The sequence below is a fragment of the Dermacentor silvarum genome, chromosome 5 (genome assembly GCF_013339745.2).
Source record: "Dermacentor silvarum isolate Dsil-2018 chromosome 5, BIME_Dsil_1.4, whole genome shotgun sequence".
Taxonomy (NCBI): Eukaryota; Metazoa; Arthropoda; class Arachnida; order Ixodida; family Ixodidae; genus Dermacentor; species Dermacentor silvarum.
In genome coordinates, this window is record NC_051158.1 from 12989856 (window position 1) to 13132549 (window position 142694).

At 45.5% G+C, this 142694-nt stretch overlaps 4 protein-coding genes, 1 long non-coding RNA gene and 3 other non-coding genes across 9 annotated transcripts in view; 3 read left to right on the plus strand and 5 right to left on the minus strand.

The window, feature by feature from the left end:
- Positions 1-19175: 19175 nt before the first annotated feature.
- Positions 19176-61647, minus strand: LOC119452887 (H(+)/Cl(-) exchange transporter 7). 2 transcript variants are annotated; one of them, XM_037714837.2, is made up of 23 exons: positions 61463-61647; positions 60768-60854; positions 58638-58703; positions 55940-56072; positions 53257-53366; positions 52167-52310; positions 50192-50275; positions 48775-48868; positions 47315-47379; positions 45439-45549; positions 41022-41076; positions 40661-40721; positions 40307-40445; positions 38845-38938; positions 38463-38632; positions 37646-37825; positions 35893-35978; positions 33174-33288; positions 31935-32018; positions 27221-27310; positions 24466-24549; positions 22951-23031; positions 19176-20873 (listed from the first exon to the last, which is right to left on the minus strand). In XM_037714837.2, the coding sequence occupies exons 1-23, from the start codon at positions 61559-61561 to the stop codon at positions 20775-20777; spliced, it is 2331 nt and encodes a 776-aa protein (XP_037570765.1). In that variant the 5' UTR covers positions 61562-61647; the 3' UTR covers positions 19176-20774. The 2 variants fall into 2 exon arrangements, with proteins under 2 accessions (XP_037570765.1, XP_049523316.1); XM_049667359.1 differs by having other exon boundaries at positions 33174-33284; positions 35889-35978.
- A 1367-nt stretch (positions 61648-63014) lies between these two features.
- LOC125945531 (uncharacterized) lies at positions 63015-65954 on the plus strand. Its single transcript, XR_007466971.1, has 2 exons — positions 63015-65303; positions 65473-65954. It is a non-coding gene; the product is annotated as an uncharacterized LOC125945531 (long non-coding RNA).
- Positions 65955-69353: 3399 nt separating this feature from the next.
- On the minus strand, positions 69354-69425 carry Trnaq-uug (transfer RNA glutamine (anticodon UUG)). The gene has a single exon. It is a non-coding gene; the product is annotated as a tRNA-Gln (tRNA).
- Positions 69426-69791: 366 nt separating this feature from the next.
- Trnaq-uug (transfer RNA glutamine (anticodon UUG)) lies at positions 69792-69863 on the minus strand. Its single transcript has one exon. It is a non-coding gene; the product is annotated as a tRNA-Gln (tRNA).
- Positions 69864-69869: 6 nt separating this feature from the next.
- Positions 69870-69941, minus strand: Trnae-uuc (transfer RNA glutamic acid (anticodon UUC)). The gene has a single exon. It is a non-coding gene; the product is annotated as a tRNA-Glu (tRNA).
- A 2210-nt stretch (positions 69942-72151) lies between these two features.
- Positions 72152-101655, plus strand: LOC119452299 (uncharacterized). The gene is made up of 6 exons (XM_037714532.2): positions 72152-72258; positions 90739-90970; positions 93850-94042; positions 95915-96037; positions 98135-98272; positions 99280-101655. Exons 2-6 carry the CDS (start codon positions 90779-90781, stop codon positions 99498-99500), a joined length of 867 nt encoding a protein of 288 aa, XP_037570460.1. The 5' UTR covers positions 72152-72258; positions 90739-90778; the 3' UTR covers positions 99501-101655.
- A 14774-nt stretch (positions 101656-116429) lies between these two features.
- On the minus strand, positions 116430-117143 carry LOC119452759 (translation initiation factor IF-2-like). The gene has a single exon (XM_037714709.1). The coding sequence runs from the start codon at positions 117141-117143 to the stop codon at positions 116430-116432; it is 714 nt and encodes a 237-aa protein (XP_037570637.1).
- Positions 116860-142694, plus strand: part of LOC119452889 (voltage-dependent calcium channel gamma-7 subunit) — a 74903-nt gene continuing 49068 nt past the window's right edge. The window contains exon 1 of the mRNA XM_037714838.2: positions 116860-117349. Within this exon, the coding sequence (XP_037570766.1) occupies positions 117142-117349 (208 nt within the window). The 5' untranslated portion in view covers positions 116860-117141. The remainder of the gene's footprint in view (positions 117350-142694) is intronic.

Below are 142694 nucleotides of genomic sequence, written 5' to 3' on the forward strand. Positions count from 1 at the left end.
ATGAATGCGGCCGCCGGCACCACGAATTTAGTTTCCTGCAGGATGCTCACGATTGCAGTGTGACGTCCACTGAGCTATTGCTACGCGCAGGTAAAAGCCGCGCACCACAGTCTAGAGATACTTGATACTAGTCACGCAAACATATATTAACTCTTCCGTGAGGGATGTGAGAAGAGGTATTACGCGGTGGTACCTTCTGGCTTCCACCGCCACCTGAAAGTATATGGCCACCGCTACTTCCACGGCTGCCACGTACGCGACAAAGCTGCCGTTTCGCAGATGATGGTGATGATGAACCTCCACCATGGCTCGTACCCACTGAAGTTGTAGATGCAGATCCTTGTGACAAACTGGCACGTACCCACTGCCGTGACTTGTTTCTCTAAAAACAAGTTCGTTAAAGGTGAAACCATTTTTTGATTATATTTTTCCGAAACACTCAAAACTTCTTCCGGCGAGCATACTTGAAGGTCTCCTTTAAGATCATCTTAGTCAGTTTCTGTCTCACTTGAGTTTTTCTACGGACGCAATGCAAAATTTAGAGAAGTCTGGAGTGGGCATCGTCTGGAGTGGGCACTTATTGCTAACTTAGCGGCTGCAAGAGCAGAATTGCTCCAAGATTCGTGAAACGTGCCAAGTGATATCACAAGTTATCGTTCTCTAGTTCATATCTCTACTTAGTGTCGCCGTTCACAGTGTCAAGACAGTGTGCCGGCATCACTGAAATGCTGATAAGTTCGGTATTTCTGCAGGAGAGCATGTCTGCACCCGTCATTGTGAAATCAGTCTTCCCAGAACACAGCCAGATGCCGGTGTGGGTAAGTTGCCAGCACTCGTCATGAAAGCGCGACGCCATGTTTCACAAAACTTCTGCGTCAAACCCCACAAGAAGGAGTCCAAGAAAACGGTTCGCACGTGCTCAGAAAGCAAACCGAGCGTATACCGCCTTCAAGATCCTGCTTATTGGCAATGTGAAGTGTTGTGCTTCCTGCCAGCCCCTTTAACTGCTACTGTCAACCAGCCAAGGGTTGCGTGGTTGGCTATTTAGGAGACGGGGGGAGGGGAGGCGGGAGGTTGAGCACATTTCGAGTGTTAGCACACACGTAAGAGAATGTATGGATGGCAAGGATAATTTGGTATAACTGTATATTTATTTATTTATTTATTTATTTATTTATTTATTTATTTATTTATTTATTTATTTATTTATTATTTATTTATTTATTTATTTATTTATTTATTTATTTATTTATTTATTTATTTATTTATTCAGAGATACCCCGCTTTGCACAAAGGCGTGTAAGCAGGGGGTTACAACTTGGAAAAAACAAATCTTCATTAACACAGCACACTTGGTCACAAGACAATTGATTCCACTCTGTTACTGTTCGAGCAAAAAAGGAATTAGCATAGAGGTTCGTTCTAGTCCGGTATTCTCGAATTTTAAGGTCATGATCAGTTCTTTTAGATATATAATGCGGTGGTTTAAGATAAGTGTCTCTATTAATTCCGGTCTTGTTATTATATATTTGGAATAACAATTTCAAACGCAGTTTTCTTCGGCGAGAGGAGAGCGCTTCCCAATCTAGCTCGCTTTTCATTTGAGTGCAACTCTCCCCTCGCCTGTACCGCCCCAGAACGAACCTTGCCGCTCTATTCTGTAATCTCTCGATTTTGTCAATCAAGGTTTTCTGACGAGGGTCCCAAACACAACACGCATACTCCAAGATAGGACGAACAAAAGAAATATAAGCAGTGTTTTTTAGTATAAATGGTGAGGATTTGAGATTACGTTGAATAAAGTTTAGCGCTCTGGCAGCTTTTGTAACTACATTATTCACATGCGCATTCCAGGAACAATCACTCGAAAACGTCACACCCAGATATTTATATATAAATTGCTGTTTGATAATATCACTATTCAAAAAATAACAGGTTTCAATTTTTTTTCTTTTTTTTCGTGAAAGACACATGAACACATTTGTTCGCATTTAGTTGCATTTTCCACTTCTCACACCATGATACAATATAAAAGAAAGGTCGACCTACAATGGGGGAAAATGGAACTAGGCGTAATCTTAACCGTTAAATATTATGCTAACAACAGGACAGCGGCATAGTAAATAATTGCTTAATGCAAAATTAGAGATGTAATAATGACATATTGAACAGGCGTCTCAGAGATAAGGCAGGACATCGAAGTATACGGAACAGCAAATAATGAGAGGAAGAAAATTGAATGATAATTCGAAGCGCAAGCCACTACTTTCAGAGCCAGGTGCAAGGTGTCAGAACAATCCAAGTTTGAAAATTCACCGAGGGTGTCGGAACAATCAAAGTTTTAAGATTCGCCGACCATTACAATACTTCCTAATGCAAAATGGTAACGCAGCTCTATACGTGTTTCCATTTCGCGATATATTGGCTGGCGCGGACAATCTGGCTCGTGCGGCACGTTGCAGACGGAGCGAGGTTCGCTATTCAGAATATCACGAGAGGCAGCGCGTGGGTGACGCGTGGACGCAGCGCTTTGTTTCCAAACAGAAGACGCGCGCTACTCTGGCGCCATCTCGTAGCCATCGTCGCCGCAAAGCCCGTCTTGCGCGGCACTTGTGTTCTCACGCTTTCGCCATAGCCTCCTCCTCCGCTTTCCTCCTCATGGTTCCGCTGCACCCTCCTCCTCCGCTTCCCTGCTAGCGCTCTCTTCGCTATCGCTGTATTTAATCTCCCGCCGCACTCCGCGTTCTCTTTCATCTTTCGCAGTGTGCTCGTTCGCTCGGTTACGAGGGCAACGCCGACGCTCGCCGCAGAAAAGGGCGCCTAAGAGCTGCGCTCTGATGAGATCTTCCGATGACGACTTTCATGTGCAGCGCGTGTAGAAAAAGCTCAACATGTAGCAAATACGTGCGGAGAGAGGCTATATGCTTTATGGGGAGCCATGTACGGAGTGATAGTTCTTAGGTTTTCCGGGATATTTGAAAATGTGAGCCTATTTGTTTATTATGCGCGGGCCTTATTAGCGACGAGGGTTGCTGCCCTCTGACGTAGGCACTGCCGCACATGGCCTTTGACGGTGCATCGCCGATCAAATTGTTGGTGTTAGAGAAAACTGCGATAAAAGACACCGCTGCTCGCAACGCCAGCGCTAACAAAACAATAAAAAGCCGGTTCATCTGCGCACCCACTGTCGCGTGTCACCTGATCTCGGGGGCGTGCGGGTGTTCTGAGAGATGTGCTTGGGGCCGCAATTTTGTAGCGATGCCTTATGACTTATTTTAGAATAGTCTTATCTTCCACCGCTCACGGCCGGCTGATCCCGTTGATAACGCGAGCGGACCGTCGCTCTGACCCCTGGCAAAGCGCGATAAGCGCGAAAAGGCATTATTACTTTAAAGGCATCGCTAAAAAATACCGGCCTATGAGATGCATGGTAGCACAGCAAACAGATTTTAATTGAACGCAAATCCAAAACTCAAAATAAGTCTCACTCAGACTATAAACACGTACGCTTAAGGAATAATACTACCAAATGCACAACCTAATGAATAATCACTAATGAGGCCCTTATTTCCGCCAACGTTAGGCCATGCCCCGCAAAAGTCAGGCAACCCTAGCCTGCGGCTGCAACGCTACGAGAGAGTATCGTTCTTACTGACTTTCGTCGTCGCACGTATCTTCCCGGTCCGAAGCATGTTGGATCTTCCTCAAAGTCGGAGCTCTTGCCGACTCCGCAAATGTTGCAGCCGTGATGTCCGCCAGTCAACTTGTCCGTCTCAGATGCCGGTACCCCGAACTCCATCGGTGACGTGGCACCTAGGCCTAACGGGCTAGGCCTAACGCAGGGATACGCTGCAACTTCTTCGAGTGCCGACTGGGGCGGCGGGGACTATCGAGCGCGCTGGTCTGCCTATGAAGGGGGATCCTTTCTGGAGTGTCCGGCCCTGCCGTGAGAGCCTTCAGCCAGTCCGAGGAGCCTCACTCGAACTTCGCCGAGGTGGACGGCCGCACCCTGGACTGCCAGCGTCCCGGACTCGACCGAACCTCCAAGGCTCCCGTCGCCAGTGCGGTGCTGACGATGCGACCTTCCTGGCCGAGAGCCACGTCGATAATCCCAGCTCAGCGTCTCTGTCACCGTCGATTACGGCTCGGGTCACGCGCCTCGAGGCCTCGTGCCGTTCGGAACGCTCCGTGCGCATCGTCCTCTTCATCTTTTCCCGCGCCGCGTGTCTCGTATACTCGTGACACCCACGGTAGCGCATGATTCTTCCGCAAAATAACTCATAAGGCATAATTTAACAGGCGCATTTTTAGATGGGTCGCTTACTGCCGACCACCCCTGCTTTGGAAAATGGAATGTGCCTGGCCCTCTCGCCAACGACGCGCTCGGGAACAACAGCGCCGCGTGTCGCGATTTTGCCGCTCCGACCGTGAATCACTCGTGTTAAATCTTTTTTTCCGATGGGACTGAACATTATGACACCAAACGGAACTGGATCATTTTTATCACCAGTGCAGCAGAGAAGTAAATCAAAATTTTGTATATTTAACATTCTAATGTTTCGCACATATAAAATTGAAATGGCCGTTGGATAGTCATAAAATTCACTTTTGCAGCTGGGTTTTGTAGTCCAAAAAAGAAAAAAACTAAAGCAGGAGAGAGACAGTGCGATTCCAGTGGAAAGCCGACAGAACGCTAGCCGTATACCAGCAATTTAATACTTGCGTGTACTTGCGCGGTGCCCTTTAATGAGCACAGGGCGACCTGAAGTGTTAGATACCTTCGTCGCCGCCCCTCACAACACTGGTGTAACACATGGACATAAAATTCGACATGACGCTGTGATCCACAATAGGTCTTAGGTCATTTCTTCCGCCGAGGTATGCAGCTCGATTTTTCGCGACCTGCGACGTATGGACTGGCTCTTATTACGGTGATGTTACAACGCCGTCACAGAAATATCTGAGTGACCTAAATACTATAATGCAAACATCAGCTAAGAATGGCAGTGTTTCAGTCGCCTGAGGAGGCAGATTTGCCAGTACATTGACCGACTGTTGTACACGCCTCCTCCTCTCTGGAACACCCAGCTGCAAGTGCATGATTACCAACTAGAAAATAAAAGATAACATCTGTCACTCTTTAAAATGCGTCATGTGTTAACGACGGCCAATCGCGTTCCTCACATGGCATCTTTGAAAACATATGCTCTATTTCATCACAAACATCGGTCACAAGTTTATCGTGGAAATACATACGGTGAAGTTGACGGGGTGAAACTCCCGAAGAACACGCCTCACGTTCTCGATGGCCAGGTACGTGAAGATGATGTGAATCATGACGATGGCAGGGTGCGGAAGTAGGTAGTCCTCCGCGGACACCCAGGGCAGCATGCAGATGAAGATGTCGGCCACGATGGTACTGTAGCTGAGCGATTCAGCGCATATTGTCTGAGCGGCTCTTGAACCGGAAGTCTCTCACTTTGCATCTGCTCAATTTGGTTGAGATCATAACCGCTCAGCTTCCCCCTGATGAAGTAGTTGTTCACCGCCATCGCGGTCAACACAAGGGTCCAGAAATGCCTTGGGCGGTCGTACGTCAGGGCGGCCGATGCCGTCGGCAGGGGATTCAGAACCTGAGAGTAGCAAATATTTAAGACAACGTTAAGAGCAAAGTAATAACGGCACTTCGGAAGTGTAAACACAAAACATTGCTGCTGCGGTCTATCGCTTCAACGGAAACTGAGCGGCAAATGCACAGCCCATACAAAGGTCAGAGCCGTGTGGAGATAAGAGACGGTGCGGGCGACCGCCGGGCAGAGAAGTTGTTGGCAGAGGAGAAGCTGCCCCCCCCCCCCCTCCCCCCCTCTTCCCGTTTCTTGCTTTCGCGTGGGAGATTGAGTGGTAAGATACGCCTTTGGCGCCGGAGCACAGCGCCGCCTTGCCTCCCTCCCTCCCATACCCCAACGACCTTTCGCGGGACGGTCGCGTTTGCTTTCCGCCGTGCGTTCGCCCTCCGTGATAGCGCGCGTCCCCCGCGCGCTTTCGCTCGCGCATACGGCGCGCGGTGACGATTTTATCGCCCTTGGAATCTATACGGAACCTCACGGCGACGGCGACGGCAGAAATCCGGTTGAAGTGTCTATATAATTGCTATCGCAATAAAAGGTCCTAAGCCTCCCTCGGAACACTAGCACAGAACGACTCCTCCAATTGGGGCTACACAACACGGCAACAGAACTTTTTGAAGCACAGCGAAACGGCCAAATTAGTCGGCTCTCACTCACAAGGGCGGGCATCGAGATATTACTAGAAGCAGACGCACAGCACCTCTTCATGCCACCAGAGAAGTCGCAACTATGCACTATTGCCAAGAGGTCAATAACCGTTGATCTAATCCCAAGAAACATACACCCGACCCACAACGAAGGGCGGAGAAAAGCGAGAGCGATGGCAATCCTTGACAACATCAAACGTAACGAAACGCAAGTCCTCTTCGTTGACGCGGCCAGATATTGGAATCGAGGCGCCTACGCAGTCTCTGTGGTGGACGCCCATGGCTCACTCGTCAACGCAGTCACGGTGGTTACAAATTTCACTCACGAAGCAGAAGAAATGGCCATCGCGGTGGCCCTTCGAAGCTGCAAAGAAGCCTCCGTCATTTACTCGGACTCAAGAACAGCCATCAGAACCTTCTCAGCGGCCCTCGTCTCTAGGAAAGCAGCTACGGTTGTCAACAAAATATTCTTCCAAGAAACGGGAGGTGACAACCTCACGTCCCCACACATCACATGGTTCCCGGCCCACATAGGCAACATTTCCGGACCTCCTGACTGTAATCCGAACGAGCGGGCACACCAACTGGCGCGAGAACTCCCATTCTGCGTCTGCGGTCTGCCCCCTCGCTTCAACCCAGCCTGGAGGGATCTAGATAAAATTAAATTATGGGGTTTTACGTGCCAAAACCACGATCTGATTATGAGGCACGCCGTAGTGGGGGACTCCGGAAATTTAGACCACCTGGGGTTCTTTAACGTGCACCTAAATCTAAGTACACGGGTGTTTTCGCATTTCGCAGGGATCTAGACAAATACCCGCTCGTATCATACCACGAAATCACTTCAAATCATAGGTTAGCACGAAGAATTTTTGCCCCTCCTCACCAAAACCTCAAAAAAGCACAGGCCTTCGCTTACAGGCAGTTGAAGACTAGGACATACATCACACCTACAACACTAAGCAGGATCAATCTAGACCTTCCTACTGCATGCCCACACTGCGGCCACAAATACAACAATTTCGAACACATGCTCTGGCTGTGCCCTGCCAACGCGGGCACGGACTTTCCTGACCAGTCCTCCTGGGACTCAGCGCTCAGAAGTACAGAGCTCATCGCTCAGCTCAACGCTGTCCAGAGCGCCCGGGCCGTCGCCGAAGGACTCTGTCTACCGGCCCCGACCTGGGTGGAGCCACCGGATTGATTGACGGGGTCCTGCTTTAATTCTTTCTCCTCAGGACCTCAATAAAGTTCGTACTCACTCACTTGGTTTCCCCGATGTACGACGCCGGACAGTCGGTGCAGCTGATTTTATAGACGACGCCTTGAGCTTTTTCTTTTGGTGGACGGTCTTTTGGTTTAGGAATGAGGATATTCAAATTAAGTGTTCATCGGTTAATTTGTGCGCGACTTTGAGGCCTTATTTATTTTAATATTCGGCTGAGAGCTTCGCTGGTACCTTTGACGTATGGGATGGACACTCGTTTCTGTGGTCGGGGGGAAGTCAACGGTTGGAGGTCTCGTAGTTCTTTTTTTTTTTTTTTTTTTTGTCGGGTGGTTTTTGAATGAATTCCATTGTATAGCCATTCCTTTTAAGTTCGTTTAGAACCCTTCTGCTTTCTTTTGATCTGATTCCAATGTGCAATGAGTTTCGGCTCTTTTCAATGAAGAATTTACGACAGATGCCTTGTGGTTTGCCGGATGGTTGGATGCGGAGTGTAGGTAGCGGCCCGTGTGGGTTGGTTTTCGGCAGACTGAAAATTTTAGATTGCCGTCGGCTCGTGTAACTTGTACATCTAGGAATGGTAGCGATCCGTTTTGTTCGTGCTCAGACGTGAATTGTATATCAGGGTCTATGGAATTTAAATGGCTCTGCAGGTTTTCGACTTGCGACTCCTTCACGATGCTGAAGCAATCATCCACGTACCTGAGGAAAACGTTTGGCTTCTGGGAAAAAGTACTCAAGAGCTCTTCGATATTCTCCATAGTTAGGTTAGCCATGGTGACGGAAATTGAGGCCCCCATGGGAGTTCCTTTCACCTGCTTGTAGTAGCTGCCTCGGAAGGTGAAGTAGGTATTTAACAGGCATAGTTCGAGAAGGCGGCAGATCTCGTCTACATTCAAGGGGTTCTCTCGTCGAGTGTGTCGTCGCGTTCCAGGGCATTCCTTGTTGCGGATATAGCTAATTGAATGGGCACTCTGATGAACAAAGAGATCACATCAAAAGAGACCAGGCATTCATCATCTTCGAGACGTACATTTGATATGAGCTTGATGAAGTTCTCGGGGTTGGACGATGGACCTTTTAAAAGCGGCACACTGCCACTTTCGAAGAATACCCCTTGAAGAAGGAGCCGAACTGGCTACGAAAGGTCGGGCTAATAAATTCCCTTATTTGGTTGGAGTCAATCTCTAAGTCTTGACCTTTACAAAGAAGTACTGGCTTCCTCTTGTATACCGCCTTGGTGAACGACATGGGGGGCTGGGCCGCCCAGCGCGGCTTCCATTCAAGCGTGATTCTCCGGAGACACCGCCACCTCCCGTCATCGACCACGTCCGCGAGACGACCAACGATACGACCAACAAAAACGTGAAGCACAACGAGAGCGCCGCCCAGTCACTTGAGGGGAGGCGTCGCATACGCGAAAACGTACCTGACGAATATATGATTCTAACGGCCTTGCTGCTTGGCGTGTTGCTCTGTTGGTGCCTTCGGAAGCGACGACTGTGATATCGTCTACGCATCCGCCGACTAGGACGCCCCAGAGCGGCAGTGACCAAGCGCTGCTGGCGTCACCTGGTGGCTTGCCTATTTAAGCAGACTTTCTATTTTTCTCTTAATCTCTCTCTCCCCTTTTCCCTTCCCCCAGTGTAGGGTAGCCAATCGGGCTCAGTCCTGGTTAACCTCCCTGCCTTTCATTACATCATTTTCTCTCTCTCACGATGATTAAACGGGGATTGTACGAAGGATTCTTCGACTGTTCACTTGTCCTTCCTTCCATGTCGTCGGCCGCCGGCCGCTATCCCCCTTGTTCTACGGCGTCACCTCCGCCGCCGCCCGGGCCACCGTCGACGACATATAACAATCGGCGACGGGGCGAAAAGGACTTCTATTGCTGCGGGCAATACTTCCGATCATTGCCACTGCTACGATACTACTGCTTCAGATTACGCTTCCGCGATGGACGCCAGGAACTTCGCTGCTACTGAGACGCATCCCTGTTCTGTTTCTACTACTGTTGCTGAGACGCGTCCAAGTTGCTGCCCATGCTGTCTGTCAAGAACCCCCTGCTATATACTACTGAGTCGACTTACATAACGGACTTCAGACGCTACTATGGAAACGCGTCCATGTTTCCTGCAACGCCTCATATGCTTCCTGCTTCGTGCCTTAGAACGGCTCAGACGCTACCCGGGCGCTAGCCCTACTTCGAACGCTGCTGCTGCGACGCGTCCACTCAACGCCTCCTAAATGGTCCACTATGTCCACGGACCCCAGGTATGCCTCTGCTGCAACGCTACTGCTGATACCCGCTCGTGTCATTACTACTATTGTTTCGTACCACGGACGCTGAACACTACAGCGCATTCCATATTGATGCTTACGTGAACTTAAGACGCATCCAAGGCACACACCGCTCCGACTACTGAGGCCTAGGACACTGCAGTCTTACCTGCGCTTCAGAGTACACCCACTCGGACGACGACCCTGTTAGACCTACAACCGTTTTTGGAATTCCGCCACTGCCTTTTTTTTTTTTTTTTGCAGACCCCAGGTCCGCCCCCCATACCGTGGGCGCAGTGGCGTCGCGTTTTCCAAATCTATGTGTAACTGGCCGGAGACGGTACTCCCGATTTCAAAAAGAGGATTCTCTTGACCGCCTTAGGGGCTTAAGGCCTGCATACACATTTCAAGCTCCAAGAGGCCCAGGCACAGGCCGGGAATTCCAAACATTCATCGATTGCGGAGTCCACGGACGTGTACGAGCAAACGCTAAAGATGCTGGAGCGACACATCCTAACATTCAATGAATCACCAGCGAGGAATGAGGAGCACAGTGGTCAGAACTTGGGGCGATTTGCAACCGCGCAGGCATTCGGAATTCGATCGGATACCGCTGCCGACGAGCAGAACAAGATGGCGGTCGACGGCACGAGCGAGCTCCCCGGCTGGAACCAAGTAGAAGCCAACATGGCGTCCCGCCCTACCCGACCATTAACCACCTGCAACCGCTGCGGGTCCAGGTATCACCTCGCTAGTTCACCGACCTGTCCAGCTCGAGATGCAGTCTGTTTCAGCTGTGGAAAATGGGTGCACATGGAGGCCGTGTGCCGTTCCACTGGACTGGCATTTAGAAAGGGCATGGTCGGAGCGCAAAACACCGATGCTCGAGAGACGCCTACAGTTCTCAGCGTCTCATGCACACGGGCCCCTATACGAGTGCCGAGCGTCCCGAGAAGACGCAGCTGGGTGCGCATTCGACTACGATTATTCTTCCGACGCCGTCTCTTCAGAGTATTATTCCTACTAGGCCAACTGCAATGCCTCCTACTGATAGGCCTACATCTCCGTTGCCTACGTCCGTGAATAATACTGCTTCTGTTTCTTCGAAGAGTGCTCCTCCTCCATTACTTGCTTCAAGGCACATTCCCCTACCATGCTCTCTCGAGGGGGGACAAGAGGCGATGCAGTTCACTTCGCTGCCGGATTTGTCGGGCGACAGATCAACCGAGCCAAATGCGGCTCCTGTGGACTTCACCTGTGCCAGACGTTTACGATGTGGTCATGTACGACGCAGCCTTCTGGGCCGACGGGCCCATGAACTCGTACCACTTCCAGCGTCGCCAAGAAGTCACCGTACCATCGGGCATGGGTGCTCAGACTTACAGTGCGTGAACCCCCTGCGGTTTGTGCAGAGGACTTGGATGGACAAGTAAAAAGACACCGGAAGGCTTGGGAGATTGCACGAACAGTTCTTCAACTGTTCACTTGTTCTTCCTTCCATGTCGTCGGCCGCCGGTCTGCGGCGCTATCCCCCTTGTTCTATGGCGGCGCCTCCGCCTGTGCCGCCGTCGATGACATAACGACCATTGCCCTTGGTGTCCAGATACTCTCCGAAGCGACTGACACAAGTCAAAGTCCGGCGTCAACGAGGGAGAGCTTCATGGACGATTTGGTCCAAGAGCCATTGCCCTTGGTGTCCAGATACTCTCCGAAGCGACTGACACAAGTCAAAGTCCGGCGTCAACGAGGGAGAGCTTCATGGACGATTTGGTCCAAGAGCCATGCCACAGGTCGAGTTTCCGGAGTTACCGAGAGAGTACATGGACGATGTGAACCAAGAGGCATGGTGCTCCGTCACCACAGTTGTCGACCGGCTCTTGGTAGCCACCCGAGCGCTTATGCCCATGAACACTCCAAAGACCTCGCAAAGCTTTCGACGATCTGCTTGAGGCCTACAGCAGCCAGAGCCCGCAGTTTTTTTCCACCATCCCGAAGGACCTCGACGTTTTCAAGTGCGTGAAGATTCGCGAAAGCAAGCACGTCGACATCTTTATCTTGACGACGGTATTCGGTGCGACACTGGCGCTCAAGGTCTAAGACAACATAGGCATGGCAGGATATCTGTTGTCCATTATTAACGAGATCAGGATCGGCTGGTCCCTGATGACACTTGCCGAAGGCCTGGAAAACTTAACAGATAAGGATTTACAAAAATTATTTTCAAGCACTGTACTTGGGGCAGCTATTCAGTGTTGCCACGACACATAAAAAATAGTAGTAGATTTTTTCGCGAAAGATCAGTAGAAATCAGTAGATTTTTAATTTCAATTTTTGCACTCAGTTTAGGAGCCCACGAATTCGGCGCTTATATTAGTACTCTGTTGTAGTATTGTAGCTTATAAGAAATAGTACAAAAAACGACCCAGAGATTCTTGGCGATACTATTGAAAAACCCGGGGATCCAGAGAGCCATTCTCACGCACAAATTTAAAAACGGTGAAGTCCTCCGATGGCCTTTTCAAAGGCGCCAGATGGTAGTTAGTACCTGAAAGCTTGAGAGTATAGTATCTTCCAGACAGGGGTAATTTGGAGAATCGCTGGGAGAGGTCTCCGTGCTGCAGTGGACGATGATGATCCAGAAATAAGAAAACAGGAGTCCTTTATAGCTTACGCAAATAAACTAAAAACGTAAGTAAGTGGGGTCCTATTCTCCTACAGAACAGAGTAGGCGCTCGAAGTGCCGCATGAAAAGAGTCTTTGGTTCTGGTTCGATAGTTTTGGTTTCATTGCTGTGGTTTCATAGTTGTAGGGTACGGTAGTGCACCCACTTTCACAAATTCACTACCTCACCTTTTCCCCACTTTGCTCAAAGAGAGAGCCACGTTTGAGAGTCTGGAAACGCAAGAATGTATGTTAACCTCGGAGCCATACCGGCATTTTTTTTTCGCTCGCTAGGTGGCATCACATTAATATAAACTCTGTACTGAAAAAGTAGCAGCTTTTGCTTTCACGTCTGTAGAAAAGCAAGAAAATCAGTAGATTCAAGCGCTGCATCACTGAATCAGCAGAAAATTTGAAAAATCAGTAGATCTACTGATAAATCAGCAGCCGTGGCATCACTGCAGCTATTCCACGCTGCTAGATAACGCCTGCAACAGATATTTAACGAGGCGAGTGTCGGCAGGCCACAGAGGGTGTCGGTGAAGCCCGATGCGCATAGTCATCGGCATGGATAATGTCGGTGAACCGCTTCCAAAGCTGACGAGTGGGGAGTTAAACACCCTGCAGCTACGCTCCGTCGTCCAGCAGGTAGCGCTAGTCATCTCTGTGGCCGAGGCTTAGCTGCAACAACGCCTCCTATAGTCTTTATAGGAGGCGTTGGCTGCAATTATAGCACCGGGCCCCGACTGCTGGACACGTGCTGCTGAGAACCGCGCGAGGTGGCGTGGCCCATTAGAGTTCAAGAAAAACGCCAAGTCCGTCAAGTTGCATGGATGGGAGGCCTGCATCATCGACATTGCTGCGGCTAGGCTGTGCCCGGGCTGGGGAGAAACACCCTTCTATGTTGGCCTGCATGAATTTCCCGATGAAAAGAGGAACACCGTGGAAAACAGGCTCCTCAACAGCAGTTCAGGGCCCGACACATCTGTCTTCGACCCGTGCACCAATGTGATGTTCATTCACAAACTGATTTGCAGACTAATGAATAGCGATTATGCCATGACGACCAGCACAGGTGCCGAGCTTCCAATCGGAAAGCTTGGAAGGACATTATCCTGTGGTCAGACAAGATCTCGAGTTGCCGCAGTGCGAAATACTTCGTGATCGAGTGTATTCTGCCAAGCACTGTATTTGGTACGTCGTCGTCCCCAGACACTAAGGGAACCCAGAAACAAGCCTACAACATGAAGTGATAACCGAAAAGTATTTGTTGCACAGTTTAGTATTAGGGCACACTCTCTATAGAAATGAGGGCTTCGTCGTCCTGTTCCGAGTTTGACAGTGTCCTTTGTGGACCTGCTGCTGCCCGTTCTGCGGCATTCGATCTTATAACCCTTAGAGTTTAGGGAGTTAGTCTACTGTGCAATAATTCTTGGCAGAACTCTTCGCCTTGTCTTGTCGTTGCCACCATGCCTGAAAGGTCCGTGAAATACAGTGCCATACCAATGTGTTTGATTACTCGTTCTTAATTCTAACAGGGCCATTTCTACATGAAACAAACGGCCTAAAACGCTTGATTATTGCGATTCTGAGGGCACACTACGTCCACTGCATTCCTAGTACAACTTTGCTGTTCGGTGATTTTTGTTGTGTTTGCATTCATTTGCTTTATGCTTTTTTTTTTTTTTGGTCAGTGCAATATGTACCATGTCTCCCCTTCTCTGAAATAATGGCTGCTGAAGGAAATTGTGAATAAATACAAATTAAACAATTAAAAAGTGTTTATTGGACTTCTGCAAGCATCTTAAGCACATACTGCATAATGACCATACAATAGACAATACAACCTAGCGCTCAGCATGCAAGATGTTTACTTCTGCTAGCTGTGATATATAGTGTTCGATGGCATGTTTCATCTATTATGCTGAAAGCATATTGTGCCAATATATATATATATATATATATATATATATATATATATAGTAACTGGCTATTTCAGTGGGCCAAGCATATTTAGAAAGATGAGAAGCATAACTTCGCGGTTATCCATGGTTTATTTACCCTATAAATAAACCAAAGATAACCGCGAAGTTGTGCTTCTCGTATCTATATTCTTTTTTTCAATGTTATACATATATATAACTATGGTGCTTACATTATATAAATTGTGCTCACATTCGACCAGAGAACTGGACACTCGTCACTTCCGAAAGGCTCAAGCTGAGAGCTAGGGAAGCTGAAACCGAGCGTCTTGCCTAGCCTCCGCAGCAGCGCCGCTCGCTCCTCCGCCGTAGCCCTGCCTAGCTTTTCCGCACAATCGCGCGAGGCGAAGCTAGGCAATGATGTCACTCCGAGTATATAGCTCCGCGTCGCCGAGCCGCGGAGACACACTTTGCCTCGTGAGTTTGCGCCGAACACATGGGTCGTCCGAAGAAGATCGTCACGCCCGAAGAAGGGGAGGAGTGGCACGAAAGGCGCCACGCTGTCACTCGAGAGTGACTCCTAAGACGTCGCACCGATCCAGAGTTTCCCCAGCACTGCCACCTAAAGCATAGAAAAAGCCATGCTAATAGAAAGGCCAAGTTAAAGCTAGTGAAAAGCCAAGTTAAAGCTAGGGAAGGGCCACCAGCTTCGCTGTTTGCTCATACTTAGCACCACTAGTGTGAAGCTGCCCCCATTTTTCTTGTACCTCGCTTTATAAGTGCACTGTTCTAAAGCATCCTGATCTCACTTCGAAAAGTAAAGAGCTTGCCTTTGAGTTATCACAAATTGTCATTTACGACTGGGAAAGCACCCCATTTCCCGTTACTCCGGAGGTTCGTCGGGATGTCCTTTATACTCTATATTTGTCATCCGTCTTGATCCGTTCTTGCATGATTTAAAGAGACACTAAAGAGAAACACGAAATCACTTAAGAATATATAATTAGGTACTTTTTGAAAACTCAATTTTCGTTGATTTCGCGATAATGGATTGATTATTAAAACAGAAAAATGAATGTAAAAGTTCCATTTTCGAGTTTCGCGTCGATACCCGACGCCGCAACGTGCTTCACGTCGCAGACTTCTTTGTAAGCAATTGGGCCTTGTTAGCTCAGTAAATTTCCTGAAACTTACCATGTTCAACATTTCCCTCCTTTAGAAAACTATGTGGTCCATCTTTTACCAACACACAATCACTTACGCCACGCTCTAGTAGGCACCGTCGAAATCCATGACGTCACAGCAAGCTAGTGCCAGAACTTCAAGGCGGCATCGCCAGCAGTGTTTCTTTTTTTTTTTTTTTTGCACAGTTGCTAAGCCTCTTCGCACAGTGAAAGTGGTGTTTTTGGTATTGTATCAGGGCAATTTCTGAGGCGTGCCTGCTCAACGCCTCCAAGATAGCAGGCCTGTGCACTTTGCTTTGTGATGTCATGCTACTTGGATCAAAATTTCCATTGCCAAGGTCGAGGTGATGAAATCTGTGACGTCAAAGTCACCATGGCTCACTCGGGAGCATCTTCATCAGACTCTACGGCAGTTGGCCAAGGTATCATGATGTCATGGATCGAAGTGCACAGGCATTTTGCTATCTAGGAGGTGTTGGCTGGCTAGGGAAAGGGTGCAGGGGGTGGTTCTTATCGCTCCGCAATCCCGGCAGTGCCGACGGGCCGGCGATATTCCTTTCGAACAAACGAATACACCCTGAGCAGCGGCGCGCGATTTCGCTGATAACACCAGCGTGCCAGTAGAAGGCGTGGATGGTATATCCGGCCGCGATCGCGCGTTGTTAACAGATCTGAGGTCTGTACATGCCTGTAACGGATGCGGTCCTATCAACCTCTTCTCTCTATACATTCTGCGCCATCTATCAGCGCCGTCGCAAAATCCGCTCGTAGCATCCGAGATGAGCAAACAGGTGCAGGGTTTTTTTTTTTTTTTTTTTTCACAGAACAGCGGCCCATGCTTAGTGGACATACTCAGGTGCCCAAGTTGTCGTAAAGGAGGTCCACTGAAGAGTGGCACATACCCAGTGCATTCGTAAGCTTTTTTTTTTCTTCACTGAACAGCAGCACATAAGCAATCACCCAAGTTGATGTGAAAGAGTTTCATTGAATGTACCCAGTGCATCCGTGGCACAGCAAATTTCAAGAGAGAACATCCCAGAATAAAATGGTGCCTTTACATTCGATAAATCAGTCTTCAAAAGTCTCAGGCACGTTACAAAGGCGACGGTTATTTGACGAAACGAAAATATTCTTTTTGCGAAGCGATATTTTGTGTAACATTATGCAATTTGAAAAAAAAATAAAATTGAAAAAATAAGGAGGGGGGGGGGGGGGGGCACTGGCACACTCTTGCAAGTCAATCATTCCCTATAATCCAATTTATACTGACTGATAAAACGGCAGTGGCAACAAAATTGATATTAAATCTCTCTGAGGATTTTTCTGGGACACAGAACAAGTGATCTCTCAAAAAACTGACAGTAAGGAAAGCAATTGAAAAATAAACCTCACATATGCAGAAAGAGTTTGATCTAAATTCCTACAGTATCAGATTCCTTGTTCTACCATTCGATAAGTTTTTACTGATGGGCCTGCATACCCTATGGAGAACTTGTATACAAGACTGAAATGCAGAAAGAATAGTTTCCTAAAGAGTAAATTTCTCTCAGATGATTATGCACTTCAAGGATTTACGATCAAAATGAATGTCGAATTGGCAAAAAAATGTTATTAGATGTTGAACTTCTTTTTATCAAGTGTTTAATGTGATCAAAAGTGTTGCTTTGTATGACGTTTTATTTGGATGTACTGTTCATTGTCCTGTCATTGGTTACGACCAGGCAATTTCATTCATTGTAATAAATACCATGAAAGAAAAAAACAATGGATTCGTGGCACAGCATGCTTAAGCGTGTGGCTCCTGCACTGAGGAAACTATGCAATTTAAACTCGCCCACCTGTGCAATTTAAAATTTTTTTTTGTATTTATTGAAGTGGTCAGGGCAAATGGTTAGAGACACAGATACCTAAAATCACCTGAAGTATCCTAAGAATGCTAATCGCATTAAGGATTTGACAGGTGTTATGTATAGTACCGTTAAACCTGGATATAACGAAATCGACAACTTCCCCAAAAACTTCGTTATAAAAAGAATTTCGTTTTATGCAGGTTCGGCACGAAAATTCAAAAAAGAAACGCTTCTCAACTACTTGTACAATGTCGTATCTCACTGCAGACGAATGTTCAGGAGCAGTTTTTGGATTAGTCGCTGACGGTATGAGCACTTGACACTGTTAATAATTCCATTATCAAGGGACTGGATGAGCGATGTACAGTTCGCGGGTAAAAACTGCAATTCAATGTTGGAGAGCTCGAGCCCATCTATGTGGTGTGTAGTGCAATTGTCTATGAATAGACAAATCTTGCGTCCTTGCCTCCTGACGTCACTGTTGAACTTTGTCAGCCACTCACTAAATATGTTGCGCGTCATCCAAGCTTTCGTGTTCACCACATATTTTACGGGCATCTTGTGGGTTCCTTTGAAGCATCTAGGTCGGGCGCTTTTGCCGATGACCAGCGGGACTCGCTTGTCGCTTCTGTCTGAATTTACGCACAGTAAAACAGTCAAACGAGGTTTACTCTGCTTACCGCTGTGGCAGACGTCTCCTTTAAGCGTAAGGGTACGGTTCGGAAGCAACTCGTAGAAAAGCGCCGTTTCGTCAGTGTCGTACACATCCGACGTTTGTAGCGCTCCACAATACTACTTGGTAGCCCGTTACTGCCCTTTAAATCATCGCAGCCAAATATGCAAGCATAATCCCTTGCTTTTTGCTGCAAAACAGCGCGGCTGATGGGTACGATGGGCCGGCTTGGCGGGCTAGGCCAGCTGCCACAAGCGGCGGGATCAGGTTTGAATGAAGGGAGGGAGGGAGGGAGGGGAAAGGTCACGCGCGTGGCGGCAAGATCGCCAGGTCGAGGGATGCAGGCCTGCCTCGCGCATGCTCGCACGCACGCACACGTGCGCTCGCTCTCGCTTAGCAGTCGCCATGAATTCCAGCGTGCCAAGCGCGCCGCCGCCGCTTCGCATTCCGCCGCGGCAGGAGAAGGTGCTTCCGGTTACTGTTCGCGCTAAAATGACAAAATTTGGGGCGAAATCTCTAGGTTGTCGGCGGGGAAAATTCGTTATTTCGAGGGGGTATCCCGCTGCCACTTCATTACGTAGAGGTCTCAAATACATGTGCTTCTATGGAGTAACGGCGGAGAATAGAAAAACTTCATTATATCCAGGAATTCGTTATATGGAGGTTCGTTATCAGCAGGTTTAATTGTAATAAGTTTGCAGAGGTGTATAAGCACAGTTTATAAAGTTCCTTCTAGCTGCGGCTCCTATTGTAAAGACAAGTTCTTGCATTAATTAGAGACGTAAAGAGCTGGAATCAGCTAGCGCAATACAGAGGTAATTGAAGATCGCAGGGGAAGGCCTTCGTCCTGCAGTAGACATCAATATAGGCTGATGATGATGATGACCCTAAACGATTGTTGACTGCACCTTAACATAGTGCGTTGTGGAGACAAATGGCTCTCTCGCATCCCCTGACATTAGTCTTTCCCACAAGACTTCTGAATTTCAGCTTCAGCTTCCGCGCATGACGCACACGCGATGGCGAGAGTCTGTCGTAGTTGCACAGCTATGACGACAGATAGCTCCAGGAGGTACTATAATCTTACCATATACAGTGACAATGTACTATGAAACAACCAATCTTTTATGCATGAAAACAAAGGTACAGTGTATTGAAAATTCACGATGCAAAACAGCATATGTATATATATATGTACAAATGCAATGCATGCTCTTTTAAGTGTACACAACAATAAATGTACGAACACTAATTCATCACAGCAAAAAAGAGAAAGCAAGCATCAATTAAAATATTCTGACAAAGTCTATAGCATAAATTCTGCAAGCTTTGGTGAGCAAAACTACGTCGAAATGAAAGTGCATCCTAGCAAGATGGCCTCTGTCATTTGCAAACAAATTCTGTAGGCGAGTAGGTCCTGGCTGTTACTGATTCACAGAACATGTTGACCATAAAACACCCAGTGCAAAAAGTAGCAAATATGAACTGTCAGTCATTACAAAAGGTATACACTTCAAGTGCTCACTTATTTTTGTGCCTATAGTGTCCATCTTAGATACCTACACTCTGTTCCCATCAACTACTTGACTTGATTGTGCAAGCACAGCCTGCGTACCTAAACTAGTAAGCTTCGAATGGGAACGTTTCAAAAGCTATACATACAGTATATTAACAATAAGTGACATACTAAACAAGAAATATGACAAAGATGGTATAAAACGCGGAACAACTCACAATCAATGACTGATTAACCATGGCTACTATAACCTTTGCTTTCAGTTACTACAACTGGTGTCTATAAAGAAATATCGGAGAATATGGAATTAGCTGGGTATCTTCTAAACCCAAGATATCCAACAGTGAATAAAACACCATCTGGCCTAATAACTACAGAGGAACTGAAGTTAGTACTGTTGCAGAACTACAACTGCAAAACAGGAGACTAGAATGATGTATTTATTTTTATCACAACTTTGATTCTTCTGCAATTTGCAAGTTTGTCAGGAATGTTTTGCTTCCATGACAAGAATATGTGATCTTTCTCCTGAGTAATGAAACAGGCCAACGTTGCTGTAGTTACAGATCCAATACATTGCAAGATAAAATAAGCATCAAGCCGCTCATCTACAGCAAGCGTTGGGCATTGTATGTATCTTACATTAGTAGCAAAGTAACAATTTACAATCATTCCATGTTGTACAAGTATAGATTGAGAATCCTGAGTATCAATGTTCAGGTCTTTCAAGCAGTTCAACATACACACTCCACTAGGGCTTGCCAAGCCTGGTGCATACAGACAGCATCAGCAGCAAAAGCTTCGCGAAACTTTCACTAGTTCAGCTCATTCTAGTTAACACAAGAGCTTACTGAACAACGCAGCAATTGTCAAGTACTGTACAATCACACTTGCATATGACAGTTTAGGCAGGCCTGCAGTAAAAAAGAACAATTAGAAATTGCTATCAAAAATAACTCATGTGCACAAAGACCTCAATTGCCTAAAAATTCTGCACTCTGTGTTTGTTTAAACAGTACATGATTCCTAACGGTGCATGATTTGCCAACCAGAATGCTTGTGTGCTATGATGTCCATCTTCAGCCAATGCTGAAAGTGTCCTTGCATTGAACAGAGAGAACAAGTGTCAGAGTCTGCACACCACGAATCTCCACTTGGCACGCAAAGATCACAGCATCAAGTGTTTCCATCAGCCATGGGATACATGCAGCTCTTCCATGCCAAGTCGGCCATAGTGGTTTGTCATACGGTATCGGGCGAGGTCCTTGCGGGTAACGATGCCGACAACCTGAAAGGCAATACACTTGCTGACGATCTGCCTCAGGATAGCTCTCTCTGCCTTCATTTTTTCATAGCGATTTTTACACAACCCCCAAATTTTTTTCGACAAGAGGCAGAGGACTTTTCGAGAACCAGTGAACATGTGACTAAACATTGGCAACAGCATGGCAGACGCACCACACAGATGCTGCGTCTGGCTAGTCATCTGCTACAGCAGCAGACACCACGTGATGTGACAAAAAGCAGAATTCGGTTGTTCATGTTTGAAGGCGACTAATCCGTTTCTGGCAAACTTACGTGATCTTCAAACACCAAACATGAGCTTATGGACAGTGGAAACAGCTAAGCTGAGTATACTTTACGCTACACACGAGCGGATCTGTATTTGATGCAAGTCAGAAGTGTCTGGCAGTTTAACAGACAGCATCAAGACAGCCATCTCTGAAATCCTTGCACCTTTGAAGTAATCCTGCAGTGCTGCCTCCGCTGCACACACCTTGCATGACACAAAGCTCGAGACATGCACTAGTTCACTGTCTTCTTGTAAACAGGGTGCTACCAGTAATTGGAACAGCGTTCAGCAATTCCTTTGTATAGGTGCTGCCTTGCTGCCATACGGGCAAAGCGCTAAAAAAAAAAACATACTCATGTTGCAACTCGTATTGAGCCCCCGTAATAGTACATCGTTAATAGAATCCCCACAAGTTGGAAAGAAAAGGTCTCCCACAGGTCAGATATCCATGCAACAGGGTTTTTCCAGTGGTGCTGTTGTCACTACTAGACCCTAGGGTGAACATCTTTATTTTAACCTGAACTTCAGGAACTACGCTAGACTTAATTTATGATAGGCTCAACAAGCTCAGTTCTCCAAGCTGGACATTTTAGGACCTTCATTTAGTTGCCCATAGCCTGAACGCACTTCTGTTAGCTAAGTTTCTGACATGACAAACTGGTTTCTATATTTCCTTGTTATTCTTCATAATGTAGAATGGATGGATGTAAATTCTGGCTAGCGTGCTTTCAATTAATACATAGACAAATGCTTTGGGAACTTACATTTTAGCACTTGCTTCTAGCAACACTACTTGGCACATACCATACATGTACTTCACGCTTACAAGGTAGAAAACACTGGCGCACTTACTGAAATTTGCATACTAATGTTCACGACATAATTGCAGACAAGAACCAGATAGCCGTTTTTCTTTTTTAATGCAGTGGCTTTTGAAAACATTAGCTTTCTTTTGGCAGCAAGGCTCTTTTGAAAAGTATTCGAAGAAAATATATACGTATCAATCAACAGTAGCAATGTTCTTGCTTTTCATTTTTCTGTTTGCTTACCAAATGGCCAAATGCCCACTTGTATAGAGATAAATAAGTTGAGTGCAACTTCAATTACTTACTTCAACTAAATGCATGCAGAACTCAACACAAATGGAATCAACGGTATGCTGCTTACTAGATGCCTCCCCTCGTGCTGAAAATTTCTTTTATGCCTAATTATTTAATCGAAGTTAGCTCAAGCTTTCATTAGTCATCTGATAAACAAGGTGTCATTAAGAAAACTGCAGGGCATGTTGAGGAAAACTTGAGTAGTGGATTTCTGATAAGATAACTACTGTAAGAGTTTCTTTTTTAAAAGGGCACTGAAAGACGTTTTGAACATAGTAAGAAAACAAGCGATCTGGTGTCAAGAATGCTGTGAGCATGTGAGCCAAATATTACCCCACACTGCATGCAGCAGGTAATTTACAATCGCGTTTCAAACACATCGAAAAATCGCTTGCTCTCGCTCACGCAATTTGATTATGCAGCACCATTGCAAGCAGCTGGACCCACCAACACTATTGGCTGATTTCGTGACCACGAGACCATTCTCAGTAATACATACTATCAATAGTTCGATAATGATTAAACTATCGATGTTATCAATGGCACTGCCAACAGTTTTGCGTAACTGCTTACTGTATGACAAGAAATAGCAAAAAAAATTAATTGAAAGAAAAAAAAAAACTGCGTGCTTTTTCTAACTGTGTTTGAATACTGCTTGAATTTAGAATCGGCTGTACCGGCAAGCCGCTTACCATGTTGCTACCATTGACGACAACTAGGTGCCGAAGGCCAAGGGCTCTGAAGAGCTTGAAAATTCTTGACAGTGAGGCATTCTGAAAGGAACGCATAAATGTGATATACACAGCTCATTAACATTCCATAGACAGAAAGACTCATCAGAGCAAGAACAGCAAATTCAACTGCACTTCTCAGCAGGAAGGGCAAACTTGAGACCCCAGCAAAAAGCAGGAATAGCGTGTTTTTCTAATGTCACCTCTCCTTTGCTTGCTTAATTTCTTAGTTTGCATTTTACTTGCACAGGAGGTCCCGCCAGCGGTGATTAAGCCTTGGGACCTCCTTTTGTACATACACAACTTCGTATTATTTCTATTATGAGCAATAAGTTTGAAATAATAATGAAGAATGCTTAGGTTGAAGCTTACAAAACAAAACAGGATAACAAAGTGCACAGAACCTTAACAATACACAAAGTCCTCAAAAGCAGCATTGTAACCTCCAATACAATCAAAAGGCCTCACTCATGAATCACAAGATCATTGCACTTCTGTCGTTACAATGTGCATGTGCTGTTTATACACATATATGTTGTTACACACAACTCCCAAATGCCCAAAATGACACAACCGAGTTTAACAAAGGAACTTAACCATTTATAGAGCCTTCAGGTGCCAATTAGGTTTAGCTGCCGAAAAATTATCATGAGAATATTTCTTGCATTTTCAGCATTGTTAATGAGAGATAGCAATGAAAAAAACATGTAAATTTTTGGGATAGTTTGTCAGCATATAATGGGCATTCATTAGGGGTGGTTTGAATTGCAGAAGTGTGTGGCTCCTATAGTTGCAATTATCGATGAAATTAAGTTGTCCAAGCCTCGTCAGGCCTTTGTGCATGTCCTCAACTGAGCTGTGCTCTACATTGCTGCACTTAAATAAATAATGTAAAAATAACAAATGCTGGCTCTCTCGTAATCGAGAGTAGATGTAAGCATGAAATGGCTACCATATATGGCGTCTTTTGATGCCTGCGGTGCCACCGCCTTCAACTACTTTTCTTCTTCCAACAGTGCAGCTCATCGTCTGTTGCTACTTTTCCTTCTTGTCGCGGACCGCTCATGACTCACGGACCGCTGGCGTTCAAAAGAGCACAGGCACCCTCTCTATCTGCCTTTTGGATGTCGCTATTGGAAATGACAGACAAACTTCAGTGTACTAGAAGTTACAGCTTGAGTGATATTGTGAACAAACATTAGGAAGAAATCGGAAGCAATATTTTTTGTAACTTGTTTGGGAAGTATCTGGCGTATGTAATGCAATACTGTACAAAGGGTTGGGGGCCAGAGACAGCATTTTCTTAACTTTTGACTGGTTGCCCGGATGATCTCGTTTCGTTCTCACAACGATGCCCGTATGTTGTTGTTTAAGTGCCCAGATAACGGCTCTGGCTTTTGGCTCAAGGTCACTTGAAGGTCGCCGACAATGGGACCTAAAAGCATTGCATGCTTAAAAAAAACAAGGTAAACTCACATGCGAGACTGTGTAGGAAGCCGAGTTCATGAAGGGCTGTAGGTCCATGCTGTACTCCCGCTCGTGAACAGAGACGTGCACTTGCTGTTTATGCAAAGGAGAAAAAATAAATAGTACAACATTTTTTACACTGCAGCACAGTTCCAGCACAAGCAAAACCAATAATTAAAGGCTAACTGCAACAAAATTTTGTACCGTGTAAAAAGCCTAGCTTAAGATACAGTTGAACCCAGATGTATCGAGCTCGTATTTATGGAATCCATGTATATCAAATTATTGTCTATATAGGACAGTTTCGACATCCCCTAGGAAATCCTATGTACATCCCATCCCATGAAATCCCACGCATAGTACAGTGCTGTACTATGCATGTTTCGAACACCCGTCATCGCCACACCACATTCGGTATATCGAACACTGCACCTCCCGGCCCCCTGCAAGTGTGCTTCTCCTATGGGTACACATCACTTCTTGCGTCGTCCGAAATATTTATTGCCAATGAATTACAAACGGCACTATTTTGGCAGATGATGTTAAGCTAGACATTGAATATGATGGAGAGTACCCTGCGATGGAGGAAGAAGCACGGTGTGCGTCTCAGTTTTGCTTGATGCGCACATAGAGCAGTATTCTTGACGATTACCTTTAGCAGTACTATCACGATAGCGCGACTCGGTACATGGCATGTGTTGAATGATTCGAGTTTTGCTCAACCAGGCAATCAGCACGCACTGAAAGTGGTAACTCCGAAAAAGATCGTCCGAGAATATTTCTCATGGATAGCTCGATCGTGCAAACTGTGGCCGTTCGTTGCCAGCAAGAGCATATCGCCACTCTGCTTCAAGAACACAAACAGCCTCCTGTTTCGACACGCAGTTCCACAAGAAAGCGTGGATAACACTCAGTCTTTTCACTAAGTAGTTCCAGGCATGCGATGTTGAAATGGAGACGAGCTGCGCTGCAGGATTTGGCTTTGTAGACCAGGGCTTTCCGTAAAGGGCATTCGTTTTCTGCGGGTGGCTGAAATGAATCCAAACCCAACTTCCACTTGGACGGATATTTAAATTATAGTTTGGACTTGACAAAACCACCGCACCTCCCATCCACCCTTTGCAGGAAGACCATCATGACAGCGGCACGCAAGACTCGCGTACGCTTTGCAATTTGGTCCACACGGAATCCGTTTTATTCATTCTCGCTAGGGTTACATGGGAACAGGCTCGGATATTCTGCAAGCTGAAAGCCACTTTCCAATCTAACAGTGTCTGTGTAGTGTTGGCAGTCACAGATCGAAGCAGCGGCCAGAGGGCAAGGGCCGAGAACGAAGGGAATGCAAGGCATCAGAGTGGCAAATGGCGCACAAGAGATGGACAGACTTGGGGAGGACAAGAAGCATGGACAACAGCTTGCAACAGGAAGTCGGTTTTGGTACCGAAACTGGACAACAGTCTGCATGGATTACTCGTTGCCGACATATGACAATCAGCCATTTAAATGGTGCACACGTGGCCTGGCAAGTCCTCGCGTGATTCGCTGTATAAAGCGCCCTGACGGTTGCATGGCACATATCCATACCTGTAGGCTAGTTAGCTTCTGCACTGCATCCATTTCTACTTTATATTGAATAAAAACATACCAGAAACACTTCACTGCACGCGAGGCGCACCACAGTATCTCATTACGGCGACGCCAGCTTTTAGGATTAGCACTGCGATCAGTAGACCAGCTCCGCAGCGCAAGCGACTTGTAAAATTCGCGTCAAAAATCAAGTAAACATTTGTGCATACGACACGGCCTCGGAGAAGCAAATCTGTAAATTCCCGTTTCTCACGATCTCTGTAAATTGTCCCAGACTTGTGGAGGTGTGGAGGATAAGCTTGAGATAGCCTTTTGAATTATCGATATATCGAACTATTTCGTGATCCCCTTCAATTTCGATATATCTGAGTTCAACTGCTGTGTACATATAGGAGAGCCTCAGTGCAAAAGATAATGTTTGAAATACAAGTGAATACGGGTAAATACCGTAATCAGGCATTGTGATCTACAGTTACTGCTTGAAAATATTGCTAGGGCAGGCTATAAATAGGTGTTTTTGACGGGTGTTCAACGCACTGATGTTTGTTCAACGCACTCACTGTCCCCTAAGCTTCGCCAAGACAGACACTGTCACTAAAGGAGTCGCTGTAGGAGTCTCCATAGGGGTCAGGCGTGTGTTGACTGGTCAAGTTCAAATTATCTGGCAAAGGCCAATTTTATGATCGAAATAATGAAGGTTTCGGCCCATAGAAATACATGGGCATTGGGCTGGACCTTCAGTATGGATCGAATTAACCAAAAAATTGAATTAACCGAAGACGAATTAACGGAAGTCTACTGTATATTGAATTTCAATATAACAATGTGTGTTGATACACAATTGCAATGTAACAAAATTTCACTGTCACAGCAAAAGAATACTGAGGCAACAAATGGTAACTGCTATGGACACAGATAGAATGACATGCGGCTGTTTGTAAATGCCCCTATCAAATCCGCGCAACAGTGAGCGGCTGCAAAGCGGAGCAGTGTAGCAGCAAGACACTCTCACGGTCATGCACACCATCTTCCCGCGCAACTAAGGAGAAAGATAAGGAGGGAGAGGAGGGGGGGGGGGGTTCGTGCAGCCAAAATTCGCATACAGCCAAATGAAGCCACACAAGGATAAAATTTAAAAAAAAAGGGGGGGGGGGGGATGGCATAGGTCGGCAGTCACCTGAATGGTCGGGTAGCGTGGGTAGGCATCCCGGAAATTGGAGAGCCGCAGTCTGCGATGGCAGGCTCCCTCACTGTCGCTCTGGAACATCTGGTGGGGTGACAAACAGTGTGCTAAAGTTCTGCCTAGCATTAAAGGGACACTAAAGGCAGATACTAAGTCAAGCTAAAGTGAGGGATTAGTGCTCGAGTATCTATAAGGGTCAATATTGTCTCAAACAGAACTTTAGTAATCGAGAAATTGAGATAAATGCAGGACACGATTAGAGACTCCCCCGGAACATTCAAGTACTTGCCCGATGACGAAGGCACTCATTTAAATTCTGTCTAGTACTCAACTACTCGTTATAAAAACGTCATTGTATTGTATTATAAGACGAAAGAAAATGCCACTAGTCCAGCTCTATTTCATTTTTAGAAAAAAGAACTAATTGACATTACACCGTTTACACCGTTGACAACGACAAGGGCAGTTGAAAGGTTTTGTTTTCGCTCGACTCTGCGCAGCTCGGGCCTTCGCGTTTCAGTGGTTACGTTATCGCATAGTGCTGTGCTGGTTTTGCTGGCTCACGAAACTCGCAAAAACTGTAAGTAGCAGGTAATTCCACTTGTAACGTCGAGGCATGCCCGAACGGTCCAGTGCCTCTTGACTATTCTAGTTCACTTGACCAAAAGCAGCTGCAGCGGCGCATCGTACCGCCGTCTGTCGGGCGCCGTTTCACTCACCGACGGCAGCAAAGAGTGGTGATGGAGTATGCAACTTCACCACTCTCCGACTGGCGTGGCGGGAGGTTTGAATTGGCAAAAAAGTATTCGGACTACTCAGATGCAATTTTCTCGTAAACTAAGTCGTTCCTTCGCAGGAAACAAGCGTTGCGAGGTTTATGGAATGGTATTTAAACAACAGTCCACGTCGACTTAGTATTTGCCTTTTGTGTCCCTTTAAAGCCAGTCTACTTATATGGCTACGAAGACAGCTTTGAGCCCAAGTGTGGGGATGCATTCATCATGTGCCTGTAACCTGATGCCCAGCTTGCATTGAGCGAATAAAACAGTAAACAAAGAAAAAAAAACTAATATTATCGCTTTAAACACTTCACTTAACACTTTTAACAGTGGGAAAACACACTGTTTACATTGAGAAAACACGGGGAATGTGGAAGAAGGAAATTCAAGACGATGAGAAACACGAGAACAAGGCAAGAACAGGAGCCAACGTTTCAACAAGTGGAGACAAGTCCACTTGTCGAAACGTTGGATCCTGCTCTCGCCTTGTTCTCGTGTTGGCACATAAAAAAGCATGACTTTTTTCTTTTTGCATAGGCGGACTTCCAGGCAAATTTCCAGGCAGAGTGCTGAGACACCATATTGTTTAGGCAGCAAAGTAGCCTGAATCGTTCTCGATTTCAAGCCAGTCTTCATGAAGCAGTCTTCATCAGCATTGGAATCAGGCTTAAGATGGCTGCTGTCCTCGTTGCTGACAACTTAGCCATCTACGGTGAGTATTGGAACATACCCAAAGACTGATGCTAAAATACTAGATACAGTGATATCTCGATGTAACGAATTTCATGGAATCATCCATTATTTTGAAGTATCATTGTATTAGACACACGTAAATTACCATTAAAAATTACATTCAAGAATTGCCTACATCTGCAAGCAGCACATGCACAAATAACTTTATGCCAGAGATAGACTCCATATGATAGGAGTGAGAACAAGCACTAATGTGAAGAAGTCATCTCCAGCTGGCACGTGCACAGCTCGTACAGACCTCAGATCTGTTAAGGCTACGACAGTGTGTGCCAAGCATACGGCCGCGCAGCACGCCAATGGTCACCGACAGTGAAATTACACGCGTCACAGTTCTGAGCATGTTCTATCTATGGTAGGTTGAAATGCGATGCTACAGAACAATAGTGATCGCAACACAGTGATTCTTAAGCGTGCCCCGACTGTCACACATGAACCATGATGCGAGTGTGTTTCTTCAGAGCATAGATAACGTGCCTCGATCCATCGCACCCGCTACACTTAAGCTGACTGATAACGCCAGTGGCTGTTGGTAAAGTAGGCAACACCTTGCATCGCTCACACATCTCAAATCTGTACATGCTGCGCCACTGCGCATCGCCAACAACTTTACCGAAGCCCCAAAACATCCGCAAATTTAATTGCTTTCCTTGTGTTTTTCGCTGACTTGCTGATTGATCTCAGGTGTAGTTGGTATTTTAAGCAAGCCTGCATTTTACAGAGGCTTTATTCCTCAATCGTTCAAAATTGTTGCGATTGGGAACGGTGCACTCTGACAGGTTTTGCACTGCCGACAGTGTCGATTTGTCTTTTTACTAGTGTAGTTACAGTGCGCTGTTGTCGAGTAGTGGTGTAGTTCCTATTTCTGCAAGCCACCATTACTGCAGGCAATGACGATAGGGATTGGCATGGATTTGAAATCGCAGCCATCCAGGAATATCTGCAGCTTCGCAAGTTGCAAATGAGTGTGACATTTCGTGCTGAAAATATTTTGAGGTGGTACTAAAACAGAGAAAGCATAAAATTTCGCATATTATATTAAATAATCAGTGTTCTGACATTTATAAAACTGTTTTTTTTTTACATCTAAACAATAGGCTTCTGGCTGGGGATTTTTCTAACCTTCTTTAACTTCAAGAAATCATTTCTTTGAATTTTGTAGTAATGAGATTTCACTGTATTTTCGAGTTATTGACCACAGCATTTCCTTTCCAAAGGTTTCATGAAGCCAGGGTTTGGTTATTACAGCATAGACCACTTATAACGTAATCACTTATAGTGCAGGACCGGATATAATACGGTCTTCTCAGACTGCCGTTAATTTTCCCACAGCACTCTATGCGTATCGCTTATAGTGCAGTTGCGGGAGACGAAATACCGGTTACAGTGAGGCTGCCTGGAAGTTCGCAGGTCAACCGAGACGGTGAACTGCTCCCTCAAGTCGCAGATATACTCCGAGGTAACGCACACACGCGCGTCGAGCTCTACAACATTACGGTGGCGAATAACCGGCGTCTATACTCGAATGACGCGACGCAACCGGCGTGTTTGGTGCCGTCGGGCGCGTTCCAACTTTGCTGGCGTGTTAATAGCTCCATTCCTATTTTTCACCCATCCTGCAGGCCACGCATCCCAGCATTCCTTGCATGGAGCGGGCCGAATGGCGCAATGGCAGAAGCACGCGAAAGTGCGTCCGCCGCCGCGGTTCTCTGCGCATTAACAAGCATGCTGTCACGCACGCAGAAGCAAACATGAACACATCTCACTCGATGACCGCGGACACTCGCTGTCAAAACGCTACAGTATGGAAGCGCGGCAGCAGCAGCGAGCGAATTGACTTTCATGCTGAATCTCGCATTAACGCAAACTACGCCGCAAAAACACAGCGCACAGCGGACTGTGCCCCCATCGCAGATGGCTTTCAAGATACAGCAGCCCTGGTGGGCGCCTGGTGTAGAGCACGCCCCCTCTCCCTACCCTCCCCCCAGAGCTTGGCACGATGGAAGATGGTGCACTTCCTTCCCGCTTTCATCCCTTGCGTGCACGAGATTGAGCTACGATGACTGGCTCACTCTCGCACCCTTTCACTCGCACATACAGCACACGGCACGCGGTGACGATTTTGTTGCCCTTGGACTTTATACGGAACGTCACGGCGATGGCAGAAATATGCCTGGAGTGTCTATATAATTGCTATCGCAATAAGATCGTTGTTTTGGTTATAGTGCGGTACCTCTTATAGTGTGGATACTCGGGACTCCGGCGACTTACACTATAAGCGGTCTACACTGTACACGGAAACATGTTTCTTTTTGGGTCACCTAAAAGATATTTTCCCAAAGTTAACCCACCTGTCTGCGCAAAACAGTTCTGTCTACCATATAGGAATTTGCCTGGATCTAAGGATTTTTAGGATTGTTTGGGGAGAAGGGGAAATCAGTCCAAATCTAGGGGAGCCTTGAAATTTTACGCTAGGGTTCAGAGCCTGAGTAACTATGTGCAAAATTCCCAGGGACTATGCCTGGTGTAAATATCCTTTTCTGTTGTCTTTGTGGACATACTTCAAGTCATACAGAATTTGTCAGCCAATGTTAGAAAAGCATTCACAGAAATAATAAATGGTTTCCACCATGGCAAGTAATTTGACTTAGTTAGGTTTCGTTTCCTCCTTTGGCACCGATTCAAATGTGTTACAAATGAGTAAGAAAAAAAATTATGCTACAGAATTTGCCACCATTTTGCCTAGTAATCAACAGAAGTTCATCTATAGAGAGCAGCAAATTAAAAATAAAAAATGTAACGCATATTGGAAAAAAAACCTCAGATATCTAGAAAATTTTGCTATCCAAGTTCAGGGATTGATGGCTCCAGAGGTCAACAGCACTTTCACAAGAGACTGCTCATGAAATTGGCCCAAGAGGGATCATTTAGTTTAACTTTTACATGAACATTGCAAGGCTGTAATAACTGGCCCCTGAAAGCTTTGGGACTATGAAGCGCGATTAGAAATCAGTTGCCTAACAACCACACGTCAGGCTAAAGAGGCTAATGCATATGGATGTTCCGATTTATTCTCTTCCTGTTTGCATCTCAATTGACGCTGCTGGTACAAGCTTAGGAAAAGTTATGCAGCTTTTAGAAATCGCAACAACTGAATCGCTTGCATTGTGCATTCCCACCTTGTACTGAAGAAGAACGATAAGCTGCCACCGGAGGATGATGCCCCGGAAGCGCCCAAACGAGTGATCTTCACCAGAATGCTCCTGAAATGTAAAAATATATATATATATATATGTTGGGAGCTCCTGGCTTAATCTACTTAATAATAATAATAATAATCATAATAACATTAACAATAATAGTAATAGGAGATATAAGAGTGAGAACAGTAGTAATGGATACTTTTCGAACCTCAATGGTGCCGAGGACTAAAAGGAAAAGCCCCAAAATATCACTGACATGATAGCAAGGCAGTAATGAAATATTGATTGAATTGATCTTTTCATTCACAATTAACATTATGCAAATATACATTGTATTGAAGTTTCGAAATCCTTAGCCAGTGAGGATAGTTGGGATCCAGTCAAGCCTAAATAAAGAACTATTGCACAGCAAAACAAGTCTATACGAAAATTAGGAGAGAAACTGACTCACAATACAACAGAAATATAGTGTATTGCAATAGACTAACTTACACAAGCAACACATTCATATAAACTGTATATGATGGACACTATGGACACCACTGTACACTAAGGCAGTATGGCCTTTGGGGTTACGCCCCGGGGTCTAGGCCTTAGGGACCTCTCTCCGAATCTGCCAGCTGTCCACTGTGAGACCCTGCTGCTGTCATAGTAAGCAATTTCAAAGCTAGATTATTCGTTCAAGCCTGCGGACTTTTCCGAGACAAAATTGCACTTTCGAGTGTACAGCTTTACCGAGTAGGGTAACGACTTTTTAATAATTATGCAGTTTTACGTGTCAAAACCAAGATCTGATTATGAGGCACACTAGGGGACTCCGTAAAGTTCGGACCACCTGGGGTTCTTTAACGTGTATCTAAATTTAAGTACACAAAGTACACAGGTGATTTTGCAACTCGCCCCCATCGGAATGCGGCCGCCGTAGCCGGGATTTCATCCCGCGACCTTGGCTTAGCAGCCCAACACCATAGCCACTAGGCGACCATGGCGGGTAGGGTAACGACGTGGGCAAGTTCATTTCATAAACTATGGCAGGAGGTTTCGAGCACAAACTAGGAGACAATAACATGTAGAGACAAAGACACAAGAGCAACACAAGTGTCTGTGTCTTCACGTGTTGTTCTCTCATAGTTTGTGTGCAAAACCTGCCGCCATGGAGTACAGCTTTAGCAGACTAACAAGCCGAGCTGGCAAAAAATGCCAGCTGAAACCAACCTCAGCCGTGTCCACCACGGGGAAACCATTGTGCGGACAGGAGGCCAGCACATCGATGATCCTGCCAACATTCTCCACTGTCCGGAATGTGACCACAGGGTAACCCATCACCTCCCTGAAAAGAGAAGCCAATTCTCGTCACCATCGCTCAAAATCAAATCGAAATCATGGCTTAACACACACAAGCAACGCAAGGGCTAATTATATTGATGCTGTGGGGGGGCTCCTGATTCATTTCAACTACCTGGGGTTCATTAATGCACATCCAAGTTTTAAGTACAGTAGAACCTTGTGATTAGAAAGTTGAATCCCTAATTGAAAATACCTGCATTAATACCAGCACTGTAGGCTACTGTATGTCTGACTCTGGTTAATTTGATCCCAAACGAAGGTCCCGGCCAGCACCCATACATTTCTATGGGCCATAACATCTATTAGTTAGATCATGAAATTGGGTCTTGACGAATAATTTGATTTTTCTGCACATTCATATCAACACTTTCCTCTCCGCACCTATTCCAATCGATAGCCCGCTATCGATGTTTGCAAATTCGTATTTCGTCGCTTTCCAAGCGTTCTCGAACAGCTAGCGCCATTTATTGGGTTATTTAGGAAGTATTTAGTCAGTTTTGGTTTTTGGTTTTCTTTTTACACCGCATGCGAATTTTTAAAGCGCCTCTGGTGAAGGGGTATGGTGGGCACGATGAGACGCCTTCGACAACATGGCGGCGCGCGGCGCTCACGCAAGAAAATGTCGCATTGCTACCAATTCTAATGCATCTGCATGAGAGTTTTTGGACTTTGAAAGCAGCACTGACACGGAAGACAACTTCACTTTCTTTGCCGAACCACTTGAAAGCTGCCGTGTGCTGATATAAAGATATCCTGCGGGTTCCAAAGGCCGCAGTTCTTATCTGCAGGGTGTTAACTTTCAGTGCAGATAATTTGCCAGCAGTCACGCAGCGAGTTCAGTTTCACGGGAAAAGACGGCCAGGAGTTGACTTTGGCATCGCGCCAGGGCTAGTCACAAAGGCTAATGTTTTATATCTCAAGAAATTTCTTGCTTATAAAGATTATATTTGCTGCAGGTCGCATAAATGTATCACCCTGCTCATTCGGTCACAAACAGGTTCATATTTGCAATGCCTTCCATGTAATTACGTCACATTTCCAGACATAAAAGTACAAGAGTTAATGTTACATTGAATTACATGACACACACCAATACCTTTCCTTCACATGTGACTCCCTATTTTTTAGGTCGTGAACGCAAGCAGTAAGAGCAGCCTCAGCCTTTGTAGTGTCGCTTCCTATGTAATAGCCAGAGTACAGCAGACTTACGTTAATTTGACTCTGGTTATTACGATTTTTTGGTTAATTCGATCCTGACTGATGGTCCCAGCTGGCACCCATGGATTTCTATGGGCCCAAACGTTCATTATTTCGATCCTAAAATTGGCAATTGCTGGTTAATTCGAACTTGACCACTCCGCAAGCATGCGCCTGACCCATGTGGTGATGCCAAAAATAACCCTTTTAGAGGCAGCGTCTGTCTCGGCGGAGCTCACACAGGAGAATACACATCACCTCCTGTCAAAAACATTTATTTTCGGCCCACCCTAGGAATATTTTCAAGCAATAACGGTTGTTCAAAATTTCTGATTAGGGTGTGTACGTGATTCTAATGGGTGCCTTTTGTTTTCCAAGGAATTCGGGCAAAAATTGCTTGTGCGGTGCAATCCGATACGAAACCAAAACAGTCATTGTGGCGTTCGTACGCTTTACCACACAACATGGCTGTATTGCGGCGAAGATAACTTTCAAAACAGACAGCGAAGCTGACTTTAGGAAAACGGCCGCCATTTCTAAAAAAATCGGGTGCGCGTTGGATTTCTACTTTAGTAAGCTTTAAGCCATTTTTATGTTATCTTTCCACTTTGCACACATAGAAACTTGCCACGCATTTGATTTGGAGGTGTGTTAAACTCAAGCAAATGCTGCCAAATTAATCAGCAGTGTGTTTTGCAGTTTTTTTCTGCATCCTGTTTAATTTGACCAGCCGGATAATTCAAACAATTTTGTCGGTTCCGTCGGGGTCGAAATAACGGAAGTCGACTGCACTGTAAAAGCCCATGTATAATATAGGCCCAAATATAATATGACACAATACTTGGGGACAGTAAGAATCAGAAAAAAAGTGTTAATTGGCATATAACATGAGTGACGAAAATTTAAAAAAAAAGCGAACTACAACACGAATGGGCAGGCATCGCGAAGTCAGCACAATGGCTCAATAGCATAGCAAATGGCATGATAGTGTAGCAACCATGATAATGAAACCAGAACTGCAGATTTGGGCTAAATATTGTTTAGTTCCACATAAAATAGAAGGCGCAAATTTGACATCCTTAAATCTTGAAAAACATTGTATTAAATGCGGGTTTTTACGGTATACGCGGCAGAGTGTGACTGTGATGTAGAAGTACTCTGTTGTGAACTAGTTGGTTCATACTGAAGAAGTAACGAACTGCACAAAATACAACAAGGGCCAGAAGCAAGCCAGGACGGAGTGTAATGCATTGCCGAGTAGAGTGTAGCTGCATAAAATTGCTGACCCTGCAGTTGTTCTACATAATACAGCATGGATACCTCCACATTTTTCCATGTTTTTTAAGCCTTCTGCACGTTTTCAGCCAGCAACAGCAGAAGAGAAACTTGCCTGGCTGAAATGTTGCTCGAGCGTGAAGGAGCCTCCCAGCCCAAAAACGGAACACCAGCTAACTGAAGGTGGATGTCATAAAGACCCTGCAAAGAGAATAGAGCAAAATTAGAACAAACATGGATGCAGATGAGGTGAGCAAAAGTAGAAGTTATCATCACGCCTCTCTCTTGAATGTGCGATTGCAGGATCATGAGCTAGTTGTACTCATGCAATTAAATGCCACAGGGAAATTTTAAGTATAAAATTCAATAGTTCAGTTACTCGGGAGGGTGACGTCACACCGCTAAAAGCAGCATGAACATAAGAACCAGAACTATGGCAATATAACACAAACTGGAGACGACAGAAACAAAAGTATGCTTATTAGTTAGGCCTAAATTAACGTGTTTCATTCCATGAGAACACTACTTTCTTTTTGGAGCTGTATTATGCAACAATTTTTTTTTGCCCACTATCATTGGCTGACATGCAGCTAGTTCCTCATTATCACCACTATTGGCTGCTTACCACACCGGGCAATAAGAAATTAATTAAATCAAAGGAGAGAAATCCTTAGATAATACGGCCCCTGATCAACCAAGTTACAGAAAGTAGACCAACAAAAGCGCATACAAACAAAAAAGAAGCAATTCTTTCCTATTACTCAGACATCATTAGAGCAAAACGAGACATAATACGAAACACGTGTGGGTATAAAAAATAAAAACAAAATTCCCCTTAAAGGCCCATAGGATTGCTACATGTATCGTAAACCTCATTTTAACCAAGTAAAATGTTATAGAATATAATCATCCCATTTCTAACACGGCAATAAATAATTGGCAGTTTAGCACAACACATTCAGTTAAAAATGGCAGTGGTTACTGCAATGCAATCAATCAATGCAAGATGTCCCAGTTCCACCATCTTCCACACCGACTTGAAGAGTCTCCATCTTCGTCTACCATAATGCCATGATGCCATTCACTAAAGCGGCATCAGGCACAGGTTTGCACGCCATGCACTTATTTCCCTCCCCATACTCAAATGTACCGGGTACCACACACTGCGTGCTGCTCATATTGACAGCACGCATGCTGGTCTGCGACACTTCGTTTCAGTGCTTCGTTGACTACAATAGGCTTAGAAACAGGCTGTGCAATGACTGTATGTCATGCTGTGTGTGTATGGTAGGTGCTATTGGTTATGGTCCCCCATTTCAATTTGATATTTACAACCACAACACTGCTAAAAACTGACAAATAAAATAGACTGCTACAAAATAAAAAATTCAATTATGAGGTTTAACGTCCCAAAGCAATATGCTAGTTGCGAGAGATGCCGTAGTAGAGGCTCTGGGCTCATTTTGACGACACAGCTCCTTAATGTGCACCTCAATTTAAGTAAACGAGTACCTTTGCTTTACACCCCAATAGGAATGCAGCCGTCACAGATGGGAATCGAAACCTTAATCTCTAACTCAGCAGATGAACGCGTAGCCACTGAGCCACCAAGTGAAGTAAGAAAGCTACAACAGGACCAATTGCCAACTAGCAAACGGTCGCTAATGAGCATTTGGTCCTGTCATGCCAGTCTCTCATCTTGCTTCTTGGCACTGTTACAAACTGTTACCAACCTGCACTGTTCACCAATTTCATAAACTTATGCCACTAACACAAGCAACACAACCAACCAATCAGGTGAAGGCAGGAAATTGAGTGGTTCGGAAACCTTAAGTTGACGCATAATGCAGCAAGGATAAAAATCTAACCTCGGAGAAGAAGTCGCCCACCCACTTGGCCACCGTCAGGGCAATCATGATGGGCAGGGCAAAAGTGATGTTGCGCGTGGCCTCGATCAAAATGACACTCAGGCTGAGCGTCATGCGAACCACACCACCCAGGGTCGCTGCCGCTCCAATCAGCGCAAACTTGCCAGGGTTCACCCACGTCTGTGGTCACAGTGGAAAAACCACAACAGGGAGATCAAAGCACCAATTAGAAGCACAGGTATTAAGCTCACGGGGTACACAGAAAACAATGCTTGAGTTTAGATGATCAGAAAGTCATCTGCGATGCTCTGCACTGTCTTGTTTCTGAATATCTTTTTGTCTGCTGCCCAGTGGTTGTTTGTTTGTTTGTTTGCTTGCTTGTGTGAGTGTGTGTGCATGTATGTGTGTGTGTTTTATGCATGCATGTAAGTGTACATGTACAAAGGCGCATAGCTCTCCAGTGGGTCCCAACACACCTTAGGGATATGGTGTGACTCACTCGTTCATCATAATGTACTATGTACACGGAATGACATGCGAGAGGGAAACCTTTAGTAGAACATTCCATATGTGCAATTACTCTGGAATACCTTGTCATGTCGCTACAAATCTGGTCACCTAAGTTGATGTGTGATCTAAGTGTACGAGCGGAAATAACGCTTATGTCACGTGAACTGCAGACGATGGAAATGAAAGTATGCACAATAGTTAGCGCTAAATTATATTCCTTGATATCTGTACACATGTCAGGACTTTGCAGCTGCATGGAATGCATTAATTGAGTTAATTAGCTAAAGGTGGTTTAAAAATCACGCACACTTGTTGGGAACATGTTACGGACGCCAATGCCGAGCAGACGACCCCAGACTGCGCCCACCAGGAGCGTGGGGATGAACACTCCACTGGAGACGCTCAGACCATACGTCCAACAGCTCAGCAAGAAATACACCACGAAGAAGGCCAGCAGGGTAAGTGCCGTCCATGTACCTGAGGGGAATCGGCAGTTTACAAGATGCACATGCTGAATGCAAAAGCAGAAAACAAAGCAAAATAATGAAATGAAAAAAGATTGATTGAATGAATGCAAGGTGAAATGGCACCTGGGCTGCGAAAGAAATGTGGAAAGCTCTGGATTAATCCTGACCACTTGGAGTTTATTAACATGCACCTAAATATAAGCCCAGAAAAGAAACCCTTACCTTCAGGTCGGTGGAAAAGGCTTCTAACACTGGCTTCGGGCGTTTGGAACCAGATTTCTCCAAGAGCACTATACCGGCCATCAGAGCAGTTGAACTGTAAGAGCCAGAAAACAGCAGCAATGAAATGCAAAATGACACAGCAGCATGGATTAGAGAAGAATAGGGCGCAGTTGAGGATAACATGAAGTGGAGTTGGGCGGGCCCCATAATACGCAGAGCAGATAACCAGCGGTCTATTAGAGAAGAGAGAACATTTTTAACGTAAGAAAAGCAAAAAGATTTATAGAAGGAGCTTTGTCTCTGGCCTGATACTCCATGTACAGGAAAAGGAGAGGGAAAGAAAAGTAGAAAGTACGGATGATGAGGATACTTTACAGCAAACTATGTACATGTGTAATGTGCAAAGCACCTTACTAGTGTAACAATGGGCACCAAGGAAGAGGAAATGCAATCGATGATGGCACAGGATCCGGCTGTGTGATGAAAATATGAAATTTGAAAGCGCAGCATCATATTGCACCATGACGCCAAAGAAAAGACACCGAAGACCGGCTTGGTTGCAAATGTGGTCGCATGCTACTCTGGACCTTTGGCTGCGTTTTCTGCAGCGTTCGTAAATACACCAGCACGGACTTCAACCACCCTAATATTTGGATGGTGCCGGCTGACAGAAGCCAGGAATAATCGGAGATTGTTAGGAGAGGACACTGTCCTGCAGTGGTCATAAATTGTAGACTGAAAATGATGATGAAGCTGTATCAAATGTCCAAGCTCACAATTCGACAAGACAGACCCTTGTAGCAGAAATCACACTATAACTGGCCAACCAACGGGGTTTACTGTCATAAAGTAACAATGGGGCTACGAGAGACACTGGTGAATAACCCCAGATTTTGATCCAGCTGGGGTTCTTTAGTGTGCATCTAAGTCTAAGTACATGAGCGTTTTCACATTCCCCTTCCGTCAAAGAGTGACTGCCACAGCTGAGAATTGAACCCACGACCTTGTATTCGGAAACAAAAATGTAAGCCCAACCTAACTATAATGTACAGATTTTTTTTTTGCGCACTGCTGAAAATGTTCACTGCAACTGATACAGCACAAAACACTGAAAGTTTTCGGGCACAAACAGCACAATATCATTTCATTGCACACCACATGAACAAACTTTTCATTTTAAAAAGCAACTGCAAAATCTTCAAGCTCATAGGAAGCGTGTGTGTTTACATTTCACTTTAATGAGCCGTTCATTCAGGTCCCTCCAAGTATGACCGTAATATTGCTGCACACACTGTTCCTGTTCATCCATTTAACTTTTAACTTATCTGCACAAATGTCATTTTTAGCACTTTATGGGTGTGACAATACGGCAGCAAAGAAAGAAGGCAGCTTGCTCTTCAGCAAATGCGTTTTGACTAAAAAATAAGTCTGGAGTGAAACCTGTCATGATATCACGGCTCACCTGCAAAGCATTATCATAAAAGTCATCCCGATGAGGCCGGCAGTCGGTCGAGATGTCAATCATGAGGAAGCCCACAGAGGCAGTGACTATTGCCACAGCGACAGCTTCAATGACTTTGATCCAGCGCCGGTGCAGGTACCTGCATAACACTACACTTAGCATATCCTCAGTCTTAGGTTTACTGTAACGTATCCAATGGGAACTCTAATTTTGGATGTTAACACTCCAATTTCAACAAACGATAGATAACCATTTCTACTCCTTTATGAACACAAGCGCAATCACAGATTTTTTTAAAATAATACCAAGAGACCCAAGCAGTCTTTTTATTGCTTGTAGCAAAGCACACACTACCTTATCCTGAAGACGGTCAGCTTGAAGTTCACGTGATTGAAGACGGCCCCCAACAGACCACCTGGACAAGAACAACATAACGCAGCACTTCCGTACAATTGTGACAACAAAATTAGGATACTTAAGCTAGGTAAAAAATGCACACCCCAAATACTTACCTTATCTACAAGGTTATGAAAATGTCAAATAAATAATAATAAGGCGATTCAGTCAACATGGTGCTCACAGGTAACAAAACTGCACATCTGACTGACTTCTGCACACTAATTACCACAACTGCTTTTGCTGACACAGTGGCATTCACAAGAACTTCACAATTTAAGCAGCCATACCGTATTAACACATCAGCCAAGAAACTTACCACAGGCTCCCATGATAATGTAGATGGGCAGCTCTATGATGCTCCACTGCACATCCTACAGAAAAAAAAGAGAGTATTAAAACCCACATTTGCTCCTGTGTAGCGAAATTGATGAACATCTTCAGTGCTTCGTTGACAGTCACTATGGGCAGCTATTGCACAATAAAAATTAGTTCCTTTTTTATTACTGCCAACTAAACACAATTATATAGCCGAAGGTTCGTAACAGTAGACAGGCAAGAACATTGGCAGCAATGATTAACGGGGAGAATACAACTAAGTGACAATGTTATTACTGAGCACAATTGGCAGTTGTTGAATCTAAATCACAGTACTCAAGCGTGTCCTGCTCTTTACACACGTGTCGCCGTATATTACACAGAAGTTAGTGGTGCCCACATCAGTTCAAGAATGCACTAAGCGTTCGAGGCAGTGTCCTCGGAGGCCAAATTTATTCACGATTCGTACTCTGAATTCATACTTAATATTTGATAAATTGTTTGCTGCAAGTTATACACATGGAAATACAGTACCTCATAGGGACACTAAAAAGGAACTGTAAATCAGTGTAGACTTATAAAACATTCCTTCAAAATGAATTCCATGAATTTTACAGCAGTAGGTGTAGAAAAAGAAGAATAAACGTGCGCAGGCAGGCACTGCAAAAGAAAAAGAAAAATATTTGAGTAGCAGCTGGCTCTCTGTCTAGTTTTCTCATGTTGGGTTAAAGTTCTTTTACATTTGGCATGGAAAACCTACGTGCAGACACGTTTCCTTCTTCGAATGCCTTAAGGACCTTCTGCTCAACCACTTCACACTGCAGGTGGCGAGAACTGAACAACGCATCATTCGTGATAGCTAGGATACCAAATACAGTCGAATCTCGATAATTCGAACTCTAAGGGGCCCGAAAATTTGTTCGAATTAAAAGTTCGAAATAACGGAAGGACGTATTTTTGAAGTATTCGAGCACCATAGCAAGATGAACAAACGGTGCGAGTCATGAAATTTCGCGGCGCGCAAGCGCATAGCAAGTTGCGCCCACGCCGGCCAACGCTCGGTTCCCGATAACGGCAGAAAATGAAACTTCACGGAGCGGACGGCGCCGACATGGCGACGGGCGGGCGCGCGCGCGCAGAGCCCGTCGAAGGTGAGGGAGGAGGGCGGCAGGAAAGCAGAATTGACCTCGGCAACTCCGCCGCTTTGGTGGCAGTGACTTCGGTGGCTCCCCTCGCCCTCTCTCTCAACTTCCTCGCAGCTCCCTCACCTTCGACTGTCTTAGTGCGCGCCCGCTGGCACCGCCGGTACAGCCGGTTCGGCGCAGATTAGCCTCCTTGAAGTTTCGTTTCCTGCCGTTATCGGGAAGTGAGCGTTTGCCAGCGTGGGTGCCGACGCCGCCGGTCCAGCTGGCCCGGCGCCAGCTTAGGGTACGACCACGCTAACGGCAAAAAACGCGCGCGTCATGCCGCAGGCGGCAAGTTGCCGCGCGGCCACCGTGGCAAGCGCGTCTCGCCGCGCGGTAGCGCAATAAGATGTCCCGCGCTCTCCGAACGCGCGAGCAACACCGCGAGCACTCGTTGTTTCTCCCCTTCTCGGCCAGCTCCACCGCTGCTGAGATGGCGGGCCTCCACCTGGCCGCAGACCTGCTGGCAGCCGAGCCCCCTGGGGTACCGGTCGCAGTGGCCAGCGACTCGCGAGCTGCTCTCCAGGCTGTGTGCCTCCCGGAGAGGGCTGGCTTCAGTGCAGCCCTCCTGGTGACAAAGCTTCACGCTCTCCGCGCCAGTGGTACTGACGTCTCTTTGCACTGGGTACCTGCCCACGTGGGAATCCCAGGCAATGAAGAGGCAGATGCCTTGGCAAAGGAGGCACACGGCACGGACACGGCTCCCAGCCAGGCGGTCGTGTCGTCGGACTACTCAAGGAGCACCATTCAACGACTGCTGCTGAGCTGCCACCCCGACGCACGCGTGGCAAGGCGGAGCCCCCCGACACGGCTGCCTGACAGGGGACTGACCAGAAGGGAGAGATCCCTCCTACTACGCCTTCGGATTGGCTGCTGCTGGACAGCCGCCCGAAGCTTCCGCCTGGGCAGAGCAGACTCCCCAGCCTGCTCTCAGTGCGGGGCAGACGAAACACTGGAGCACCTCCTATGTTCCTGCCCCGCACTCGACCAACACCGCAACACCATGGTGGCTCAACTCCGCCGCATGGGTCTACCTTCTGCTGCCAGCACGGACCTGCTGCATCCAGCCCGCAACCCCAGCCAAGTGTTCAAGGTGGTCCTCGGCTACCTTGCGGACACTATGCTGGCTGACCGGCTGTAGGGGCACCCTGCCCGAGACGAGGACGACTGCCCTCTCCCTTCCCCCTTCTCCCACTATTTCCCTCTTTCTCCCCCCCATACCCCTCCCCCCAGATGCTGAGCCGTGCTCCCTATAAGGGCTGCAGAAATACGCATCTTTTCCCACCCTAAACCTCTACTACTACTACTCGTTGTTTCATGCGAGAGACGACGATCGTCGATTGAAAACCCGGCGCGTACCAGTGGCGGTCCGGTTGTGATAGCTCCGTGACGTCACCCTCGTCGCTTTCGATTGGTTCATCTCGCGGCACGCGGCATTTGCCGCAGAAATGGGTCTCGAACCCATTTCGCGCAGCACGCCACAAAACCCCCGATTCCTGCCGCTTTTGCCGCGCGCGGCATGACACGTTGCCGCGCGTTTTTGACGCGCGTCTTTGCTGCGCGTTTTTGCCGCTAGCACGGCCGTACCCTTAGGCTGCTCCCTTAAGTTTTGCTTTCTGCTGCTATCGGGAAGCGAGCGTTTGCCGGCGTGGGCAGTTCGTTGGCCGGACTGGCCCTCCGCTGCAGCATGAAGGGGTCTCTCCTAAGCTTTTGCTCTATGGCGGTGTCGGAGCAATGCCGGTCGGAGGCGCCGCCGCGTTCTTCGGCGCGCTGCTGAGAGCATTGTCGGTCCGCGGTATGTTCGAATTAACCGTCGCAAATGCTTTCGCGTTCGAATTACCGAGTTTTCGCCCATTGAAATACACATAACTTTGACGGGACCTGAGCGTCAGTTCGAATAAACCGGCACTTCGAATTAAGCGTGTTCGAATTAACGAGATTCGACTGTAGCTGTCTACCTGCACCGCAAGAGCTACACTGGTGAAACACCTCAAGCTCAACCAGCTAGCTTGACAAGCTCAGAGAATGAAGATTCTGCACGAAGCCCGGTTGCTGCTAGCAGACCCTACTGTGAACAAATCCAAGCTTTCAGGTATTTTTTACTATTTTTCTGCCAGCAACACCGAGCTCTCGAACTTTAACACAGCTCACGAAGAGCACATTGCCGACGACGAGCTCAAAGCAAGATACGTTACTTCGGCAGAGTTTAATAATCAAGCTATGAGCATGCTTGCCGAGATTCCCTGCAAAACAGCCATTCAGGAATGCATGGACAGTGCAGGCAGAGACTGCTCCCCAGAAACTGCTCCCCAGAATTTGGCAGTTACTGGTTATGCCCAGGATTGGCTTCTGACTGCCAAAGCTTGATATGCGAACATTTAGAGGCAACATTCGCCAATTGTCAGGTCACTGGGAGCAGTTCGAGCAGATGTTAACTGGAAAACGCTATGTCGACAATGACAAAGTTCTTCTATTTACAGCATTACCTTGCGGGGGATGCGGCAGCGGCAATTGCCAGTTTACAAACTTCCGAAACTTTTTACACCGATGCCGTAGAACTTCTCAAAGAACGCTTTGGCATGCGCAAGACATAACAGCATCACCTGCAAGCGCTTCGCAATCTACCACTTGCAAGTTCAGGAAGTGGTGCACAACGCCCAAGGCGACTTTATGATGCTGTCCCACTAAATATCCACTCTGACTGCGCTAAACATACCCACTCAGTTTCTCAGCAATGCCAGTTGATATCCTGCGGGAGGCTTTGCCATACGAGATTGTCCTTGCATATACGCGAGAAAAGCCGAGCCAGGCTTTAAGACAATGTTAAACTGGTAACCAACAAGATGTCTAGAAGCCACATAGTTGCCACATCTTGTGGACGTACATTCAATGGGCTGCACAGTATCTGTTAATGGTCACATAAAAAGTGTTTGCTATACTTCATTCCTTACTCCTTGTGCTATCTAACGATGCCTTAAAAATGACATTTTATTGTACCATTTATTTTTAAAGGTACACTAAAGGCAAATGTCAATTAAAGCTAAATTGATTGATTGATACTCGAGAATGTCCAAGGCGTCAATGTTATCGCGAACAAAGTATTAGTAGTAAGGAAATTGAGGTAAATAAAGGACACGACTTGCGACTCACCCGGGACATTCAAGTATCGAGGTTAAGTTTAATTAGTAGTCAAAAACAAGGCCAAAAATGAGATGGTATCCAGGCCCCACTCACATCAAACTCGCCGAAATTGACCAAGCCCGAGAAAGACAGCTCCCCGGCGTGTCCGTGGAAGGCACTCAGGATGACGCTCAACGAGAAGGCTGATATGGTCGAGCAGAAGAACTGGAACGGACAGCAACAGTTGAACAGGGCTTCCGCGGAACTCATTGACAAGGACAAAGGTCGATTTGAAGCAACTCTTTCCTGCTTCATGAATAAGAATGTGTTTGTCTAGCTGATTAGGTGCAAGGTAGCCTGTTTCATCAGTAGATTACATGAAACGTAATCTTAAAGTGGAAGTAAAACATCAGGCATTACATCTAATCAGACAAGCATGCCTTCTACCAAGTGTGGCAAGAAAATACTGTTCCAATTAGAACAGTGGTATTTGCAAACAAGTTATGCATTTTCCACAAAGAATGACTGTTGGTACCAAGTCCCAAAGCTGCATGGCAGTTTGTGATAAAAGCCATCACAAAAGCCAGGAAGAGACAGCTTTAATTCTGACACCCTTGGGTTCTTTAACATACAGTAAAACCTCATTAACTCGGATTTCACGGGACCGAAGAAATGGCCGATTCAACTGAATGTTGAATTATCGAGAGTATCAAGAAAACAATAAAATGCTTACTCTGTCAACATGCCTTAATTTACTGAATGAATCATCAAATCCCGTTTCTATTTTTCACCAGTGGTCGCCAAAAGATTGTTCGTTCACCACAATGTAGCCAGTGCTCTGCATCCTCAACAGCTTTGCACAGAGACCAAACAAAATTACCGTTTGCTGCAACAACTGCAGATGAAAGTGCGATTGCTATCGACGCAATCAGTGATGACAACTACTCAGTTTACAAGACACATGACCGATGCCCGCACCGAGCCAAACGAAACTACTGTTTGCCCCAACCGCTGTGGATGAAACCGTGGAGGCTGTCGATGTGATCATGGATGGCGACTACGCAGTTATAAAGGCACATGGCCAACGCAGTGTCATGCTCGGCAGTAAACACAAGAATAAAGAATTTAAAGGCGCAATTAGGCACAAAGCGTTCCGGCGCTGCTGTCATTCACATACGATTTTCTCCGATGACTTGCAGACTCCGACGCTTCGTTTCAAATGGACGCTAACACAGTTTTTTGCTTTTTTGCGTCGCACATTTGTGCCATTCCAAGCTCACTGAGCTCTGAAAGTTGTCCGAATTAACCAATGTGTGGCCAAATACGTCCGAATTAATGACAGTTTCATTGCATTAAATAATGCATACACCTGTAGAAACCAGACAACGAGTCCGAATCAACCAATTTTCTGAATTAACAAGGGTCAAATTAACGAGGTTTTACTGTACGCCCAAACCTAACTAAACAAGCATTACTGCATTCTTAGTCCAGTGGAATGAGTCTACTGCGGCAAGAATTTGATTCAACCAACTCATCCTCAACAGCAGAATGCTGTCACTAGATACTGTGTTCTAGCCAGTGTTTTCCAGTGTACACAGTATTCAGGCTTAGCTAGTCTTTTGTTAGGTTCGGTTTCTTCATCAAAGAGAGCGGTAACATTAAAGACTCCCTCAACAGTAGATACATTTCCAAATTCACACGGGTGCTTCTCTGCAAACTACATCTGCGCAACTAATGGCAGCACCGGTCATTGTTCAAACGTAGACGAAGGGCTAGCTGCACATGCGGGAGCTTGTCTTTTGCACGTGGTTTCGTAATAAGAGCCACGCCTACATTTTCGCTGTCACAAGACAAGCAAACTGTGCACATACAAGTTAATTGCAAAAATGACCACGCAGTCATTAGCTTGGCATAGTGCCTTGCGGGAAAGCTAGCATTGCAGTTATGAAAAGAGTCCCTCCCCAGATAATTTGAGGAAGTTGACACGTACAATCCTCCATGTCAGAGACTGGTTCCAAAAGCTGGCGCCTTCTTCTAAACTGAACAGAACGCCCCCTGGAAAGTACAGAAAATGGTAACAGCAAGAATGTGTATTATAATGAACCACACTTATCGCACATGCAAAACAAGCTTGTTTCTGAAAGCTTTGCTTAGTGCTGACAATTGTGCCAGCTCGCTTTTATAAGGGTTTGGAAGTCTCTGCATATACAGTTAAAGCTTAATATGACGAACTTCAATATAACGATAGTCTCGATAGAACAAAGTATATAACATTTTATAACTTCTATTCTATAGAACACCACGTATTAGAACTTCGATAGTCGATATACTGAAGTATGTGTATATACACCGATTTCAATATGACGAAATTTCACCGCCGCTGTGGAGGTGTTGAACCTCAATATACTGAGGCATGTTGATATACACGATTTAAATATAATGAAAATTCACTGCCGCCGTGGAGGTATTGGAATACCAAGACAATAAATGAAAACTTCCGCGGGCGCAGATGGTCAAATGGTTGAATAACAAGCGGCCGCTTGCGAACGCATCTCTCAAATCGTGCGCAGCACGACCAAGACTGCACGCACTGTATGCTTTAGGTGCAAGTGAAAGCTTGCGATGGTGAGTCGAGAGAGAGAGAGAAAAACATTTATTTAGACCATCGAGATTGTTGATCTTGAGGACGAGTGGGTGGTGTCCTCATTCCAGGACTCCACTGGCAATGGCTGCTCGACGTACTTGCTGGACGAGAGCTTCTTGTCCCGCCAGGGTATCGCCGGTCAGCTGTACTTCCCACCACTCAAATGACGTGGTGAGTCGAGAGATGGTGGCTTGATGAACACTGTCTTACCACGCGAGCAAGGGGAAAGGGGGGAGGGGAGCGAGCTCACGGTAACACGATCAAGCGCGCACGAAAGGAGAGGCAGGTTGGCATGCGTGTGGCTGTCAGCATGGCTGAGCCCACACGCAACCCGCACACCCTATTTTAGAGGTAATCTGCCGCATGTGCAAAGAGTGGGCATGCCCAGATGGCGTGCCATCATGTGTGCTGTCTTCCCGCTCGTTTAGTACTGGAGATTGGGTAATCTCAAGTTTCGGTAACGAGTTGAAGCAAAAGGCAGATGAAGCATTCACTCCCCGCTTCCAGCATTTTTCACGATAACATCCTAACATGGCACCACCAGCACTGCTGTGCACGACTGTCTGTCTTCAGTATTCCGTAAACTGCAATATGTATACAGGAGAGGCTGAAACTCTCTAATGAGCATTCCGCGTTAGTTACACAAGTGACATGAAGTGAATAGATAACACAACACGACATTCACAGATAACCTCTGCTAGAGTAAGGCATTGCACATTTTGCAGAAGTTGCAGTTTTAATAAATGTTACAGATCAACAGAATGGCCTCGTGTGGTGAAAATGTTGCAAAAATTTGGGAAACTCACCAACGGGTGCTCCAAAAGCAGCAGCCACTCCAGCAGCTGCGCCTGCAGAGACAAAGTCTCGCTTCTCATGATCCTCACGAAATTCCCGGAAGCACTACAACGTCATGAAGAAACAAGCTTAGCCACAAGTGCCAAACAGTGCATGTCAAATGTTCTCCGCTCACAAACACTTCCCGAAGGTGACTGGTTTGGTGAGACAATATTGAAACGCAACAAATTCACAATTCCACAAACACCTCAGGATGGAAAAGCCCTTTAATTACCATTAAGAACTAAAAATATTACAATGAACACAAAACCAATGACCAATGAATTAACTAGTACTAGTCTCCATTATTCTTGTACAATTGTTTCAAAAGTACTAATCGCTTCCTGACCTCATTTTTCTTTTTCTCCCCCCCCCCCCCCTTTTGTAAAGCACTTTGCTATATTCTCTAGCTGTGATGTTCTATCACACTTTCCTTTTCATTGTACAGTAACAACATGGCTGCATGCATTGTTTCTATACCAGTTTTTGAAAACTGCTTTCACAACAGCATTTTCCTGTTACCTCACAACACGTTTTCGTTCAACCCTTTCCTCACAGTACAGCAAATAATGAAGACTGCCTTTTCACAATTGTGTAAGTACTCCTGTCTGAATTGGTTGCCCGGGATATGGTATCCATCTGCAGGGACATACTCAGATTTCATTACCTTTGGAGACAAAAACAATGCCTGCTTGCAGATTTCCTCATTGCACTAAAGATAACTTGCGTGAACCACTGAATGACTCAATTAATTTATGAGTCAAACTAATCCATGTTTCAATGTGAATTTGAATTATCTTCTTCAACAACTAAACCAGTGTTTATAAATACCATTTATTGTGCATAAATATGCATAAGTATAGTGAAAAATGTCATTCCATTCTTTAGTTTAGCACAGGGCCAGAGAGGTAGCTTTCTGAAGCATTCCAAATTTCTTCTTTCACATATCTTCTTTCCCTCAAGGACTTCTGCAAAACTTATTTACTTAACGCATGCACACCCACCCTGGAATACTCTGGCAGTGAGAGCAGTGGCCTTTACACTTTTGTGACAGACTGTACACGCATTGTATAACTGGATGAAGGTGTTTACACAAGTTTTGTACCCGTTTTTAACAAATATGTCATACCTCTTTGTCAAAAAGCCACGTCTCCTCTAACAATTAAAAAAAAAAAAAAGATAAGTCACACCTCTGCAACCAATCATATAGTACTACCATGCCTAATCTTATCTCACTTTTCGCATTCTAAAGGGTCACCTATACACACTTTCCCTCTGTTGCTTAACTTTGTGACCTCATTCTCCACTACATTTGTTCTACAGTGTTTTCCTGAAAATGATCCTTTCAATAAGTTCTAACATAAACAAGAACACAGACTTGGCACTCACGTTGAGGTCCCTCCGAAACGTGGTGCTCTTGCCTTGCGAGATACCAGCGGCAATTACCGAGCCGCAGTGAATCATGGGACCCTCCTGAAAGCACAAAATTATGGAATACCTGCATTACATTTAATGCCACTAGTATTTGTTCAACTCTTTGCAGTTACCAGCAATGACCTACTCTGCGGTCATTCTGGTCAGGAGCTCTTTCGTGCGTTTTCGGCGTCACACAGAAAGAGCATTCACATGAACAAACATGTAGTAAGCATTTTATTTCAGAAATTTTCTTTATTCCCGAGGCTCTTCCATAGTGTGCAGCACCAAACAGCATCGTGTTGTGGATTATAACTAGAGGAACCGTTTTCACTAGCGTCCTCATTGTCGCTTTCTTCTTGAGTGCTCTCAGCTGAGGATCTTTGCTGGTTCTCTGAAGGTGGAATCTATACCTCCTCGACACTAAAATCATCTGCAGATTCAGTGAACTCAAGAGTTTTTTTTTTTTTTTCTTAAGTAGAATGCACATGGTGAAAATGTCAGCTTCTCGGTCTCTCACCCCCCCGAAAAGCACATACGAATTCCTTTAAGCGTCACTAAAGAAGTGCTGCCTTCGTACACAGATGTTTCAAAGTACAATTATGCATAGTTAAAAAAATTCCCAATAGACGACGCTACAAACGTGAAGAAGAAGCAAGCATGTGCAAGCAACAGCAAGTGTCAAATCTGCAGATCGTGTTCAAGATATGTCACGTGCCGCTGCGCAAACTACGCAGTTGCTACCGGAGCACAAGCCGCTCCCCCCTCCCTCCCGTGCTGCCTTCCCGCTTTCCTCCCTTGTGCGCGATTCGGCTCACCGTCACACGCTTTCACTCGCACATACAGCATACGGCGCATGAGGACGATATCATTGCCCTTGTTATATGGAACATCGTGGCAACCACGATGGCAGAAATGCGCCTGGAGTGGCCATATCATCCCTATCAGAATTATATAGGAAATATATGGCACCCATATACTTGCGCGTTACCCGCATTCACGGAGTGAACATCACTAATTTTTTTTAGATCGCTTACCGAACGAACAGGTGCGTCTTAAACACCGGTGCGAGTTGTATACATTTTTTTTCCAGAAAACTGCCATTTTGAGGAGGGTGCGTCTTATACAAAGGTGCGACTTATAGACCGGAAAATATGGTAATTAACAAAAGTACACTAATTAACTTAGTTAATTACCTTACAACACATATTGCAACTTATGAATAGTAGCCATTGAGCTGGTCAGGCGTATCCACTTGGAATGAATTTCCAGAATGACACCAGTTTGGAGATATGCGCCATCAAATTCGCCGTAAAAAATGTACCGTTGTTCCACTTACTTTTTTACCAAAATGTTGTTTTATGCATTGCAGCACAGAAGTAACTGGTACGCCAATGTATTTCGTCCCACACTCTGGGAAATATCTTGAAACTGGTGTCATCCTGTAAATTCATTTCAAGTGGATGCGTCTCGCAAACTGACTGGCTACAATTCATAAATTGGAATATTTGTTGTAAAGTAATTAACTAAGAGGTTAATTAGTTAATTTTTGTCAATTAGTTGAATATGTGTTTGAATTTCTCATGCTACTAATGTCCGTCTCTTCGAATAACCCAGGTCAACCATAAGAATTATGCTACCTGCCACAGGCGATTTTAAAAAATTCCGTAAAGCTTGATTTTGAACATTATATATATACAGGGAGAATGCGTAGCTATTTAACACAGGGCAGAGCGATACTAATGATCTATGCCAGCTTCCCATTATCTTCCCCTTCTCCTCACAATGTCTTCCCATAGCGGCACAAACTACTGACATTGTAACCACAATAATACTAAAGAAAATTGTTAATAAAGCCTTCAAAACGTGGCCAATTTTGCCATGGCAAGGAAAGAGTTAATGGAATGCAGCTGACAATAGAGAAGGCAAAACAAGTAAAGTGCCGACAAACCTTCCCCACGGCCAGGCCCCCAACGACGGAGAGGACTACGCCCACAGCCTTGGCGACCAGCGTCTTGAAACGGACCACTTGTGGAACCTTGACACCATTCAGGTAGCACTTGATGACCGGAATGCCACTTGCTGCCGCCACCGGCTGAAAAAACAGCACAGGCAGTAGGTACACAAAGGTGACAATTATGTAACTGTTTATTACCTAAATATACTTATTGACCCGAAGAAAAACATTTGAACTTACATGTAAATGTACTTGCACATAATTTGCTAATCTCGGGCAAAATTTGTGGAGTTGATCAGCGCAGACTGCTTGGTTGACCCGGCACTCTTTTTTTTTAATGCTGTCTCCATAAGCTTGCACTAACGTCCTTCTACTGACAGTGGCGCAAATTGCTATGCGGTGCTGGGACTATCAAACATTTCCTATCCAAATAAAACAAGCAAATAAGCTTTACAAACGACAGTTGATTGCTTGTAATTGAGACTATTGCAAAACAACATTTACAACCATAGCTCTTACAGATCAGCAGTGAGCTTACTCTTGGCACCGTATTTCACTGCAGAAGTTCCCGCTGAAGTTTGCTAAGAGAGACATCCGAGACCGCAGTCCACTGACAGATTTTTCAAGGCCACGCGTCACTCCTTTCAACAGTATTTGCATTTAACCTTCTCACTGCAATTTACCCAACTCGTACACATTCACTGCATCAACCAATCAGACCACACTTCTCCGAGGTTGCTTCTACAGGGATTAGCATTTAACTTCAGATTGTGAAACTTCAAAACTGTACAGTACTTCACTATTATAATGCTAGTACCTGCAAAAACTGTGCCCTGTACAGAGCTATGCGTTGATAATACTGTCTCCAAATGAGCTTCCTTATACATGTACACTTCAAGTAAGTGCGGGGTACTTTTCGTGGAAGCTTTATATAAATGACTAGAACTTTGGCCTTGTCAACTACTCTCTGATGCATCGTCTCAAATTAAAAAAGAAAGCCTGGGGTCCAACTATCCCAAGGTTTTACACTCTCCAACGAACCACACATCGCAAGTGTTGTCCGCTTCTCCAGATGTCTACTCACCGCAATGTAGGCCACTAATATTGCTCCAGCCAGAACAGCAGTTGCGTTCATGGCAACCCAGCCCAGGTAAGGCAGGATGATGCAATCCCTGCGGATGCAATCGTTGATCCCTTTTGGATCCTTAGCTAAGGAAGAATGGATTGATGCATTGACTGACTTACAGTTGCTTAATAGACTGACTGATCACTTGGTCAGATAAACAATTGACTGACAGGTTTGAACATCCCAAAGCATGACAGGGCAGACCACATAGCACAGGGTTCTGGATGAATTTAACCTATATGCATCAGCAATGAATGTTTAACTGAACATTTTGAACATGCATCAAAATCTCAGTACACAAATGTTCTTGCACTGTGCCCCTATTGGTATCAAACCACTGCAACTGGCAATCAAAACTGCCACCTTATGCCTGGCAAGTAACCAGCGAGCCATCAAAGTAAGTCGTATTTATAGTCTTTTGTAGCTGCAAAGCAGAATAATTAATCATCTAATTAAACATATCCTGAAACAATATTTACTGCTGAGTATAACTAGAGCAAACTAGTGGGGGATGCCCCAGTGGCAATAACAACGATGTTTAGGCACTCTGCCATAAAGATTTCGGTAAAGAAATCTCATGCAAAGTGCATCAGTGTATTACAGTAGACTCGCGATAATTCAAACTCTGATAATTTAAACTTTCGGTTAATTCAATCAAATATCAAATTTTTGGTTGGCCCGCTATGTTTTCAATGCATTTCAAAGCCGTTTACTTCAAACTGACCCATTGCGTTAATTTGGTTAATTCATACTTTTTGCTTGTCCATGCCAGAACATATCTGCTGCTTTTGTCGCTTCTAAGCTGAACATTTGCGTTTTTATTATCACTAACAGTCGCAAATAACGCCGATTTCCTGCCTACACATGTAAAAGCGGCCAAACCACGTGCACGGCAGGCGCGGCATGTACGCAAAATGGTGTGCGTGACCCTCCGCCAACTCTGCCCGCCAACGCGTTTTATCGTTCCGTCGCCGACTGCTCCGCCATTCGCATCAAGCCGCCTTGAAGGAAGTATCGAACTCTTTCCGTAATGGAAAAATTGGCTTCAATAGAAGTTGACACCGGAGTGAAGAAGACTTCAGTAGCACATACTGAAATATCAGATATCGAAGTGCACACTGACGACCATCATGAAAGCGAAGGACAAGCTTCGGATCAATGCAAACTAAATGCGGCGCCTCCAGGGCAGAGGCATGCCGCGTATAGTACAGCATAAACAGCACGGCGGGCGGCGTGCGCTGCCACGTACGATATCGGATGCTACGATGCTGTCACTCTCATTCTTGCGGAATTGTCCAATTGTACGCGATTTGGAACGACCACCTATCTTTCCATTATGGGAACAACGGCCGCTCAAGCATTCTTGTTGACGTGGCTCAAGTCGACAAGAACGATACGCCACGCACTGCTGCCACGCAATGTTGCAAAGGGTCAGCGGTTACTACGCAGTTATCAGGAGATCACGGTTCGGCGGCACTTCGTTTACACGTTGCCGATTGCTGATAACGGCTTGCGGTGACGTTTTACCTTTCAAACGTAGCATTTTTTTTTGCGCCGGAAGTGACATAGATAATGCAATTTTATGGCTCTTGTGTGGCTGACGGGGGTCGCAATGCCAAGACGATGATGTCCGACACATTCGGAGAATGGCGGCATGCCGTAGTAGTTTCCGAAATTTATGCTAGAACGCTTCGCTCTCGTGTGCAAAATACAGTCATGTCTCGCTGGTAGTAAAATGTATAACAAGCTCAAATTAAAAATTGCAGCAGCGCTGGCAGTTTCGAAATGACGGGCGATTGGAACCGGGCACAGTTTTGAATGAGCTACATGACGACGCACTTCGTTCTTCAGGTGGACGTTTCTAACGGAAATTTGGAGCTAGGTACAAGAACGCACCGGCAACAAAAATATGACACTGAAAATCTGGTTTTCAGATCAAAGTGCTGCCGAATTGTAACTGCTGACGCCAGCTTACGGGCAGTTAATTTTTAAGCGTTTTAAGGGCGAGTTCATATATAAGGACCACTTCTTGCGGAACTGTCGAGTTTGTTATAAATGGGTTAGAATGTATTATTGAATATATAGGTGAATGTTTCATTACTACACAAGTTGGTATGTTGCCCGGAGTCATATTTATGAGAACTTCTGATAATTCAAACAAAATCCTGGGGTCCCCTTGAGTTTGAATTATCGAGAGCTTACTGTATGTTGTATCGCATAGAGGATAAATTTCTGAATACACAGGTAGGGTGGTTATAGCTATGCAGCTTCTAGGCAGTTAGTCGTGCATTGCTGTGAAGCCACATTAAAGGCAAACTAAGCATACAACCTGTACCATCAGCTTCCTTTTTTTTGTGTGTGTGCAGATTGTATGCACAAAGGCACAGCACATAAACCACGGTTACTGCACAAGTACTGCTCTAGCAAGTCGCTGGTGGGACAAGTGGACACAGGTGAAAATCATACTAACAAATGAGAACTCTTAACATCTAAAGGAAAAGGTGTTCCATGCATACATGCTTTGTACCTATGAGTATGTCGCTGCCCTCTAGGACTAGAATGCGTAACACAAGACATAATAAACGCTCCGAAAAGCAAATGCAGAAATGTCTGTAGTTGCTACTAAAAGTAAAAAGGATACATGTTTTCAACAAAGTGAACTTGAGATCAGATATGACTTCGATGCAAATGTCGATGGCACAGGCAGTCAAAGCTGTAAGAATGCCAATGATGAAGGTGACAAACCATCGTTTCCAATTGGTGTTTCGTATTGCCTGCAACAGAAAGTGCAAACAATCAATGGGGTTTTATACAAGACAGTGCCGTAAGCTGAGCAGCAGAATTTCTTAAGAAATGACATCAATAGTTTGCTAGCGCACACCCCGTTTACCTAGAATCAGCAATCACAGACCAGCCCCCCCCCCCCCCCCCCAACATGTTTACAGATCATCATAACTGCCAATAAGTACGTTAATAAAAAGTGCAGTACATAGATATATGAGCAGAAACCCTTTAATACTACAGACATTTTTTAACTTTCACAAAATGTGCTGGGAGGCCTTTCTACCTAATTGGCCACTAAATGTTCGCGCACTGTGTGGCATTACGGTCCAATTACTTCAGTCTCATATGCGCACTGCACACACATCCACTGTCGCAATAATGTTGTACCATAAAAAAAACTAAACAATGTGGAAAAAAATTTTTGTGAACAATACGAAGCAGCTCTTTTCCGTTCAGAACCACAAGTGCCAGTCACAGAATCATTTTTATATGGAAAAGCTTGAAACACTAAGGCCCTCGTGTGGAGAGCAGCGTCACTTTTTACTCTCCCTCTCCCACCTTCTTTTGTCCACCCCCCACCCCCCCTCTCCTTTGCGCACATCACATATTCCACTGCCACGATTGATTTTTATTGGAAGGGTGAGGTGGAAAATGATGTGGGAAAAGTACCTAGTGCGCCGACTTGAGATGCATGTGTGTCAGTATGGGCGCATAAATGGAACATGCCCGTAAACCCTCTGTAAATAACTAAAGATGTTTTTGAAAATCACACCACCCATGATGTGGGCATGTAGTGCCATGTACTATCAAAAACATTTCTAAACTTGCCCAACGTACACTGGCTGTTGCGCCATCTACCAAAAGCATGTTAATCTACCAATACCTCCAACCCCGCAAATTGCCAGTTTTGCTAATGTGGTCCCCATTTTTTTGCGCCTGGCGCTTTGCCAGCTTTTTCAGCGACTGCGTTCAATCTAGCTTTTATAATTTTTATAGGCAACCAATGCACAATATTTGATGAGGTTTGTTGCATCTAAAAGCAAAAGTTACAATCTAGCGACTACAGGAAGTCGATTTCTTTTATTTAGGACATCGATAAAAAAAAAAACAGGTTTTAAAATTGCAAAATTTCACAAAACCGAACTACAACGTTTATAACTATAATTCGGCAATGAAAAACAATAGCACACATCTGTAAACTGCAGCTAATTATATATCTAAGATAGACAAAATTGATGTATTATATGCCTTATGAAATATACCACTACTAATTTATGAGGAAGGCTTTTGCAAAACACTTGTGAGCACTAACAAATTCACATATGCTGCAAATTCATATACGAAATTTGTCCACTTTACAGGCTTTAACAGACACAGTTTACAGAACTATGATATCTGGTTTTGGTGCAATGATACAGATTTGTAAATTTTGAGCTTCTACTGTTTTCAACTTGACCATTTCTTGCCATTTCTGTAAACTATTCCAGGCCCTAAATCCTACTACAATCACTATAACTTAACCTTCTCTCTCAAATGCAATAAACTTACACTTCATATCGGTCGAATCGGTTTTCTCATAAAAGCCTTTCTGCATTTTAGATGTATTTGAATAGAGAAATTTTAGTTGGGCATCTCTGCACCAACAAAATGATGTAACCACCACGAAGATTCCAAATTAAGGGTGCATGCCTCTTGAAAGCAAAGGTTGCTTGAGAAAATAGGCGAACATACACAGGCCACGTGTTGGCACAAAGAAACAATAGCAAAGTAACAAGAAACCAAGGCACAGTCTTCTGACACTGTGCTAAGCTTTCCAATATTATGCAGTTGACTCCCGTTAATTCGACTCTTGCGTAACCGCAAGATATGGTCAAATGATATCCGAAAAGTCAAACTAACAAGCGGCGGCAAAATGAAAGAATTAAAATATGCTTCACTGCTTGATGTAGTATGTTGCCCTCGACAGCCTATTTCAATAATGTATTACAATAATTATAAATGTCTTTGTCGGCCAGTGGGCCACAGACCTCAACACTGTCGTCAGCACTGACAAAATTCTCGAAAGAGACATTGGCCAGGGCACTGTGCAAGACTTCATAATCACTGCAGGACAGATTGCTGACATCACCATCATTGCCTAGTGAAGCATTAGCACCGTCTGCTGAATTTCTTGCGTTTCCAAGCTTTTATTACGCTCTGCGTGAATGAGGGGGCGCTGGTGATGGTCGAATAACTGAAGCACCATGCTTTCACATTTGACCTAAAGTTTTCCTGTACATGTATCGTTTCTCGCCAAGACTTTTCAGTGCGCTCAAATTAAGTGAAACGTTGAATTGACTGAGGTCAAATTTACGGGAGTTGATGGTAACCACACGACCATACCTGTGAAAATCTCTTCTACAAGGATGAGGTAGCTTTCTTCTTGTAGCTTCTTGTTAGCGAGCAAACGAACAACTATTCTTGAAACAATTGGCTACAGTGAACTGTGCTCCCGGTATAAATCATCAAGATCAAACTTAAAAAAAAAAAAAAAACATTCGAAGTATGGTACGTACCGTAAATGTTGTCATCCGATGTTCCTCAAAGTAAAGGCTGTTTTCGCATGTATCATAGTCGAGGCTCTGGAAGTCAATACATGAGTAGCAAAAGCAAAGATTAGCAATATGAAATATACAGTATAGACCACTCATAACGTAACCGCTTATAGTGCAGGACCGGATATAATGCGGTCTTCTCAGACCCCCATTAATTTTCCCACAGCTCTCCATGTATACGCATACCGCTTACAGTGCAGTTCTAGTACACGAAATACCGGTTACAGTGCGGCTGCCTGGAAGTTCGGCAGTCAACCCAGATGGCAAACGCTCCCCTCAAGCCACAAATACCATATTGACTCGAATCTAACACGCACTTTTTTTCCGATAAAACAGGTCCAAAAATTGCGTGCGCATCGGAATCGAGTACGACCCTAAATCTGTGTTACCATATAGCCATCGGCATTTCAAAATGGCCGCCTCGCACGCGCGTTGAGCCTAGCTACTCTCGAACCTAGCTACCGTAGCTTCCTCCATGTGCTGCAGTACACGTGCTTAAGCAATAGTCTACTGTCTATTTTCATGTTCTCCGCGTCTGCTCTATCAGCATGAAGTACTGAGTTCATCATGTTACCGTATTTAAAAGGAAAGTGATCATGCGTGCGGAGACGGACATAAATTGGGCCGCATCACGGGCGTTCAGCAATGGCACAAACAGAAGGAGAAGATTTTCGCCAGCAAAGTAATGCGGAACGGTTTCAGTGGACCGAAGCAGGACGTAATCTGCGATAATCCACTTCGGCGATACGATCGCCTTCGCCCTATCTTGAAAGCAATCTGCGACGGGGAAAGTCCGCCGCACGCTGCATTTTCGCCACTTTTTGGTCACGTTGAAGCGAGAGGCATGATAGCACGAAGGTTAATTCGATCGCCGCGCTTTGTCACTCGAGCGTTTTGACAGTTTGTTTCCGCGGTCAACGAGCGAAATGTGTTCATGTTTGCTTGTGCGTGACACCGTGCTCGTTAATTTATTTAGTCAGCGAATACGGAACCTAGAGTACGGTGACCAACGTTGGTGACAACGATGACAGAAATGCGCTTGGAGTGTCCATTATCACAATAAAATAGTTGTTTTGGTTATAGTGCAGTACCACTTATAGTGCGGATATTCGAGACTCCGGCGACTTACGTTATAAGCGGTCTACACTGTAGATGGTTTAGTGATATCCTCAGACAGAGGTGTATAATATTAATTCTGCCAGTAATACCCAAATGATTAGTAACACTGGGGTTTTACATGCCAAACCACGACATAATAGTGAAACGCACCATAGTGGGGGACTCCGGATTACTTTAACAACCCGGAGTTCTTCAATATGCACCCCATACACGGTACGCAAGTGTTTTTTGCAATCCACCCTATGGGAATGGGGCTCTACATCTACTTTGCAAACCTTACCTGCATGCCTTACCCTTACCACGTTACCTGCATACATGCAATAGTCTAGCAATGTGTCATTCAGTGCACAAAGTGGCTGGATGCTAGAAAGCCACAGAAACGCTATGCGTTTGCAATGAGTTAAAGGTTGTTCTGAAAGAAATGTCAAATAGGGAGACAGTGTCTTTCAGTTCCAGCAAAACTTTTGCAGTCACTATTTCTTTCTTTTATTGGCTTCATTCAACGCAGACCCAACATCGAACAATGCTCATCTATCTTAATTCAACTTTATTGATAAGCAGCACACAGCTTCGTGAAAACAACACAATAGTAAAATTACAGATGCTCATTGGAAGTTTAGCACTTATAAGTTAATCATAACAATATCGAATGCACCAAATCTGTCGATGCACAGTACTTCTGAAATGTCTGTTAACACACAACGGTACCAACTCCCTCCTCTCTCAGGGTATTTGATACACGGACGGCTGTGATCTCGATCTCTAACATCCAATCACTGCAGTTGATTGTACTCGATATTCTGCGAGAGAAACATTGGACTTTCGTATAGCAATTATTTCACAAGGAACACAAGTGGACCATCTCTTCTCCCCGAGGATTTACCGGCTTCTGTCATTCACTCGAAAAAAAGACCGGATAGTTGAACGTCTTCACTACAAGATTCAAGTTCGTGAAGCAGCTTTCTGACGTACCTCGTACTTCTGTGAAAGCAGGTTGAGTGAACCGAGTTCCCGCATACGCTTGATCGTATCTTGGCCGCTGCCATGGCTGTTGATCGACTGTCAACACGAAAAAAACAACACGAAATGTAAGCACAAAACGCACCCTGTGCGCATAGGAATTACAAAAGGGGCAACCGAAGTGTACGCGCCGTCTTTTGAGTAAACGCGACGTTGGCAGCACAGCGCAAAATAACGCGCGACCGACCTAAAAAATAAATAAACAAACACAGTCGGCGGCCGCACTTAGTCATCACAGCAGGCTACACTTTTTTACTTCCCTGACCTGTACAAAAACGTGTCACGTTGCGCTAGCACGCTGTATCAACCAGCCTGAGATGACGCAGACAGGCCCGCGCTATCGGGGATGCTCAGAGTTCTTCATTCAGTCGAGAAATACCCAGATCATTGCTCAAAACACTGCTCTCCAAGACGTCTAAATACCGTTCCGCGAACTCGTGTTAGAGCAAAAGCAGCCTTTGCTTAACTCTCCGTGTTGACACGAAAACGCCCGTGTGTAAACGTGAAAGAACAAACGGGATGATGGAATTCCTGTGTTTGCACATGACGTTGATCCTAAACTATCATGACAGCTACATGAACAACAAGTGCGCGTCGCGCGAACTAGGAGACGCGAATTCATGCAGTGGACAAGCTGGCCAACTTACGCCAGATGTTGATGGAAGGTGGTCCGCTTCAAAAAGGGGCGTTCGCTCGTCATCACTGTCCCTATTTGAGGAATCCACCTTTCTTCGGACACCTGGCATCGCTCCGCAATCGCCCGATCGCCTTCATACAAACGGAGATGCGGGCATGGGAGGGTGTATCATTGACCACCACGTGACAAAAATTTCATAAAAAGTTATTAAACAGTTGCGTATCGCACTGCTTTATTAACTAAAATTAACCAAGTACTTAAACATTTATTAATAATAACAAACTAAGATAACAAATTATGAAATACACTGCTTATTTTAAAGCGCTGATTTTCGCAGCTACGAAGCTTCGGTGAGTGCGTGCGACGCTGAAATCAGCCTCTTTTTCAGCACGGAGCTGCCATAGTGAGATCAGGTATAGTACCATTCTTTTGTAAATCGTGTTTAATCATTGGTGATTATTACCTTTAGTGCTGTATTGCGTGAAAAATTACGGAGTTTCTTTTGCGAAGTGATTGCTAAACGTAATATATCGTTGTTTTCCAGGCTGCCCGTGGAATAAATCGCTATGGTAAGTGGCGCTTTCGCTCGTGATCTTCGCCGTGGTTTCTGCTCTGTATCAGCTTTCGGCGCTTGTTTGGTAGCATTTGTGCAAAATAAATAGTTCGGTCTTGCCATGTGCATGGAAAGCTAGTTGTCATGTTACTAATTAGTACGAATTCTTAATCGTTGCAAAGCTGACAGCGCGAACTGCCGGCATTTCACGGGCTCCTCGGTGTTTGTAGCGGCCTATGCGTCGTAGTGTCTCTTATTTTTGGTTGCTTTGTCTACTTTTACAGCCTAAGCAACTTAAGGAGATCAAGGAGTTCCTCCTGACGGCGAGGCGGAAAGATGCCAAGTGTGAGTTTTCGTTCCTGTTAAATTGATCATTCGTACACGGTCACTATAAACTGTAGTGTCTCAACATATTTCGTCATCGGCTCAGTAATGCTTCCAAAACGTCATTTGATAGCGTTGTTTTGTACTGCTCCGTCTTTACTACGGATACAATTAGGTATAATTTTGAATGTAAGTGTTCATGAAGCCATAGGTCTTTGAGATAGCAGTGGATGGCAAACACGTACTGGTGAACTTAAGCGAGAGGTGGTTTGCAAGACCGGGGACGCATCAGTAGGGAAAGAACTGAGCGACGTAGTTGGTGGCTACAAGACAATTTACATTTGCATAACAACAAGGAGTTGAAAATAGGACGAGTAATGACATTGAAGTACTAGCGTAAGGGCTTGGATAGTCGTCAACTTTGATTTGTTGAAAAAGGTGAAGCCATTTATCAGCATTCCTTTTCATACTGTTTTTTTAATAAACATGGATCAACTTGTACAACTTTCAAAACTTATCTTTGGCCTCTGTTCTCATCTGTTGTTGTGCAGCGGTGAAGATAAAGAAGAACCCTGACAACGTGACCAAGTTCAAGGTGCGTTGCAGCAAGTACCTTTACACCATCGTCGTCACCGAGAAGGAGAAGGCTGAGAAGCTCAAGCAGTCCCTTCCCCCAGGTTTGTGTTGAGCCCTTGCTGCTTTGCTTGCGTTGCTGTTACACAGGTGTCATTCGCTGTTTTACTGTAGCACTATGTAGCAGACATCGAAGTAGCGTTAACACAGGAAATGAGTCTGAAATATATACCAGTATACCTCTAACTCCTTCCTTGCCACACTGTTAACCCGAATTCTCACCATAAATTGCTGTTAATTATTTTTTAGGACTGTAGTTGTCCACATGTTTATTTGCTGAGAACAAAATTGCTTGTGCTTGCACTGACCCATGGATTGTGCGCTGCAACCTCCTGAGGTTGCGGGTTCAATTCCAGCTACAGCGGCTGCATTTTGAAGGGGCGAAATACTCTTGTGTACTTAGAATCGGGTGCACATTAAACCGAGGTGGGTCAAAATTAATACAGGGTCGCTCACTAGAGCATGCCTCATAATCGGGTCGTGGTTCTTGCACATAAAACCACAGAATTTCATTCGTTTGTGTCACTAACACTACAAATGAGAAAAAAAAAACTGCGCAGCAACTAGTAGATGTAAACACTGAAAATAGTATTGGTGTGCAATACAGGCTAAGTTGATGGTTGCGTGAAGCTATGACAGGCTGCTGACATGCAAAGACAGTGACTAGGGTGCTTAGCTGTAATAATACGATAGTGTTAGAGCACACACTCTTAAGAAACCCGCCGTGGTTGCTCAGTGGCTATGGTGTTGGGCTGCTGAGCACGAGGTCGCGGGATCTAATCCCGGCCACGGCGGCTGCATTTCGATGGGGGCGAAATGTGAAAACACCCGTGTGCTTAGATTTAGGTGCACGTTAAAGAACCCCAGGCGGTCCCCCACTACGCCTCATAATCAGATCGTGGTTTTGGCACGTAAAACCCCATAATGTTACACACACACTAAGAAAAACTCGTCTGTGTCAAAATTAGAAATAAATTGCCGCTATTTTTACTCATTATTTCAGGGAAAACTTGGTTAAATCGAGTTTAGTGCCCATTAGTTTCGTTAGTTCGGGTTGATGACATCAACCTGCCGGGGAATGAAAATTTCTTCGGTAGATCGGGAGCTTTAACTGTATTATTGAATCAAAATTCAAATGGCTTACAAGCATAGTGAAATAATTTTCTCTGCAGAAGTAGTTGAGGTTTTGAGTGAACAAGTTCGTGTCATTAATAAATTAAAATCTTTTATACTATTCAGATTTGTCCAGAAGCTGGTTTCAGGGTTGAACTCTGCCCAGTACTTAAGAGCTTGCGCTGTAAGCTTGAATAATGAGCAGTGCAGTATAGAATGTGCATTTCAGCATGTTATGCTACCTGCGAAATGAGGCGCTACAAAGCCATGGATTATGCAAGCTTTCACTGGTGCAGCTTTTTCAACTCCAGGGATGTAGGGTTTGTAGTATTGTCTCGAGGCTTCTTTTTGCTACATGTCGCATGTTGTGCTGCTAGTCGGGGGCTGTGTCCACGGTCAGCGACTTTCAGGAATATATTTTATCTTGCTGTGATTGCCTTGGCTAGCAGGAACATGCGTGTCTGATTGTGACATGTTGGCAAGGTCATTTGCTGTTAGTTTTTGTGTAAAGCTGTTTGTTTGGTTGTGAAGTACATTAATGATGTGCAGAAACGTGAAATCAACAGATGGTTGTTGCTTTAGCAATAAGTGGAGAGTCACATGAAAGTAACAGCTTTTGCATAGGAGCTGATCATGGTGTAAAGTTCCTGAACATTTCCTGAATTCCATAGCTCAGTGCCTGTGGTGTTCTGCTAAGGACAAGGTTGGCGGGTTCATTTCTGGCCGCATTCCAATGGGGGTAGAATGCAAAAATTCTGTGGTTTAATTTATTCTGGAGCATGTCCTTCTGCCAAACCAAATTGTGGTAGTTTCCTGTCTTGAAACTGCACATTTGGTTATCACTGGCGCCATAGCAGAGAGCTCCAGATTAATTTTTGCCACCTTTTGCCAGCTGAGTGGACCGTTTTATTTTTAAAAAAAACTGCAAAACAATACCATCACTGTGTCACTAATTAACAAGCACATCGCCATTTCACCTGCCACAAGCAGCGTCGTCTTTACCATCTGCACTTAACTCGCCGAGTGCAAGAGTGCGGAGAACTGGTGCACAACTGGTCCCTACGTAGTCGTGGTCAGCGCTGCACTATAATATCGAGGACTGCGGAGCTGTACTTCCTGAACTTGTACAAAAACAAAAAATGCATGCAAATCCCCAAGACTAGTATATAAGTGCATATGTATTGCAAACTCAAGGTGCTGCCTTGTTATTGTTATGAAAGAGCTTTTGGTGGCACCTGATCTCCACTCTAATGCAACTGCATCGTTTGTGTACAGATGGGCTATAGTTTCTGCACCAGCTCTTGCAGTTCTATGTGCAGTGTGACGCAAGTTCAGGTTTTATCACTGTGGCATTGGCACCAGCAAGTGTCACGGCATGCTGAAAATTTGTGCAACAGCGTGCAAGCCTTGTCTATTCTGGGTGATTATGCCTTCATGTCGAATGTGGATCATTGAGTGCGCATATTAGGACAAAAAAAAGTGTGGGACTTGCGTTACATCGACTTACAAGATGCATACCTATCGTTTCACATGTGACAATTTTTTTGCCATACGTGAGAGGTCTTTCTAGCGTTTCCTGCTATGTATGAAATAGAGTGCAGTGAACTTAAGGCACTGCGCCAAGTTAAAGGAAGCACATTATTAAACTACACTGTCATATTGACTAAGAGTGCTGCCCTCCTTGTACCAACAACTAGATTAGCCTGATAGAGGAGACTCACCATCTAGCATGTTGCTCAAAGCTCAATTTTGGATCCTAGGATGAGGTCATGTTCGTTGTGAACATGTCAATTTATTTTTTGTCTAACATGACTTTTCTTGTTCCTTTTCAGGTCTCCAGGTGAAAGAGCTCAAGTAAATAAATGGATTGCTAAAAAAATGACTGTTTTGTGTCTTTTTTTATGCAGTAGTTGCGGGATAAATATGCAAATGGTGAAAGCACGTCGTACAGATTTGATTTTGCTCACTTGAAGGGAGGAGCCATTTGCTGCATGTGATTGATTCAGCGGTGAACTGGTAAATTTCATGTATGGCCTCTGTGTACCTTATTTTATATGGCTTGCTCTAAATTCGTGAAAGTAGAGTCGGTGGTGCCAGATTATCCCTTGGCTCTATCGTTGACTTCGGTAGCTAGTCGTTTCTGTGTGTTCTGGCAGGCCATATCTTGCTCCACTCGGAGACGAGCTAGCACTGGATAGTGAAGAAAATACTAGCCCTATAATGTGGAAGCTTCACGGCTGTTGTCAGTACCAAATTGCCTTGCTTTTGAATATGGTAGTACGAAGTGAGCCATTCTGAAACGGCTTCGTGGGTTATTGGGGGCAGTTTGATAGTGCAAGATGTGCAGAAGTAAAAACACTTTTGAAACAAGCCACCCATGCCATGTTTCAAGAGATTTTGAATGACCCATAGTGTTATACTATAATGCGCATAGCCGAATGGCGATGTGTGCTGAGTGTCTTGTTGCAACGGCCACATTCACGTAGCCAATGGGCCATGGGGATTGGTTGATAGTTGGCTGTTTTGTAGCATAGTAAGTGTTACTTCAAATGCTACTAACATTTGGGCAAATGCTTGTGCACTGTCGGCATGAATTGGAATGTAATCAAGAAAAAAAACTGGTGTGGGCATAATTGCAAGAAAGTGTAATGTTCAAGTACTCTAGCTGATATTCAAATGGGGTATACTCCTAAACCTCTATTTTGGAGCCTAAATTAAGCTAAATACAGGCAAACATGAAAATGTTTCAGTGTATGCTAGTCGTTTCCAATTTGTTCACTTTTGCATTTGCCTATCATGATGGCACAGCCAGATAAATGTTTAGCTGGTGCAAGCTATTGCCACTTCTGCTTTCCAGTGCATTTCGATTATGAGAGTAGTCCAACATGTTTTTACTGTCTAGGGGTGCTACTGTACAAAATGTCTGTGCTTGTGTGAGCAGATCATTACTGGTCATGTTTAACAACTATAGTGTAAAACTATGGAAATTGACGCTAGAGTGACGGTCGGTCCGTTACGGTTTGAAAACATTCAATTCAAAACCATGGTTTCTTACCACAATCCACCATCTTTACCTGAAGTTCCCTGCTCCATATTGGCCCTATGTAACTTAGGGAACTGTAGAAGAGTGCTTACTAATTAGGAAAATGCAAGCAACTGTCGTAATAGAATCAAGTATATGTGAAATGCAGAAATAGCTTCCTGATAGGAGATTTGTTAGGACTGGCTGCTGTGGCAGGAAATATTGTTAAGCGAGAGAAGCTTTAATAAGCACAGAAATTTTGCATGACAGTACATGCATGATGCACATTGCCATGCTGTTGAAACAGTTGTAGAGGCCAACCTACTTTGCTGGTCGGTTGAGCTAAGTGGCAGTGCTTGTTCATTTCTAATGTGTGGCACAGAGACCTACTTATCCCAAAATGTGGTGTCACACATACTAGATAAAAAAATTTAAGCTGGATAATTTTAGTTGTAACCAGAGTATTAAACCACAACTAAAGCGCAAGAAGAAAATCTATTTTTGCATGAAACCTTAACTCAAACTGGAACTTTTTTTCTCCAACTCGAATGAAATTAGAAAGACAAAAGACGATGTTTCAGGGTCTGTATTTGCAAAAAAAAAGGCAGAACATCCATCATTTGGAAACGCTTGGCAACGTTAATGCGATTAGCAATATTGTGTGCAATTGGCCATACGGTTTGTATGTTATGATGATTATTATAAGGATGGAAGTAACGAGACATACAAGCTTGTGATATGTACAAGCTCGCCAGCCGCATGGAGTGGCCGGGTGCATTTCTTCACTGGAGAGCGGCACATACAGAGTGGCCCAAGTTGGCTTAAAAGATGTTAAAAACAGCCATCATACCAAACAGTGTGTGAAGTTCACAAAGGATGCTAGTCACATTAAAAGTAGTTAAACTAAAACTGTTTGTAAAAGCAGGTGCCAGCCTATCATGATGGACATATTGAGGAAGACTGCCAGCCATAGGTAATAAGCCCTTGCGAACAAGAAACAGTTGGTAACCTCTCCCAAGTTGACCACGACCTCGGTACCTTTTCATCCATGCATCGCCTGTACTTGTGGCCCAACGCCATACTACACCTCATTTGTATATGCACACAGGCTTTGGGTAATTTTAGATGTGGCTCATCAGGCGGCACGCATTTTAGTATACATTCGTGAGCTTGTGAGCATTTCAAATTGGCTATAATCGAATTTCTGTGGTGGCAGACCTATATGATCACTGAAACAAAAACAGTGCTTCCTAGCAAGGCGGCCACATGTGATCATGCTGGTAGGCATGCTGAAGTAAGTGCAATAGAAATGATCTATTCTGACATATTGCATCCGAGGTAAGTCTTCACAATGTACTTTTTTAAAACTACTTGTGGCACGAAGAAAAGCATGAATAGGTGCCTTTTTTCCCCATGCAGCTCGGCAGCACTGTCTAGTATTCAAACAAAATAAATTTAGGCTGTTTAACCTCTAGTGGTTATTAAGTTCTGCAAATAAATCAATTCAAACTGTCTTGAACCATTATTTTTTAGCTCCAGAGTTGAACTGGAAATGAGTAGTTCTCGCTGAACAGGAATGACAAACAAGTTTCACTTCAACACTCGTGTAACAAGCCAGTGCTATGTGCAAAAGAATCAAATTGTCAAGATGTACAGTATATGCAGTGTGCCATATTCGTGTTCAAAGAGCTTATCTGTTTGGGGCATCCGTTCAAACATTTAACCAAGAGGAACATACCACACATTCCAACAAGAATCTCCACCTACTCAAAAAAAAAAAAAAAAAAAAAACATTTATACTAATTGCTATCCAAATTGTGGTCCAAAGATGGCTTGCAGCACGGACATACAGCTTGTTTGGACAGGCAAGTTGTATTTTTAATTGTGTGAAATCACTTGTCTCTCTGGTATAAACATTCTGTGTAGAACAAAGCCAATTTGATTGATCACACTGAGCATTCTGGCTAAGTCACCAGCAATTTCATTAGGTTTATTCATTTGATTACAGCTTTACTCAACACCTGATGTATAGATTGAGCACACGCAATGTGCTCAATGAGAACATGAACATGCCAGTGTCCAAGGATGGGGCTTTCTTAGCAACTGCACGATTCAAGTAAATCTCTGAAACAGTAGTCATCAAAAAGGAAGGCAACAAAATTACTGTCACAGTTTAGTGCATAGTCTGTTTTGTTGAAATGTGGGAAAAAAAAACAAAAAAACACAAACAAGAGAAGGCGGACATAAAAAGAACTAAGGTCTCACCGAGATTTGAACTCGGATCGCTGGATTCAAAGTCCAGAGTGCTAACCATTACACCATGAGACCAGGCTGATAGCACGCAATTTTAGCGACGGTGCTTTAGTCGTTTTTTGTTTGATACCGTTTGAGGTTAAGAAACGGTTTTGGAACACGTACAGAAAACCTCGGTGTACTGCGTCCTATTTATGGGCAAGCATTTGCGATTCGCAATTGTCAGTCGTACGGGAATTCGTTGCGAAGGCGTTCAGCCAACCTCTCACAAGAAAAACATATATATTTATGTCAAAGTAAAAAAAAAAAAAAAAAAGACGAGAACATGCGATCAGATGATGAAACCTCGTAGCAGACGGGCCTCTAGAAAACCGTAAAAGCAATTGCGTAAGCTGTGCATTCATGTAAGTACACAGAAGGAAAAAAAAAAAGAAGCAAAAGAGGTCTCACCGAGATTTGAACTCGGATCGCTGGATTCAAAGTCCAGAGTGCTAACCATTACACCATGAGACCAAATCATTCCGACGCCGGGAATCGAACCCGGGCCTTCTGGGTGAAAGCCAGATATCCTAGCCACTAGACCACGCCGGAGATGCTCGCTGCCTCTTCATTATTGTTATATGAACATATCAAGACATGAGTAAGTTGCTGCGCTTTCGAGCGCTTTGTGAATTTGACTAGAAGCGGCCGGTTAAATCGATAACATTTGCAGAGCGCCGTAATGCAGCAAACAACTTACAGATCTGCGCCATCATGACGAAGTTGGCTTTGACGCCGCATATGCGTATGTGCGAAAAAGCACCGTTGAAGTTGCGATGGACGATGCACGTGCGTCGTAAAAGTTCTTGTAGCGGATGCTGCACGGCCCTTGAAAATAAGCACCGACACACGCCGTGTGTGTTCCATTTTTCGTCGTCTTTGCTCGTGCTCCAGTTTTAACGAATGCACATGCAATCAAACAAACACTTGTTATCACGAATTTTGGATATATTGGTTACGCTACTAGCAAGAAAAAGGAAATAAACAATTATGAGTACTAGTATTTATTTTACTTCGCACGTGACACTGCTGTGATTCAACCGTTTCAACTTTATAGTTCCAACTGAGGGCAATAGATTTTGTGTTGCTTAACTTATGGCCTCTGAGATTGGTAACGCAAAATCTCGAAGGCCGTTTTTTTTTTAAGATTATGCTAACGGTTGTTTGCGGAAAATACTTAATGTGTTCTTTTATCTAACTAGGGTTTCCGTGCGTTTTATTGAGCTGCTGTGTTTTAGTTGATTCTATCCTAGCGGTAGCATGTCATTGCTCATTGAAGATGACGCTGCAATCGTTTGGTAGCAGACGACGTTTGCGGTTCAGCAAGATAAACTGTGACAACGGTGTAAACACCGTGCCTGTGACTGAGCTGCTTTTAAACTAGCAGAAATCACTACGTTACAAGTGCGAACAAACATAAGTAACATGCACACCGCACAGAAATACCAAGATTATTTTATTATTATTATTATTATTTATTTTTTTTTTTCATAAACGACTTTAGTATGCTTGGATTTTCGAAAGAGCGCTTATGAAACTGTGAGAAAGGGGACCAATGGTGTTTGCTATGAGATATGAGGCACATGTATTTGTACAACACGGTATTTTGAATGGAAAGTTTGTTCCCGGTATTACGGGTCTAGCCACCGTACCGATATATGCCAAAAGTGAGGAGACATGAAGGGTGCTAATAATCCACCGCTCCGCTGTTTATATCGTCTCACTTTCGTCATCTGCCGGGAACAACTTTTCGGGTCGGCATTGTCTGGTTTCTTGATTAAAATTTGTTTCACAGATCGACTAATGTCCCCACAGATAAGTTCGTTGTATAAGTACACCATACAGCGTCGCGTACGCAAATTGCGAAGGTTCCGCCTACGCTGATTTGACTTTTTTTTTTTTTTTCTTGCTCGGTTAGTCGAAGGCTTTTTCTGCTCAGTCCCTTTCTCGTATCAAAGTTTTTGTACGTGGTGCATAATTTAATAGACGCCGGAAACGAGTGCGGGCGGCGGCGGGACCCCACTCGATCGAATGTCTACATGTACATCATGGGAATACGTATTTTTGTGCACGAATGTCGGTTCGTCAGCCGCTGGTTTGTTCGCGTGCAAAGCAATATTGCCCCGGAACATGGCCCGGAAGCATACTGAGGAAAGGAAGTCGCAGGCAGAAACTAACGATTCCTGAGGAAATAACCGAAGGGCACAAGCAGCGTGATTCAAACGCGCCCTTGGATTTGCTTTCATTCAGTGGTCGTTGAACACGCCACATGTAAAACAATACACAAATCCCATGTTTCAAAAACTGCAACACAAACTGGCCTAGCATTAATAATTAACAAATTGTCGCGCCATCTGTAGCATAACGACAAGACTAGTTTTTTTCATTAAGTTGATGCAGTTGTGGGAAAATTTTGTTTTATAGTGTTTGTAGAGGACTCAAACATCTGGATGCTTCAAAAATTTATCCGTCATGTGTTCAGATTAAAGAAATACATTTTGAAAATATGTCTTTCTGAAAACAGTGTATTTCACGTGTGGTTCCATACACCGTTCTAGGAAAGCCAGCGACGCAGCTACAGATTCTTTGAAGCGTAGTGGTGTAGTACATGCTAACGCAGCGGTCAATCGGCGCAAGCGAGCTTCGAGATCACCGCCAGAACTCGGTCGTCTCAGAGGCCGTAGCAAGCGCGACGCAGCGGTTTCCGAGCTCTCCGCTAGGAGCATGAGAGACGCTGCGTGGTTGGCGACCGCCGCAGCTTTCGCTTCTTGTTTGCTTAGGCGAGAAGTTGCTCGCTCGCGTCTCTGCGCCAAATGCGGCTCGGAAAGATCGTTTCCCTGCACAAGGCGGTCCTCGTTTGCGCCATGAGGTAAGTTTGGTCCCCTGTTCGATTCGTTGGTCTTTCTGTCCACGTTTTCCGCCGCGCTGGGCTGCTTTCAGCCACCGCGAATTTCGACGCGCGCGCACACACTTCCCCCTTTTTCCCGAAACGGGACGTTCTGACTTTCTTGCGCAACGCGTCTATGTCTTCTTCGGGACAGACATGTTTACCGGGCAGTCCGCGAATCGAATCGAGAATAAGCCTAAGGCTCGTTACACGTTCCCGACTCGTTAGCCGGTTTCGGACAAAGAGAAGCGAAGAATGTTATACGGTCGAATCGACCTTTTTTTCAGTTTGCCGGTACGTATTTCATAGTTTCTCCTCTGGCTGCTAACTTAGCAAAGTTTCTTTCTCTATATAGGTCGTGCCGCTTGGAGCAGGGAAGCTCAACCTGCGGCGCTTGAGGTTACTGCTTAAGGTTTCTGCTTTTCTGAAGTTCAGACTGGAATATAACCCAATATATAGTGTCTAGACGAGTTCTTTATTCGTCCGGCAAGTCCCGGAAACAAGGAGCTTGTGAAACGAATGACTAATATGCACAGACGTTGAAAATAACGACCATGCTCTAGGGCAGCCCACGTTTCTCGCTAGACTTATTGTATCGTCTCGCGTATACGCCGCAATTCTCCGGCTGCTACCGTAGATCGTATAAATATCGTATAAATATGAACTGACTAAAAAAAAAAAAAATACAGCTTTGCTTACACTCATACATCGTGATGTATGGGGATATTAAATGACTTGCCGCTTAAGCTGCAAACCTATAGCCGGAGACCATTCGGGCCCCATCAGAACGAGGAATAATGTGTTTTGCATTACCGTTCCTGCTCCCGCGGAGAAAATAATGACGAAATATCGAAGACAACGTGGATGCTTGAATTTCTAAGATTTTATAGCCAAGATTGAACACGTGGTTATCGTGGAATCACGAGTTCAAGGTACTTCCACGGCCGCTGGATAAAAGCACAGGTGTGTGCGTTTGTGTTTATCAAGCGGCCGTGGTACTTTACATCACCAAATTGGGCAGACCGTGCAGTTTCTTACCGCGAAACTTGGAGGAAATCTTTCTCGAGAACGAGAGAATACGATGGGAAAAGCTTCTCTGGCTGAACTTTGGCCGAGTCTGTCGTGGCAATGTAGCCCGGCGATTGATATCCGCCGTCTACAAGGGTGCTGACTTTGGGCCAACTATACTGTCGCCCACGTGACGAATATTGTGCCTCGAATAAGCCTGCAGAAGCCGGTCTGTCTTACGGCTTGTCAGAAATTCAAACGATAGGGCGTTTTGTTAGGCTTACACATTATTTTTTGGTGATTCAGGAGCACGCACACCACCATGCTCCCATTCTTAGCTTGTGCACACAGCAATTTCACATGGTCACGTCTCACATATAATGCTGGATGCAGTGAATGTGTGTTCGTTTTACCAGGAGCTGTAGTAGAATTTATCACACACACACACACACACAACACACACACACAACACCACACACACACACACACACACACACACACACACACACACACACACACACACACACACACACACGCACACACACACACACACACACACACACACACACACACACACAGGGAGAGAGAGAAAGGAATGGCTCAAACGTATACACGTGTTGAGAGCATGAATGATAGAACAGAATGTTTGACAATGTTACGTACATGAATACAGTGAAGTAAAGTACAGGCATACAGCCATAGACATGAAACATACGTTTGACAAAAATGTATTGACAACTAATTCATTTAGTATGGAATAGGTCGAAAGCACACCTCTTCGTTCGACAAAGCCAAGAGTTAGTACGTTGAACAGCGACGTAACGTTCTTCACCGTCAACAACGCAGGTAACTCGCGGGACTTGAATTATAATGCGTTGAAGATCGGATACATTGTTCGTTGTGGCTTACCGCTCATTGCAGTGAAGTACCCGTGCCGGCCGCCACAAATATCGCACACGGAGGCGACGAGTACCGACCTTTTGAATAACCAGTGCTTTGCGCTTCACTGCGCATCACTGCGCACTCTAAACATATGCGACATGTAAGCGTTCAAAGTGTACATGCAACTACACATTCACGCACAGCATGCCGTTGGTGTTTCTGGTAACCGACAATTAGGGTAATGCGAAGCGGGCAGGACCAGGGACTCCGGAAGTGTATTTTGAATGTGGGGTCAGGATCCGGGCTCATTTCGCCTATATGCACAACATTTTGTTTCCTCACTGTAAAACCCAGGCTTATCTTGCTATAGTAAAGGGGTAGTCGGCCCTCACAGCTGTGGGGGGAGAGGGGGAAGTTCCTCCTTGCAATGGAACCTGTGGAGGCGCCTGCCCTCCACTGCCCCCTCCCTCCCCCCTCGGTTCCGGAACTCCTGGCACAACACCCCAGACTTACTATTTAATTTGTAATTGGTATCACGTATCATCTACACGCTACAACTTCGCACGATAGGCAACTTCGATAGACATAGAAAGCGATGTCTCACCGATTCGTCAGTGAGCGCCGCAAACGCCGAAAACAATGGAACTATCTGCTCATCTGCGCACACAATAGATCAATGGCGCACGACATACGTATCGTAGAACACTACAGTTTACATTCGCAGTTGTACCAATAAGAACAATGGAAACTGCAACGCCACGCTATCCAGACGAACTGTATATATCTGCATTGCATTACGCGCGTCACGCAATGCATTCCCGGCCGTCACCATGGTTAGGCCGCGGGTGCAGCGCACAGCAGAAGAGGCTGCCGTACGCGAACGTGAGCGCGATCGTGCTCGTAAGTCCCATCTCGAGTATCGGCAACGGCAGAGCCTCTGACCGTCTACCACAGCGTTCACGAGGAAATACTGTGCAAGTGTAGAATCGTCCGTGGAAGTGTGAGTGTGTGCGTGTAATCAACGGCTACATGGTCCAAAATAAAAGCTATGCAATTTAACGAAATGTGTCTTCATTCAACTTCAACATTTAAAAAATACTATCCTAAACAAGCAATCAAATCACATATATATGCATCGCATCGGCGCGCTCAGCATTTCCTGAGTGCGTTGCGTGGTCGTTGGCGCTGATCTTTGTCTTTGATTCAGTTTGCATGGGAGAAAGCTTCGTGTTCAACCATCTTTCTTTGAAAAAGGGGCTTTGATTTTTATTATGGTTATTTTTTTTTACTTTCAATGAAAGTCCTCGAACTCGAAACCCCAGAAAATTTAGTGGCAAGCCTCAGAGTGTCCTCAGTAATTTACCGTAATAGCTTTTTTTGTAGACCCAGTTTCGGTATCGTTTCCCAGGAGGTGCACGCGTGTTGTGACGTCACGACGCAGTAGACGGACACGTGGGAGCAGTACATCGCGGGGCTTCTTTCCTTTTTCTTTTTTCCTTTTTTTCGTACGGTGCTATTCTTGTCACTGAAAAATTTCGCCATATTCTCCAATTCGCCTTCTTGCTAGCACTGATTGGCCCAGAGGGCTGCTACAGGGTCTCTGATGGGCTCAAAATGCTGCCATTACAGAATTGGACAATATGGCGGATTTTGACAGTGTCCAGAGGTATAGTATCTCCGTTCGGCCTACGGGCGTCTGCTAGCGGACCGATGTAAAAGCGGAACAGACGACCGAGAGAGCTGGCGCCAGTGCCAAAACGTCGCGATGACCGCCTTCTCAACACGCGACGGTAATCACGGTAATGGCTATGCCGTTACCGTTGCGCTGCTAAACACGAGGTCGAGGGTATATGTTTCCCGGCCGTCGCGGCTGCATATCAATGGGGTCGAAATGCAAAAACGTTCGCGTACTAAGATTTAGGCACACTTTAGAGAACCCGAAGTGATCAAAATTAATCCATAGTCTCCCGCGGTTTTACGTGCCAAAACCACGTCGTAGGCACGCTGTATACGGCGTGCCTGCGACGTGGTTTTGGCACGTAAAACCCCAGAATTAATTTTTTTTTAATGACCGCCTTCTCCCACGTGATCACATTCTGTGTGATAACTTCACGACACATACTCCTGATGTGAAACGGAACCTGGGGACGTATTCTGCGACGATCACTTTCGGCGATAGTGTCACCTCGGCAATAGTATCGCCGTGAGGCATGCGCTGATTGGCTGGTTGATCATTGCGTCACGCAAAGGCGATAGTATCGCCGAAGTGATTGTCGAAGAATACGTCCCCTGAACAGGTACGTTATATAAAAACTATTTTATGGTACATTCTACTGGTTCCTACTGCGCTTATTCAAACTCGGTTTGCAGCGATGCAGTGGCCCTATCGAGATTAGAGCCAGAGAAAGCTGACCCCCAGCCGAACGTGCCCGGTGCTACCAGAGCAATCTTGAGTGTGCCACGTGATCTAGTTTCTGTCAGATTTCAGTCGCGCTCACACATTGATGGTGGGAGAGCGCCTCCGAGCGCTCTGAGCAGCAAGGCACTCGGAATGATTCGGGCGAACGTGTTCCAAGCGCTCGTTTTTGACCAGCCGAATGTAACGTGCACCGCGACAGCTCTCTATAAAAAAACTGAACTCTCGAGTACCTTTTCTAGGGCATCGAGGCTGATGACTCTCATTTAAAGCAGAAAACGAAAAGTCGAAAATGTTAGGTACGTCAGTTATAGGCGTTGCGTATTATTGTTCAACTCGATGTCTGCATGGTAACTATTGTGTCACAACAAACGTTTGAAGTGGGCATGCAGGCACTGCTATTGACCCTTTTCGCGGCACTCCCACGGGCGCTGCCATGTTTGATCACGTGGTGACGCGTCCATTGCTTACCTCAGCCGCGTCCGTTGCCTCCGCGTTTACAATGCAAGCGCGTGACGCCGGCGCGGCGCAGCAAACCTCTTGTTTCGACGCGTATCGTAGACGGTGATTGCGTGGACGACACGAAGCTTTGGCCACAGCTTTAGAGGACATGTAAGTGCTTTCAGAGCTCATTACGCCTTGTCCAAACGGCGTGAGCAGCGTATACGATGCTTGTACTAAAAGCGGGGCTAGAAATGTATTCCAAGCTGTCCAAACTTTCCGCTTATGAATAAAATCTGGATCAGTGTGCTCTGCATTCTTTATTAGGCCAACATTTTGATTCAGCGGCTTGTCATATTTCTGACTCTGTAAAGTTACTCGGTGCGGCCACTATCTGATTGTTTATTTTCAGCGTAATCATTCGCGGGTGTGCTCTGCTGCGACGATAAATTTGTTCTTGCTGCGCACAAAGCTTAGAATTTAAATGTTCTGTACTTTGCGGTAGCTCGCAGCAAAAGACGTATTATCGCTAGTCCCTCGCTTACTCTGTGGACCGTCACAAAACATTCAGCTTCCAACATTCGTGTCTTGTCGGTGTAGTCGCCGTCACTCATGCTTCGGCACATTGATTCAAGTGCGCGCCTATTCACTCACACGTTGGCGATAGGGTGGGCGCAAGTTTTCGTGCGAGTAAGGGTGGATGTGTGTAGATAACGTGCGGGAAACTTACTATGCCAGTAAGTGACACTACTTCCTTTAGTAACGAGCGGTACTCACCCCCAAGTGCCGACGTATCGGAGTTCAAGTCCTTTCTTTGGAGGTTAGCTATACAGCGCAGGCGGATGAATTATTTTTTTTTATCCTTGAGGAAAGCCGTGCATCGCGAAAGGCCGGTAACATAGGCAGTCATTACATAGCAGCGGCGACACAGGTTGATTCCATTCATTAATATGTGAATCACTATTTTAGCAGCGAACTATACCGCACACGTCTTCCCTTTATCGTTACACATTTTGCAGTATGAATTGGGCACAGTGCATTAGCGCACACCCAGTTGCATTTTCGACAGATGATCGCACAGTAGCAGGGTAGAAAGAGTAATGGTTTCGTATTCGTGCGCATTCGCTGAGGCAACGTATGGCTCGCGGCCTAAAGAGCCATCTCGTTCGTCTAGAGCAAACTGCTCCGCGAAAAGGGTCAATAGTGGGGCTGTGTTGTGTGCTTTGAAAAAGAAAAGTTATTCCACAGGTGAGTAATACCACTATAGAAGAACATATACTAATATATGTATACCATCGAGGAAGGAATGAACTAAAATGGAGTACTGCGCAACGCCAATGAAGTTAAGAGTGTCGTCATGGTCGCGGCAATATTCAGTGTCTTACCGCCGCGCTCAGCGCACGCTCATCCGAAAAGACGAGTGTGACAGTCATTTATATGGTAACGTACAGATTTATCATCGTTGCAAATTCAAATATGATAAATCTATGCGTTGCAATATAAACGACCGAAGTTGCGCGAACATATCGGGAAAAAAGCGGCTGACAAGCCCCGCGCCTCCCTGAACAAGTGCGCGTCGATTAAAACCTATATCATGAAGCAAACACATTGGACTGAGTCCTCAGAGCAGGGTCACGTGTTGGACCGACTTTCTGGGAGAAAAAGCAAAGGCGGTGGCTTCGAGGAGAGTTGGCTTGCGAAGGGTGGCTGTGTGCCGTAATGCTCATATAAACGTTTTGTTCCAAGCCTGAAAGAAGTCCGCAAATACATGGAGATACACAAAAACTACACTGCATCTACAACTTAAGCAGCGATTTGTATGCGTTACACCGCAGCCCATGCCCAAACCAAGCCTTAATTTTATGTGTTTAAAAAACATTATTTTGTGAGGTACGATTAAGATTCAGTAACAATCATTGATTCTATGATCTATACTAGGTATACGGCCTGCCTGGAAGATACACGCCCGATACACTCTGGTTCCACAAGAATGACGAAGCACAAACTTGAGTTACATAGACATAGGAGGAGGACGAGAAAAACAAGAGAGAGAGAGAGAGAGGTTAACCAGATTCAATGTCCAGTTGGCTACTCTGCACATGGGGATGGGGTGAGGACAGAAAAGTTAAAAAAACAAGAGAAGATAAAAAAAGACACAGACTAATATAGAAACTATGCAACAGGCATAATTGATGTTTCACACATATGTACACGTGTCTCTAAGAAAAAAATATTTCAAGGTAGGGACTATCGCATACAAAAGACAAAATAGTAATAAATACGAAACGTTATTATAGGCTCTATGCTTGAGGCTGTTGGTAAACGGCTGAGCCGACAGTATGGTTGAATTCCAACCTTTCCCATAGGAATACATAGGGCTCCATAGAAAATACATGGGGTAGGGGAGGAGGGGGGGCAGCCTAAACTTGTGGGTGGCCCAACTTAAAGTTTGAGGTTGGTTGACCTAAATTTGGGGGTGGACAACTTGAAATTTGGGAGTGGGTCAACCTAAAATTGAGGGTGATATGGGGGTGGGCCAACTTAAATTTGGGACTGGGCCAAATGAAACTTGAGAAACAAATGCAAAGCTAAGCAGCAGCCGAGCCAAAGGATACTACGCATTAAGAGACAATTCCCTGAATTTCTGTAGCTTTTTTTCAACCAGACTCCTTCTCATAGTCAGGCCATGAAAAGTACTTGTTGAACGTAAAGGGTGTTCAAAATTAAGCTTTACGGAATTTTTCAATATCGCCTGTGGCAGGTAGCATAATTCGTGTCGTTGAGCTGGGTTATTCGATGAGGCGGACGTTAGTAGCACGAGAAATCGAAACACATATTCGACTAATTTACAAAAATTCACTAATTAACTTCTTAGTTAATTATTATACGACACATGTTACAATTTACGAATTGTAGCCGGTGAGCTTGTCAAGCGTATCCACTTGGAATGCATTTCCAGAATGACACCTTGGCGATTTGGAGACACTAGTTTGAAGAAATTCATCCCGAACCACCCCAACCACTCAGGCCCTCTGCATGACGCAAGGGGTTAGTGAACAAAAATTGAATTTCTCAAAGTAAAATCCGTCAGAAAAATCGTAAAGTATGACAGGAGTACTGTAGATCGCAGGGAGAGGTCTTCGTCCTGCAGTGGATATAAATATAGGATGATGATGATGATGATGATGATGATGACTTAACTGCAACCTACAGACATGAAAACGACCGAGTATAATTTGAATATACGAGAAAAAAGCCTGATAAGCAGCTAGAGGTCTTTGAATGCTATCGCGTTTCACTCTTAAAGGCAAAGCTAAGCGTCCTCCAATTCTGATGGTGCGCGGCTCAAGCAAGTAACGCTCACACATTTTTTTTTTTTTCTCCTGACTTGCTCCGCGCCGTCGACGTAACGATTCAGGGCTAGCGGTGTTTTCGCGATGTGTGTACGGTGAAAATAATTGTTCGAGTTTGACCCAAATCGTAGGGTCCACACTCCACATGTCCTTCGAAGCAAAGCACTTGTGGCAAACCGTCGCCCTAAAGATAACGCGCGCAGTCTGTCGGGCGCAGAAAATCGTGCTTCCACTGTGTAGCGAAACGGCGAAGGACAGCGCGCTGCACCCCCGGCCGTTTTAATCTTTTAGGGGCGAAGCTCCTTAGGGTGTGGGTCGTTCCCTCCTCTGTAGTAGTAGTAGTAGTAGTAGTAGTAGTAGTAGTAGTAGTAGTAGTAGTAGTATGTAGCCACCTGTAATTGAAGTGTTCACTAGATGGCGTTCCGGTTCCGGTTCACTTTGCGTGCGTTCGGTGGAACGCGGGCAAAACGCCGACGGCGTCGACAACAGTTCTGCGCGTTGCTGGTGCTGCTGCATGTCCAAGTTTATACAGCTGATAAAACTACCTTGAGTCTCCCGTTCCCGACGCGCGCTCTCTTTATCTCTCGTCCGTAGCTGTGGTTTACCCGAATGATCCCCCGGTGCTTCGCCCACTCATCATCATTCACTTCGTGGATATGCTGTGATTTTTCTTTCTATAGGTAGCTTCCATGAGGATGATGATGATGTTGACGAGTTCTTTGCATCCCCTTTGAAACGGAGCGGTAACCAATAGTCACCTAGCCCGCTTGAGTTAATCGGCTACGCTATACATGCTTTTCATTCTTGCATTTTTGTATCTATCTGTTTTGTGTAAGAAGTGCCACCGCGCGTCATTTTATAGACACTTTTAATAGACACTTTTGTGATAACTGCTGCCTCAGGATTTTGTGCGCCGATTTTTCGTTTCCCTACTTGGTCTTTCTCTCCTCCATGCTCATTAAATACTCTTTCCCCTCGCGCAGGGTAGCAAATCGGAACTTTTTTGGTTAACCTTCCTGCCTTTCCTTTGTTTCTCTCTCTCTCTCTCCTTTACGCTAGCAGCGTTGAAAGAAAAGACTGCGAATCGAAGGGCGCAATTTTTGTTAGTCACAACCATATGAAGCCAGGGAAAACGAAATTATTTGTTAGTTTTTAAGATGTAGATATGATAAGACAATATCAAATGATCATCATCATCAACATCATCAGCATCAGCCTATATTTATGTCCACTGCAGGACGAAGGCCTCTCCCTGCCATCTCCAATTACCCCTGTCTTGCGCTAGCTGATTCCAACTTGCGCTTGCGAATTTCCTAACTTCGTCACTCCACCTAGTTTTCTGCCGTCCTCGACTGCGCTTCCCTTCTCTTGGTATTCATTCTGTAACCCTAATGGTCCACCGGATATCCATCCTACGCATTCCATGGCTTGCCCAGCTTAATTTATTCCTCTTAATGTCAACTAGAATATCCGCTATCCCCGTTTGTTCTCTGATCCACACCGCTGTCCTCCTGCCACTTAACGTTAGGCTTAACAGTTTTCGTTCCATCGCTCTTTGTGCGGTCCTTAACTTGTTCTCGAGCTTCTTTGTTAACCTCCAAGTCTCTGCCCCATGTGTTAGCACCGGTAGAGTGCAATGATTGTACACTTTTCTTTTCAACGACAGTGGTAAGCTCCCAGTCAGAATTTGGAAATGTCTGCCGTATGCACTGCAACCCAATTTTATTCTTCTGCAAATTTCCTTCTCATAATCAGGTTTCTCTGTGAGTAATTGACCTAGATAAACGTACTCCTTTACAGACTCTAGAGAGAGAGATAAAACTTTATTGTGTCCATGATGGGGTCTTGGGGCGGCGGGGGTTTGGAGACTAACCCCCAGTCCTCCCCTTCCTCAGGTGGCGGTCAGTCCGTAACCGCTCTCTGCGGTAGTGGAAGAGGATTTCTCTGAATGTGACCATTTGGTCGCGCGCGCGACCGCGATGCAGAACAGGGGGCTCGTCAGGATCGGAAGACGCAGGAGAAGGATGATGCGCCTGGTGTGCGAGAGCTCGGTCGGCATCGTGGGCGGCTTCGTTTCCAGCCAGACCCGACTAACCAGGGGCCCAGATGATCTGTACGCGGCGTTGACTTGAGGAGGAGTCTCTTGAGGGAGACTCTAGAGGCCGACTGGCGATTCTGAATTCTTGTTCCCTATATCAAATGATAGTGGGTGACAAAACAAGTTGCCGCCGGTGGGAGCCGCACCCGCAACATCCACAATAAGCCTGTGATGCTCATACCTAGTTGAGCTACTTCGGCGGCTGTTTCCATGTCCACGTTTTTGTGTACTTATGTTTGTGTACAATATCTCACCTGATGATGATGATGGTGGTGATGATGATGATGATTTATTGGCATCCCCTTTGAAACGGGGCGGTGACAAATAGTCACCTAGACTGCTTGAGTTACTCAGGTATGCTTACAAGCTTTTCATTCTAGCATATTTGTATACGTCTCCTTAATCTTCTTTCTACTCCCCAAAACTTATCTACCTTGTGCCGCTACCTATGCCTGCAACTCCTTGGGAGTGTTAGCCAGCGCCACTAGTGGTCATGGCTGCTAACCTGAGGGTATTGCACATGATCGATGTACTATATCTCATGGCACAACAAAAGTAAACGAGAAAAGAGCAGAAACAGAACGACCGGCAAGCAATTTATCCTCCACAGGCCACCATTTCGGGAAAGAAACAGGACTATTTTTGCAGACAAGGAAGGGGGCAGACGGGCAACTGACGCCATTATCATATCCTTTGTTACACCTCTATGGCTTCTACAATTTTCCTATTCAGTGATCAGCGTTCTTGGCCACTGCTTGTCTGTGACGGAACAAAGGCTTACATTCGCAGCGCGCGCAATGTGTGGCGAGATCACCAACCATGACATTACAACAAATCAGTATGAAGAAATTAAAAGTGCCGTTAGCATTTTTAGGACAATACTTCACGCAGTTTTCGGTATCTATCTATGCGCGAGTGTAACCGTTGTCCTTCCACGTGCAACTTGTGTCGCCGGCTATGTGTGACGAGGTACTTTCCACTGGCTTTGTGTCGCTGTTCAATGAACCTCATTTCATTCTTCCCGTATGGCCTCATTTATGAATGCAGTCGAACCCGGATACATCGAACCCGCGTATAACGAATTATTGTGTATAACGAACAGCAGTAAATTCTCCTTGAAAATGTTCGTATAAAATTTTTATTTTTTAATATCGAATTACCTATATACCGAACTTTTTGTGATCCCCTTCAGATTCGATGTAGTATCCGGGTTCGACTGTATATATAAATTTTTTGTATGAAATGACTGTCTACTGAATCGTCTTGGATTTTACTCGCTTTGAATTGTTCATCAAAATTATAAATTTCTAAATTTATTCACTTAGCACGTATGTCAAACCAGCCCGACTCTTGGCCGATCCCCGAGATTGACTATGTGCCAAAGACGTTAAGGTCATCATCGTCAACTCTTTGACGGTAACTTGAGTCACAGGATATGTACCACTGAGTATGTGTATGTGTACCACTCTTTAATGGAGGGAAGCGCGAGAAAGGAGCCCGGCAGTAGCAGGCTGCTCACACGCTTGATTTGATTTCTTGACTCCTCGTACAATCGAGAGGAGACTGCAGCACTAAAGACATATAATTATTGCATGACAAAGGCGACAGGTCCCTGCCTTCTATACAGTTCGGCGTTGGTAACGCAAGCATGCTCACAGTAATTAACATAGCAAACAAATATAGCAACAATTCGACTTGCTTTTGTCGAAAGCACTTCACAACTTAAGATACAAGATGACACGTTCATTTTCATGCGCCAATGGGCTAGATATCTCGGTTACAAGTGTGTGCTACATGACGCGTTTCGGTGGTGGCATTGATGGTGTCTCGCTGAATAGCTTCAGTGCTAATCATATTATCGCTGACAGGCATCCTGCCGTGATTTCCACCGGCGGTTTTTTTTTTTTTTTTTTTTTTTTTACTTGATATGTAGAAACGACAAGGTAAAGGGAAATGAAAGTGAGCGATAAAACAACCTTGCGCGCGGTTGCGTGTTGCCGCCTAAAGAGAGCATGTCCGGCCGACCGGCGTACAAACTGGGCCACGATCTGCCCCCCCCTTCCTGACTGGGTGACGGCCAGCCGCGGGTCGGCTGTGCGTGATGGCCGTTTGCATCGAAGGTCGCGGCCAAGCCGAGGGTGTCGAGGGCGCTGTGCCAAAAGTGTGTGCGTGAGGGGGAGTGAGTGTGTGTCGGGACTGGCGAGTGGTGCGGGCCAGAACGCGTGGTTGGCACCCTCAGCTTCCAAATCGATCCGGCACGCGCTCGCCCCCGGGTCTTTGCGGCGGCGACGGCTGTATGGAAGCCACGCACGCCCCGTGTGTAGTGAGTATAGTACGTGCGGGCCGTGATTCCTCCTCCCGCAGTCCTCCCTGAGGTACCGTTGTCACATCCGCCATTCCGGGGCAGCGAGGGAGAGCCAGTTTGATCAACCTCTCGTCCTCTTACGCTAACCCTTCTCCCAACCCCTTACGCTCAAGAAGAAATAAGAAGAGATGATGTAAAGAACAAAAGTGAAGAATCCAAGTCATTCATATACCGGGAAGTATTCTGTAAGCACATGTCCATTTCGTCTGCTGCTGAAGTTCTGATTGGCTAGGCTGGGGTACGCGTCAGAAGGAGACAGGCGCCTTCAGCCAATCAGCACTTTATCAGCAGACGAAATGGACATGTCCACTAGGTGGACACTTGCAGAATAGACCCCTAGGACGATTATGTTATAAAGAAGTGAACGGCTTGTTCTACGTTCAAAGGGACGCTAAAAAATAAGTAAGCTGAACTGTATTTGTAAATTGCGCTCAAACAATTACAAAAAAAAAAAAGCTATTGTAGATGTGAGGCTTGATAACCGACGTGACGGTGGCGCCGCTACCTTCAAGTTTCCATACCTGCACGCCGTGACGTCATGCATTTTTGACTGCGCCTGTATGGGACTAGTTAATTAGTGATTCGGTAACGATGTACTGCATGGAGCCAAGAACTGAACTTTGCAATTTTGGAGAACGCGTATATTCTGCGCCGCAAAGGCCCCAATGCGAGAGGGTGATTTGAAATTTGTATGCGGTCACGCTGACGTGCTGGAGTTTCAGGCCGAAATTCCAAAGCACGAAAGCTTCGCGTTCGTTTTGATCATTTATTCATCAACGTGTTTCCTCGAAATTAGCGATAACAAAGTTTTGAAAGAATACTTTATCAGTTTGAACTGATGTGCAGTTTGTATTTAGTGTACATTTAACTCTACTTCAGAGAATCGGGACTGCGATTTTAGAGTTCCAGGTTATTATTAGGCGTTTAAGTAAAGCTGCAGAAATTTCGTATGCAGGTGGAGGTCCCACAGTCAAAGACTGTATCGGGACCTCCTGCACAAGACAATCGTGAGAGTTAACAAGTCGAAGCAGCAGTCGCAGAGCAATAATGTAGTACATAAAAAAAAGGTTCATAAAGCTAAATACGTACTACATAGTAATACATAGTATGTAGTATGTACTAGAGCACTGCACGGCAGAACCCGGGGGAATAATCTAAGACCCGCCCGGCCCGGCCCGCCACCCCTAGGGAGAGGGGGGGGGGAACCTGGGAGGAAAAAGACGTTTCTACGCCGAGGATAACTCGCGCTCCCGCTCAGAAAACCCGAGCCCGGCCCGGGCCCGGTCCCTGTGCCCGAGCCCGGCCCGAGCCCGCGAAAAAACTCTTGAAAGCTATCTGCGGCGGGGACAGAGTCCGCTCTACGCTGTTTTCGCAGCTGAGTTGGCGTTGATGCACGCGGCAGCACGACGGTCAATTCGCTCGCTGCTGCAGCCGCGCTTACTCACTCCAGCGTTTCGCAGCGAGTTTCTGCAGTCATCGATTGAGATGCGTTCATGTGTGCTTGTGCGCTCGTGACAGCACGCTTGTTAATTTAGTTAGTATGCCTACGTTTGCAAGTTTATAGGGCCGATAAAACTACTATCCTTACCTTGTATAGCTGTCGACTAATTTGCTATCTTTACCTCCCTCTCCCCTCTCTCCCCAGCGTAGGGTAGCAAACAGGATCTTCCCATCTGGTTAACCTCCCTGCCTTTCCCCTTTCTTCTCTCTCTCTCTCTCTCTCTCTCTATCTGCTATCGCAATCGATGCTGCGAGTCTCGGGGGAAACTGTGACATCTTTAGTTCTCTTTTAAATCGGCAGAACATTTTTGTCCTTATTAGAGTGAATTCGTAGTATCCTTACCGTATTTTTAAGGGTGTCTCTCGGCAAAATGAAATTGTTATTCAATGCGATGGAGCGTGTTCGCTCTGCTGCGACACGTGCAGATTGAAGGTATTTCATCGCAAGAGAGAACGTACTCTATACGATATCTCTAGAAGACGGAGTCAGATGCGGTAAAATCAGTTACTTTGGCTTCCGAGTTGCCAGCACTCCATTTGTTCTTAGAGTGAACACGTCAGCTGCGCTATAATCGGCTCTGCAGGTACAAATGTAGAAGAGTGGAGTAACGGATTGACGTTCATGTTTTCGGCACCACAGAGTGCGTAAATTGACAAAGAACAGACGGGGATAAGTGTTTGTCCTTTCTTATATTTATCACAGGGGCGTAGCCAGGGGGGGGGGGGGGGGGCTGATGGGGCTTCAGCCCCCCCCCCCCCCCCCCCCGAAATTTTTTCGTGCTGGCATGCGCCGCCGACCAAAACAACCACCGGCGCCGGGAATCATTCTGTATTTTGTCTACAATGCCATTTTCACGCTCGAAAAGACATTTCGGCACGAACATTGCGAACTCGGGCTGGATTTCGTGGCGACACCCTTGCACCTGGAGTCACATAACGCAAGGAGCCCCATCCGAGCACAAACTTTCAAGTGCTTTTCGTAGCGATCGAGCGCGTCGCGGCATCTCGCAGCGGCCGCGGAATCTACGGAGCGCATGGATTTTAATTCCGAGACTTTATGGGTATAAAGCCATAAACTTTTGACGCGACTAGTGCACTGACACGACTAGCGCCAAAGGCGTGCTAGAGATTTTCAATTCTGGAACTTTATGGGTTTAATGTTCTTATACACTTGGGCCAACATGCGCACACTGGAGACCTCGTGTCCAAGCCGTTGCAGAAATGTAAGCACGTGCTCGCAATCTTCCACACACAGGAAAATACTAAATATCACCGTGACTGTCAGCTGGCAGATAATTTTCTCCTACCATTTTCAGGAAGCGCGCCCTATGTGATCGATCAGCTGGACCAGGGCAGGCATAGTAAAATAAGGAAACCAGAACAAAGTTAACGGTCTATTATTGAGGCAGTTATTTTTTTGCAGGCGACAAGGTCTGGCTCTCCGTAGCCATAAGGACAGTGGTCCTATAGATTTAAGCAAAACCCCCGCTCAAAATACTGGTATTTTCAGAGCGCTTCTTTGCATGCGAGCTGATTGTGGAGATACATATCTGAAGAACCATTTGGAAAGTTGCCCCAGTAATGCCTCGTATTTAAGCCAAGATGTACAATACCAAATTATAGAAATTTGTGGTGAAATTATCAAATAAAGCTTAGATTCAAAAGTAGGCTGCTTCTCCATACTTCCTGATAGAAACGACGGATATTGCTGGAATAGAACAGCTTAATGTTTGTGCAAGGTACCTAAACAAGAATGCCAACGATATCGAAGGAGTGTTTTTAGGTTTGAGAACCGGAATAGATGCTCTATCTCATTGCGACTGCAGGTTCTATGTAAATGTGTACCAACTGCTGCAGATTCTATAGTCACCCTTCCAGTGACCGCTGCCAGCGCAGAGAGAATATTTTTTTTTTGACATGAGATTACCAAAAAAAATAATAATAAAAAAATACTGGCGCTCTACAATGTCTGAGGAATGCATGGTTAGGCTGGCGCTTCTATACAGCCACAGAGATGTCGGCATCAACGCGTCCGTAGTCATTGACCGCTTCGCTAAACTTCCCCGCCGAGTGAAGTTTGTCCTTTAGATAGCAGAGCAGCAAAAAACATTGCAAGTAAAAAGCTATGTTCCATCAGGTCCATAAACTGGTAATTATAAAGACGCATGACTGTTCATTAGCTTTTAAAATCGCAGAAATTTTCGCTGTTTATTCTAATAGTTAGCATAATGATCAAAATTATCGCGCGAATACGAAAATTACGAGGACATCAATAACCAATTTTGACCGACCTTGCTCATTGAAAGCCCGGCCCACGCGGCGTTTGCCAACAAACACACTCGGATATTGGGTAGTTCAACTTGCCGCATCATCTGTGGCTTTCGTTTGGCCTTTTCTTTCCTTTTTAGCTACCTGCTTTTACTTCTTTTTTGAACCGAAACAATACCCTTCTTTAATTTTGGATGCAGAATATTTGTTGCCGCTCTGCAGGCTGTTAAATTACACATTTTTGTACAGATTTCGGCATTAATCCGCTATTATTCTACCCATATGGTGCGGTCGCGACCGCCGCATGGCCCAAGTACATATCATGATTTCTGCGATCATAGTTTTGTTCGTGCCTGGATCGTCTGTTTTTTCATGCGTAAAGTTTAGTATCTGTGACTGCGCAACATGATTATTTGTCTTGTTTGACGCATTATATACAGTGACGTTTGCTTAAATACGTAGATTTATTGGAGACATACGTATATGTATGAGGCAGAAAAGCCGGCGTTGTCCTCAACGAGTACTACCAAAAATCATCATCAGCGTGCAGTGGCGTAGCCAAAAAAGTTGTCGCAGTTTCACCCGAAAGGCTAAGCATCAATTGCGATAGCAAATTTGTAGAGAGCTATACGGAGTAATGATAGTAGCTTTATCAACTGTATAAACTTGGACATGCAGCAGCACCGGCAACACGCAGAACTGTTGTCGACGCCGTCGGCGTTTTGCCCGCGTTCGCACAAAATGCGTGCGGCGTTGGTGACTGTTGCCGGAGCCTCTGATATAAATAGGCACTTGGTGCCACAGCTAAACGTCGCCTTCCTTCTCTCCCCCTCCCCCCACGGCCTTTCGCGCGTCGGAAGAAGGCGCGTTTGCTCTACATATATGGTGATTGTAAAGGAGGAAAGAGACGCCTACTTCTGCAGCCCTTAAAGGAGCATGGCGCAAAACGCGCGTTTGTTCTCCGCCGTGGGTTCACTCCCCGTGAAAACGTGCGTCCCTCGCGCCCTTTCACTCGCACATACAGCGTTCGGCGGCGCGCGGCGACGATTTCATCTCCATTGACGTCATACGGAACCTCATGGCGACGCCGACGGCAGAAATCTGCTTTGGAGTGTCCATATAATTGCTATCGCAATAAAATTTTGTTCGGGGGGTATTTTTAGTTCGCGGTATTTTGTAGCCAGTAAACCGTAATTTTTTGCCTTTTACGTCGCGTTTCACTGGCTGCACGTTGGAGGTCAGCTAGGAGCTTGTACGGCTGCGGTGACGAAAGCTGACAGCGTGGTCCAGTAATGCAGGCGCCGTGGGAGCTCCGAAGCCAGCAAAGCGCGCCCGTAGTGTTACCACGGAAGGATGTGAGAGCTGGCTTATTCAGCTTTGCTGTCTTTTATGTATCAGTTGCTCCTGTTGGCATACATTTCCGAAGTTCTGTTATTGCGATAGCAATTATACCGACACTCCAAGCGCATTTCTGCCGTCGCCGTCGCCGTGATGCTCCGTATTAAGTCCAAACACGATAACATCGTCCCCGCGCCCCGTACGCTGTTTGGGCGAGTGAAAGCTTGAGAGGGTGAGCCGACGATCGCGGCTCGATACCGCGCGCGCGAAGGAGAAAGTTGGGGCGGAAGCGCGCCGTCTTCTTTCGCGCGCTAGGCACTGGGCGGAGGTGAAGGAGAGGGGGGGGGGGTGTTGCGTTCTGTTCCGGCGGCGTCTGATTACGGCGCGGCCGCGCGGGCGCCGTATCTTCAAAGCGATTTGCGACGTGGACAAAGTTCGCCGAATGCCGGTAGCTTCCTATGCGCTGTGCTTTCGACGTTTAGTTCGCGTTGAAACGAAAGACGGCACAATGGTCAATTCGCTCGCTGCTGCAGCCGCGCTTCCTCACTCCAGCGTTTTGACAGCGAATTTCCGCGACCATCGAGCGAGATGTGTTCATGTTAACCTGTGCGCGCGTGACACCGTGCGTTTTAATTTAGTTAGTAAGCGAACGTTTGCAACTTTATACGTCCGATAAAGCTACTATGCTTACATCGTATAGCTGTCTACTAATTTGCTATTGCAATCGATGCTTCGCCTTTCGAGCGAAACAGCGTCTTTTTTCCCATTTTTAAACACACTTTGTTTCGTACAGGAGGTGACGTCAGCGAGGCGGCGCCATCGGGGCAGCAGCTATGGAGCCTCGTGGCAGCATCTCGGCGCCAAATGGTGGCCATCAAATGGCGGGCACCACCACTACTACGCACCACCAGCAGCAAGGTAGTTGCTGCGATGCCACCTCTTTCTACTTGAGCGCCACCCTGTTCCTCAGCCTGGGATCAGCGCTCTGTCTGCTGCTCGCGTTCCTGAGCGACCACTGGGAGCTGGTAAGGCACCGGTGTACCTCTGGATTTGTGCTAGCCTCGATAGTTCTGTCTAACGGCATGTTCGACTGGTTGGCTTCAGAGCGCTCTGGCAGGGCTACCAAGACGCTATAAAAGAGCTTATAGTAGGCAGGAGTCTCCTAAGACGTAAACCTTGTACAATACACTGCCCATTTCCTTCAACTTTTTTTTTTCGAAGTGCAGTCAAAAGGAATCACGCAAATTATTAATTCTGGGTAAGAAGTAGGGTGCACCTGTAACTGTAAAGAGGTGGTTTACTTATATTCTTGTCATCCTCTTTCCAGAAGTTATAGACCTCCGTGTGGTTCCAGACGGCCGAAAGCAACCTTGAGGTGTGTTTCGCAGTCACTGAGATTGCGTGAAAATACCGGACGCGTCAGCAACTTGGAAATGTACTACACGTAGTTCCATCTTCATCTCTACGTTTCGGCAACGGAATGCTGTTTTTACCATAGCAAACATGAGGAGATGATGGAAATGGTCATTTTTTTCACGTACATGGAGACACAACTTTGGCATCTAACAGTGGTACTTAAATTTTCAAAATTGTCTTCACGTTCATAACATAATAGTAGACAATAAAGACCACCTTGAAGAGAGATAATGTATCATAGCTGTATTGCAGTCTCAGGAGGATAGGAAGCTTATAGACAGCTTATATAGACACAATCAGGCTTCATTATAGCGATTGGAACTTGCTTATGATCCCCAATAAGGCTTGGCTACTGTCTTACACTACACCTGGAGTAATTCCGGACCGCTGAACAAATGACCATTGGAATACGCCATCAGTGGATGGGCCCTTGTGAGCTCACCGGCTCTAGAGAAGGAAGAAGGGAAAGGAAAAAAGGCAAGGAGGTTAACCAGAGCGAAATATGCGGTTTGCTACCCTATACTGGGGGATTAAGGAGGGGGAGGTATAAAGATATAAATAAAGTACAGAGAGTGTGCCAGAGAGCGCAGAAACACGATAAAGGCACAAAAGGGCTGGACAGCTCAAGGTGGTCAGATGAAAGGTTTCTTTTTTTTTTTGTAGAGGATTGGCCTATGCTTCCGAGACACAAACTTGCCACGGAAACGCCTCTGATTCATAAATTTCAATATGAGCCCTAAAGTTAATCCGTAAATAAATAATTTGTGTGGTTTAACATCCCGAAAATGGTTATGGTGAGAGACTCTGTAGTCGAGGATAACAGTAATAGTAATCGGTTGTTCATTTTCAATAACTGGATAAATAAAGGAAAAAGAGGGGAAGGGAAAATTGGTACTTACCACAGTAACTGTCTAGCGCAGTCTGCTGACACCTGGACCGGGGTCGGCAGTGGAGGAGGGAGAGGATATAAGAACAGGGCAAGAGGATAAAGTAAACGGAGATACATTTACATATGTACGACGTAGCGACTAGGTAAAAATAAATATATCCATAGTGTAGTGGAGGGTTCCGGAATAATTTTGACAACCTGCAGTCTGCAAAGAACAGGGGTTCTTTACCGTGCACGCAAAACACGTTTAACGAGTGTTCTTGCATTTTCTTCCATCGGAATGTGGCTGAATTCGACAGTCGAACCAGTGACCTCGCTCTCAGTAGCAGAACACCGCAGCCACATAGCCACCGCGGTGCGTGGTGAATTCATAGATTTTGTCTACTGAACTCTATGGTGGCGTGGTTCTTTCTGTGTTACAAATGCCGGCTGCTAAGTCCGTTCTGCAGGTACTTGCCGTACTGGAGCCGCTCATCGCAGCTCTTCTGTAAAACAGCTTACGAAGCTCGGATTTTATGCACCTTCCGCACTCCCTTGAATGAGTTCCAGTCACCAGTTTATACTTTTGATGCGTAACGATGTCCGGAAGGTCTTTGAGGACCTTCCGTTGGGTCAGTGCATTGGCATATACAAGATATGCGATAGTATTCATTGAGGGACGTTCTGGAACAGCTGCACAACAACGATGTAGACCCGTGCCAGTTGCATGCAGTGCTTGCAAGATCGCGCATCTTGCATCCGTCTAATCTGTCGTCACCATCATTCATCCCGTCTTTTCTTCCCCTTCTCCTCTTAGCCCTGTGCAGAGTAGTAGGCTATAGCTCAGGCCGACCTCTCTGCCTTTCTTTCAATAAAATCTCTCTCTCTCTCTTGTTATTCACTCAATTGTGCATTTTGATGCTTCGAAGAAGTCATGCCCACTCATTCGAGTAATACAACTAAAGAATTAAACCAGTCAAAAGGCGAAGAACACAGGAGAGACGTGGTACACACAAGGACTGGTGGTTCATGTTCTCAAGAATATGTACCAACTGACCCAGACCGCAACTCTTCTACAACTAAAGAGTACGGCAAGCACCTGCAGAACGGACTTAGCAGCCGGCCTTTAGAACTCGGAAAGAACCAGTCATTCCCACGCGGTCTGAACTCTCATGCTTGCAGCTGTCTTGTACACTAGCGCTAAATTTTTCTCTAGTTAATTATATGAAACTCTATGGCCAAGACAAGCATTGTTTGTCCATGCATGCATGACGCGTACCACAAGTTATCGTCACGAGTGCTTTTTTGCAATGCCAGCTGCTTGTCCGAATTGTTTGTGTTCGACGACACCTGTTGCGTAGGAATCTGCAGTGTCTTTCTTGCGAGTCTGGGAGCTCGTAATTCGCATTCATCTCCCGTTGTCGCTTGCGCCAGGGTCCCTCCAACCGCCCCCCTTCCGACAATTTTAGTAGGAAGCTCGGCCAAGCGGAACGAACGCGCGCGGTCTGCATTGACGATCGTTGTGGATCGATGCTCGGGTTTCGAAACGAACTTTTTCGCCACTAGTATGACCGAAGAACGGGCGATGTGATCTCGCCAGTCTGGCTTCGCTTGTCGCAGGTGCTGTACGACGGCGAGCACGTGGCCTCGCTTGCCCGGCAAAGAGGCATGGCGCTGACGCGCTCGCGCAACGTGCTCCGCCTGGCGGACGGTGGCGGCGTCGGTGGAGTGCAGCAGACGCCGCAGCAAGGGTCGGCGCTCTTCCTGGTCAACCTGAACGGAGGGGTGCATCGCATATGCGCCACGCTCGACGGTACGGCCACTGTTCACACTCGGCACCGTTCAGACCATTTCTTTAGGCCCGGTTTACCAAGCCGCCGAACGCCCCGTACCCTCACCCAACTCCATATGCCGACCAATGTCAATGCTGCGGACAGCTGTGAGCACTCCGGCACATTGTCATAAAGTGTAAAAAATAAAAAATAAAATCCCGAATTGCCCTGTCTGCTCCCTACCCATACCCCCAGGAGCAATGGGAGACGCTGCAGTCCATCTCCCGCCTCTCGGACCAGATCGTGTTGACTGAGAGGGAGGTTGTAGCCAAGACGGTGAATGGATTCCCGTGAAGAGGGAACCACTCCTGCAAATTAAGCCATCCTTATCCTCATTAAATGGGTTCTTCTCTCTCACCGTCAAAGCACCAGCGTTCGTCGTGAGACAGCGTTTCCTCGCCGGTTTCTCCTAAAAAGAAAAAAAAAAAAAGAGATAACGCTTCTTTGACGTTGGTGAATGCCATTAACGTTGCCGGCGTCTACTTTTTCGTCCACTTTGATTTGACGTTTTCTTATTTTCTTACCTTTCAATTTAAACAGAACAGTTAATTTCCGCTATGCTTTGTATTGCTTCACTGTCTGTTTTATTTCGTCATCATCATCGTCGTCATCATATTTTTATGTCCACTGCAGGACGAAGGCCTCTCCCAGCGATCTCCGATTACCCCTGTCCGGCCCGAGCTGTTTCCTAGTTGCGCCTGCAAATTTCCTTAATTCATCACTCCACCTAAGTTTCTGCCGTCCTCTACTGCGCTTCCCTTCCCTTGGTAGTAATTCTGTAAATTTAACAGACTGCCGGTTATCTGCTCTACGCATTACATGACCTGCCCATGCAATGTGTTTTATTTATTCATCTGCAACTAAAAAAATATTTAGCCTTTCTGATCTTTTAATTTTTCTTGCTCGATAATATAGGGAGGCTAAACGATTTTTTTTCCAGTTTACTTAAAAGGAAGCCAATAACACTTTATAGCCACAAACAATAATGTTTCTGGCTTAAAAGTAAGCTGTAATGCAGAAATACCACTCGTTATCTCAATAACCGTGGTTGCCTAACGTCGCCGCCAACAAAGAATCCTATGGCTGTGTTCTAGCACTCGCCGTAGACGTCTAAACAGACCGCGAAAAGAACAACGGCCATCTTAAGTGTCGTTGCAGTTCTGACAGTGCTGACAAGGTGGCATTTTATTTCTTTCTTTCTTTCTTTCTTTCTTTCTTTCTTTCTTTCTTTCTTTCTTTCTTTCTTTCCTTTCTTTCTTTCTTTCTTTCTTCCTTTCTTTCTCTTCTTTCTTTCTTTCTTTCTTTCTTTTGTACATTCTTTTTAGATGTTGTATTGTATACTACTGAAACTCCCGATACAGCTTTGTGTTGCTCGATACGTGCTACATAAAAGTGTTTTTCGGAGCGGGAAAGAAGCCCGCGAATACACGCCAAGTGCCTCGAGTGGTCAGTCGCGCGGCAGTTTTGCCTATATTCGCGGGCTTCTTTCACGCTCGGAAAACACACTTTTACATAGCACGTATTAAGCAACACAAAGCTGTATCGGGAGTTTTTCGTGTTGCTCTACAATTTTCTCATAGACACTTTTTATATAATTATAATATTGGAGAACTTGATTAATTAAGACTAATTATGTAATAGGCGGAATGCAAGAAATAATCTGACGTTCTCCAAGCGACGGCAAACAACATTACCTTGGTTCGGTCCAGCTACGTGACATTTGCATATATTTTTAAAGTTTGGCCCAAGTTACGTGAAACACCCTGGATATGATTACTTTGGAATATGTAGAAGCGACTTGATTTGAGTTTTCGCCGTCTTACTTTTTTTTTTTTTTTTGACATGTGCCGCAGGGGACGACCTGGCCTTTCTAGGCAACGAAGCCAAGAGCGCCCCTGGCGGCTGCATATCCTACTACTCGTCTTCGGATGAGGAGCGCATCTCGAGTCTCGTCGTCCGCTCGCCCTGGCTTGACAGTGATTGCTCCCCGACATTTCTCTCTTAAAGCATGCCTCGCACACCACTGCAGCTTGAATCGCAGTTGCTCCGAGACCTCGTTATGCAGTTGATCTGTTGCCTCGTTACACGATAGCTTGCGAAAGATTAGGTTACTGGAGCACCGACTTATATTTTCAGTGTTGCAGAAACTTCGGGCCCACGCTTCGCGCTCGTGAAATGACGGCACTTAGCTAATAGGAAGGTTGGGAAATATTTGTCACATATCTCCAATTTGGTACTAAAAAGTTGGTCTCGAGTTTCCAGACCTGACGTCATCGACAGTATCGTGAAGTCGTGACACAGAGCGAAATTTGCCGGCGTCGTGTACGAATATTTGGTTTGGTATGATAATGCACGCCTTAGGTCCATGGTGTTTGGAGGAGACACTAAACGCAAAGATCGCGACATGCAAAGTACATAGTATGGGCACCATTCTTGCACCAGAAGAACCTACAAATCAATAATCAATCAAACAATCGATCGATCAATCACTCAATCAATCATCATTCAATCAATAAGTATGGGCACCATATCCATACTGTGTCACCGTCTCCTTTCGGACTGCGAAGATGATGCAGGAGTAGGCACCAAACTGAGGCTTTACGGTACACATGTAACACATATCATGCGTTGTGGCAAGTCTCCACTGAGATAAAAGAAAGAGCCGTGCCATGTTCAAATGGCTTGTCTCCGTTAGCTCTACTTTGTTACACAATTTTTTTTCATTTGGGCTCATTGTCAGTTAACGTATTTCGTGATTGTGAGAAGCCTGTTGTGCCGAAAGTGATACAGCTGCAGTGGCACTTTATTTTTCATACCTCTTGGCGCCTGATTTATTTGTTCTGGTATAGTCGCCGCTCTTGTAGCATATTTCTTTAGAGCCTTTCTATCTCGCTTTGTGCATCATGACGCACGTGAAGATGAGCCAGAGAAACGAGAAACAGTTTGCCAAATATCATTTATTAAACGTGACACTGACTATTCCTTTAGCTTCGTGATGATACTTCGTGAACCGTAAGCAACAGCGATAAGGCCGCACCCCGTGAACAGGATTAACGGCGAGAAAAGGACAGGAAAATGCGTCCTGTCATTGACATTCGTCCCGTTTCAGCGCTGTTTGCAGGTGACGTGCACGAAACAGCCTAAATGTGGTCCATTTCATGGCCTGGAAAACAACGCACTATATTCGGTTTGCGTTTGTCGCTGTAACAGTTATGTGCATTCGCTTTTACTGCGAGCTGGAAATATTGCTGTCCTAGTTTTAAGCCTTCTGCCTTTTCTTGAACAGCGCGCATTACTTAGGTACTGTGTTGCCCTTGTCCTTTGAAGATAGGAAGAGAAAAAAAACGCAAGCAAAAATTTTGTGTCGGTTCATCGCGCAACTTGGCACGTACGGCAGACGGAGCGGTGTCAATGATCATTCGCGCGTGAGCTTTTCAAATTCAGAGAAACCTAGCGGGCCAGAAAGATTTCACTGGCGGAAAGAAACCATCTCGTCTGGAATAACATTGCTTATCTAGCTTCTTTGTCGAGCCTCTCGAATAATATTGGAAAATACGCTTAGATTTCTTTTCCGGGTCGATGTGTTCCGCTAATGGAAACACGAGCTGCGGAGAAAAAGTTTGCATAGTGGAATGTGCTATCTTTTGGCATTTGTCTCTCAAAATGCATGTAATTAGCTAGGACATGAAAGTTAGAATTGCGAACTGTCACGTTATAACGGTAGCAGTTATTAATGCGAAAGCATTATATGCCCCATTGCGCGAAAATGTTCCTAGTGCGTGCGTGATCGCACACGTCACGTCGCAGCCATCTCGCTGACTAAAGGTGTGGCCTGATGTCTGCGTCATTGGGCACGTGACAGCGCAGACAATGGCGGACAAGGTGGCGCCACGTCACGAACATATAAAATGAGCGCGTTCATGACGTTCCGAGGTCTACAAACGGTGTAATGCTTTCCCATTCCTCCCACACGTAAGCAGTCTTTAGTGTCTCTGCCGTATATTTTTTTTTCTTCAGTGAGTAAGGCGCACGCATGAAGTCTTGAGTCTCATTCTGTCTTGCGTGTCGTGCAGAAATGAAGAACCTGGCCATGTCGTGTTCCCTGGTCAGTTTGATCCTGGTCGGTGCCAGCGCACTGGTCGGTGGCTTCGGCATCTGCAAGCGCCAGTTGTCCGCGGTCATGGTCACCGGTGTGATGTTCATACTCGCTGGTGAGAAGGCCGTCTCGCAGTTACACGTCTGTATGACTCGGCTTTATGCGAAATGTCGTCCCGTTTACGGTGACCTTAGGTTGCGTAATTACTCCTCCATGTCTGCCCCGCTGTCCCTATCTCGTTCTCGCGCTTTAGATCCAGTAATTACAAAACGCCAGCTAATCTGGGGACGTATTCTGTGACGATCCACTTTTGGTGATACTATTGCCTTGGCCTCGCCTTGGCCCTCAGGCGTGTGCTGATTGGCTGGTTGAGCAATATCGGGTGAGCTCATCAGCACGTAGTGCTCAACCAGCCAATCAGCTCATCCGATTTTGCTCAACCAGACAATCAGCGCGCGCCTGAGGGCCAAGGCGACAGTATCGCCGAAAGTGATCGTCGCAGAATACGTCCCCTGCTCCCGTGCCTTGGTTAGTTGCTTTCGAGTTTACACAAAGGCGCGTTAATATATCGTGTCGAATTGTGTGCGCTCATGATGGTTTTAACCAGACCTTATTTATTATTATTTACATATACTGCTATCCTTGCATAGCAAGATTATTGCAGGAGTGAGTACATACATATTTCAATCAATTGAAGAATATATTTTAGTTGCAAAAAAAAAGAAAATAAACAATATAGAAAAGGCAATATCAGGAAGAGCTAGTTGATTAATGAACATAATTAGGCAATTGGTCGCGAATTCCTCACTCGATAACTCGCACAAGGACCCCTCGGAGACCACTCCAAATCGTAATTGTATGTGGAAAAAAAGGAAACCTAAAACGATCAATTGATGAATTCAAAGGAACGACGTTAAGACGATGACTTCTTCTGGTAGGCCGAGAAGAAGGGTTAGTGCAAATAATAGGTGCATAGACATAGGTTTTCCCATGAGCACAATCTTATGTAGCAGAACAACACGGTCACAAGTATGACTTCACTTGTATGACTTCCAGAGTCATAAAAGCTTCCAAAAGTGACGGTGTCGTCCTGCCGACCTCTCTTTTTTTTTTTTTGCGCAGCCGTGTTCGCCACCTTCACAAGCTGCTTCATGCACTTCAAGCGCACCGTGCCGCAGGGCGTGCTGACGGGCACCGACTTCGACCAATCGCTGCCTTCGGAGTTCCTGCGCTGTCGCCGCTTCGCTCGTGATTGGGCCGCCTCCCTCTCCTGGCTGGGAATCGCCCTGTGCCTATTCACCAGCGTCTTCTGGCTCATACTGGCCAGGATCATGCGCTTCTGAAGGTCGCGCACCCGACAGGCCCAGCTTCTTTGCTCACGTGGTCCCTCTCGGCCGTCCACTTTCTTCTTTCGCTCGGACCAAGTCGTCGTTGACTCCGAAACGATTCCACGCCCAGGGTGAAGGAGAACGCGTCAAGCTCTTGGAGATGTAATCGGGTCGTGCAGAGAACTCTCGGGTCGTATTGTCAACCGAATGCTTTCGACATCCGTTGATTGGCTGAATGATAGAAGCCGACGTGACGACATTGACTAGTGAATGGGTAGACTTGTAGTAGGCACTGTTACGGACGTATCGTTTTGAGTGTGAGAGGGAATGACTGTCATCCACCTGGAAATAGCACGAATCCACGAAGGAAACCCACGCGAGTGTCTCAGAAGGAAAGCCGCGCAGTTGAAGGAAATGCTGTCCTAGGTCAATGTATCGAACCCAGGACCAACGCCTTTCCGGGGTGGTCTGCTACATACCACCATTTGCCATCTACTACCATTTGAGCTAACCTGGAGCCATCTAGCTAGCTCAGATGGTAGATATTTCATTTTAACGCGTCAGCGTTGAAGGCCCCGTGTCGCAGAAAATCCGGCGTCGGTTTCGCCGTAGGCGTAGGCGCCGGCGTCCGTGGCCTAAAAATCATCCAAAACCACCCCGACACCGCAGGCCTGCCGCGTGGCGCAGCGGCGTTAGTTAACTAACTGAATTTCTCAAAGTAAAATACGTCAGAAAAATCGTATGAAGTACGACTTAACCACAACCTACAGGCGTGATAGCGTCGGATTGTAATTTGAATATACAAGAAAACATAATTCTCTTACGCGGAAACTCAAACACAAACCCATTTTCCAGCATTTCTACAATTCATACAGCGGCGCGCCGCGGTTCGTTCCTTGCAAAAACACCATCCAGATGGCGCTCGCCTCCTCGGAAGCAGTATGCGGAGCCCAAGTTGGATAAAAATAAAGCTGCAGTGGGCCGGGAAGGCTGATAAGCAGCCAGGGATCTTTGAATGCTATCGCGCTTCGACTCCTAAAGGCGCAGTTTAAGCGTCCTCCAAATTTTTGAGAAACCCGTATGGGTTTCTTTTGTAGGTTCGTGGGGCTACATTCAGGTGAATGACAATTTGTTTTCCCTTTCGTGAACCTTGCTCTATCTTGCGCGCTTGCGCAGAAATGATTTGCTACATTCAGTACAATTGCTTGCGACGCGCCTCGAGAGCCTTGCAAACATGCCTGCTCAGCGATGGTGACTACGCCTGAAAGCTGGCTTCTCAGCAACAAGGAAGCTTATGTGGAGAAGTCCACCTCGCGTAGTCTCCTGCGTTTTAAATGTGACGTTCTGTATATCGATCGTATGTTGGGAGTGTGTGTGCACCTAACCGGTGGTATTACCGTGGTATGGTAAGCCCCGTTTTGATAAGCAAATGAATAATAATTAGGGTACGTCAGGAGGGATTGAGCTGAGCTCCGTAATTAGATGAACAGTGCGTCGGTTCAGTCTAGTAATTGCTGAATACCAGCTGCCCTGCTCTCGTGCCTTGGTTAACAGATCACGTCTTTACGCAAAAGAGCATTTAATAATACATAATTCCGAATCGTGTACGCTCATGATAGTTTTAGTCAGACTTCTTTAGTCGGGCAAGTTCCCAAGCTCCGTTTCAAACTCTGGCAAACTCACGCCACGAGAAAGTGAAACTACCGCTGAAAGTTAGAGAGACAGAAACAGAGGTAGAAGGCGGGGTGGTTAACCAGAACGAGAAATCCAGATTGCTACCCTACATTGGGCAACGGGGAGAGGGGGAGGTAGAAAATTAAGAAAGTAGAGAGAGAGAGAGAGAGAGAGAGAGAAGAAGCACAGACGCACGATCACAGCCAGTCACGATCAGCGCACACTATCACAGCACAGGTTCAAGTGCCGCACAACAATTGAACTTACAGCCGCCAGTGCAGGCATGCTTTTCTTTAAAGACTGTTGCAGTGTCTTCGTCACCTTCTGCTGCAATGGTTAGCTCGCTTTGATCAGAGCAAACCATTTAGGAATGCCGCCCTCCTAGCTGAAAGTGAATAATTGAGAATACGGCCCCCAAAACGCCTGTCACGTCACGTGTGGTATGCGACGAAGTCATTGAAGTCGTTTTAATGTGAGGCTCATCGAATTCGTTTGATTGTGGGTACCTTGATTTTGGCATGCCGTTTGGAAAGAACAATATGATGCACAAGACTCCTGTGATTGTGCGCGGGGGTGACGACAGAACGACACGAAAGGCGCTCGTTGTACTTTCGAACATTGTGTCCATCTGTTCATGTCTGACAGTGGTCGGTGCTAAATAGTAAACTAAGTTTCTACGTTGGGAACACATAAAACAGCACGCAAGACAACGGCAACACAGTGAATTACAAACAAAACGCTGTATTTGTGGTCCACTGTTTGGTACCCGTCTTTCGCGCTGCCTCTTTTTTTCCTTCTGTATGTGTTGCGATGAATTGCCAATTTACCCAAGCTCCAATACTTGCAGACTCACTTTTAAATAAGGGTTACCATCTTGTATTCGGCTAAACCAGGCCATAAGAGTGTTCTTCTTATAATCTTGCTTCTGCATAGTGTGCATAGGAATCACGCAACGTGCAATTTTGCTTGAAACAATCTATCAGCGTTACAATGTAGCGCATTTGGATGCCTCCGTCCGGTACGCAATGCGTCGATGGCACCACGTTACGGCAATGGTAACTTAACTTACAGAGTATAGTTCGCGATGCGCGGCGTCTCGATTTTCGTTTTCTATATACAGGGTGTCCCAACTATCATGCACCGAGATTTTAAAACACGCAAATTCCACCTAGCTGGACAGAACCGAGGTAATGTTGTTTGTCGTCGCTTGGAGATATTCAGATCATATTTTACATTCCGCTTAATTAGAAAATTAGTCCTAATAATTATTTCATTCGTAAACTTCTCAAATATTATAATTAGATGAAAAGCGTTTAGTGTGAAAATTATAGACCAATATGAAAAACTCCCGATAGAGCTTTCTGTTGCTCAAAACGTGCTACGTAAGAGTTTTTCCGAGCGGGAAAGAAGCCCGCGAATGCACGGAGAATTGCCGCGCGACTGGCCGTTCGAGGCACTTTGCGTATATTCGCGGGCTTCTTTCATGCTCGGAAAAAACACTTTTATGTAGCACCTATTGAGCAGCAGAGACGCTCCCGTCGCGAAACAAATTTACTGTGTCGCGTATGGTTGGGTGTCGCATTTACAAATTCATATTCATTCCTAATAGGAATGGCCAACAGTACAGTCTGCAATTTGTGCGGGTGCGATGAGACTCTAGAGCACCTTCTGTGTCATTGCCCATCCTTTGACGATGGGCAATGACGTACTCTACAAGCTAAACACAGCCTATTAGATAATAGACTGCTCTCTGAAGAAAAGATCCTGGGACCATGGCCTATGCATTCTTGCATGCGAAAGGCCACAAAAGCCATTCTGCACTTCGTGAAGGCTACTGGGCTGTACGAACGCTTGTGACAGCGGACATTTCTCTGCGACTGACACTGCGAATGACCGACCCTTTATTTTTCTACTCTCTCCTTCTTATGTATACTTTCTCTTCCCTTTTCTCTCTCTCTGTGCATCGGTAGTTTTTCATGTTGCTCTACAATTTTCTCGTTGGCACTTTTCATCTAATTATAATATTTGAGAAGTTTATTAATAAATTTAGACTAATGTAATTAGGCGGGATGCAAGAAATAATTTGCGTATCTCCAAGCGACGGCAAACAACATTACCTTGGTTCCGTGTAGCTACGTGGCATTTGCATATTTTTAAATCTTGATGCATGATAGTTGGGACAGCCCTGTATATGTTAGGAACACAGGAACCTATTTGTAAACGCTTAGCTCAGTAACAACCACGGTTTATTATAATTATATTTTTCTTAATGAGAACGTCGTACGACGCATAATGCAGGACACCTTTGGTGATTTAAGTGTTTTCACTAAGGCTTTGCGTCTGCTCAAGGAGTCACGTCATTGTGTGTAGCGTATCTAGTTCTATCACTTTGAGAATCCACTGTTTAGAGCTTGTTAAATGTTGCGACCCTTGTGAATGCACAGCAGCGTACGTACAGAGTGGGAGTAACTCAAGATAAGCACTCATCGCAGGGCTCCTGACAACAATATTGAATCAGCTAAATAAATAAACTTAGGAGCTTTTCAAAGCAAATAACGAGAACATGTTCTTTTTCTCCTGTTTAATAATCCCGTAACTAATATCCGCCTTTTTTACTTACCAAGGTGATCGGCCTATGGCCATCGGAAAGTGCATCAGAAAGCAATGAAAGCACTTTTCTTTGACGACGCTGGCATTTGTGACGATGATTGACTCTACTGCGTCCCGTGTAACTCTGTCTCATTTGTTTATCAGAGACCTAGCTACCACATACATGTGCGAACTTTGTTTCAGCGAGAGCATTTCGAGAGAGACTTTTACTCTTAGTGTGTTACGTGTTCTTCTGTATAAGTATTACCGAATGTTTGAAAATATGCTTTTCTTATTTCATTATCCTAAGTCATTAACCAAGTGAATAGGGATAGCCGTCGCCAGAAAACGGTTACAACTCCTCTGTTTAGGTTTATCTCGATAAAAAAAAAAAGACTCGGTGCTCAATTTAAAATTTTTGACCAAACAACCTAGTACAATCACACTTGTACAACTTTATTATTGCAAACTACATTAATGATAATGTCGAATAGGAGCGGTGGAGAGAAGCCCTTGAAAAGTGTTCAGTGTTAACACAAGTGATCCTACTGCTCACGAAAAGGTCGTTAGTGTAGAACCCGTGATGTATACCACAACAAATTTCTGACAAAAAGTCTCACGCACTTTTTTCAGTTTGTCAGTCAATGCAGAGGCCGGCAGCGATGGCTCAGTGGCTGGGATGTTCTGCGGGTCGACATGACGTCACGAATTCGGTCCCAGCCCTGGTGGCTACCATCCGATTGGCGCAAAATTTAAAAAAAAAATGCTTGCGTACTTTTGTTTATGTGCATGAATAAACAACCTCAGGTGATCAAAATTATTGCGGAGCCCTCCACACTTAGTGTATGTCATATATTAAGTGCTGCCGTGAGACTTAGCAATCAATCAATCAATCAATCAATCAATCAATCAATCAATCAATCAATCAATCAATCAGTTTATCAATGTACGCTGTGCACACAATCGTGTACGCTAAGAAAGTGCGTCAACAGCAATAGCATTGATGAAAGTAATGGTACTTAAAATATATCGCATACACCTTGAAACTGTTCTGATTGGAATCGTGTTGCAAGTTAGAATAACTGGTTCAAAATGTTTTAGTGGAACGAGTGAGAAGGTAGACGGTTGTGTGTACTCGCTCGGCGCGAATATCTGATTGTATGTAGTGGGTGTACTATCATTTCATTGTTTTTCACAGTTTGTTACATGAGGCATAATTTTCAAGTGCCTGTGTGGGTGCTTTTCAAGCTTGCTAGACGTGAAATAGTCGATGTTCTCGTATTTAATATTCCTGTAGTGAGTTTTCGCATGGAGTCCGTGCTCTATAAACTTCACAACACTCACTAAATAATTGAAAATTCTTAATCTATTCTGCAGCTGCTTGCTTTTTATGATTCTGAATAAGCAAGAAATGCAGTGAAAGTAAGTTTTCAGTCAACAAAATTAATTGGCGTCTGAAAGGGTTAAAGACTGCCTTTTGTATGTCGCGAGGAGAAAGATGTGGACGCTGACGTCAGGTGTGGGACGGACGGCCCTACTGACAACCTTTCGCAGACAACCTATTAAAGTACCTTGTGCGACGAAGCGAGCAGATCTCAGTGCATGCATGCGCAAGCAGTTCTTGAATGCACTGCCGTACCCATGAATCGTTAAGAATTGAAACCGTACTTATTTTGTTCCTCGTCACCCGTTCAACGCACTCCACCTTTCACATAATACAACCGGCATTCTGTACAAAGTGAACCCTGCTGTAACACCTAAAGTGAAGCTTGAGAAAAATCTGGTGTCTGTATTCTCTACTGATAAACACGTTCTGTTCTAGAATCCGTATTTTGCATCTTTCAAAGTAGGTGCCTAAAGGAACTGCAGCGAATAGCGCAATTCACTACCGCGGCTTTAGCGTGGTTTGCGACGTAAGAAAAGTCCCAGAAAAAGAACGCTCAGATGAAGAAGTTCGCTGATTTCATGATTGTGGTGTGCCTACTTAATTGGTGTTTTACAAGGCGTCAATTAATTTGTTTTAATTAAGATGCCATGAGGCTGGCTTAGGCAACTAACGAACTTGCCGCACAAGGCGTTTGATGTGCACACTAATGAACGTGATGAGCAGCGGAATGTTCCTTTAGTGCGTTGCGCTTCTGACACAGCAAAAATGGTAACAATTAAGGTTCTTTGGCAGTCATTAAAAGAGGTGATTTTTTCGTGTCTCCGTTCTTTGGATTCCATCAATAAAGCTGAAACCTTCCAGACACAAAAGAAGTAATTGTTTCCATCCTGCTTTTTTTTTTTTTTTTCGTCGAGGCGATAATTTATCTGCGGATGCTAACAATATCTTCCAATAGTTTTGCGCATATATACTGGGTGTTTCAGCGAACATTTTAAAAAATATTTAAAGGTTGCCTGTGGCAGATAGCACAATTATAGTTCGTGAGCTGGTCTACTCGAAGAGGCGGACATTACTTGCACAAAAAATTGAAATGCATAATCGACTAATTAACAAAAATTCACTAAGTCAGTTTGAACTAATCACCTTACGGCTCGTATTGCAATTTACAAATTCTAGACATGGAGTTCGCAAGGCGGATCCACTTGGAACGAATTTTCAGGATGACATATCCTTGCATATGGATATGATATGGATATTTTTTGCATATGAAGAACGGCACATGCCATGTGCCACCAGAGGGTCGAACAGAAACATTTTGCAGCTCGGTTCGGCTTTCGGTTAATCGATTTTCGGTTCGGTTCAGGTTCAGCTCTGCAGCGAAATTTATAAGTGTTCGATCTGGTTCGGAGCTTTGTGAAACGGTTCATGCGCATGCCAAACGCGTTCGAAAAAAAAAAATACATTCGCGTGCCTCAAGTTTCCGCAAGAACGCGCGGTACATTTGGAGCGAGAAGTAAAACTTTGAATTGGGCGAGTTAAAGAAAGAGTTGAAGAAGACTTTAAACAAGAGTTAAAAAAGACGGAGACAAAGAAAAAACATCACAAGCGATTGTGATCTGGTTTTGTGTTTCTTTGTCTCCGTCTCAGTCGCGCTGCACCTTTTGAATGGAGAGAGAAGTTCGCTTAAGTTAGAACTACTGAGAACCGCTTTCTTTTGCACGGGAATTTCATTTACAAAAAAAAAATCACAAAAAATGCGGCGTCGTGCACTGTTATATAGGGAATGTCGGATTTGTAGATTCGGAAGGCTTCGTGGTGCCCTGTGAGGCTATCAAATGCGATTTTCCAAGAAACCACGCTCAATTTATTGCGAATTATGAGCAGATCATTTTAAGGGAGAATGTAATTAGTTATTTCTTGCGCGTTCGAGGAATTCTGGCACCGTAGTGTAGGTGCGGGTTTGGCAGTTTTCTAATGGAGAAGAATAAGCGAGACACCAAACTTTTGTGTCAGTACTCCGCTAAAGTTGCTCGCGCTTGTTGTGCACATTTTTTTTGTAAAACAAAAATGTATATAACTTATCTAACACTTAACTGACTATGCATTACGTGCTCATTTTCGTAAATAAAAGAGAAAGCGCCTTGTTTTAGGAAAACACTAACATCGTTTCCCAAAAGTGAACAGTTCCAACTAACACAACTTTACAAATACTTCCTGAATCCATAAATTTGCAGGTCAAATATTTAGAGGAGCCAAATAAGTAACGTAGTAAAAGTATTCAACAAATGTGCCACATTTTAACTAAGGTGCTATAGGCCATCACACAAAAAACTAAAAATAAAATAAAAAATATAATAATTTGCATAAAAGTCATTCAAAGTTTTGATGCCGACAAACAAACTGAAAAAAAAAGTAAACTGCAAACTTTTGCGACATTGCAGAATAACAGCTTCACTTCCATGGACACTGTTTTCTTTTGAGCAGTTCTATTACCAAATGTAGTTGCTCGTTTAATTCAACCACACACTTGAAAGCGTTGGCCGCGAACGACGCTTTCCAGCGCTTGGTTCAGGAATTTTTCAGCGAAGGTAGTACTTCACCCTCACGCCTTCAACTCCGCATGCTCATCAGCCACAGTAACGTTCGTCCATTTCCACCGAATTGGATTTCGATCGCTCTTTCTGTTTTTAACGCAACCTAACACTACCCATACTCCCACTGAATACGAACTCGGTGTCATATACAGTTTTTTTCTGTAAACTGGGTAAGATAGCGTTTAACAGTCGTATAACGCTTTCGAGCACTTTCTTAAGAAATATTTCCAAAACCGGTAATCAACTGACGCTCTTGAAACTTCGCCCACACATCACTCAATGGATGCCCCCCTATTCTCTTGATATGATATCTTCGTGGCCCATCGACTTCTTTCAGGACATTGGGAGAACTTCCTACGTGGTACATAAAACACGCTTGCAAAGCTGCGGCATTCTTGTATAAGTAATTTACTGGAAATACCGTACATAACCTTACGGTGTTCAAAATTTCTTTACTGATCATACCTAACATGGCTCATATTTTTCTCTGAATATAGAATTGCTGCCATTCCCGTTATCTCAGGGCAGCAGTCAAAATTTGTAGGCCTCTCAACGGGCATCAAACGGTGATTTATCAGTTTTCATTGTGCCCCTAACGTGCTCCTCCCAAGGTCTAAATATAAGCTTGGTGAATGATGTAGTTATTTCAGGACACCGTGAAAACATGCGGATAACGTTTCCGAGTGGTTCTATATAGTCGCACTAGCAGCTTCGCTGTATAAAAAACAGATAACTATGTAGTGCAGACAGTTAGCAGAACTCTGTAAACATTGTATGAAATTTTTAGCAAAACGAACTGCTCGGCTAGTTGCTACATGTTCATAGATAAAGACCAGAGCGCGAAAACAAGACAGGACGGGACAGTTTCACAACTGGAAAGGATGCTCACCAGTTGCTGAGCACCTGTCTAGTTGTCTCTCTTGCCTCTTTCTTGTTTTTATGATCAGTTTTTATATATCACATTTTTTAGCGGCATGCATGGTGGCGATCCCGGACGAATACAACTTTTTCTGGCATTCCGTTACTATACATGTTCCAATCTGGCTTTCTCCAAAAGCGTACGCGCAAACTGCTTCACAAACAAAAAGGCAATGCCATATAAACGCTATAGAGAGTGCATACAATTACATAAGTTCGCGAATAGTAGGCGATCGCCGTGAAACCAAGTCGGTTCTTCCCCTGACTTTATTAAGCTGTTGCCGTCTGCGCTTTGCCGTGGGCGCAGTAACTATTCTCCACAACGGCTCAGCGTCATGATGATCTGTCTAGACAGTGCGTGCCAACTCTGCGCACAGTACACAGATGAGCCGACCATGCGTGCAGTTCAGTGAGCCAATGAGAACACTGTGTCGAGCCACGTGACTATTCCCGAGGCAGCACACCGCGCGCTGCACCGAATAAACAAAAACAGGCGTCGTCTGCTTTCGTAGAATTTCTGCAAGAATGACCCTGGACTGGGCCTGTGTTTGTGAATTGGTTGGGAACGGTTCTATAGCGAATATTTCGGGTTCAGCTCCGGCTCCCAAGATGGCGCAGGAAATATTGGCTCAGTTCGGTTCCGGTTCATCTGACAATAACGGTTCGGCTCTGGTGTTCGGTTCAGTTTCGTTGGTTCGACGCCCTAAGTGACACATACCCAGCGACCCAAGCAAGCGTCAAAGAGATTCATTGTTCAGTGTCAATCCAGCTTCCCAAGTTGGTCCAATAATGGTTCGGCTGCGGTGTTCGGTTCAGTTTCGGTTCGGTTCGGCACCCTGAGTGGCACACACCCAGTGACCCAAGCAAGCGTCAAAGAGGTTCATTGTTCACTGTCAATTCAGCTGCCCAAATTGGTACGACGATTGGTTTGAACCCGGTTCTCTCAGCACAGCAGCCCTCGATGCTCTACCCATTAGACCATAAATTACCCAGTCACCCAAGTTGGAGTGAAAAAGGTTAGATACGGGTGGACAGCCCAGGCATACCGCAAAGTGGGTGCAGTTCCCGAAGAATGCTCGAGAGGGGTCCAACAAGGCGACGCGCTTCTGAACGGTGACCAACTTTTCCTGAAAGAAGGCGCTCGGGTGGTGGAACAATTGCCGGCATGTTTCGCAGTGCTAGATCCGTCTGCATCTGATTGAAGGTGGCGCAAGATCTCATTCAACCAATTGGTTTTGAATGAGCTGCTGGTCAAGAGTTAAAAAAAAACGTTTAATTAAAAAATACCAGTAATGTGGGCGTTCCAGGCGACTGCTTAAGTAACCTTGCTCTTCAATAGGTACTTCTGTGCTGACTCTAGTCGAGGGCTTCAAGTTGCTGTCTTTCTCCGCAAAGCAATGTGGTGAACTGGGCTAGTTGGTACATTGTAAAACGGATAAAAAAGCAGCGGAAACACTTGAGAGACCAGGGGCCGAATTCGCAAAGCTTTACTTTAGTAGGTACTTTCTGACATTGGCCAACCGCCTTCGCTAATAATATGTCCAGCATCAGGATTGGCAGAAATTTTCTCTTGCGAACAATTTTAGCGTAAGGAGGTTTTGTGAATTCGGGCCCAGATGAAGAAGACGACGGGACAAGCTGGACATAATCTTTGATTCAATTCGACCATACAATTCAAGGGTCGCGTTGCAATCGCTGACTATAGGACCCTCGTCTGTATATAACGCGCATGTACAAATTTCATCTTCTTGAAAACTAATCTGGATTGATTGATTGATTGATCGATCGATTGATCGATAGCAGCACCCTAGCTGTGCTGCCCGGTAGGTCTGTTATCTCGCCGCGTGGGTAGTGACCGACTTATTCATAAGATGGGGTGATCTGTACGTGGTTATCGTATCACGTGTGCGACAATATATATATTTTTTTCAATGTGCCCCAATCTGGTGTAAATGTAAGCTTGTTTCTAAGAGAGCAGCTTGATGAAGCGGCGCAGAAGAAAAAAACACTAGCCGCAAAGCTGAATAACAACTTACGCGCTTAATACAGTGTTCACAAAACATGCACCAGGGAAAAAAAAAGATAACAGACCAATGTTATAGTTGTCACTTGCACGGTTTGAAAGAAAATTATCTGTAAATGTGAGTGATGTCTGAAGCCAGGTCACTTTTTCTTCTTCTTCTTTTTTTTTTTTTTTGCCTTGGATTTCTGTTTTTCTTACTGGTTTATAGTACTGCGATTGACGCAGCAAACTTACCAGTTGCCTGTCAGAACTAGCGTTTCCTTTCCGCTTACCAACCCAGCACTCGCATAATTGCCTATGCGCTTCATATTTTTGTTATGCGCTCAAGATTCAATGTGCAGAGCTCCTATGTAACCCTCTGATATAGTATGTATGCCTGCTATATTACTCTGTTAGAATCTGGGGTTTTGGGGCAGGAGAACACTCGCCTTTAAGTTCTTTGTGTTCACCGAAAAGCACCCAATTCAGCCTTCGCCGACCATTGTGAACTTGCTCGCGAATTTGTGTGCATGGAGCCAAATCGCAAAAAAAGGGAAAAAAATAAAGGAAAGGAAAAAGCACGAGAAAAAGAAAATATTGAGGAAAAAATAAACTGAACATGACAGACACGCATTTTTGGTCCTCCTTCAATCGTACTGCGTTTACATTTTCGCGTTCATTTTGTGCTTTCGACGTCTTTCAACGTCAGCTAGTAAGTGGCCCAGCCTTCGACGCTTTTCCTAAGCATTTGTAGAAGAGCGTGCGCAAGAAGTGTATACAGAGCGGAGCGGAGAGGCGCGCCACCTGGTGCGTACAAGTGCTCAACGCGCGATTCAAACTTGTGTGCACTGTGAGCGGTGACGTCACTGGTTTTGACGCAGTCAAACTTTGTGTAGTTTCGGAATAAGCTTGTGCGTGTTTGTGCGCTCGAAAGAATAGCGCTTGCTCGCTTGATTGCATTCGAAGGGAACAACGCACATCGGCAACGCTTTCTACACTTGTCATGCATTTGAGCAAATAAACAGTTACTTGTTTTCTTCACTTGTGACATTCTTATTTGCTTACTTTTCATATCTTCAAGGCCCGAAGTAATTGGTCATGGGAAGCTGTATTGGGTTACATTATCACCATCACTGGCGACCAAGGCAGCATTAGCAGCAAACGTGAGACTTAAAGAGGGACCATAAAAATGAACATAACTCATACCGGCGTCACATGCACACTTCTGATCGCAATCGAGGCCGATCCGGATCGGATTTCTTGATTGCGATCAACAATGATCGCTGCTACAAGGTCCAGCGATCCGGATCGAGTTACTATCGTCTGCTGATCGTCGGCAACTCTCAGAACTGCCTAATGCCTTGGCTACAAATTCAGATTTGCAAGATATAGTTAAATTTGGACAATATTTCAATTGTAAAGCTTACTATTGCTGATAAAAAGGTTCTTCAACGTTTTTTTATTGAGTTGCCTTCACTTTTTGTTTTTTAGCGTTTTCAGAATATTGCGCAGACGTCAGCCTGAGATCGCGATCAAGAAGACTGATCGCGATTTACGGATCGTGATTGTGTGGATCCGGATCCCGCAAGATCGCAATCGCAAGTGACTGCGTAGCAACACTCGATCCGGGTCAAGCTCAATCCGGATCGGCCCCGATTGCGATCAGAAGTATACGTGTGACACCAATATAACAAAATCTGCATACTTATTGAACGACAAAAGAAAAAAAAAAGTAGCCAGCGCCGTATTCGCGTACCAGCGAGTCCTTAAATACATTAAAATTGCCTTGGTCACATTGTTAAGGACGTCAATGCTGATTCATCAAAACTATCTACCAAAAGAAAAATCATATCTAAATAATTACGTAATTAACGTTATTTTTTATAAATAACGTAATTGACAAGCGTGCGTATACTATGGGACGACAACGTGAAGACAGAAGCAGAAAAACAAGAACTTGCTTTATTAGTGAAAGTTAACGAATCAAAGGCTTCTTTAAGTTGCATATTATGTAAAGACTGTGAGGAAAAATAAACAGCTGAGGGCCGCGTGGATGTTCAGTGAGCGCTCAACGCGGTACTGATAAGGAACATTTCTACAGTTGGCTAGGTGGCTGAAAATTTCGACACGATGCATTGGTACGTTGGAAAGTTTTTACTCTGGTATTTTCTGTCTGGCAAGGATGCAAGAGATAGACTATGTGTTATAGCGATGACGATAGGGAATTACCAAAATAAGTAATTGTAGGTGTATAAAATATTTGCATTAGAAAAAAAAAGCTGTGGACTACTAACTTTTTAACTATCTCAATGGAAGGACTATTCATCTGCTGGTGGCACGAGCCAAGTAAAAGTCAACTTAAGTTGTCATTGCCACAATAGTCACCATTACTTTCGCTTCGATAAGCGTATGAAAACGAGAAACGAGACAGCACCTGCACCTCTTGGGAAACTCAATCTAGCGCTGTCACTTGTTATGTGCCTAGCGAGTGACCAAATGGTCATTTGCTGCATACACACATCACGCGCTAACACTAATGAAACGTTCCGTATACAGTCTGAATTTATTTTTTATGTTTACCGTATGATTTTGCGAAAATTACGCGCAAGATGTATGACATTTATACCACTTTTTAAAGAATGATACCGAAAGCCTACGGCAATTTATAAAATTATTGGTCTGAATATGAAACCCCTTCCGTAATGTAACTAGCTTTGATAGTTCGTCGCTCAAGTATCATAACCAATGAAGACAAACAATGCAATTGTCACTAACGTAAGCATAAAAGAAAAAAAAGAATTCAGGTTTAAAAATAAACTGAATCACGGACTAATCGTAGTTGATTCGATACAAGCGTAGCGATATGAAAATTATAACCCTAAGGTAAAACCGTACCGAGAAGTCGGAGAAAACTTTCCGTGTGTACGAAGGGGGTAGTGGCGTCGATAAAGCGAAGCATTGCAAGAGTCGTTCAGGAAGGAAAAGAAAGACGCAGGTAGGGGTAAAAGTAAAACACACCGGTGGCCGTGGACATCGAGCGACGGAGGCAAAGCGTTTCCACTTATCAGCGTGCAAGACAGCGTTCGACCGTCACAATCGATGCTGGCCAGCCTTAATGATTCCGCTTAGGGCGCGTGCTGGCCGACGTCGCTCGAAACATCGGACAAGGCCACGAGCGAGCGCTCGGTATGCTGGGGCCACCGATAAGGACGTTCCAAAAACAGCGGTACCCGTCGACTTCACGGCGTCTTGCTTTCCTTGCACCCTTTCTTTCTTTTCCTTTTTAATTTTTTCTAGCTTTCTTTCTGTCTCTGTCCTGTTCGGTCGTTCATTTTTGAATATCTTTTTCACTCATTCATTCACTTTTTTCATTTCACCGTTCATTCATTTACTCTTCTGTCTCTCTTTACATTTTTGCTGTGTTCGTTCACTCACTCACTCACTCACTCACTCACTCACTCACTCACTCACTCACTCACTCACTCACTCACTCACTCACTCACTCACTCACTCACTCACTCACTCACTCACTCACTCACTCACTCACTCACTCACTCACTCACTCACTCACTCACTCACTCACTCACTCACTCACTCACTCACTCACTCACTCACTCACTCACTCACTCACTCACTCACTCTCACTCACTCACTGCGCTGTTGCTTCACAATGATAATTCTCCAACTGGTTCATTTGTGCAGCTTACTACAATTCTTTCATTCTGTCAGTTATTTTTCTGTTACCTACCTTTCTTCTCTAATCTTTCATTATTTCAACCATTATTCCTTGACATTTTGTTTTATTTTTGTTTATTCATTCTTTGTGTGTGTGTGCGTGCGTGTGTGTGTGTGTGTGTGTGTGTGTGTGTGTGTGTGTGTGTGTGTGTGTGTGTGTGTGTGTGTGTGTGTGTGTGTGTGTGTGTGTGTGTGTGTGTGTGTGTGTGTGTGTGGGTGTTTCATTCGTTCGCTCTTTACTGTTTTTCTTCCTCTCACTCTGTATTATAACGCTGAACTCGATTCGGTGTTCATTTCCTCGCATTCACGAGCTTTCGAGTGTATTGCGTGTAGTGAGACAATAAACTTTAGCCCATTTAAATGTGGGGCAGATTGGTCCGAATAGAGCTACTTCGAATATTTCCATCCTATCTTGCACGTAACTCAACTGTTACACCTTCTGCCGGCGTCGCTGTCTTTCTCGCGGGAATATGGTGAAAAAGGTAGAGAAAAAGGGAGCGAGAAAAGGGTTACCTAATGTTCACGTGACTGGCGAAGAGCTCACAAGAAAGTTAAAGGAGAGAAATCATTATTAACCGCGGAAACAGTGAAAGCCAGACTCTTTTCATTTAAGCTGAAACACATCCTTCGCGTATCCAACGAGCTTCTCCTTAGTATGACAGTTAGTGCGGTGAAACATAATTTACAGGAACAGTGGTGCAGAATGGCATTTGTAATGCGCGTGGTTCGGGGCGTCAACGATCCTGAATATCTCCAGGCATACGTAGGTAAGTAAAACTGAAGAATATATTAGCGTTCCGGTTGATATATCTTAGGAGGGAGCTTTTGAGAACGACTTCAGCTCTCGGAAGGGTGATTTTCAGCTAACAGCAGAGACTCCACAACGGCTCTTAAATTTTTTGTCTACTTGGCAGCCGCCTAAAGGGAGCCGCTCACGGAACACAATAACCGGGAGATGGCCAAGGAAGATCTAACCAAAAGTGCAGCTTTACGTTATAAGATAATTCCTAATCAAAATCACCAAATGTCAGGACAGGCTGACCAGGTAAGTGACCGCTGGTGAGATTCAAGCGCTCCGCTTCTCATACATTAAGCTGCGTTCACCAGCTCCATCCCGTCGGCCACTAGCTTACGGGGACTTACATCCTGCCTATAGTCGTAGTCCCTTCGAGCAAGTAGATAATATAAAAAAAGATGTCAGCGCTTGTGTGCTTCCGTCTATGGGAAAGCGAGCCCTCCTTCACCGGCTGCCTTTCGTTTCCCGGTAAGTTAGGTCCGGTCATCGATGCGCGAAGCTTGACCCAACTTTGTGAGTTGTCGGTTTGCAATTCATAGTTAGCAGCTCTCGCCTAACCAAGACTGCCTGAAACTGGCTAAGGGCTCGTAACCAGGTATTCGTTAATATTCACGGACCCCAGGTTGAAGAGAAACAATGTTAGTCCATTACATGGTATGTGCTCTTCAAAGCTCAGTTAACACCCACCCCCCTCCCCTGCATGCGCTAGTCAGGTCGCATCCGGCTCTTGGTTTGTACCGGCGATGCAGTTCATGCGGGGTCTGTTCAACTTCTTGTTGCGCTTACGGCGATTAAGTTACGGCACTCCAAACTGTCTAACTTCCACTCAACCACGTCACCTACCGCCCGCAGCCACTCTTTCTTCCCAACACGCAGCGGGAGGCAGTGCTCACATCCGGCGCCGACGGTGTATTGAGTCGACCGTCTGTGTGGCGTTGATGGACGAAGAGCAGCGGCAAGGGCGGGAAAGTAGGGGGAAGGGGGGGGGGGGGGGCAGGCAGGCAGGGAAGAGGCGGTCGGCGCAGTTTTTTCCACCGTTGAGGTGAGACGGAGGCCCTCTAGAGGTGGCCGAATAGTTAGTCCTCCCATCGCGAAACAGAAGAGAAACTGATTTTTTTTCCTACCCAGGCCGCGGATATCAATATTTCTGGGGGGAGCTAACAGCCGTACGCGCTCCCTATGAGCGGCAAAACGGTTAGTCACGCTTCATTTCTACGCGATAAGTTTTGCGTCGACTCGCATTTCGAACCTACTCGCTCCCGTCTAACCGTTGCGCCGATGCCGCGAAAGCATTCTCACCGAGATAAACTTGTACGAGTGGCTCGTAGTAACCCTTTCGATCTGCAACTTCCCCGACGCTTGCTAGCGTAGGGCTGTGAAATGTGAAATTACAAGTTCGCCGGACCGCCGAAGGTGACGCGAGTATCTTTAAGCCCCCTATCTTGGGGCCGAGATATCGACGGGCGAGTTTGTGAAACGGGAGTGGCGGTGGCGCGTTTCGCAAGCCGCCGCGCGATCGAATCCTCGATGGCTGCTGCTGCGGTGGCGCCGTCGTCGCCGACTCTCCTCCGCGGCGTGAAGCGGCGGCTAGCGGCGGCGGCTTGCGAGGAGCCGGCGCGGCTCCCGGGGTCACCACCAGCACCAGCAGCAGCCACCAGCGGCGGCGGCGTCTAAGCAGCAGCAGCAGCAGCTCGTGGGGCGTCGCAGGACGCGGCGCGGTGGCGGCGCGTGGCGCGGGGACGGACTGCGCTGCTTCGGCGGTGGATGTTCGGCGCTGCAGCCTCGCGGCGGCCGCGGCTGCACCGCTGCCGCCCGCGCGCGGCGGCCGCTGGCGACGAGGCAGCTCGACGGGTAGCGTGCTCGCCGAGCCGTTCGCGGGCGCCGCCGCCTGGCCAGGCAGCCTGCATGGCCGTGCCCCCTTCGGCAGCAGCGGCGGGGGAGCGGGATCGCCGCCGGCCGCCATGTCTCGGATCAGCGTGCGAGCGCTGCGGGTGCTGACGCCCGCGTCGGCGCTGGCCTCTCTCGTGGCGAACGCCATCGCGCTCTGCTCAAACAGCTGGCTGCACAGCACCGAGCTGATGCCGAACCCGAGCTACAACGGCTCCGGGGACCGCGAGCAGCTCGCCAAGAACACCGTGTCCGGACTCTGGAAGATCTGCTTCAACGAACGTGAGCGACTCTCTCTCTTTTCTTCTCTTCGACCTCCTCTCCTCCCGTCTCACTCCCTACGATGCCCTCTCTCTTCTTCGGATCCCTTCTTCCCCAGAAACTCTCCCGTCGTTCCCGCTTTCGAATCCCGAGAACCGGGTCAGGCTTTACGGTGCGGCGTACTCGTACGGCCTTCCCCCCGCACCTTTACGGCCGCCGAAGGAATCGCTGCGTGTGCGGGTTACGCCCTCTTTGCCTAGGTATATATACCTGTTTCCCCGCGCACACCACGGAAAGTGGAATCTGCCCCCCCCCCCCCCCTTTTTTTTTTACCCAGACTTCGTTTTTGTTCCTTTTGCATCGAAACGGTGCTGGTGCATGAGAGGTGCGCCCGTCTGCGCATTCGCTCTCAGATACAGTTTAGTGGTCTCGCTTTTTTTCCCCTTTTGGCGGTTACCGATTAGCATGATCCGTGTTACTGAGCCAGCGTTGCTTCTTTTCACCGTGTTGCAGACTCGGTGAAGCTTGGAGGGCAGGTGCGGGAATGAAGATATTAAATGATATATAGCTCTTCATCCACTCCTACGTCTTTTAATCGCCGTAGGACTCCGACCATTGCAGTGTGTCACGTTTGAAAGCGCGAATTACATTTCTCGGAACGCGTTCTCGCGCATTTTCGGGCTTACATTCTGATCCGCTTTGTCTTCTGAATAGCGGCTTTTCGAGCACTAGCTCCTTCGTTATCGTTGGGTCATCACGCGCATGGCGTCTTCAGTTAAAGAAAGTTCCAACATGCTCCACGGTAGACTTATTTGTTTAACTTCATTTTATGCCACCTGCGAATGTTTAAGTACCGCATTATCTTGTTTAGCACCGGCGTGTTTTCCCCTCCAATTGCGAATAAAATCACCGGAATCCGTGATAGTCGATGTATTTATATCACCGTTGTCCTTATTTGATCAAATTTTCCTGGTTTATAATTCTGGACCCCAGCCCCTGTGGCACCAATGTATAATAGGTCGTCAATCACTCGAAACGGTCCTAGATGGCCCTAAGGACTCTGTTCCTTGAGATAACGGCTAACAACGTTAAAATACCTGGGTAACGCCCTCCAAACGCCTTCTTCAACCTAATATAGATTGCACTACAGACATTGTAGCAGTGTTGTCACCCGCAATGCCCTCCGTTGCTATTCAACGCAATACGACTGTTAGCTGCGATAGTTTTCACCACTATAGACCTTTTCCGCTCACCTTGTGATGTTGGCGGTGAATTTGAGCAATCGGCAGGTTGAACCTGGTTATCGAGGTAGGCAATGTCTCCGCGTGAGCGTCTCTTGCAGGGGTCACCGATGCATGTTAACACGTGTCCAGCAAACGAGTGTCTCTCAGAAATGCAAGAAGAAGGTGTGAACCTTTCCTTGCGCGCTACGGCGGACTCTTCTGGAAACACAAGGTATTTCGTGCACACATGTGGAAGGCCGTACTTTCGAAAATTTTCAAGTCGGGTGACCTTTTCACCTCGGTAGCTTGAGCTCCGGGGATGCCCACATGTTCGACGTGCCCACGTGTCTCGTTGGTGCTCTTACCATGTACACATTCGGTTAATGTACTTTCAGCATAGTTTTCTATTATACCGATTTTTCTACAGCATAAACAAAGTGAGCAGTTTCGTTTACTTTGTTTATTTTATTATTTGAAGATACTGTCAATCATTCACTGGGATCGCTACAGGGGTTGGAGTAAATAGGTAAATCAAAATACACGAAAAAGGATGCTAGCGGTAGAAACAAACACACAAGGGATATAAAAATCGCGCATGAACTATTAGAGAAATATGTACGCAGGTAATCACACAAGCAAAATAAAACGAGATACGTTAGCTGCTTTAAAAGTCCACGTGGCTTTCCACAAGTGTTCCGATGTATTCGTCTTCACTGAATTTGTAATGGCATTGGACAATTTTCTATAACGTTATTGGTATAGCTTTCGGTTAATCCCGCTCCGCCAACATGACATCACTGAAACATAACCGAAATTGCCGACGGACTATCAGATCATCTGATTTTCTGATTTCCGAGCATTGACTCAAATTAAGATATAGTTCCCTGACATGCTCGGGGGGCAGTAACATCTTCCTGCATGTCAAAATTTCTTCAGACACCCAAAATAGCTGCTCACTGGACACGCTAGCGTCTGGTATCGGCAGGCATCTCATCACAAGCCGAGCCAATAGTTCGCACTATTCTTTCACCACCACTCACTTGGATCTTCTTTTCGACCCAAAATTCAATAATGCACATATCTTGTAGCCTATGCTTGTGGCAGTCAAAATCGCTGCCACAAGAAAGTGAAAATTGCTACTGGTTGATGAGCTTATCAAACTCTATCCACAGCGCTGACGCGCAAGGAGCCTCTTCGGAAGATTTCGTTGTTTAGGACACATCTGGGTTCCTTGGTGCTGAATTTTTCATTGCATCTTCTAAAGCCAGGTTTCAAATCCACTTTCTCATTGAAGAATCCTGGTGGTGGTTAACTACTTTAGAACGAGAGTCTAAAAACATTTCCAAGCTTGCTACTTGGTCAAATTTGTAGTTGGTGAAACCGTGTTTTTAGGCACTTAACCAGGTTAGTAGCAGACACGCAGGTTTACATCTTGCGGCTGGTGTTGTCCAGATGCATGAAAAGGTAGCACAGTGTGGTTACTTGAGGTGACAGTGTCGGGTAACCACGGGCACCAGAAAAGGCCCCGTGACAATGCCTCCTTCTTACATTTAATATGATTCACTGCACGGGAAACATGCTTCACTGCAGTACATTTTGTATGCTTCACCACATAGTTAAGTACTGCGGCGAAGCGAACTTAAAAAAGACCGACCATAGCAATTTTGGGTGGATTTGAATATTTCGAATAGTAAAAGTGTCTTTCGAATCGAATCGAACACCAAGCGATTCGAATCGAATATTCTAAGTTTCGAATATTATCACACCACTATTTTTTGTCGCTTACAAAGCTAGCGCTGATAAAAACAGTGATGTTTTGGAGAGAGAGAGAGAGAGTTCGGTCGGGATAAGGGATGCTTTAGGTTTACTATCGTGCGTGTACCTTTTCAATCTAGCTTAACTTTATATTTCCTTTAGTAAAACATGAAAGAGAAATATTTAGGTCTCTGTAAGTTATTATGCTAAGAAATCAGTCAGTCTTAATGCTCAACACGTTTGATGCTTTCCGTTTCTGAAGGAAAGGTTCGTAAGGTGCCATAAAAACCACGCAGATCCAATGCCTAATAAGAGGAAAAGCCCAAAAGAAGACAGTCGCTTACTTCCAACTGAGTTTAACTGGTAAGAAAAAAAAAACGATGATTTTATACATGTTGCTAGAAAGCAGGATCACAAAAGGCGAGAGCTAAAACCGCCACGTGTGAAAACAACACTTTCACCGTTAATGGGGCATGAGCAGATTAACCCGAAAACAGGAGCTCAAATAACACACTAACCAAACCACATTGAACGACAATCGCAGGAGCCAGCGCTCTTCCAAGAAAATCAGTTCCTTTTCAGATAATGACACAGAAGGCTTACTGACACGTGCGCACTTCTCCCGTTTAATTTGTGCTGCTTCGAGTAAAAACCGTGTCCTAACATCATTTTGCTTATAAATTACCACGGTTCCTCCTCCATTAGAGTTCACCATCACTGCACGATTGAGATGTCGTCTGATGTCCTTTCAGTAGGATATCTGCTCAATGAAAACGCTTTCTTTTTTCTTTTTCTAGCAAACAATTTTATGTTTTCGAAAGCATGTACTGCATACGAGACAAAATAGCCTGTTGAAAAGCACGAACGTGGCTCGAAAAGCAAGAAGGCAGTTAAACACGTGGTCTTAACGGAATATTCGCCACGTGTAGCAGCCTCGTCAGCCGTGGCACATGCTATCATGCTTGCTACGTGCGTGGCAGCCGCCTTTGTGCTCAATAAATTTTTGAACCACAGCGCAGAATGCACAACGTATATTAGGGCAAGATATTATTGCCTTGACAACGCGCAGTAAGATTGCTATACTCGCGTTATTGTGTATGTTAGATGGTCAGAAAAAAGACGCATTGCCATGTTAGCAATTAAAAACTAAAACAAAACGCAACTGAATGGCGGACAAAAGTTTGATTTTTACAGTGGCATAGTATTACAAGTAAGCGTTAATATCCCATGCAGAAAATAAGTGACATATTCCTGTACAACACCACACACCATGCTAGCATCGGAATCATAGTGGACTACAACAAAGAAACACAACCACGCAAAAATCGAAACGCAACCGTCTACTGTTAGAAGGACAGGTTAAACTATGGAAAGGTCAATGGCGCCAACTTCTGCAGAACTAAACTACTACAAGAACATTTTGTTGCCTGTAAGAATGAACAACATATAATGAAGCTGAATAACTTGTTTGCAGAGTGTTTTACAACTTGACGAGGGGGCTTCGAGGCAACTGGAACATCTATTTTGTTAGGCTAAAATGTTTTGAGTGCCGTCAATGGAAGCGTTGTTTTCGCATGTGGTTTCATTTTCTGCTAAATTGTTCCTGATTTTGCATGAATTTTCTCAAATACTTTAATGACCACATTGGATAAGGCCTGAGACGTGTTCACTATACATAGTACGCTGAAATAATCTGGTTGTGCAAGCGGTAGACACCAGACAAAGAGCATGTTACCACAAGCGATGTTCTTACCTTTGTCACTTATTATAGGAGCTACACTATATTCAGACTACTGCGGTGAGCTGGACATTATCGAAAACTGGAACTGAGCTGTGAAGAACGCTTGTTGCGCTATTATTAGGTGCTCGTGTAACGTGAAATTAGATTCAGTCTCAGTGTTTAAGACGGTTTATTCAGAAGCGGAAGATGTAGCCATAAAGGTATACTTGTTTGTTTGTTTCGTTGTTAGTTAGTTAGTTTGTTTGTTTACTACGGAAGACCTGCAGTGCTCCTATTGTACATGGGGGAAGCGGGAGAACTCTACCAATGAAGAAAAAAACAGCTTGACTTTTGCCTCAAAATACAAAACTTATATTTCTACGACGCTTTACATGACGAATACCGCTTCGAAAAATTATATAAACGACGCGTAAGTGAAAATGAGTACATGTTTGAAGGGCACGTCGAGTCTGTACTTAACCGGCATCGCGCATGACCTTTAATTCCTTTTACCTTCTGACCCCAGCACAGAGTAGCCAGCCGTTCTATACACCGACTAACCTCGGAGTCCTTTATCTCGTTCCTTTCCGCTTCTTAAAGCGCCTTGTGACCTAACACCTTGAAATTTTCAGTGCTACGACATTCCTCAACGGCTTGCGACGGCTCGTGCCATGTTGTAATTGTACGCGAAAAAAAAAAAAATAACCCTGGAACGAACCAGTGTCTCTGCAAGTATATTATGTCAATCTTTCTGATCACCCTTTCTCAAGTTGAAGCCTCTTTTCCAACAAATAAAATAATGGTGATTTCAGATTCTATTTTCGTACTTGATTTTGTCGCTCTCAGATGCGTCGGTAATGTAATGCTGTTTCTCTCGTTGACTTAAGCAAGCCTTCGCATGTGTCGATACGTGATAACGTCCTTCAAAGAGTCAAGCCGTCGCATATGGCGAGGAATCAATAACCATTCCTTTGCTTGAGCGTTGACATCTGACGCTTTCAGCTATTTTTGTCCCCCTTAACGGGCTCATTTGGCTTGGGCTTCTTTATTATTTCCATGCTCGGGGACATGGTAATTACCATTTTAAGCGAGCGCTTCCGTTTATAATAGTAATAGTTAATGTATGAAACAAAACCTAGACTGCAGGCCTGTGGCTAAAAAAAAAAAAAAGCTACATATGATACTATGCAGACTAATGGAAATTGCTATTATGATGAAGTCTGTGTAAATGATATGAGGCTAATAAAATTTAGAAATATGTGGACAACAACGCTTACGTTATTGATGCTTAGTATAGGAGTACCATATATTTAAGATCAAACAATATACCCTTTGGCGTACTTAAAGCTCGCACGTTCTCTTTTGGAGCGTTTCAAGTTGAGAGTTTCAAGTAACTTAAGCAAATTACTCAAAAAGTGACTTTTTGTAATCTGTTGAAATCTCATACGCGCGTATTGCCATTTGAAGTGCTCGAGGTACGTTTCATAAGCGTACGCTTTTTCTTTTTTTCTTACGTATATGCCATGCTTGAGTTCCCTGGAAAACAGAGTCGTTCTCATGAATAGATGCTTTTCATAAAAGTTATTCTGCCTCCCGCCAAGTGGACAGAATATTTTTCTGTATGCTCAACAAGTCTGACTAAGTTCCGTGCACTTGTTGTTGAAAAAGTGCATTAGTGCGATCCTAGTGCATTTGAATAGAAAAATGACCGTTTGGTCGCGGACGCATAGCTCGCTTTTATTACCAAAACGATAATACAGGGACATTTTCATGGCACTGACATGAAATGTATAGAATGCATCATGTGCACTCTAATCCAAAGTAGCCTCATGTTTACGCTCTATGTATTCGTCTATTCACCTTTCGGTCATGCGAGCTCTTCCAAGGTAACATTGAACAGAGTGCGTGGGAACACCAGCAAGACATTCGAGTAAAGGACTTCTTTCAATAAATAAAGGACAACCGCAATGTCACAGAAACGCCAACGATAAGAAGAAAATAGATTTAGGAAAAAAATGAAGCTTTTAATTAGGTATCTCCATAACGATATTATGTTAAGTATCAACGTACTACAAGTTGAAGCGCAAAACATTCCCTACTTTATTTTACAGAGCTCGACGTTCCACACAAATGTAAGAACAGAATGTTCACCATCAACATTGCTAGGATGGTAGTACGTTTCATGGATGTGCATAACTTTAACACGCACACACACACACACACACACACACACACACACACACACACACACACACACACACACACACACACACACACACACACACACACACACACACACACACACACACACACACACACACACACACACACACACACACACACACACACACACACACACACACACACACACACACACACACACACGCGCGCGCGCACACGCGCACACGCGCACACACGCACACGCGCACACACACATACACACACACAAGTCGAGCGTTTTACGTCACAGCAGAAATCCCATAGTGAATTTATCACAAAAAGTCGCTGTGACGGCTGAGCGGCTTTGGGTATTTCTTATAAATCTTTATGACGTAGTAAAAGAGAGGAAAATGAGGCAATAAAAATGAAAAGTGATTTTAAAACATGAGGCAGGTTCTTTGTTCTTTAAGCAGCTTGCGAAGCTTTGCGGAAGAGGCTGATTGCTGGCTTGCATCTACATCGGCAAACGCCCGAATTGTGCTGAATTCATGAAGTCAGCGGGCGGCGAAGTAGAACTGCGAAGAAACGCCTTAATGCACCGCTTTCATCTTAGATACGTGTGCGTGCTGAGAAGGTTCTAACACAATCTTCGCGCGCGCTTCCTCCAATACGTCTTACGCCGCTTTGCCGAGCAAAATAGAGCTGCCAGAGTTCGTAACGTTCGAATCGATTAGTAGAACGTGCAACACATTAGGCAGGAAGAAAACGGAGCAGCGCGTCTTACGACTTTTTTCTTTCCTACGCAGATCTGATCAAACACTCAATTCCTTCGTCGAGCTTTTTAACGCGGACCTCTCTTCCGTCGGTATTTAAGAGAAAAAGGCAAGCGGCATATCCTTGTGTTTTCTTTAGGCCATGAGGAAAACCCAATAATCCATCGCGTTACTTTTGTGAAAGTGTCTACCTTTTTACCGGGCGTTCTGCAGTCTACGGATGAAACAACATAATAACGCTTCCGTCTGTCCGTTTCTCCTTCCTTTGCCCTTAAGTGTTGTTACGCTTGTCACTTAGATCATCGAGCTTAGAGGAGGAAAGGAAAGCGATAACAAAATCACTTCGCCGTAGAAAAGCGCCGCCCGTGGTGCTAATTGAATCCGCCGTCTAAGAAGGTGGGAGAAAAAAGAAAAGCTGGGACTTGCGTATGCAAATGAGACGTTACTTCGTTCAGCTCGGATTGTACCAAGTTTTCGCCCCGCCGTTGTTTCTTTGTTAAAACCAAATTGACGCAATGCTGCCTCGCCGATTGCCATCGTCTGCTTTGCAGAGTTCTGAGTGAATGAAGAGGGTCGGGAGCAGACGGTATATGCGAGAGCGGATGCTAGAGAGGAACAGACGATCGTGTAATAAGAGCGAAGACACGGAACAGACGATACGACTAGAGCGAAGGCTAGAAACAAACAGACGATTGTGTAAGAGCGAAGGCTCGGAACAGACGGTACGACGAGAGCGGAGACTAGAAACGAACAGACGATAGTGTAAAAGCGAAGGCTCGGAACAGGCGATACGGATGCCTAACAGACGAGATGGATGCGTAACAGACGACGCGCGAGAACGTACAAATTGAGCAGACGATACAATAATGGTGAAGGCGCGAAAAAATGGCGGCGTGTACGTGTGTATGTGAGTGCGTGTGTTTTCATGGGTAGCGAGGCGGACTAAGTGCGTCGCCGGCGCCTGGAGCGCGAACGCAATTAAGCAAAACTCGGTTTCTTTCCGTCTAAATGCAAATGAGCGAGCAAGACGCAGTGATCCGTTCGCGCTGTGTTTTTCTTCGCGCTCGAAGAAAGCTCCAGACGAGGCAGGAGCAGCGTTTCCCACGCAGATAGTAGTGGGATGGGTCGGTGCGCTCTAGTCAAGGAAGGGGAACCGTTCACGAATGCGAGCATAAATGTTTGTGGTCATACGCGTAAATTACGAGTCTCTGCAATTAGGACAGCCGATGTGCCGGTCTCAGTGCGTTTTTCGGAAACACGTGGTACCAGCTCTGACAAATAAGACTTTTTTTTTTTAGAAACTGCAATGTGTCCAAATGTGCTTGAAAGAGAGAGAAACGAAGAGGGGGGGAAAGGTAGGGAAGTTACCAGTGATGTGCCCGTTTGGCTACCCTACACTTGAGGAGTGCTTAAAAGAGTAGTAAATTCGAGAGTGACAGCAGCTCTCCATCAAAAATTCATTTCACCACAAATCTTGCCGTTTGGTGATGTGCACGCAGGTGGTGAGTGAGTGAGTGAGTGAGTGAGTGAGTGAGTGTAGTGTGGAGGGAGGGCTAGATATCAGTAATTTGGAAGCACTCGTACTTTTAAAGAACTTACTAAATTACCCATTTTCAAAAAAAGATTTATGCTTGATGCAAAAAACTTTTGTTACCAAATCTGCAATGAAAGCAACCCTTGTATTCGCTACTTCTATTACTGCACTGCCAATTTACGGCTAATGTAGCACCTTGAAAGCACTCCTCTGTGATCGGGATTCGAAAAAAAGATTGCTTTGTGACACCTAAGGAAACTTTGCAGGCAGGCGTTGTTGCAGTAAGTTCTTCTTTCTGGGGTTTCACGTACGAAAACAAGTTCTTATTATGAGGCACGCCGTAGTGGAGGGCTCCGGATTAATTTTGACCACCTGGCACCTGGGTTTCCTTAACGTGCACCTTATATGATCGCCCCGACCGGGATCGAACCAAGGACCTCGAGCTCAGCAGGGCGACGCCTTGGCCATTAAGCTGCCGCGGCGAGTAACAGTGAAGGGTGCATTCGGAAACCGTAACTACGTAATACTTCCAACGAGAAAATATTCCGCCTTGTGTAGCTTCACTGTGTTGAGTATTGACGAAATGTAGGAAGCGAGAATTGTACTCGGCAGCCATCTTTATTGCAATTATATGGACACTCCAAGCGCATTTCTGCCGTCGCCGTGATGTTCTGTATTAAGTCCAAACGCGATAACATCGTCGCCGTGCTTGGTAATTTAGTTGGTAAGCGAACGTTTACAAGTTTATACGGCCGATAAAATTACTATCCTTACTTCGTATAGCTGCCTACTAATTTGCTACCGCAATCGATGGTTCGCCTTTCGGGCGAAACGGCGACTTTCTTTGTGCTTCGCTGAAATCTATAGCTTCTAGTTCAGTATCACATTGAATGCGTGCTAGCCGAAAGTAGGCTTCACACTACTGCTACTGCTTGCTGCTTGCACTGACACCAACTCTGCTGCCTCCAATTTTCTAGGTGAAAAAAAAAATGCAACTAAAGCCTTTGCCCAGCAGTTGACCAAAGTATCATTCTTTGAATTTTTTTTTTCGTCCAAGTACACTGTCTCGCCGCATCAAACGCCTGTCCACGTAATCAATCACCAGTAACTACAAGAGTCCGCGCTAGGGGACGCCACTAGTGGGCTGTGAACCCCTTCCTGTGCGATACGTGAGTCCCCAGTGGCAATGGCGATCAGAACGCAAGACAAAAAAAAAAAAAAAAAAAAAAGGACGACGCGTCCTCCGAGCTGTTACACGGCAAAGCTTCGAAGAGACACAGATGCGGAAAAGAAAAGAAATAGAAAGAGTGAAGGGAATAAAGAAAGAAAGAGAAGGGAGACAGGAAGACCTAGAGAGGAGAGGAGATTAGGCGAAGCGCCACCTGGAAGTAATGAACAGTGACACGAGAGGCGAAGAAGCCGGCGCGCGACGTGTTTCGTCTGCGAAGAGGAGGAAACCCGGAGCTTCGAAGCGAAGCCAGCTGCTATAGCGCCCCGGGAAGACGAGATATAAGCTGCCGGTCCTCGCCAAGTTGCGTGCAGCAGTGAGCGAGCTGGTATAGCGTGGCCACCGTCAATCTCCTGTATCCGCCTATTACACTTCATACGAAGCTTCCTTCAGCGTCTCAGCTTCCTCAACCTGAAACCTACTTCAACCTCCTCGCACCGTTTCAACCCCGAAGTCGCCCTCTTTAGCTTCTTCGACTGCTCAGGACTTATTCAACTTGAGGCGCGACAGCGTTTGAACTATCAATACAGGATGCCTTTACAAGGGCGTGCATGTAATTGTAGCGTCATTTTGAAGAATCTGCAAGAGAGGCCAAGTGAACCGTACAGGCTTGAAGGAACGTCTCTTTGTATTACTGATGCCTAATGTGCTCTTGCTTCGAATCTTGATATCGCTGCTCCCTACCCCTGATGGAAAAGCTTCGAAGAATTTCTCAAAAGGGGAACTTATAAAAATTCAAGGCAAGAATACGCGCTCTAACCCTTAAGTATGGGCTCTAAAATTCAGTTCAGTTTGGAATAGAGCTTTGTATAATGCACAGTGCGAAAATAAGGGTTTGTGCAGCTGTAAAGTAGGTGTGAGGTATTAAGGTCGTATCGTATATAGAATATGTTTGAACTTGCTGAGAAGATGCACTCCCACAAAATATTACGCCAATCCACAAATTACGAACCGTGGTTCTCATTACATGATCTTGTGTGGAAAGTTAGGTAGTTTAAAACAGTCCTTAATAAAGAATGAGGAAAACTTAAAATTTGACATAGATTTTCGGATGCGTGCTCAGTTAGTTGAAAATGGCGGTATATTTCTCTTATAGTACTCCTGGTCTCGCCGGAAAGCTTCGATGCTTTTCATAAATACAAACATCAGTACCCTAGAAGCCGCCATCATTACAATAGTTTGCCAAGTTTTTTGAAAAAGGAAAGCATTAAAAAATCTTGGAAAGACGTTAACAAAATCCTGTATTACGTCAGCGCTGGGGAGTGTCAAAGCCAACTTCGCGTTTCCCTATTTTCACATTCTCTAAGGTGTCTGAAAATCTTCGAAGTCTTTAAAGAAAAAAAAACACACACACACACACACACACACACACACACACACCACACCACAACACACCACACACACACACACACACACACACACACACACACACACACACACACACACACACACACACACACACACACACACACACACACACACACACACACACACACACACACACACACACACACACACACACACACACACACACACACACACACACACACACACACACACACACACACACACACACACACACACACACACACACACACACACACACACACACACACACACACACACACACACACACACACACACACACACACACACACACACACACACACACACACACACACACACACACACACACACACACACACACACACACACACACACACACACACACACACACACACACACACACACACACACACACACACACACACACACACACACACACACACACACACACACACACACACACACACACACACACACACACACACACACACACACACACACACACACACACACACACACACACACACACACACACACACACGCGAAAGCTGCCAACGTTGGAACTCTCAATACAGCTTGTAGTAACTGTCCTCAACGTCTCTAATGAAACCTCATATAGAAAGCAAACACGTGTCAAGACGCATGTCTTTAAGGGAGTATAGCGTGCTGTTTGCGGTAGCTGAGGGTAACCAGTGGAAATATAAGAACCCTGAGTGTACAATGTCAGATGTGAGTCGGCTCTATAAGTAGATTGTATGTACGGCGGGAGAAGCTTAACTAGGTGCCAGCAAGTTTTTCTTACGACACATCTCCTCCAAGGCAACCTCGAAGCAGTGATGGGAGTGATGCTCCAATTGCTCCGAACTGCTCCAAAAGAGGAATGCTGCTACAGGCTGCTCCAAACTGCCATTTTTATTAGTAACTGCTCCGAACCTGCTCCGAAATGGCGCTGGGAAATTCGATCTCCTACTGATTACCAGCTGCTGCTGTTGCAAATGTGATATCTTACTGATTACCTTTACACTGTGATGCTCAGGTTTATCGGCTTTGATCTCATTTCTGCCACAAGAACTGGTATTTTAAATATGTAGCCCGTTTAGCTGTATTTTTGAACTTCACATGCAGACTATTTTGGTGAAATGTACAAGTGACTGAGATTACTTCGATCGCATACTGATTATCAACTGCTGCTTTGGCAACGGTTATGTGTGACTGGGGTTACATTTATAATGTGGTGTTCAGCTTTACCGTCTTGGTCTCATTGCTGCCGCAAGTACTGGTATATTAAATATATAGCTCATTTTACTGCGCGTTCAATAACATCCATCTTTTAATTGTTTGTTTCTGGCAATTTGCGTTGATTATTGTATGTGCATATGTTTCATAATAAATATTCATATTTATGAGACGCTTCGGTGATGCTTTTAAAACTCCAGGAGCCGTATGGAATATTTTGCCGTCTGCTCTGAAAACACCAATAGCTGCTCCGAGCTAGCATTTTTTTTTTTTTTTTGCTCCGGAAAGACTTATGGCTGCCCCAAAGTAGCATTTTTCCTGCTCCTAAATCTGCTCCAAAAAGTAACATGTCGCTTCCATCTCTGCTTTGAAGGCAACGCCTCCCAAAGACCAGTGATACTTGTGCGGAATCCGAGGAAATTATGCAAATCGATGGCTGCGCCAGATATCCGCGTCCACGCTATTTTCTTTCGCGTGCACATCCGAGATTAACAACGCACAGACTACAAAAAAATGTTGCGCTTGTGCCATTGCAATAGGGGTTTCGTTTCTTCCGCTGATTTTCGGTCCCGAAACTGAGGCATCAGCGTCGAGGTATCGAGTTGAGTAGTAGTTTTGCTGAGCCCAAATAAAGTGCGAACAGCAGTTAAATATGAGGTCAGGAAGTCGCCCAATAATGTCCGTTCGTTCGTCTCGCTCAGTCGAGTCATAGCACGATGTTATAGTCTAAAGAAAAGACATTCGAGCAGCTCTTACATTGAAATGAACGAACAAACATTCGGTTTCAAGATGAGCGTTCCTATCACCATGCTGTGGCCACTTTGGATCAGCGAACAAGTAATACTTGCATTGTAAAATCGTCTTCCGACATCCGAATATGTTCAGAATGAGCCAAACTAATAGTGGACGTAAATCACGTTTTGCTAGAGTGATTAATTGGCTGATTTGATCACCATCTTTCGGGGGAAAAATAGTTAAGGCCACGCAGCAATAATTAAGCAAGTGTTACACATTTGTAAAACGCCAAAGCGAAAGCCTGTCTCCGCACCGACTGGTATTAGGCCAGTGCCGTCAGCGCCTTCGCAGAGGGAGGGGCAGTATGATGAGCTGGCATGATGAGCTGGCATGATGAGCGCCATCAGAGCCACCTGCGGAAGAAGACGACGACGAACGCGCGAGCAGTGGCACGAGCTCGTCTGTGTGACCACGTGAATTTTTTACTCAGCAGAAGCATGGACACAGTTTTTTTTTCAAGGTAGTTTGAAGGTTATTGTGCGACCAGGTATATAAGGCTTTCGCCTTAATAAGTCATAACGCATGCTCGGTCCACGCGCCACAGAACAAACAGATATGGAACCCAAATGCATGCGCACCGTTTCACAGTCAGTGAGTCGCTCACAGATGCAGAATGCATCACGTGCCTAACATTAGTGCACCATAAAGCCATTAATACTGGTGTATTGGGGGCGAGCTTTACCACTGGAAAGAATGGCGCTGCAGTCGCCGTGACGTAGAATGAGGGATCACGTAGGCACAACTGCCGCGTCGCCTGCGGCGGCGGTATAGAGGAGCAGGTTGGTTGATAACTAAATTACGGAAACGCCAGGGAAGACCTTGTTGCGCTGTGGCTCGCAGCTCACTTGTGCTAAAAAATTCCAGAAGAATTCAGAAAAAAATATTGAATCGTTGAGAAGGGCTGTCGCATGTAGCTGTATGATATACCAAGTCCCTGGCTGCATTGCGAATGTAGTTTTCAAACAGCTCCGGAATAGTTCGCACAACGATTTTTGCTTTTGTCCTGTGGAATGCTCGCCCATGTTGCGACCTCAAGTCCATTGCACGGTGCAAATACGTGAGTGACGTATGGTTATACTGAGCTTGGAACAAAAAAAAAAAATGCTGCTCGGGAATTGGGACAAGCACGAGCAGACCTCGTCTTCTACGATCTTCATTGTCCAATATTACTCGCTTTTCGGCCGTATACTAAGCTCACTCAGACGCAGTTTCTCTTTCTTTATTTTTTCAGTTTGGGGCCTTCTATTTTACGCCTTGAAAGGCTGATTCGATCTGTTCATGTGGGTTAGCTGAAGATGCGGGCATTACTTTCACGGGAAACTGTAACATCCAGGTGGCAGTAATTGAAAATATTAAGTAACTTTTTACCTTAGGTGTTTCCCATTATTTTAAATGTCGAAATTGCAAAATTGAGCAGTTGTGAAGTCATGCCTGCTGAGCGGAAATCCCCAAAACCAGCACTAATTTTGACATTTGTGTCTCCAATATGTATTTAGAATTGCACTGGCGTTCCTATTAACACTTGCCCAAAAGCCCCTTTCCAAGAGTTCGAAACGATAATAGCTGCGATGCGAATACACATTTTAGTACATTTGACGGGACGCGAAAGTGGTATAACCTCAGAATTTCTGCTACGCAGATATGAATTCACCATTCCTCGCTTTTAATTTCGCGATTTGAACACGATAACATTTTTTTAAAAGTTTTCATTAGTGCATCTTCCTAATAACCGACATGGCTATTTCAATTTCTCGCGCAAGTATAATGTGCGCCTCTTCATATATATATATATATATATATATATATATATATTGGAATTTCTTCAAACGTATCTATAGTCCGAGGATCCTCATGCCAGCTTTTCTCAGTAATTCTGTTGAGGCAATCAATGAGTATCGGAGTGGGGGGCTTCTTTTTTTTTTTGTGAGCAGTTAGATATTGGCACTATTGACGACGTGATGCTTTGTAAGATGGCGGGCTCCAAAATAGTTCACCGCAGCCCTTTAAACCTATGCTGTAGACAGTCGTTTAACTGAATTCATTTTGCTCTTTCTCGATGTCAAATGGGTTCGTTCATCCCACGTTCTGCTATATAGGAAATGTAGAACGGTGCGCCTCTGTTCTTAAGCATCATGGATTCAGCAAGGAAGCTTCAGGCATTGTGGTTCGATAAAGCAACATTGTCGCCAGTTCGGTGCAGTTCCCGTACCATTGTCTTTCTTTCTTTCTTTCTTTCTTTCTTTCTTTCTTTCTTTCTTTCTTTCTTTCTTTCTTTCTTTCTTTCTTTCTTTCTTTCTTACCCTGCAGGTATTACTGGTCCCTGCATACTTTGTTACTCGCGGTAATCGATTGTCAGTGGTTACATTTTACACTTAAACCATGCGCAGTGATTCGGTGGATATGACGTTCTGCTACTGAGCACGAGGTCGCGGGTTCGCATCCCGCCCTCGGTAGCCACATTTCGGTGGGGGTGGAATGCGAAAACGCTCCTGCGCCGTGCGCTGGTGGGAACGTCAAAGAAACTCAAGTGCTCAAGAGTAATCCTGAGCCCTCTACCGTGACTTCCCTCGTATAGGCCGCTGTGCAGAGAGAGAGAGCAAGGAGAGGAAAGGCAGGAAGGTCAACCAGAAGAGCATCCGGTTTGCTACCCTGCGCTAGGGGTGAGGGAAAGGGACAATAGAAAGAGTAAAATAGGGAGAGAATGAGTACTGAGTACACGTGGGACGATGTACAGGGACACTATAGGCGGTCTCTTAAACCGGTGCACTTCAAATACTGTACTAATGCACGCATCGCTTTTTGTGCCAGTGACGGGTGTAGCCACGGTCCCAGTATCTTTGACTCAGAGAACGGTCTCGAGTCCAGTCGGTTTAAAGTGGTCCTGGGAGAGAGAGGCGTTGTACGTCGTAGCGAGGACAGGTACACAATATGTGCTCGATGGTTTCCTCGCACATACAGCAGTCGCACATCGGATTCCAAATCGCTGTGCAGATTCGGAATACATGTTAAGTGCTTCGTATCAAGCTTTAGTGTTTTCGTTGCGCTTAAAATTTCAAGATGGATATGTAAGGTCCCACAAGTTATTTAATAAATTTCACAGTTCTGGCAACGCCTTCTTTGATACTACCAGATTTTATTTATTGCACTCCGTCACCCGTATGTGCGGTTCTCTTTTCATTTTGACTCGTTCGCAGGGTCTGTATAGGAGCGGAAGCGTATCGAGAAATCGTTTATAAATGCAGTCTCATACGACGTCCGATGCGACAAATAATGGCCGAACGTTTCACGTCTCTTCTCTCCGTGTTTCCGATGCTCCAGTATCCGCCTTCGTTAGCGTTGTTTGCAGCTCGTTACAACTGGCCAACAAGTACGCTTAGTCACGTTTCATCTAGAGTCTCATCACGTAGCAAAAGATGCAGCGTTTAAGCGGTATAATCAGGGTGAATGAACGCGGCAGCGCCCTTACCGAGGTTTGGTGTCGGGAAAGGCCATGGCCCTGCTTTCTCATCGAACGAGTCGTGCCACGTTAATCATCGAAAAAGATACCGCGACGGTGCTTCTGACACGCTAAGGGCTTGTGGTGCCAGTAATGCGCGTCAGCAAATATTTCTAAAGCAGGAGCTGTTTTAATCTACCGCTCGAGCATCATATATTAACACCTATACTCCCAGCTTGGCTCTTTAGGACTAAAAAAATGGCAGTCACCTAAATATCCTTGCGTGATTTGAATGCGAAAACATTATGATTTCTCTAATTAATTGGTTACGTTCATGGTACGTGACGTCATACACTGTCACGTGTCCTTCACAACTCTACCTTAATCCACCTTAGTCCACCTTGCTCTAATTTGTACTAACATTATTCCACTTTAATCCACCTTTATCCCCTTTAATTCACCTTCATTCACTTTACATTCCCTTAATTCACTTTACTCCAACTTCAGTCACCTTACTCTGCCTTGTTCTAACTTTAATTCACTTTACTTCACTCTAGTTCGCCTTAATTCACTTGATTTCACAATAATTAGGCATATTTGCTGCTAATTAACTTTGTTATATCATTTATATATTCCGAATTACTATTGACGTCATACAATAGGCTGATGACGTCACATTCATTTTTGGTACCACTCGTTGCGGACGTGCACGCCGGCTTTTCTGCCTCGTGGGAAATACAAGGTTTTCGCATTAATAACATTTCGCGCTGAACTGGCGTGCTGCGAAACTTGAGAACAACATTGAAGTGCGTTCGACAACATGAACACTATAGGAAGCGTTGAGTGAAAATGCTACTCACACTGTTTATTCATCGTCATGCGTAGGCGAATCGATATAGGCTGCCCAAAAGAGGGCGGAACGAGAATTAGACCAGGAACACAATTTTATCATCGCGTGAAAAAGTTTTTTTTTTTTTTGGAGCCTCTGACTAGAGCGTGGGTGTTTGTTTTGCGCAGCCCATTTATTTGCCGATGAACAAACATCGCGAGCAACGACGCTTTTGCCCAACGCTTCCTGGCGTTCGTATTTGTCCGCGCACTATTACGTTGGTGTAAAGCAGCCTGCGAGATTGCTTTTGGTATTGCCGACACATTGCAACGCTTGAGGAAGCGTGACGAGTTACGCGTTATAGGCGTCGTGCTAATTAAGAAGTCGTGCGCATTATTAGTCGTAGCTGGGTGAATGCAGCGCGAACTACGGGACAATGACGAGAGAAGGAAGCGGAGATGTAATAAATTTAAATGCAAGAGCATTTAACACAGCGATCCACATTACACATTATATGCAACTTGGAGTCGTGTTCTTGAGCTGTTTCTTGCGCGACACGTAGGCGCGTTGTGCCTCGTAATTTTCTTCGAGCCCGCTTTCCTTGGCTTCCCCATTTACTCGTATGGCAGCACAGTGAGGACCTTATGCTGCAGCAAGCCGTCACTTCCTGTTTTCTATGCCCTCTGCGTTTCCCTTTTTTTCTTTTTCTTTTTTTCCGTAGGACCTATCTCAACGACGCCCGTAGTGTGGCGTGTGAATCATTAGGTAGAGGCAGCTGTATACAGATAGATAGTCCAAAGTGGGTATGGTTAGGCCAGTAGGCTAATTTTAATTAACCTACTAATTAACCTGATGTTAATTTTAACGGGCACCTCAATATAAGCGCGCCAGCGTTCTCACATTTCGCCCCCATGGAAATGCGGCCGCCGCCGCAGGGAGTCGAACCCGGGACCTCGCGCTCATCAGCAGCACGCCATAGCCACTAAGCCACCGTGGTGGGCAGCGAGAGATATTGATTGAGGTAGCCAGCCTACCTGATCGATTTGCGTTGCTCCGTAATAAATTAAGAGAAGGAAGCGATCTACTTTGTTATTGTTAGAGTTGCACTTGGTCCGTGTGTGTGTCTGTGGGATTGTGCTGTGCTTGCGTTAACTCCCTTCCTATGTACTCTGAATTAATAATTAAAACACTTCTTTATTATGAACTTAACAATAATGCCCCTCCCGGCTTTTTCTCGATGAGCACTGCTTTAATACAGAGCCGTCTCCGCCCTTTAGACCCCCTTGTGTTTCTTCTTGCTCCTAACTAGTTCTTCGTCTTGCCTCAAGCTCAAGCATGCTCAAAATTGTTAACATCTCATATTGTTTTGGCGCATCCGTCCGCACAAAAAAAAAAACGAAGTTCTTACGCCAGAGGTGTTCGCCACAGCAGCTTCCAGACAATCGTGTCAATCTAGACATTAGGGTGGGCTACTGGCCAAGGGCGAACGGCTCTTAACAATGAAGGTAAAGCGATCTGAATTTGGCTCCTTTGTTTGCTAGCTAGCTGCCTTTTGTAGCCTTGCTCGTTCGTACCTGCAGTCGTGTTACCGCAGACGCCCAGATGCAGATGTCGTCAGCATAGATTGATACTCCAACGGTGTTAGGCAAGCATCTGACTAGACCAACGAGCACTAAGTTGAATAGTGTCGGGCTCAGCAACCTACCTTGTAGTACTACACGGCCGCATTAACACTTTTACATGAGGTTCACAGTGGCCGCGTGCTTGTTTACGTCGCTGGCTCAGTCGCACCTACAAGTTCAACTGCCGCAGTGTTGATTCCAGCAAGATCCGTCAAAATACAGCTAAATACGTCACATGTCTCATCAACGACAGCTGCTGAACTGGTAGCCCTCCGTGCGGCTCTTCATTTCATTCTGGAGGAACCACCCCATCCACGGTCAGCCTTCTGTGACTCCAAGGCAGCCCCACAGAGTTTACTCTCAGTACTGCGAAATGAGCAGCTCGTCGCAGAGATCGGACAAGTACACCATCGCATAGTTGATGAAGGACACGACATAATATACCAGTGGTGGCCTAGTCACTGTGGCATACATGGCAATGATCGAGCGGATGCAGCTGCCCGATCTGCTCATGACGGCGTCAACTGCGCTGCCATTCATCTTTCGAGAGCCAACGCAGCGAAAAAAACTTCCCGCGCTTGCGCGTGACCTAACATTGGTTCAATGGAATTCACCTGATTTCACAAGTGCACGGCTTCATGCCCTGGACCCTAATTCACAGCTCCGTATTCCGTTGAACCTTCCACGACGGGACTGAACACTTCTAGTCCATCTATGGCTTGGAGTAGCATTTTCAAAGGCGTACTCCTTTCTGATCGGAATGGTCAATAGCCCACTTTGGGACTTCTGCGGGTGCAACGAAGCAATCGCGCACCTTCTTCGCGAGTGCCCTCGTTTCAACCCGCAAAGAGATCTATCCTCGATGAGGGCTGCTTCGCGCCCTCTCAGCCACGATAGATCAACTGGACAAACGCCCAATAACGGAAAACAGCGTCCAATTGGATACTGGCCTACGCGAGCAACAGCGCGAGCCGCCGTGAAGGCACTGCTGCGTTATTTAAAAGGCACCGGACTCAGTGACAAATTGTGACTGTACACTGTGTGACATTGGATGGGACGTTGACGCTTTGCAACACTAGAACACGTTCGCAGACAGCGTGACAGGGCCCACAGAAACAGTTCTGCTTTTGTGTGTGTGTGTGTGTGTGGTTTTCTTTTTATTATTATTGTTATTATTTTTCTCTCTCTCACCTATCGCGCCCCTTTACCCCTCCCCCGGTACAGGGAAGGCAACAGGAGATAATCTCTGGTTAACCTTCCAGTCTTTCCTTTGCCTTTCTTTCTCTCTCTCGCTTGCCTTCTTCTTTTTTTTCGGGACTTCTTTGCGTCTATGTATAGTGTTTATTTAGTACAATGTTTATAGTACAATCATTGCATTCTACCGGTGATAACATATGGGGCGGAAACTTGGAGGTTACCAAAGAAGCTCGAGAACAAGTTAAGGACCGCACAAAGAGCGATGGAACGAAAAATCTTAGGACTAACGTTAAGAGACAGGAAGAGAGCGGTGTGGATCAGAGAACAAACGGGGATAGCCGATATTCTAGTTGACATTAAGCGGAAAAGGTGGAGCTTGGCAGGCCATGTAAAGCGTAAGATGGATAACCGGTGAACCATTATAGTTACAGAATGGATACCAAGAGAAGGGAAGCGCAGTCGAGGTCGGCAGAAAACCAGATGGGGTGATGAAGTTAGGAAATTTGCAGGCGCAAGTTGGAATACGCTAGTGCAAGACAGGGGTAATTGGAGATCGCAGGGAGAGGCCTTCGTCCTGCAGTGGACATAAAATATAGGCTGCTGCTGCTGATGATGATAGTGTTTATTTTTATTGTTTCTACGCCCGCTACATTTTGTAAGTGTGCTACCTTTAGGCTGTGCATAAATCCTCTGTCGGGGGCGATGTGGTAGTTATGAGCACTGAATAAAAAAAAAACGATGAAATAAACGCGTCTTGCTGCATTGTCCATCGCTCGCCGTCTCGCGTTCTTGACTCGAAGTGCACTGCACCGAAATAGTCGGGGCGAAGAACCCTCCCGCTGTCGCTGAGAGAGGAGAGCCAAAATTGAGGAGGAAACCGAAGGTTATGTGAGGAGGAAAAAAAAGTAAGTACGTATAAGCAAGAGACGAGGCATCGAGAGTCGCGGAAGGCATTGAGCAAAGAACGCACACACGTAAAAAAAAAAAAAAAAAAAAAAAAAAAAAGGGGGTGGGGTAAGGAAAGGGGGGTGCGGGCCTTCGCGCGCCTAATGCTATTAGCACGGACGGTCGCAAGAAGATCGAGGGAAATAAATAAAAAAGACGTTACGCCAAAAGGAAGTGGAAAAAAAAAAGGAAGGAAGGAGCGAGGAAATGCATTGGGCGCGCACGGGTCCCGCCTGCGCCTTCTATTGATCTCCCCGAAGGCTCGTCTTGGCTTGGGACGGCCGCCACACTTTAGTCCTCCTCTCGGATTCCCCGAAGCAAAAGAAAAAGAGAGAGGTGGGTGAAGACGAAATCGGAAGAATCGACGTGAAGGAGAAAGAAGAGGACGCTGCCAACCACACCTATATACCAGACTCCGCTCGTCGCCTCACAACAACTTTCTGTTTTTGGCTGAAAGTCAATAGACCCTGTCGTAAGGACAACAGAGCCGTGAAAGACGGACAGGCTTGGAGGAGCAATCAATAAGAACGCAGCATAACTTTCGGCGAATGGCGTGCAAAACTTGTCAGACACGAGTACGTTGGCGTAGAGAGGTTCACCGAGCAACGTTGCAAAATATAGCAGAAGTTTTTTTGGTGCGCTCACGAGGAAAGATCTTTGCATGTTAACAACTTTTCGGTTCTAAAGTTGCGAAGTGGACAACGTCACAAACGGAAAAAAAATGTCACAGTTTCGCCCTAAGGGCGAAGCAATGAATGCGATAGCAACACAGCAATGTCATACGAAGTAAGGTGAGCGGCTTTGGTAGCAACAACACGCAGAACTGTTGTCGACGCCATCGGCGTTTTGCCCGCGTTAGCTCAAAATGCGTGCGGCGTTGGTGACTGTTGCTGGAGCCTCTGATATAAATAGGCACTTGGTGCCGCAGCTAAACGTCGCCTCCCTTCCCTCCCCCTCCCCCACGGCCTCTCGCGCGTCCGAAGAAGGCGCGTTTGCTCTACATATATGGTGATTGTAAAGGAGAAAAGAGACGCCTACTTCTGCAGCCCTTAAGCGAGCACGGCGCAGAACGCGCGTTTGTTCTCCGCCGTGCGTTCACTCCCCGTGAAAGACGCGCCCCTCGCGCCCTTTCACTCGCACATACAGCGTTCGGCGCGCGGCGACGATTTCATCTCCAAATGACGTCATACGGAACCTCACGGCGACGGCGACGGCGACGGCGACGGCGACGCCGACGGCGACGGCGACGCCGACGGCAGAAATCTGCTTTTGAGTGTCCATATAATTGCTATCGCAATAAAAGTGGGGTTCATAACGCCCGACATTTCGGGGCCAACTCGGCTCATTCTTCAGAGGCTAAGCGACCGATGGCAAGCAGTGTAGCCTTCACACTAAGGTCTCAACCAGCTCTTAACTTTGGGACCCTCAGTGAATTACTATTCACGCTCACTGTTATGTTTGTGCAACTGCAACCGACTGTACTTGAACTTGGTAATAGCTGAACGGTGTGCTGGTAGGGGATTGGGGTATTAAGAAGTTTTATCAGTGGGTGGGAGAGGTGACATTGTAAGGTCGCCATCATCGTGTGTCATCTCATCTCTTTGTCGCGTAGTGTACACCGTAAGAAGTGTGAAGGTTACCACTGGGATCCTGAATTACCAGCGTTCGGTTTGCTGAGCATGACTCTGGGTGAGGGAAAGGGTAAATAAAGCGATGAAGCTAGGTAAACAACTAGCACTGCGCGCACAAGGGAAGATATGCGCAAGAGATGATGCGCAACAGTCTCCTTCAATAGCTGCACTAGTGCGCGAACTGCTTTGTTTGCCAGCGAACGAATATTCCCCAAGCCACGCTACAAGAACTTTCTTCTCAAAAAATGTTCTGTATTTGAGCTGGTTTAGTGCGGTCTGTATATATAGAGGCAAGTACTGGACGGCGCATTGAGGGCAAGTGCACAGCAGGACTTGGATAGTAGCTTCAGATCCAGAAATATATTATTATTATTATTATTATTATTATTATTATTATTATTATTGTAAAGAGGTTTATTGGGCGAATCCAACAACAGGGCGGCAGCTCGGAACAGTAGGCAGGAAGAACAAGATGGTGGTGTCCGAACGCCAATCTCGTGCCTTTTCCTCGTGATGATGATCGCCGGGATGTCCTTCTCTTCATTTCTTCATTATAATTGCCCCCGTCGAGAAAGGAGGAGCCATCCTGGCGATCTAACAGGTGGGGACAAGAGGGTCGAAGTACGGCTTGAGGCGGTCTACGTGAACAACATCACGTCCACGTCGACGACGGTCGCCGGGCGGCGGGGTGAAGGTGAGCGACGAGACGTGGGTTGCGGATAGTCACGTGAAGACGTGCTTGTTTGGGGATCCGGACTTTCATAACGAGAGCGGGGGACGATCCATGTAGTTCGGTGAACGGGCGTCTGAGTATCCTGGGGCACGACGATGGCAAGTGTCGGGCGATATGACCAGGCCGCCGCATGCAAAACAGATCGGCCGGTTGTCGCGCGTTCGCCAGGGATTTGCATTGATGGGAGCAGCCCATGTCACGGACGGCTGAGTCGGGCTGCAGCATACGACACACCACGGAACGGTGAGCGCTGTTGTAGCTGCTGCCGCTTTACTACCTCAGCGTAACTAAGAGGCGCGGCGACAGGATGCTGCTGAATGGGCACCGGCGTGGCCTCGGAAATCTGTTCTTGAATGACATGTCGAAGCACGGGAGCCAACGGGATTGGTTGCTGCAGTTGCTGCTGCTTGGGAGCTCCTGACGTTGAGCAAACGGCAGGAGAGACAACTGACGGGCCACCTCCTCACGCACAAGTCTTTCATTTGTGCGAGAAGGTATGACTGGTCAGGCACGACATCCAGGGCAGCGAGTGGTTGGTTGTACGTCTGAGGTGAACGTCGGGTGAGAGCTCGCCTGCCTTCTCAATTCGTCATAGCTCTGGCACAGGGTTACCACCTCAGACACAGTGCCAGGAGACTTCGCAAGAAGCATTGAAAAACATCGTCGTCGACACCCTTCATAATATGCTGTATTTTGGTACTTTCGCTCATTGAGGCATCGACGCCGCCTGCAGAGATCGATTATGTCCTCAATATAGGCGGTAAAGTTTCATTGGGTTCCTGTGCCCGTGTGCGCAGCCGTTGTTCGGCGCGTAACTTCCGCACGGCAGGGCGACCGAAAACGGCAGATATTGCCTCCCTGAAAGCGGACCAGTTCTCAAATTTCCGATTCGTGGTTCGTATACACAGCTTCGCCACGCAGCCAGGTAAAGTTCGCTGTACTCAACTTAGCAGCGTCAGCCCACTTGTTGGGGTCCACTAACTTTTTCGTAGGACGACAGCCAGTCCTCGACGTCCTGGTCTTCCGTACCCGAAAAGACCGGGGGTCTCGCTGGCGAACCAGGCCGGGCAAAACAGTGGCCGGGAGAGGTGGCGGCGGTTGGTAGCGTCAGCTGGCATGGTCGAGTGCAACGTGCGGGATCGGAGTTCCAGGGTGCCGGCGATGTGCGTACCCAGCACGGATCCACCAAATGTTAAAGAGGT

Excerpts from the sequence above, each read along its gene's own strand:
- LOC119452887 (XM_037714837.2), bottom strand. The coding sequence starts at position 61,561 with ATGCCAGGTGTCCGAAGAAAGGTGGATTCCTCAAATAGGGACAGTGAT. Across the intron at positions 58,704-60,767 it reads TGCTTTCACAGAAGTACGAG|AGCCTCGACTATGATACATG; the intron begins GTACGTCAGAAA and ends ATTGACTTCCAG. Across the intron at positions 38,939-40,306 it reads TTTATGATAATGCTTTGCAG|TTCAACTGCTCTGATGGCCG; the intron begins GTGAGCCGTGAT and ends TGGCTCTTACAG.
- LOC119452759 (XM_037714709.1), bottom strand. The coding sequence starts at position 117,143 with ATGGCGGCCGGCGGCGATCCCGCTCCCCCGCCGCTGCTGCCGAAGGGG.
- LOC119452299 (XM_037714532.2), top strand. The coding sequence starts at position 90,779 with ATGGAGCCTCGTGGCAGCATCTCGGCGCCAAATGGTGGCCATCAAATG. Across the intron at positions 90,971-93,849 it reads TGAGCGACCACTGGGAGCTG|GTGCTGTACGACGGCGAGCA; the intron begins GTAAGGCACCGG and ends CGCTTGTCGCAG. Across the intron at positions 96,038-98,134 it reads CCGCTCGCCCTGGCTTGACA|AAATGAAGAACCTGGCCATG; the intron begins GTGATTGCTCCC and ends CGTGTCGTGCAG.